General features: G+C 39.9%; 2 protein-coding genes across 2 annotated transcripts; both read right to left on the bottom strand.

Moving 5' to 3' along the window:
* Positions 1 to 1,203: 1,203 nt before the first annotated feature.
* On the bottom strand, positions 1,204 to 40,621 carry LOC121518403 (voltage-gated potassium channel subunit beta-2-like). The gene is made up of 14 exons (XM_041800691.1): positions 39,206 to 40,621; positions 14,702 to 14,745; positions 14,577 to 14,614; positions 14,205 to 14,284; positions 11,935 to 11,979; positions 11,373 to 11,417; positions 11,244 to 11,287; positions 7,359 to 7,445; positions 7,114 to 7,199; positions 6,887 to 7,007; positions 6,692 to 6,786; positions 6,429 to 6,549; positions 5,979 to 6,067; positions 1,204 to 3,408 (listed from the first exon to the last, which is right to left on the bottom strand). The coding sequence occupies exons 1-14, from the start codon at positions 39,541 to 39,543 to the stop codon at positions 3,319 to 3,321; spliced, it is 1,323 nt and encodes a 440-aa protein (XP_041656625.1). The 5' UTR covers positions 39,544 to 40,621; the 3' UTR covers positions 1,204 to 3,318.
* A 34,142-nt stretch (positions 40,622 to 74,763) lies between these two features.
* ephb4a (eph receptor B4a) lies at positions 74,764 to 143,339 on the bottom strand. The gene is made up of 17 exons (XM_041800849.1): positions 142,387 to 143,339; positions 103,595 to 103,665; positions 99,805 to 100,086; positions 95,080 to 95,470; positions 92,316 to 92,468; positions 87,691 to 88,026; positions 87,482 to 87,606; positions 84,984 to 85,149; positions 84,571 to 84,670; positions 82,064 to 82,128; positions 81,791 to 81,904; positions 81,160 to 81,407; positions 80,837 to 81,052; positions 78,087 to 78,236; positions 77,601 to 77,794; positions 77,000 to 77,158; positions 74,764 to 75,932 (listed from the first exon to the last, which is right to left on the bottom strand). The coding sequence occupies exons 1-17, from the start codon at positions 142,463 to 142,465 to the stop codon at positions 75,824 to 75,826; spliced, it is 2,958 nt and encodes a 985-aa protein (XP_041656783.1). The 5' UTR covers positions 142,466 to 143,339; the 3' UTR covers positions 74,764 to 75,823.
* Between the last annotated feature and the right edge of the window lie 840 nt (positions 143,340 to 144,179).

Genomic DNA, 144,179 nt, shown 5'->3' with positions numbered 1-144,179 from the left:
TTATAGTGGCTGACCTGATTCAACAGAGGTCCTGCATATTGGTGTTAGGCTCGCAGTTATTGAAATAGGGATCAACTGAGTGCAGTGAATGTGTCTCTAGTAATTGTAGTATAAAGACACCTGAGTCTGGAAGGTCCAGTTCCTGGCTGATCAGTACTCCTGGCTACCATTACACCACAAAGACAAAAGAACACTCCAAGCAACTCAGTGAAAAGATTATCAAAAAGTTAGTCAGGGGCTAGATACAAAAAAGGCACTGAACATCTCCCAGAGTTCAGTTAAATCCATCATCAAGAAATGGAAGGAATATAGCACCTGTGTAAATCTGCTTGGATCAGGCCATCCTCACAAACTGAGTGAGCATGCAAGAAGAAAACCACCAAGACATCCATGATTACTCTAAAGGAGTTACAAGCTTCAACAGCTGAGATGGGAGAGAGACTGCACACGACTGTTGCCTAGGTTCTTCACCAGCCAAAGCTTTATGGGAGAGTGGCAAAGAGAAAGCCACTGTTGAAGAAAACTCAGATTAAATCTGTGCTAGGGTTCACTAAAGGGGATGTGGGAGACTCCATGGTCAAGAGGAAGAAAGTTATTTAGTCTGATGAGACCAAAATGGTGCTTTTTGGCCATCAGACAAGATGCTGTGTTTGGCGGACACCAAATACTGTGAGGCACAGTGGTGGCAGCATCATTCTGTGGGGATGCTTCTCTGCCCTGAAAGGCTTGTAAAGGCAGAGGGTAAAATGAATGCAGCAAAATATAGAAAATCCAAGAGGACAATCTTATTCAATCTGCAATAAAACTACAGTTTGGGAGAAGATTTATTTTACAGTAGAACAATGACTCAAAGCATACAGCGGAAGCTACACAGAAATGGTCGAAGTCAAAGCCCAAACCTCGGTCCAATAGAAAAATTGTGGCTGGACTTGGCTTGGACTGACTTTGAGGAGGTGAATATTTCTGCACTAACTTATTTTACATTACATATTTTTATTTCATTGACATTTCTTGGTAGCAATCTGTTTTAACTTTGACAGTAAAGAGGGTTTTTATTTTTTTGTTAAAAAACAAATTATATTGACCATGACTGATATATAGAATCAATAAAAGGGTCAAACATCTAGGGGGTGAATACCTTTTATAGACACTGTATCTGTGGTCTTTGTGCTCTATCAAGCAAATATAGAGGGTTCAATATTTTTAAAATTCTTGCATTCTGTTCTATTTACATTTTACACAATGCATTTTATGCAGTTGTATGAAGAGTAAATACAGACTCTTATCTGACTCAGGCTGGCGTATGTATGCATGAAGTTCAATCAGAAAGTCTTTTTGTCTGAATTGGAATGTAAATATTAGTTCAACAGCATTTATGTACATTAAAGTATGTCATACACTTTGTCCCTTAAGGTTATAAATGTTTGAACTAAAGACATGATACATTCAGTGTGAGGAGTCTCTTCTCTCTTTTGGTTTCTCTTTGTTGCAAGACAGTAAAATATAAGTTATGCAGGCAAAGTTACATTGTCATGGTTTGATTGAAGTTTTCTATGTACACTTGAAGCTACACTCAGTCAAACTGTACATCATCACAGAGTCACACAGTGAAGCAGCTTCTCAGCTGCCCTCCAGAGATTCTTTCATAGTTCATATATTTCAACCCTCAGACAGATAGAAGCGTATTTACAGTACCATGTAACCTTGTACCAGCTAAAACGGCTCCATGTATCAAAATACACCCTCTCTGTAGTTAATGCTATTTTCATGGGTAATCACAAAAGGAACAAACTCCTCCTTTTAACATTACAAAGTATCCAAATCAATACAAAACTAAAGGGAAAAGACATGAAATGCACAGTATAAAATCAGTAGTGCATGTGTGCAAGAATAACAGGAACAAATGATACAGAGAGAGAGAAACTCCCAGAGAAATGAGCAGAGAAGCTATATTTTAGGCTTCCACAAAAAAAATCTTACATTTACTAAATCTTACCCCAAGTGACCTGTGGCAAGAGTAATATCACATTAGATAAACTCAGACAAAATAATTTATGCCCTATCATATGAAAACTACTAGTTCACCACAGTGTCCAAATCTTTGTGTCAGATGCTCAGTGACTTTTTCCACACAGACAGTCCGACTGCCTCAAGCCTCTGATTTAGGAACGAACGATGCTCTTCACAAGAACGACATGTTCATTCTACGAACATCTTTTGATACAGTTTAGTTAAGGACAATACAAAGATTATAAGTACGTCAGACGGACACACAGCCGTGTCTTCAGACTGCTGAGAGTCTTTAAAGCAAGAGTGCCCACCAGCACGAGTCCTGGATCAAACTGCCAGAGTAAAAAAAATGGCTTACAAGGGCACTGCAAATCTACATAAGCCATAAAAGCCATGCCACATTTACACCCTGTTAGGGCTATTCTCTCTTAAAGGGACATGCGCACAGTTTACAAACAGAGGAGGCGAAAAGACTGCTGAGAAAGCAGCAGGGTTGGGAAAGTTGCACTCAAAATCTGACCATTAAATGACTCTTATTGACAATTTTGACTGTTTCACTTATTTTTGCATTCTTTTCCAATGAAAATCATAGTATTAGTGCAGAAATTCATCATTATTTCAGCACTTCTACATAATGTGTGCGTGATTTTTTAAAAGCATGTGATTTGTTCCTTTTTCAAGTTTTAAAAGAACGGATTAAGTCAGATCATTTTAACAACTCCATAAGTAATCCATTGTTCCCAACCCTGTAAAGCAGTGAGCGTGGCAGACCAGTCACATGCACACTATGGGAAATGTTAGGCTAGACACATGAGTACTAACCTTTGGCTCTCTGGCTGCTGGGTACTAAACATCATACAGAATAACAGGCAGCTGCGAGGGGAGGGGACTCACATGTCCTATGAAAGCACCGTTCACACAGTAAAGTTGCATTTTGTAGTGGGTTTTCTTTTTCTTTCACTTGGTAATATTTGATTATTTAGAGTCAAATCTGCTTTGAAACAGTTGAATACCTTTCAGTCTCTCCTGGTCAAAGATCTCTCGCTCAGACCAAATCTGCAGGAATAATTAGTCTGTGAACAATCGGCAGTGAGCGATATATGACCTATTATTTTCACACATTTGAGAGATTTTCTTTTTTTTCATACATGATAAAATGTACCGCGCAAAATGGATTTGCGCACATACTGGAAGCATAATGTTGCTGACATGCAAGTTGTTGAGTATACAGCAGAGCAAAAAGCGATGTTTCCCAAAGTCTTTGTCTTCCTCGTCTTCTTGAAACATCTGTCACTCAGGTTTGCATCTTTAAGCGCGCAACTCTTTCTTGGAGTGTGGTTTATTTCCCAGCAGGGCATCGATCTCAGTGATGGTTTGAGGGGTCATTTGGGATAAAACCTGCAAGGATGAAGGAAAAAGGCAGTAAGTTTATGTCACCTATTGCATTAACCATAGGCTGTGTATTTAGATGGACAGAGAAACAGCCATCTGGGCGTGAAGCCAAAATACTTGGAGGAGCTGACTGGCCGCAGTATAAGTCATCAACCACACCTTCCTCAAACTAAAAAGTTTCAGCTAATTTTTCTTAAATTCAAATTCCTGAATGATGGTTAGCTAAGATCATAATGATTCATCTTTATTTACGATTCATAGTTTTTACATGATGTCTATGTAACTGCCCTGTGGCAGCCAAGAAAGGCTCAGAGTCTGTAGTTAAGTTGGCGATCTCAGTTGCTACCTACTGTATGTGTAACCTTTCTTTTCTAATCTAAAGGTCTCATATTTTACCCTTTAAAGACAAGCTTATATTGGTCTCAGAGGTCCCCAAAACATGCCTGTGAAGTTTGTTACTGAAAAAACTCCAGTATTTGATTTTTGCATGTCTAAAAACCCCTCAGACTGGGCTGTTTCTGTGTCTGTGGCTTTAACTGTTACTTTCTGACTCCACCCCTGACCATGCCCCTCTCCGGAAATGGGAGTGGCTTAATGGATGTGGTTCTCCTGATCCTCCTCTCAGCTGGCAGCTGAGAAAAGTACTGGGAGAGGAGGGCGGGACTTTCTTCCAAGCAGGGTGGGGCCAACCTATCCTGGAGGAGGTGCTAACTCCCCACATGACATCATGAGGGGAAATCTAAGAACAGCTTGTTTAAGCACACATTTTCCTGAAAGGTGGAGAAAGAGAGGGGGGAGGGAATGGATTTTTCTGGTACTTGAGGGGATTGTAGACAGGCCAGGGGCACATATTTTTGCTGAAATACAATTGGATTAGTTGAAAAGCCTAAAAAGTAGTTTAGTTGGGTAAAAAGGCGTGTTTTCATTCAACAGGAAAACATCTCAGAGAAAATGCAAAGAGGAGCTTTTAAACACTCCACTGTCATTATATGTTACAATAGTCAGAGGTGCCAAATTTCATCAACTGGTGTGTTAAAATGATCGCCATATGACCGGTGTTGGGCAAGTTACTGAAAAATAGTTACTTGTTACAGTTACTACTTTAAAAAGTAACGGAGTTAGTTACTGTTACACCACTAGTTACCATAAAAAGTAACAGAGTTACTGTAATGCATTACTTAGTAACGTGTTACTCCCAACATTGCATATGACTGACTAGCCTTCGGCTGACATTACTGTTCCTGAACGTTGAGTCAAAGAGACAGTTACAGTGATCCTGACACCATTGTTTCTAATGTTACCTAGCTAATGTCAGCTAATTATCACTCAACCACTTTTAGGATAAGGAATTTCCTACCCTTCCCTACCCAAACAGTAGCTTTATTGACCCAGCCACACTGAAGATACATAAAACTGTCCATACATTTTAAAACTTTTATCCTGGTGACAGTGAGGGGGAGAGATTCTCCACTAGATGTACTGGTAAGTCACCATCACAGAAGTAAAAATCTGGCAATTTTCTGATTTCAGAGATTGAAATAGTGTCCCTGTGCCGTATAAGGGTCCAAAGTGCTCAAAACTTACAGTTTAAATCACTAACTCCATTTTTTGTCATCAGATATAGACATGCTTGTTTTGAAGAGAGGGAAATAAAAAAGCCAGTGCTGTAGCTCCACATAGTGGTCAATGGTAGCTCCCCCTTTGCTAAAGTCTTTTTGCCCTCCAGGCCTCTGTGCCTGTTATGTGACTGAAAGCTGTGAACGCAGTTATTAAACTTTCCATAAATGTGAGACTGCTCTGCTGGAGATGGTACCATTCAAAGGAATGTTAGACATTTTATTGGAGAGGTAAATGTTTTAATTTGCATCAGCCTTCTACTGTGCATGTATTGATGCAAAATGTCACCAGCACAATAGGTCAGCACCCATCAGGGGTATTTGGCTTCACTTTTGTACAGTAGAAGGAGATGGATATATGTTGTCCATGTTATACAGTGCTTAACAAATTTATTAGACTACCTGTCATATCTGTCTCAAAGACCGTCCAGCATCACGAAGTGCTTTAATGTGGACTCTTTCATGTTCAGTGAGCTCTCCACGTTTTACCATTTTGAACAGGAATGAGGAATTTCAAACTGAATTCACCCAAATTTGAGTTGCCTTACTGGGCTTCTCTGAGAAGTCAGAAATGAATCAAGCATAATTTTTTCTGTTCAGGAATGCAAGTAAATAACTATAATTTGACATAGTAATCAAGAAATATTAATTTGCTTTACTATTTTTTCAGTTTTTTTGTAAATAAGTAAATTTGAAAATTCATGGATAAAAATAAACCTATATTTTAGCATTAAAAATATCATTTCAGTTAAAGAGCTTCTACATATTGGTGTGTTAACCATTGCAGAAACATAAAAAATGATTTGGGTAATTACCAGTGCTGTTAATTTAGGGCAGCTGTGGCATAAACCTTACTTTGGGTGGTGGTCTAATAAATTTGTTAAGCACTGTATATAGTCAATGCTTAAAACTAATATGTTTGGCAAAATGTATGATCTGGAAAAACAGGACATAACCTACCCGGAGTGCTCCCAGGTTCTCGAGTAGCTGGTCTGTATTTGAAACACCAAGAAGTACAGAGCTGACTCCCTCACTGCGCAGACACCAGGCTGCAACAAAAGAGAGATATTCAGTCATGCTCATGCTATTTGGTATCAATGCTTGCAAAAGAAAAACATTCAATTTATCTTTGTGGTATTTCCAGAAATCCTAGTCCATGCCAGAGTTTTAAAGCTCCCATGTGGAACTTTTGGTTTGTGAGGCTTTTAGATCTTAATTTAGCAATTTAATGAAATCTTTTTACTTTTTTCTTCTTTACAGAAAAATGGTTTTGCTTTCACCCTATTCAGAAGTTTTGTGACTCAGAAAATAAAGCATAAAAAACCTCAAACCCACACCTCCAGACACAAAGCCGTTTAACAGATAAAGGTCAACTGTGTTTATACAAAATGTCATGAGCCTGGTACATACCTATGGCTAACTGTGCAGCAGTGCAGCCCAGTCTGTCTGCCAGTAGATGGAGCTCCTTGATTTTAGCGAGCTGCCTGCGGCCCTCCTCGCTGTTCACCCTCTCCTTCAGCCACTGGTATCCCTTCATCAGGAAGAAAATGGAGAAAGCGTTGATACACGACTGATTTCACACTTAAATACCCCGCTGATCAGGAGGAGAATTACACAGAAGCTGATTTTCAGGAGCTGAAATCCCATAGGAAAGCTGCTAAAATCACACTGACCTTCATTGCTGCTCTGGAGCACTCTGGTACTCCATCGCTGTACTTCCCTGTGATTAATCCACAGGCAAGAGGAGACCAGGTCATCGCTCCAACACCTGGAGGAGTGTAATAAGAGCAGACATTTGAATAAAACTGAATGCAGCTTTAATTAGAGATACAACATTAATGAGAGCTGTGAGACTGAGGATGTCTGACCGATCTTGTGGTAGAGCTCAGGAAGCTGCACCTCTACTTTATCCCTCTGGAAATAATGATACTCTGCCTGTTCACACACAGGTGGGATCAGGTTAAACTGGCGAGCCACTGAGTACGCTTCCTGGAGACGGAGAGAAAGAAACAGAAAGCTATGGTTACAGAGCGGCTTATGATGCAGCATTTTGTTAATAATTGTGACATTTTATAAATGTGAGCTCAGTAATCACCATGATTTCCATGGCACTCCAGCGTGAGGTCCCCCAGTACATAGCCATCCCCTGGTTTATTACAAACGTCATGGCTCGAACAATTTCTGCAAATCACATCACATGACAACATGCTTCAATAATTTAAACTTAAAACACATTCGGCCAGTGAGTGTGTGTACAATGCTAAAAATAAATAACACAAAAAACATAATATTTGGAGGGATTTTACAAAAAGGAAATACTTATCAGAAATGTGAGCTGACCTTCCATGGGGCTGTTGACATCATTTCTGTTGGCAAAAACAATGTCCACATATTCTAGCTGCAGTCTCGATAAGGATCCCCTTAAACCTGTCATTGAAAGAGTTGAATCATTAATCATGATGATTTTTTTTGTTTTGATAACAAAGAGAAACAAGTATGTCTGTAGCTTTATGAGGCCTTTTTCATGGGACATACAAATTTCCACTTCAAGGCCGAATATTTACTCCCATTACACCTAGTCTGCGATGTAATCTGCATGAAGGCGTAATGGTGGGGGCCAACAGTGGAGATGTGTAGCGTCAGAGCTGAAAGGGCAGGGCAGTGTAATGTGTGTGTGCGGCAATGTGTACGTATCAAAGTGAGGAACAGAAGAACTTCATTTTGGCGTTGATAAAAAAAATCACAATCTGTAAAGGGCTTTCGACATATGTTCTTCGAGCTAAATTCTAACCCCAGCATGCAACATGAGAGTTGAAACATGCTGAGGTTAGCAGGTGCTAATATATGCTAATAAGCACATGACACAGGGAACAGCTGCTGAATGAAGAACATTATTGTAGCAATTCAGTCATAGGCTGTGTCCAAAACCTCATACTCAATCACTACACATACTACAAGTGCAATTTTACATTATGCAGTAATTTTCTGAATTGTTCCAGTTCTCAGGCACAGTTTTTGCAGATTAGTTAACCTTTGTCCATCTTTACTTCTGAGAAACTCTGCCTCTCTAAAATACTCCTATACCCAGTCATGTTACTGACTGGTTACCATATAGCTAATTTCAGTCAAGAACACTCTCACCATACATTTTACCATTCTATTGAAAAATGAATGTACCGTTTTATTTGGCAGAGAAGGCTCTGCTCAAATGAAACTCTTTGATTCTTTGACTTTCCAGGGAGCACACAGCTAAAAACTAACATCTGAAAGGATACATTTATGACAATGCTGCTGAATTCAATAAAATGAGTTCAAAAGAAATTAATAGCATGAATCTCAAAATGATGGTGCAAAAAGCTTTATGCTATAAAGGAGGAGGCTGGGGTGGAGGAGTTTAAGCTTTTCCAGGAGCAGCAGCGTGGTGCATCAGCATTAATGTAAGCAGGTATTAGAGAGATGTACGTCATATTTAAATACACCGTTGTGTTGGGAGAAAGAGCTGTGATTTGCTGGGGGGTGATAATTGGGATGAGCTAGCCCTCAGCTGGGTGAATGACTACCGTGTCCTGCATGAACTAACGCTGAGCTTCACTAGTTGCAAAATGCACCACCAGCTGTTTTTCATTTGTACCACTTAATTTTCCAGCCGTTTGTTGCCCAGCCCTGCTCATATTTTCATGAAATGGTAAAATGGTTCAGTTTAAATATCTGATATGTTGTTGATGTTCTACTGTTAATACAATATGGGTTTATGAGATTTGCAAATCATTGCATTCTGTTTTTGTTTACATTTTACACAGTACACAAACTTTTTTGGAAAGGGGTTGTAAATGTCAAATTGAGTATATAGTATGATCCAATTCATCATATGTAATTGTATGTGTTTGAGACATACCTGGATGCATACTTAATTGGCCAGGACTTTTAAATATGGAGTGAGAGCATACCAGTTGTACTAGACTGCTCTAGAAAGTATTGTTGCTGTGAGACTATCCAATAGACACGCTCACTGTAACACTGTAAAAATAAAGTAACAGTTGTTTCATATGATTTGAATTTTGTCATATAAGACTCAAATAATTATGCAGCTGCATTCATTTATAAAAATGTTATTGAATTTTATTTGCGAACTACTGATTATGCTAGCTTGTTGCTAGGTTAGCCAATGCAGCTTTGACCAGAAGATCATAAACAACAAAGTCATGTAATGTTGAAATAATGTGCTTTTAAGAACAGTGGGATGAGCATACTAACTGTCAGCTTAGTATGCAGTTTATTTAACTAAGATAAGATAAGATAAGATAAGAAAAGACTTTATTGATCCCCAGAGGGGAAATTCTGCAGCAACACAACCGAGGAAGTTAATGCTAATGCCACTACTTAAAAATTAGTAAATCTTCAGAGTTATTAACTAAATCACAGGCTGTGTGACATTTTCTATCTTCACATTAAAAAACATGGTAACATTTTAGCAAACTATTCAGTCAACAACAATCACAGCATTGGACTGAATTAGAGTTCCACATCAAAATCCACCATACCATACTGCTAGCATGGCTCATCACAGGAGGATAGCTATAATATGCTACTGTGGTAGTATTGTCCTCTTTTTTAAATAACCCATATGGGGGACCTCTGAAAAGGTATTTAATTCTCTGCACTATTTTATTCATTGTTTTTCATGAAAATGTGTTTAGGTGTTTGGGTTAAAAGGACCATTTTGCCACATCTTTTTGCCATTATCAAACTATTTTTTGCCACCTTTGCCCATTTTTGACACTTCTTTTGGCAGTTTTAAGCCATTTTTGCCCCTCTTGTTTTTGCCTCTTTCACTCATTTTTCAACTTCTTTTTGACACTCCCCCAATTTTGACATTTTTAGCCTTTATTTGCCACTTAGTTGCCACTTTTCGCTCATTTTTTGCTACTTTTTAGCCCCATTCTACCACTTTTCACCCATGTTGTTGCCACTTTTTCTAAACTAATTTTTTGTCTCTTTTCAGAATTATTCCTTTATTTTACATTTTAGCATGCATTCTGATATCTGTGCACATCATGTCTTAGCTATGAAGTCTGACATTACATTCCTATCATTTGCACATTTCTTTATTTAATATTGCAGTAATTAATATTGCAGAACACAAAAGTTAAGGTGCAAAGCCCTCTGTTAATGGTTTTGCAATTTAATACAGAGGTTAAAGTCATGCTGCACAATCAAAAAGCTGATTCAAAAACAAAGTCTGATCCAAATTTAAAAGCTTTATGACAGAGACAGTCCATCCATTTAAACTTTTTTGTGTCTATCCCAAGGCCATGCATCTCAGAATACAAACACAGAGGGTGAGTGTGTACAAGTCCAACAGGATTAGCTTGAAAAGTCGAGCTGATTACTGTAAGTGTCTGGAACACCAATCATCAGAAGATGTTGTTTGCACAGAAGCTTCACCTCTGCGTTCCCTCATCTGACCTCTTGTACTTTCGTCTTTGTCCCAGACTCCAGACAGACTTCTGTTAGATCAATATCCTCCCAAACATTTTACCTGACTCACTTCTAACTATATTTCTCCTTCCATTTTGATATAGCCATGTCCTTCACCTTTAAAGGATAATTTCAAACATTAACTTTATCAGAATTGTTTGATTTAAGGCATATTGATGGGGGCATATTGGCATATTGATACTGTGACATGTGACTTGAAGTGATTTAATGGTTGAGACTCAGTCAAAGCTGAAAGGGTCATTAAACGATTCATTATAGGTCAGCGTCTGTTTAAAGGCTGAACTGGTGCATCCCAGAAACACTGAAGGAAACAGATATTAACTTTAACCACATAAATGTTCAGAAAACAAACAAATGGAATCACAGTATAAATTATTATGAAGTAGTACATTTCAGCCTGATTTGCTGTGGAGATGCTGGTTTTAACCTTTAAGACCTGATGCAGTCAGCACATTTTAGGCAATATTACTTTTTTAAGACAATGCAATTTGCTAAAAAATACATGGTGAAAGGCAGGTGAGATAACTACAGCAGCAATCTCCTTTAATTTGTTGGTTTTGAACTGTGATGAGCCCTGCACATACTGTAGAATTACATGTGCTGCTTACTGTAGAGTGACATGTGCTGATCTGATAAACTCAAGTTTCATGGTCTGGACTGAAAGCTGAATCTTCCTCTCAAGTATGCTACTTTCCTGCTGAGTAAAAATAAATTATAATGAATTACCTTCAATGATGTGCTTTCTGGAGAGTCCTCTCTCCGTCTCTGCTCTGAGAAGAGATGATAATACACATTATTGATTTTCCATTGAAACAATAAATTTAAAAAGAAGTCGCCTGTCAGAGTTTTACTTACTGGCCTCCCCAATAGATCTTTGTTGTGATGACAAAACTTGAACGTCTAGCGAAGACACAAGAAGACAGTGCAGTTAATTTCTGGGAAATCTCACAATGATTTACAACTTATAATTCTTATAATAGCAAGCATTGCAGGAGTATTCTTCTTTTTATGTGTCCGCTATCTTAAGTGCATTAAAGATTAAATGTGGACAAGTGTGGGACTTATTTCTTATGAACTATAATATATGCCTTTATTGTCTTTAGATCCAAAATATCTCCATGATTTCCCAAATGTTTTTGATCTGGGACTCTATCTTCCAATTATATAATTTTTATCCTTTTATAGACCGTCTGAAACTAAAGCTCCTCACTTATCAAAAAAAAAAGATTTCCCATGAGATATTTAGTGCTGCTCCTGTTCCAACAGCAACAAAAACATGCAGAAATGCAGTGCATTTAAAAAAATGAAAGGAATTATAAAGGATTATTTTGAAATCACCAGACTGTTTTATGATGTAATAGATATAAAAGACTTTAAACATACAAAAGATTCAGTGTAAAGAAAAGAGTAATATTACCTCCATCCTTTCTTCTTAATAATGTTCCCTAGAGTGATTTCAGCTCTGTGAAGATGAACATTGTTTATTGTTACAAGTAGAGTCAACTCCAGATCACTGCGTAATAATATGAACTTAACACATAAGCTGCATTTCCAACAAGTGGTCCAGTTTAGTCCAGTATGCTATTAAAGTTTTGGAAAGTACCATAGTAAAAGATCTGTACCATCCTTTTTTTTGGCACCCTTCTGCTGCCGTACCAAGTACACCGACCTGAAACCGAAGGGTGGAATTACACACTCTAGTCTGTTTATTGGTTGAAAGAATCACCACTTCTGAAGTGACAGCTGTAATAATGGAAAAACCAAAAACTTGACATGTGTTGTACTACATGTCAAGTGCTAGGGGTGCCTCTTTAACAGCTTTTCTCCCTCATTTTGTCTTTAGTTTTCAAAGGATATGGTAATTCTATAGGATTCTAATGACAACTTGACTCAAGACAAGTGACGAGGAAGCAGTGATGTGTCACATGAGAATGAGCCGTTAATAAGAGCCAGCTCTTTAATATGCATGACGGGGGCTGGCTCCTGTTTGAGAGCTAGTTTCCCATTTTCAATTTTTGTTGTTTAGTTGACAGAAAAGCCAAAATGGTATCAAATAAAGAGCTGCTTTGGAGCCGAAAGATTGGCTCTTATTACTGAGCTGTGCAGAAATTATTCAAAACTCTATCCATCCATTTTCTTCTGCTTGGGCTGCATGGCGCTGGACTAAGGCCTGTTTTTTGCTTGGTGCATCAGTGGGTGTCCACACATCATACATGGCGTAAAACCTTCAGACACGGCCCTTTGCAGAGGGTCCTGTGCACAAATTCTTGCATTCCCAAAATTTTTACAGATGCGGACATGCCAGATGTCAAGACATGCTACTGACTGCTACAGGGATTTTTGAAGACACTGCCCCCTAGAAAACCTATTTTAGGGGAAGAGGAAGCTGGCACTAAGTATAAACATACCAGATGTTTCGGCGTCAAGATTCTGAATCAGTTTGTGTACATGGGACTGTCCCTTTCACCCCCCCCCCCCGAGCGGAAAGCATAACCGAGCCTCAAGCAAGTCAGCCCAGACATCCCTCTCCCCAGCAACATTTTCCAGCTCTTCCTGGGGGATTCTGAAGTGTTCATAGTCCACATGAGATATATAATCCCTCCAATGAGCTCTGGGTCTACCCTGGGATCTCCTCCAGCTGGATGCACCCAGAAGACCTCCACAGGGAGACAACCAGGAGGCATCATAATCAGATGTCTGAACCACCTCAACTGGCTCCTTTCAAGACGAAGGAGCAGCAGCTATACTTCAAACTCCCTCTGGTCTATTATGCTGGAGTGGATATTGAAAAACGAATCCACTAGAGATAGCTGTCTCTCACGGACCTACACAGCTACTTTTCTGCTGCTCTGTCCACCCATAGACTATAGAAAGAATGGTCCGTCCTCTGCCCAGGTATGCTCTTGTAGTTGTCTGTTTTTGTGCCCAGGTAAACTTACATAATTGGTATGTTTGTGCTTTCTAACAACTCACTTAGTATTCTGTGATATTTCCTTGGAAAACTTCACTAAGTTTCACCTGTTTTTTCAAAATCATTCTTCTTCCTTTGGTTTTGTTACTATGTGTTGAACTGTTGGCTACATTGCTCCACACTGCCCCCACAATTGGCAGCTGTACTACAGCACATGGTCCGTATCCATAGGCTTTGAGAGAATGGATAGAGTATGGAGAGAAAGGTCTGTCCATATACAGTACGTTTCAAACATTAGTGCATAAATGTGCATTATGGCTGAGCCCAGCCACCCTCCTGAGGAATCGACTTCTTGAACCCGCCATCTCATTCTTTTTGCCGTCACCCAAAGCTCATGACCATAGGTGAGGGTTGGAAAAGAGATCAACCGGCCTTCCAGTTCAGCTCTCTCTTCACCTCATCAGTCCGGTACAACGCTTGCAATACTGCTGATGCTGCACATCCGAATCTCTAAAAATGTTGGAAGTTCCCTTACTACAGGCAATGTTGGATAGACATTGGCTGCGGAAACACAAGCAAGCAAGAGCATGGTTTAATGTGCCAAAAAGTAACAAACTGTACTAAACCAAACCGGACCACTTGGTGGAAACGCACACATATATGATGTTAAAGACGCCTGCAAACTCTCTGAGATGTTTTGCAGTAGAAAAAAATGAAACACAATCAAAAGTCCCCAAAAAAGCATCAACAAACAAAAACAGAAGTTTGACTCTGACCTTCCAGAGGCGTACACCTCTGCCGTGTCAAACAGGTTCACTCCGTTTTCATATGCTATGGCCATCAAGTTCTCTGCCATCTGTGGGAAGAGAAAGATGAAGACTGAGAGAGGCAGCCGATGGATAAATTCCAATTACCTGGAGGTCGACCGTGAAGGGCACTATGCAGGGAGGATAATACAGCAGATATAATATCTCACACAGCTACTATAGTTTCCAGGTATAAGCTCTGTGGGATTTTGAAACATGTCTGTAATTGAAAGCAGAGAGATTTGCGCTCACAGAGTACCGTGTTTCAACAAAGGAAATATGAGTGAATGTGCTCAGGAATCGACTCCTCATTCAAACTGAGAGAAGAAACAGAATCCTTACCTCATCAGAGATCTGGGATCCAAATGTCACCCAGGTGCCTGAATAAGAGAAGAGACACAAGAGTTAGTTTTATTTTGAAAGGTTCATACAAAGATGAGTATTTTCCTGCCTTTAAACCAACTCACCTAACCCGAGGCAGGAGACACGGAGGCCTGACTTTCCCAGGTTCCTTTGAGAAATAAGAGAGAAGACAGAAGCTCAGAATAAACATCAGAAACAGACAGCATGAGGGGTGAGTATTTACAGTATATCTGCACCAATTCAGTGCATTCAAGTGTGAGGAAAGCACAAAATGATCCTGCATGTTCAGAAGACTCTTTCACCTGTTTTCGAGTCCTACTATCTTATTTTGCTGAAGAGGTGCATTGAGATACAGATCTTAAATTCTTTCATTCTTTTTATATGCAGTTTCATATTCTTGATCCCCTAATTAAAGATGCAATTATGTTTTCATCACAGTTTGGTTATCTAATACTTTGAGTAGTAGATGTATTATCATTGAACTATACCTCACAATGTCAAAAATCTGGTACTAATACAGAGTTTAGCACTTTAATTTTTGATAGGAGAAACTTTACTGAGATCACTTTGATACAGATGCATTTAAAGTATTTAAAGGTCGCAGTAGTGTTTCTTTGACCCATGTAGTGGATATTTTACGACTCATGTAGCACTTTTCGAGTTTTCTGACCACTCAAAGCACTTTTACACTCCATGTCACAGTCACCCATTCACACCACATTAACACACTGTCGGCTGAAGCTGCTACCTAAAGTGCTATCCATCAGAACTATTCCATTCACATGTCCCTGCCTGTGCAGTGGGAGCAATTTGGAGTTCTGTGTCTTGTCCAGAGGTTATTCAACATGTGACTGCAGGAGCTGGAGATCAAACCTCCGACCTTCAGTTTGACAGCTACCTAACTCTAACATCGAGTACAGTGTCTATAGTAACACCATGATAGGGAAGGATTATTGGTGCAAAACTGTTGGTGATAGATCTACAAACGTGTACACAGATTTGCAAATGTGTAGACAAATCTACAAATGTGTACAAACAATTGCAGTTATGCATAGATCTGCAAATATACCCTTTTGCAAATAAGTTTCATTGTTTTAAGTGGGAGAAAGTTGAAGTCATTTTTCTCTGAGAGCTGAGGTCCCAACTCATCAGCTAAAACTTTCTATTTGCTGTTTGTTTACCAAGTGCATTCAGAGAGTATTCAAACCCCCTTCACCTTTTCAGGTTTGTTATGCTGCGCGCTGATGCTACAGTAAAAAAAAGCCCACACATTTTATATTCATAAACGTGCACTCAGTACCCCATCATTTTTATTTTATTTTTATTTAACCTTTATTTAACCAGATAAAACCCATTAAGATCGAGATCTCTTTTACAAGGGTGACCTGACCAAGAGGTCAGCAGCACACGTCATAATAAAATTATGGCAAAGACATGATTATTCAGGCCCTTTGCAAAACTTGAAATTTAGCCCAGGTTCCCCCCATTTCTCTTGATCTTTGCTGGGATGTTTCTACACCTTGATTGGAGTCCAACTATGGTAAATTAAATTGATTTGAAATAACCTGGAAAAGCACACACCTCTTCATAGAAGGCTTCACAGTCGACTGCCATCAGAGCAAAAACCAAGCCATGCGATCAGAGGAACTGCATGCAGAGCTCAGAGACTGTTTGTTGCAAGGTACAGATCTGGGGAAGGTTGCACTGAGGGTTCTCGAAGGCACTGTGGCCTCCATAATTCTCAAATGGATGATGTTTGGCACAACCAGGGCTCTTCCAAGAGCTGGTCACCTGACCAAACTGAGCAATCAGGGAGAAGTGCCTTAGTAAGAAAACTGACCAAGGACCTGATGGTTACTCTGACTGAGCTCCAGAGATTCTGTGTGGAGTTCCAGAAGGACAGCCATCACTGCAGCCTTCCACTGATCTGGGCTTTATGGCAGAGTGACTTGATGAAATCCTCTTTTCAGTGCAAAACATAAGAAAGCCTTTGTATTCTGAGTTTGTTGCACACTTGAAGTGGGCCTGGGCGATGGCCATCAGGAGGCTGCAGCAGTACAGAGCCAAAGCTGGCATGGCAAAGTGCCAAACTGGCATATGTTCCCATACCTGACCTGACCTTTGTTGGTTAGGCTAGCAACAATGCATGACCATCGGTCCATAAATACAATTCAATAACTATAAACATATGTCAATCATTAATACAGCTATGCAGTTATTTTAAAACATATCAAACATATTACAGTACCATATGGTCACTTTTCTATTTATGCCACATGCTGGATGGGCAGCATATTCAAATGGCTTTTAAAGCTCAAATCCAGACTGTTTTCCTTCCATAGAATCAGCTCTGCCTTTAAATAGTCTGAGAGCAGCAAAGCATTTGAGGTTAGTTTAGAAAAAGTGGTATGCTCCTATTCCATACTTTAAAAGTCTGGCAAATCTAGTAAACATCAGTGGATTTCTCACAGATACAAAATTGCATGTCATGAATTTTGAACATACTAGATACTGGATATGGTGTCACGTTTGGTATGAATACTGTAAAAGCATGCTGCAGCTTCATTCTTCAGAAATTAAAACTACATTAATACAAATTGGTCCACATATTTGCAGATCTGTGTGTGCATTTTTGCATCTTATAAGTGGAATTATTTATGCATCTAAAATCAATTTTGCACCCATAATACCTCCATATTCTGCATCCAAGCAATACTAAACAAAACTGAGAACAGATTTAATCTATGGACCATGACTGTGGAAGACAAACTATGAAACCTCCAAAAATGTATGACACAAGATAAAAACTCTTAATGTAACTCTTTCCTGCCTTTTACCTTGACGTTAACCCCTCTATTTCAACTGCTGCTGCCTTTAACTCTTCCTTGCCTCTGGTGAAAGGAGCGCCTGCACTAATTACCACTGAATGATCAACCTTTTCTCCTTCCTATATGTTAACAGTTCAGTGTGTTTCAGTGGGTCAGTGAAACAGCTGGAGGAAATATGGCTCAGCTCAGATAAAGACTGGGTTGAAGCCTCTTTAGGTCTGTGTGGTAAACTGACCAAAATGCTCCATAAGCTAAAGAGAAGTCCATCACCCAACATGCCACATCTGATTATCCTCACAGCTGAATTTTTGACGGGTGAGCAGGGAGAGAGAGAAAGAGAGAGAGAGAGAGAGAGAGAGAGAGAGAGAGACAGAGAGACAGAGAGAGAGAGAGAGAGAGAGAGAGAGCTGTGTTTCTGACCATGGGAGCATGCACGGCTGAAAATGATGTGGGCTTCACGCTCTCCTCCTCCTCCTCCTCCTCAGTGTGTGCTCCCCCCCATTCTAATTAGCCAGGGAGCCAGCTGGAGAGGAGCAGAGGAGCTGCAGTGCAACTCACTGCTCGCCGTCTTTTCATCTCCTCGCCTCTCCCCTCTCTGCCTGTCTGCCTGCGTCCGCCACAAATAGCCAAATGCAGAAAGACAGACTGTCAGAGCATTTCGACTCAGTCCAACGAGTCCTGCTTTTATTTTCCCTGGTCTATTTTTAATGCTTGACCCGAGCTATTTTTAGATTCCTGCATATGTAAGCATTTGTGTCCCACTGTGTGAGCGTTTAATGTGTATATGTGCGTGTAATGGGGGCGGTAGTATTCATGTGTGCACGGCGTGTGGGTGTCAAACACATATTGTTTGTGTCATTTCTTTCAACTCTGTCAAAATAGCGCACAGGTGGAGGGTCAGGAATGCTACACACAGAGTGGAGGGTGGCGGAGTGGGGGGTTTGATGATGATTCCTTGTATGGTTATCTGGCTCACTCCCGTTCACTGTTTGTCGACCAATCACAGCTCTGCTTACTTGCACAATCTCTATGAACACTGGGAGTAAATAGAAATGAGCCACATGGGAGTAAAAATGCTTCAGAGACAGTTTTTGTTGTTTGTTTTCTCTTCTTTTCTGGCATCAAATTCAACCTTTTTTTGCCTCTTTTTCAGTCGGGGGGGTAAAGCTAAAAATGTTCCCTGGCAACAATTCATAAGGTTGGACCAATAGGAGCATCACTCGAAAATAATCCCTGCTAGTGAGATTTCCTCTTTTGAACAATGAAAAGAAAAGCTTTAAAGCAGTTCTTCCAAGAGCACAACTCTACACACATGCTGAGGAGAAATATTAAAGACATTTGCATCTTTGCATCTAAAATTCATCACTTACAGAAGCCCTAAGAGGACATTCATCACTATGTTTTATTTAAATCTGTTTTCCTGTGATTACATACAAATTTTAGTTGTTTTCTCTTGACTTATTTATCCTGTTCACTTGGGATAACAACACGTTTCAGTGTATTTTAAGTGTTTTCGATAGATTAATGTGTTAAAAGATATGATACATTTTACTGCCCCCTTAGGAAATCTATCTTGGACTGCATGTGCTGCACCCAATAAATTGCCAGATAAAAGATAAATAACATAAGATGTATAACATAAGAAACCAGAAAAGCACTTAGGGAGCGCAGACCACCGCCATTAGCCGTATCTCCCAATAGTGAAGAATCCTTTAAAAACATTCCTGGATCCAGACGGTGATCCGGATCACTCCTAAAATCTAATTCGCTGATAACTCCCTCCCCGGTGGGGGTGGAGACATGTTGAGGCAATGCATTGGTTCGTTATGTGTGGAAGTCATGGCAGAGGGTGAATATTCCTCTATTCCTCCCAGCATTGTGAGTATTCTCACTACAGTTCACTGTCTTTCTCTCTGTCTTTCACTCTTCTCCTCGACCGGGTGTGCATCTTTCAAACTCTATAAACTCCAAAACTTTGGATAAGTTACTCACGTCCGCCATCTCCTGGTGTAAAGTAGTAACAGTGCAGCCTTATCTCCCAATAGTACAGAATCCCTTAAAAAATTCCTGGATCCAGAGAGTGATCAGGATTAGTCCAAAAATCTAATCACTTCTTCCTTATGCCATTTCTGACATTTCCTGAAAATTTCCTGAAAATCCGTCCATGACTTTTTGAGTTATGATGCTAACGAACTAACAAATCAACCAAAGAACAAACAAACCCACCCAATTACATAACCTCCTTGGCGGAGGTAATAAATAGAACAATACAACAATTATCCAAATGTATACAGAGTTGCACATAAAAAAGACGCAACCCTATAACCTACATGTACAGTTTACTGCAAATTGAACAATCACCATGGAAAGCCAGTGATATTATTTTTTTAGATAAAGATGAAAGAAGTTTGAATTTTGCAGTGTTTATTTTGGCAGATATTTTAAATTTAATCTTAGTTTTAAGATTAAAACATTTATCAGTTTATGCCACTTTTTACTTACTTTCACTGTAAAATTTAAGATTTAGTAGACGGAAACTCAAAACAATTCAGTCCAGTTTTAGAAAATATAAAGTGCTCAGTTTTTAATTAATACTTACGAAAAACTTTTTCTCTATTAATAAACTTAATGATCTAAATTGTAAAATCAATATGACATAGCTTACGTAGCTAACATAGCTTTGTTAGCTTTAGATTTAGCTACGTTAGTTCTGTTTGCTATCTATGTAGCTAACATAGCTTTGCTAGCTTTAGATTTGGCTACCTTAGTTATGTAGCTATGTTATCAATGTAGCTAACATAGCTTTGTTAGCTTTAGATTTGGCTATGTCAGTTATTAGCAACTGATTGCTATCTATGTAGCTAACATAGCTTTGCTAGCTTTAGATTTGGCTACCTTAGTTATGTAGCTATGTTATCAATGCAGCTAACATAGCTTTGTTAGCTTTAGATTTGGCTATGTCAGTTATTGGCTACTGATTGCTATCTATGTAGCTAACATAGCTTTGCTAGCTTTAGATTTAGCTACATTAGTTATGTAGCTATGTTATCTATATAGCTAACATAGATTTGCTAGCATTAGCCTTAGCTATGTTATCTGTGTTACACCGTTTTCATAGAGGACACACTTTGATTTCCTGTAAGCACACTGTTTACTCAGGTTTATCGAACATTTTTTTTAATATAAATTATATAACCCTGGGTTTTGTGATCAGGTTTTTGATCTTTACCTTTTGGTATCCTAACCCTTATCTCAACCCTTACCCTAACCCTAAATGGATGTTTAATCCAATTTTATTTTGAAAGTTTTAGCATCTATTTCTGTTCTGACAGCTGCTGCCTCTCCTAGTGGTGGTCTCCAAGGGGGGCGTCTGAGATCTGCAGTCTGCAGCCAGACTGTCTTGATTTATACAGACTAGAAAAGTTAATAGACTGTGTTAAAAAAGTGCAATCTACATGTTTACATATCATATAAATCAGAAAGAATCATAAAAATACAAATCCTCAACTCAAATTGATGATGCATCATCTAATTTCAGCTTAACATACATGAATAAAACGTATGTGTAAGATCCTGTAATTTTCCAGAGCACTGGATGACAGAACTGATAGATCTAATAACAGGATGGATTGGCTATTTAATTTTTTTGTTTAATAATCATTCATTGTCAGCATTGTCAAGCATCTACTTTTGGTTTCTGGTCTCTTCTGATTAATGGTGGTGTCTTGTAAGCTTCTTTGGGCTGGGCATATTGTTTATGTATGACACCACAATAAAATCAATCATCATCCTGTTATTATGGTTGAAAAATGTACGCATGTGTGTTGACTCCCATACTTATGCACACTGAATTATCATGTAACAACCATTATTAATCTTAGCAGTCACTCAGCAGCTGTGTTGAATAAATTAATTTTATGTAGTCCATTTTACCTCTTTATCAGTCACTACCTAAGGCTTACTCTTTAGCCTAAGGTAAACCCACATTAAAATATATGAAGTGTGATTTAACGACATTCATAAATCTTCATTTCTGCTTTGTTTGCAGCTTTAGTCACACATGAGCACACCTTCTCTCCAACCTTTCCTTCAAACTCGCACCGTGAAGAAAAACAGAGAGGTAAAGCGTGACATCTAAACATGAGTCAGCACCAGGAGAATGTCAAGCATCCAGCAGAATCCACAACACCAATGCACAGTCTTTGTGCTTCACTCTGCTTATATACAAAATGCTTTTAAAGATGGGACATAAAAGCAGGAGGCTGACATGTTTGTATATCAGCACGTCATTACGGAGGCTAATGAGACCAGCGAGCATCAGTGGCTGAATTTATTGATTGATGTGCAACATGAAATACAATTTTCCTGTGAGTGTGTGTGTATCCAGGGAAAAGGAGGATTGTATTGTTTGTGTGTATGTGTGACAACTGGCCGCCCCCTCCCTGCTCTCAACTCCAGCGCTCTCTGCAGTGCTGCAGTCTGCTAAATTACTATCAGTGAGTCTGGAGAGACACATGCTCGCTCTGTTCCTCTCACTATTGCTTTCACGACAGCATCTCCCACATACTCTCACACATGCACATACGCAAACACTGAGCCTGCTTTTACTCCCATTTTTCAGATGATATAAGAAAGCCTCCAATCTATGCAGTGTGAGCGTCCTCGAGGCTGCTCAATGCTATCACGTGAATATTCACGCTTGATGTGAATTTCACTCCAACACAGGCACAGATCTGCATACGCTCATGCATGAATGCACTCATGAGCCGGGCACACAGAACCACACAGAAACACAGATGCTTCTCTCTCTGTAGCCTTCTCATAAGTAGGCCTCATTGTGTTTTCTCCTTTATTTTTCTCCCCACATAAGTCACAAACTACAAACAAGGTGATTACAGTAACCTGGCTGCTCCTCCTGAAAATAATGGAGGAGAGGGAGAGGGAGATGGGGGGGTAACGCAGATGCTCTGTCACAGTGTAGTCAGCATTTTAACCTGTGCTGACATTTACAGTTCGTTTTCACCTGAGACAGAAAGGGAGACACTCTGTGCAGATGGTTAGGTGCAAATGATGGAGTTTTTTTCTCCTGCAGTTGTCATAAAATGCCACACACATGCTGAGCAGGCTGTTCTCCAGAGGGAAGCACTGCTAGATATTAATAACGCTCGCGTCAGTGCATATGGGTGCATGTGTGTGTGCTTATGTGTGCACAAACTGTGGGAAGATGGTCGACTGTCTGTTTTTAATAATGCTGTATCCTCTGTTTTAGAGCTGTAAAGGGGTATTTCACTGAGTTTTCACCGGTGCATCCACCTCTAATAGATTTAGTTTGTATTCATTGGGAGTATATCTCCATAATAACATTCTTAATGCATCAACATGAACATCTGTAAGTGCCTCATTGTGTCTAAAGATCATTCAAAGCTATTTAAGTTTTAGGGGGACTATTGCTAACCTTGCAAACAGACAGACTGGCCAGATTCCATGTCTGCAATCTTGCAAAGCTCCAATCTAAAATGATTGTGCCAGGTCCGAAAAAAGGCCAATCAGTGTCATTTGAGGAGAATGAGGCGGCTACTGAAAGCCAATAGCAATGGCTGCTATTGGTTAAGCTCAGATGTAGCTATAGTAAAGAGGCAGTATTATCAGAAATGGGCCATATTTCTTTATTAAATAAAGAGTAAAGAAAACTTTTCATAACAGTAATATTTTTTCACTCTTCTCCCAAATGCTTCAGCATGAGTTTGAAATAGTTACAGCTGGAGTTTAGCCATACTTTAAGTCTATATATACACTGGTTGTTGCCGCTGTAGTGATCAGCTCAGGTGTGGACCTAGTTTTGTGGCAATTTCAGACGACATGGGCCACATTTCTTACTAAAACAAGAGCAGAGCCCATCTGGAAGCATCTCTTAGCGGAGGAGATGTTTTTGCACCTCTCCCAACTGGCCTCGCCATGAGTTTTATCCACCAACAAGATCCACTGTTTATAAACTACTGCAGCACCTGACTGTCAAGCTCAGGTTACTAATGCAGCTGCATATACCGGCTACCTTATTTTGTCTTGTTGCTCTGATTTGTCCAGAAGGAATATGACAGACAGAACATTAGTCCAATCACCTTCTGAGAATTTTTGAAAAGGAGGTTTTGGAGCCTCCTCAGATGAATGTGAATATCCTGTGTATATCCTCCGCAATGATACATATAACACAATCTGGTGTGTCAAGTTACCATTTTGCAGCAACCTCTGGTACTGAAAAGTAGAGGTTTGATATTTTTTCCAAGATTCCCACTGGTCATGGGCTGGGAGTCAATTCAATCACATGATTGGGATGGGACGGGGAAAAAAGTAAGCGGAAGTGGGCGACAGCAGGATATCCACTATAACAATAGCCAAATTTTATATATAAATATGCACAAGTGATTTTTATGTTCATATGATGAGATCATTTATAGTGGAAAATGGACAGAGGCACTGCATATTGACTACACTTGGCAGCCATTTTGCTTGTAGTTTTCTTTCAGTCAGCCAGTACTGCCATGCAAGTCAAACGAACTACACTTTCCACATCTAAAACAGCACCGCTGCAGCCGGTTATATATTACAGCTGTGTTACCCAGCAATGTTAAAATGGGGAGTGGGATGGGAGTGGGAGGGGATGGAATTTCTTTTTACACTGGTTTGGCATTGGGAAAGGATTATTTCTGTGGGAGTGGGATAAGAGGAATGCAAATCCTCTCCTGTGTCACCCTCTACTATAAAGGGAAATCAATGCAAAAGTCCCAAAAGCTGCAGCTCCTCAAGTGTTCACCTGAGGTGGGCTGCAAAAACCGAGGAATCCTTGATGTCTCTGTAGGTTCTCGTTTCTCCAGGTCCTGGTTATCCAAAGGAGCAACTGAACTTGATTGAGGATTTTGAAGACCTCAGTAAAGGCTTTTTTTCTTCGCCAGAACTGAGGAAGCCTTTTGAAGGAGGGACAAAACATCTTCAAAAACCTCAGTCAAGTCCAGTTGCCCCCTTGGATCTAGCTTTGGAGATCCAGCTAAGGAATCCCTGTATGATCCATCCATCTATTATCCATACTGCTTGTGCTGTTTGAAATCACAGAGGCTGGAGCCACTACCAGTAGGGGTACACCTTGGACTGGTCACTAGTCAATCACAACTATGCGTGCTTGTATTCACACTTATGGACAGTTTAGGTCCAAAATTAGCCAAATAAACTGTTTTTTGTACTGAAAGCAAGTGGAGTCAGATAGAACCCATGCAGGCACAAGGAGAACATGCAGAATCCAAAATCCAGGCCCTTTCAGACCAGGATTCAAACCTAGGACTGTCTTGCAGTGAGGCAGCAATGATAACCACATCATTGCAGGACTTACAGGACTTCCTGTAAGATCTGAAGTTTAAATGCTTATTTTAATAGCAGAAATAAACATGTTACAGCCTGATACAAAAAAGAATTTAGTCTCTTGCTCATTCTTATAAGGCATAAGTAAACTTGAGTAGGTGGACACTATTATTTGTGTATTAGGCTACAATGTTACAACTCCGTTAGCATTACTCAATTAATCATTAACCAGACTTTATGGGCTCATCTAACTAAATATTATTGGTAAGAAATAACATTGATTTAGAAAATAATAAAAGGCACACAGAGGCTCTTACTTTATCAGAACAGTGAGCTGGTTTACAACATCTGCTTTATGACAGCCATAATCTTAAAGGACACATTGCTTAAAAAAGTAAACAGTTAGCATTGTTAACACTATTTAGCACCCACCGTTGTCATTATACCAGAGTGGGGAAGATTAGCATGCTAACAATGAAACTGGTGTGTGAGGTTCTGCTCACATCAAGTTTATCTGTGTAATGAAGGTGTGGATATGTTGACTGAGAGGTTGGTGCGGCTTCATAGCATCTCTTCAAAAACAAGTGGGAAATCTAATGTGACTACATCTATGTTTTATAGTCTACTGACTATTTCTCTGACATTAAAGTAGTCCCACTGCAGTTGATCCAAGCATAGGTGTTGTTTTCTGCTGAAGAGAACAAGTATCACATTTCTTCTTTTCTGAGCACAGCACAAATTAATCCCCTTTCTGATTGCTTTCAAAGCAGAAAATTAATTTACTCAACATGAAAAGTAACTGCTGCTTGCCACCATAACTGATAAATGATACTATTCAACTCTGAACCCAGCGTAGATCTGACAGTACTCTAATTTTCCTTCTGTGGCTATTATTAATGAATTAGGCTGAACAACAGACTTTTCCTGTAATGTGATGTATTTTTTTAAATGGATAGCAAAGTAGGTCTGTTCTAATTATAACATACACACACTGAGAGTGGAGCAAATGGAAATAAAAAATCCAACAAAGACAGACTATCTCACTCACACAGGCACACAAACAGCCCTGCTCTGATCTAATGTTGCGTATCCACCGCTAACACTTTATTAGTGGTCGTGACTCTCCCATTAACTCAGAGTGTAGATGAGGAAGTGGCACAGCTCCGAGATTACAGAAGCTTATATCAAAACTGTGATCCTCCTCCACTTGCTGTGTTTTTAATTCAGTGATTGAGGCTGGACTTGAGGACATCTGTAGCACTTTTGAAGGGGAACAGAGTAAAATGTAAACCGAAGGTAAAGCTGTTATGAAAGTGTCTCTTCTCAATGTGTTTGAAAGGCCTTTATTAATGAAATACAATGTTTAAAAAGGTCACTGCACAGCGCTGCTACCTGCAGTGCTCGTTGTTATCTGTTAGGACAGGGACAGAGTTGAATAATGAAATGTCAGTGCCCTGGTCTGCTGCCTCATAAATAAAGACTGAAATGGCTCAATAGATTTTCAAACATTTAAAAGTGGTCACAAGGTTATTTGAAATATTGTTCAGGAAATTAAGCATCTCAGGTAGCATACTGTGTCCTGTCATACTGATAGTGAGCCACCGTAACACATTTAAGTGGCTGTTCTGCATGCATATGAATATAGTGAGCCTTGAGATTTTGGCTTAATCTCAGGTGTCTCTTGTGGCATTTGAAGCAAAATAAAGATATTTTGAAAAGATGAAGTTGAGGTTGAAGCTTTGCAAGGTGGATCCAACTGATGACAAAGTCCATCGGCTTCACAAGGTTAGATCTTAATAAAAATGGTATTAAAAGAAGATGCTTAGAGAGCTACACACAAGGCATTCTAGGATTGCTTTCAGCACAACCCAGGAATGCCACTTTGAACAGCTTTTCTCCCCCATTATGAGAAAATCATGGGGTGAAATTTTTTGTTTGAAAACAAGTAAACTGTGGAGGTGGGCGGGGCTGAGCAGTATGCCTCTATGCAACTGTCTAAGCTTTAAGGTTGGGAATGGAGTTGTGCATTATGGGGAGTGGGCTTGGGCAAAAGAGAATATAGCTTCTTGCATAGAATAATACATTACAAATAAGCATCACAAAACAGGAAATAGATACCGAATCAGAACAGCAGCTTCCTTTAGGAGTTCTTGCCTCCTTCTATAACAGTCCTTGACATAACATCCGGTGTTTCTATAGCAACATTAAACATGTCATGTGTTGTCATGGTGGCTCTGTTATGACATTTACCATGACAAGGCATTCTGTTTTAACGGCCATTTTTTTAGATATCTTTCTGGGCTTTTAAAGGCCTTCATTCATACAGGAGGGCAGTGGATAAATTAGGAAACTGGGATGAGAGAGAGGGGGAGAGACGTGTAGGAAAGGAGCCACAGGACGGACTTGAACCCGGATCTTGCATACCAGGGGGAGCCACCTGACCACTCAGCCATCTGAGCCCCCCTGGGATTGGTCATTCTTTAATTAATAAAATATATTTCAGTGCTAACATCTGCGTATTTTACCAAATTTGACCATTTTAATCTTTTACCTTTTTAACAACATAGTTCATTTTTGGTTCTATACTATTAACTGCACTTTATCCTACCTTAATAATTCAGTCATCTTGTTCTTGTTCGGTACATGTCTCCTGTAGGGGTCTAACGATTATCAACTAGACAGATTATTGAGGCCGATATTTGGCTTTTAGCCCATTATGGGAGTCAGTATTTTATTATACGGATAATTGATAAAGTTAATTAATAAAAAATTGAATTCTTTGGTTTAACTGCAAACTGTGTCTTCTCCTCTGGCTTTATTTTCACTCTCCACAGTCTCAACAAAAGACCTTTATACAACACAATCTAATTGGCTAGATGTCATGAGTACTTCCCAATCATCACTAACACCCGGTTGCCACTGACACAGTGAGCAGATGGTATCACTTCCTGTTTTCCTGTGTTGCTTTGTGCCTTTCTCATGCTGATTGTTAGTTATTTCCTTGATCATGCAATTTTACTTTTGCCATATGAAGAACATTTTGTACATCATTATAAATGCATATTGGTTCCAAATATTGGTTTTGGTCTAATGAACTACTACTAATCGATATTGATCCTGAAAAAACAATATCTGTCAACCCATAATCTCCAGTTTGATCATTCTAATGTCCTTTTACTAATCTCTCTAATTTTTAATGGCTTTTTATTGTCTCCTTGATTTCTTTTGTAATTGACTTGACATCACTGTAAAGGACGGTTGCCTCCACAATGATTTCTAATGGGTCTAATGGTTCTAAATAAAGTTTAATTGATTGATTATGGAAGACATTTTCAAAAATGTGTAAAGATTCTCAATAAGAATGTAATATTGATCATTTTTAGGACAATTTTAAAGACCACATTGTGCCTCTCTATCTCTCATTAGTCTGACTGCTCTTACATAAGGGCACGCAGTGATGACTTTGTTTCTGCCTGAAGAGAATATCAGACTTTGACTTTGACTCGGACCAGACGGTCCGTCCAGAGGACGTGACGTGGATCGTCTGGCCCTGATTAAACCTGCTGATTGCTCCGGCCACTGATTCTCCCCACAGACAATATTGACAAATGTAAGCCTGATTAAACAACACTGACCCAGCAGTCACTTCACATTTAGGAAAGATGAAGTTGCCTGGCTTAAAATCTCCTACATGCACTTGCATAAACAATGATTGTGATAATGTGCCGTTCAGTGATTCAGCTTTATTACAATCATTTGTCAGTAGGTGGAAAATGAAATAAGATGATAGTTATTTGTAGTTCAGATGAGAAAAACAGAGCATAGATTCAATACAGGGTTCCTGCGAGGCAGACTGAAATCAAGCAAGCTTAAATGCAGCGTGACTCTTCTTTTAACTTGTTGTAGTACCTCAGAGTGATGCCACTGATTCGTTCAGTCGACTGGAAACTTAAAAGCCCCAGTGACAGAAGGGCTGAAAGTCAAGGTTGTTTTCATCCTCCTCCTCCTCCCTGCTTCACGAATCACTTATTTCCAATTTGAAATCGTGATAACAATGAGTCCAAATTACCTAATTATCTCTAAATTATTATTCATGATGAGTCCACTCTGTGAAGTCCATATTTTATCACTGGAATTCATTACTAATTAAATACACATGGTGTCCATAGGGTTTTGTGAATGTGGGAATAGTCTGATTGCTAATTTCTCCACAGCTTTCTGCAGTTTTATGTATGAGGCAACTCTAAAAGAACATTACTCCAACTAAATGGGATCAAATTAAGAAACAGAGGGTGTAAAATTGTTTCATCAAAGTGTTACCGTAGTGATACTGGAGGAGCAAGACAAGTCCCCGATCATGGTCTCATAGCTATAAATGACTCCAATAAATCTATGCAACTTGACAGGGTTCATGGGTACAAACGACTCGATCATTACTGCGTCAGCTGCTAAGAGTTCAGACTTTGAAATCTCGCTGTTTTAAGTGTGCTCTGTTAGAGAAGAGCAGCTCTCTGCACCGCTGAATGTCAGGACACTTCACATCCTGATACAAATGCAAATTGGTCTCATGTTCCAGCTAAACATGAGTTCCCATATTAGCTTTAATACCGTGCTAAGTTTACTACCATCTCCTCTTTCAGTGGGCAGTTCTTATAGCTTTAATCTGCCGTTTGAAAGTGGAGTTTGATGTATTTGTGTCACGGCCTGAGAACAACATGAATCAGCAACTCAGGTTTGATTTGATTTGGCAGATGCCTCTGGTCCCCCTCCACTTCATACACATTTTTATCTGGACTGATGTGGGTCACGACAACAACAACTAACAGTAATATGGGGTGGATTTAGGTTTTAGTCTACTTTTAATAACAACAAAGATGGCTGCCACTAACAGAAAAAAACACACTAATTTCGCTGTATGTTCCCTTTTCAGTAAGTTCTCCATAGTAGATTAGATAGTGAACCCACAGGCACAATAAAAAAATATGGTTTCAGACATTATTTCAGTCACCAACAATGGCACGGTTGTTGTACGATTAAATCATGCAGCAACAACAAGAGATCAATGTTAAATAATGTTAGGATTTCACTGACAACACTATCCTGAACATACTTAAACAAAGGAGGCTGCTAAGAAATAATTTCCAAAATAAGAGTTGGTGAGTTACACATTTTTGTGCCACTTTTTATCTGTTTACACACAGATAATGGTCTGGTTTCTGTAATCATCATAAGGAGAAAAAAAGGAAAATCCTTTGTTTTCTTGAAACAGATAATAGATTTTGACAAAAAAAGCCTCCAAAAACAGCTCAGCAACATAACTCTGGAAGTAAAAACCATTTCATTTTCTTAATAGCAGATTTAATTATTAGTCATAATGGCAAAAATAACCAAGTTACCTGGGTGCAACAACAACAACAATCAATCAATCAATCAATCTTTGCTTATATAGCACCAGTTCATAACTGAAGTAATCTCAAGACACTTTGAAAAGAGTGCAGGTCTAGACTGTACTCTCTGATGTAACCTATAATATTATAAAGACTGGTGCTAATCACCAGCCAATCATGACTTAGCACTTGCAGTAGCAAGAAAAACCTTCCCTGTAATGGGCAGAAACCGCTTCATAAATGGAAAAGTTTGGCCCAACAAGAACTGGAGATGGGACAAAGTTAAGGAAGGACAACCATCACTTTGACTTCCACTGACCAGGGCTTTACGGAAGAGTGGATAGATGGAAGCCTCTCATCTGTGGGAATTTTTTGCAAACTGCAAATGGGATTTTAATAGAGGACCTAATGGGTATTCATTGGTGTTTGGAGCCAACCTGAAGTGGATACTCAAGGAACTACATCTTTTTGCATTTTCTAACTGGCTTCATTTTTCAACAATAGTTTTTCAGGTCAGTCTGGCTGCAGAATGCAGATCTCAGATGCCCCACCTTGCAGACCACTACAATGAGATGCCACCTCTTTAAGAACGAAAAATATATGCAAAAACTTTCAAAATAAAATTAAATCGGATATAACTTCCAGTTGGGTTAGGGTACAGGTAAAGGTAAGGGTTAGAATACCAAAAGTTAAAAGTCAAAAACCTGAATTGTAAAACCTAATTACAAAATGTTTGATAAAATCTTGCACAATCTGCTTACAGGACAAAAAGCATGTACTCTGTGAAAACACTCTAATCGATCTTGGGCTAAAGCTTAAAAAGCTAGGTTAGGTACATAAGCTTATACTACATTTGCTAAAGCTCACGTTGCTATAGCTTAACCAAATGTAGCTAAACTGGCTTATGTAGAAACATTCATTTCATAGCTAGTTTAACTATGTCAGCTAAGAGCCACAGTTTATACAACTACTTCTTAAATGGGTCTACACATAATTTAATCCCAGATTAGACCTTTTGTTTAATTTATGAAATGTTGCTGAGTCTGTAATGATTGGAATGTGGCTATTTCATGAATGTTACAGCTAGACTTTGTTTATGAATAAAGTTGAATGTTAGTAAGAATTCTCAAGTTTGCTGCTTGTAGCAGAGGTAATTTGTTTTCTTTTGAAGTTCAAATCTCACATGAAGGTAAAAGACTTACTTGATTTTTTGGAATAGGAATTGGTTAGTGAGAGGCTAGCTGTGTGAGCTTCATACAGGCAGTTATTAGATTATATTAGTATTAGAGTCCTAAAACTTAATCTTAAGAAACCACACGCTGTCTCAGAAATGGGGGTTTGGTTAAGGGATCTTAACTGAGCTCTTCCATATCTTTGTACCATATCACATTAAGTTGCACAGACTTCTTAAAAAGACCTCCATTCGTGGGACAAATAATTTGGAAAAGCTGCAAAATTCACAAAAAAGAATACAATTAGGAATATAGACATGCTGGGAAAAAGTAGATTCCAGACTCACAGGATCTTTTTTTAGCTTGTGTTTGTTAGTTTGCTCAGCTGCAGGAATATAGAGTTTGCTTATCCTCTGTGGTAAGAATAAAAGACACCTACAGTGCCCAAGGTTATAGATCTGTTACAGTATGTTCAACATCAGAGTTAACTCACAGGATCAATACCTCCCTCATGTCTGTCCATTAAATATTAAGAAACCAAGAGCAGCCAGTTAGCTTTAGGGAATAAGAGAGAGACAACAAGCCTGGCTCTGTCCAGCTGTATTAAAAACCCCGCGTCTCTACCTTGTTTTTTTTTTAATTCCTAATAGAAATTCAAGATTCAAATAAGCACATTGTGTTTTTAGGAGGTTCTGTGATTGACAATTTCTCACTATCTCACTACTGTCTGGAGTCTTCTTGTCTTTTGAAGTCCTGTGTGGTGTATTTCCAATTATGCCAAACCAAAACTTTCACTGATGTATGCAGATATAAAATAACTGGGCATTTGTGTTTCTATTCCTAAACCAACATATCACAGAATATGTTAAAACCTTTCAACTGACCCTCAACCCTTTTTGCCATTGACATAGACTGTAATAAAATATGGACAACTCTTCAGCTACAGAAAAGTGAAGCCAAAACATTTAGAGTGTACTGCATCAGCATAGGTCAGAAGCTCTGCCTCCACCATGTTAACAGATGGGACATGGGTCAAACTATAAAACTGAGATGTATGTTGAACAAATGTCTCTCTCTGTGTGTCTGTGTGCTCCATGTTCAGTGGCTATTGTCCACTTAGTGGGTGGCCTATGTTCAAATCTGGCTTTCATCTTAATTAGCTATTTAATGCTGTTAAAAGAGGTAAAGTGCCATGACTGGCAACTCTGTTGACAGAGTAGAGAAGGAGCGGTGAAAGAAAAAACTAACAAATGAGTCATTGAACTTCCAATAACCTTGAATTTCAGCTTTAAACCCATACCTAAGACTGTTCTGTTGGCTCCTATAACAACCTGAGGGATCCTAGCCATATGCTGGTAAGTCAAATATGTGTCTTATCGATGGAGGTGGGTTGCAAACACAATGCTAAAGTATGCTGAGCACTCTGACTCCTAAAGGTCACCACCAGTGCAAAATGTCAGCACTCAGTGCTTGGGATACCATATTTTGGCTTCACATCTGTACAACAGGAGGACTTGATTACACTGTCTATTTTTGTACAGTCAGGTTACTGCTGGCCAGTTGCTTCCCAACACCCTTAAACTGCATCTCACGTAGACACCTACAACTGAAAGACACGCATAGGGGAGTACTATCAAAGCCCTTTGGGACTCTCGATGCCGGACAAGGAGGAAATCCCTGCACAGCAAACATAGGCTGAATGTTTCTGGCGGTGCTGAGGTGTCAACACCCAGTTCTCAACTGTTTTGTTTCAACCTGAGGCAGTCATAACCTGACCTTCCAGATAGACTGTTTCATATATCCGTCGCATACGTCTAGGAAACCATCTGTACAAAGCATTTGGGAAGGGCAGGACTCTTCAAAAAAATTTCAGAAGGTGATTCGACGAATATTAAGTCTGTCACCTTCGTTAGGGGCTAATCAGAGCAACAAGACAAAAAGTGGTTGTAGGCATGGTAGTAACCTGAGCTCAACAGACAGGCACTGCTGTGGTTTATGTATGGTGGAGCTAGTTGGTGGATAAAACTAATGCCGAGGCTGATTGGGAGAAGTGCAAAAACATCCTCTCCATCAAGAGAATCTTTTGGTGTGGCTCTTTGTTCTTGTTTTAGTAAGGAGAGTGTGGTCCTGTTCTAACAAAACTGCCACTGTACTATATCTACATCCAAGCTAATAAATACAGCAGAGGCAATGTTTGCTATCTGCTTCCAGTACAACTTAACCCCACCTGTAGCTACTGCCTTGGTCTCCTCAAATGACACTGATTGGTCGGGTTTGTTTTCAGACTTTGCACAATTGTTTCAGTCTGGAGCTTTGCAAGATGGATTCGCCTGCTGAGAGACATGGAATCTGTCCAATTCATCTGCTTTACAAGGTTAAGGCTGTTCAAGTCAGCAGCTAGGATGTGACTTCTCATCAGAGGGGAATCTTGCATACCTGTGGTCAGCTGGGATGATACCTGGAGGGAAGGAGCACGGGTATGGCAGAGGCCAGAAGGATGACCTTCAGAAGGTCGGAGCAGCACAGGGCCAAGGTTGATGCAGCCAAGTGCCGATATGACGTATGCTCCCACACCTGACCTGGCCTGGCCTGACTGGTCTTTTAACGCATACTGCTTTATTGCTCTTTCTCTTTCTCTTGTTCATGCATGACTTATTTGCATCCAGCCTCCCATAGCTGATATCATGTGCCCTGTGGCCTTAAGATGATGTAGAAATCCAACAGTAACAGATCACTCTGCTAGAAATACACCTGACCTGCTTACCAGGTAACTTTCGGTGAGAAGAAAGGGCCTGGTTACCATGGGAACGGCCAATTTGCTGAGTTACAGACTTTGCTTGAGTGACTTCGAGACTCACCTCTCCACAGGTGAGCTAAAAAAAGACTTTCATCTCTGCTTTTACTGGATTTCCAACACGGTTATGTAATTGTAAATTTGGGTTTAACTGTCCTTATCCTGTTTTTTTTTTTGGGGGGGGGGTTGTATTATGAAAAAAAATGGAAGAATTTGATGTTGGCTCATATCAAGCACAAATATTTGAATCACTGAAATGTGATTTTCTGTGGAAACTGGTCCACAGTTGGTTTCACAGCTAAAGCAATCCCACAATTAGATGAAATCGATCCAAATCTTTAAAAATATAACTTCTCTAGATAAGCAGAGGAAAATGGATGGATGGATGGAAAAAAACTTTTAAAATGTTGATTTTATTCAAGTAAGGCTTAGACATAAATAGCTGTAAGTACAGTGCTGGGAAAAAGGTATGTCACTGTTGTTTACAAAGGTCAGAGTCTCATCACTGCTCTTTGCACTGAAAAGACCGCACACAAACACAGACATATCCATGCAGGTTTAAAGGTCGTAAACAGAGCATGCTTCAGTGCACTGCATCAGTGTTTGCTCTTTTTCTTTCAAAGAATTTCGCTAGAAGCTCTGAACAAAGACGAGAGAGAAAACGAGAAGCGTGTAACGTTGGGAGTTTGGGCAGAGGGGTGTCAGCAGGGGGCTCATGGGAGTGATAATTGCAGCAGGTGTATTCATCCGTGACCTGCTGGTAAATGATGAATCCTAAGGTTAATTAGATAGCAGGAGGAATTAGAAAACATGCAGTTATACAGGAAAAAGGAGGTGATGATAGTTGCCATCTGGATAATGAAATCCAGATTGGATCAAATCTTTCTGAACTTCTGCTCTACTGTGGTTTTTATTACGCTTCAATCAGTGTCATGTGAATAAATGTAACTCTCTGAAGGGATCCACAGCCTCATTCATTCAGCATGCGGACATGTTTTATGTCCTGTTTCTGTTTCTTGACAGGCTTAATGTGACAACAGTGTAAAATGGAGAATGTGCGACCACAGATCAGCCACCAGCAGGCTCTGTGGCCGGGTGGTGATGGTGATAATGTTGGTGGTGGTTTTGAGCAGACTCAGTTGCAGAGGGGACTGATAAGCGACAGCAGAGCTCGCTGATTAGGAAATAAGACTGACAAAAACTAAAGGCAATGCCTGGGGTGTTGCCCCTGGCAACTGGAGCTGGCCATATGCTGTATAGACTCATTGAGCCGCAGCAATCCCTATTAGTGACACTTTTCCAGAGACAGCAGTGCATCTTGAATAATTCCAGAAGTATGTGTGCAATTCTAAAGGAAGAAACATAAAGTAGCAGAGGGATTCATCACGTACCCTGCTCCCTTTTTAAACACTATAAATGAAATTGTCTGAGGAGAATGGCTGCAATTCAATCAACCTGATTAGCAGGAAAACAGGTCATTATAACTCTCCTCTTAGTTATTGAATTTTACAGTCCTAATGAAGGAAACAGGGGTATGTTATATCCCTATAGATTCTGCATGGTGTCATGTGCTTTTGCATGCACATTTATGTAACTGTGCATTATTTTCCACTGCTGCGAGCTACACTGGGTGAGTGGAGGCTGCATGAGCAACCGTCCTCTCCAGGCTGAAGCTCCAGTCCATCAAGGTGGACTGAAATCTTCACAATAAAACACAAATGACAGTCTTTGCTTGCTTTTTATCCCCTCTGTGATTTTATTCCCTACATTATGACTCAGGCTTGGTGTGCAACAGCAGCTTTTTGTGCATGAGACACTCTGCTGCAGCACTTTATTATGAACATTAAATGCTTTTAGAGCCTTGAAGAAAAGCCTGGTGTCCCGGGGTGATTCTAGGTAAGCTGTTATTGGAGGCAGGCTTTTTATTAATCTGTGCTCAAGTGCAAAAGGCCAAGGTGGAATCTGCATAAAACACATAAGCCTATGGCAATGCTCCTATATGCATACAGTCTGCTGTTCCGTGATAACATTAAGGCTGGTTGGTATGTATTATGTAAGCTTTTTCACATCAGCCAGGGTAAGCGTTTTTTAAGAGGGAATGTCATGGTTTTTATAATGTCAGTAAAATCACTGCTGTGTGTGCACTCACTGAGCTGCTTTACATCTATGCTAATGGATATGTAGGCAGTCTGCATGGTATGGGCGTGTCCAGACTGTTTCTAAGTGCAGGGGGTCATAATGGTGCTCTGACTGCTCTGACTTATATGTTTAGAGAGTGTGCACATTAACACACATTTGAACAGTATATGTTGCACTTAATTACCATGTATTTTTCCACTAACTACCTCTTTGTTAAGTTATCATACTACTGTTACATTCCTGTTTTTCTTCATTTAATAAATGACATTTGAAACATCACTGATCTTCCATGCTTGATTCATTAAGAACTCAAAAAGGGTGCTGCAGCTGTTTGAAGTGTTTAATTAACACGGGTACTACTGGCAGCCTGTCACAATCACAGCCTGCAGATTGCATGGACATAGTCTCAGTGATGTCACCCACTGGTTTCTTAAAAGGCGTTACAAAAGCCAACAGTGGCAGTCACCATAATGGAAATTGTGATCTCAACCAACTTTTGGTTAATCATGAAGCAAGAAAAGAGGTTGAGCTAAGGCAGGCTGAATTAATAGCTTAATTCCTGAAACGCGCCCATCTAGCTTGAAAGCATAACCCAACTTGAGAAGAGTAGACAGTTTAAGGTCAGTACAAGCATTTGCTGTGGGGAAAATGAAGCCTAGCCTTCTAACAAACAGCAACAATGCACCTGCATGTCTGTCAAATCAGACCAGGCTCATATTATACTTTAATTACTCATACCATCAATTAAATAAAAACCAAGTTATGAAAAAAGTTCCAAAACAACACAAGTTTTCATCAGAAATGGGTTACATGTTTTTTTTCCTGCAGTACAAAGGAGCATTTTAACATGACTGAGGATTTCATGTGTTTTGGACATAGACAGTAGAATAGACAGGGGGGGTGTTGAGAGTATTACAACCCCAGTTCCACAAAAGTTGGGACATTGTACAAAATGTAAATAAAACAGAATGAATGACTTGCATACCTCAAACCACCAAACACATCAGATGTTGAAGCTGAGACATTTTACAAATTAATTAAGAATATTAGCTCATTTTGAATTTGATGGCAGCAACACATCTCAAACAAGTGGGGACAGGGCCATGTTTAGCATGGTCTAGCATCTTCTCTTCTTTTAACAGTCTGCCAATTTCTGTGTAGTGAGGAGACCAGTTGATGGAGTTTGGGGTGAGAAATGCTGTCCCATTCTTGTCTGATGTAGGATTCTAGTGTTGGGTCTTCTTTGTTTGTGAGCATTGTTGCATTAGCCACCACCTCTTTTGGTTTCTTTGGCTTGTCCACAGAGATTTCTCCAGATTACTGTATGTACCGTAGATGGTGAAATATCAAAAGTCTTTGCAATTAACATTGAGGGAATGTTTTTTTCTTAAATTCTTCCATGATTGTTTGGACACAGTATTTCTCAGATTGGGGAACCTTTGCTCATCTTTACTTTTGAGAGACTCTTCCTCTCTAAAATACTCCTTTTATACCCAGTCATGATACTGCGTGTTGACATTTAACCAAATTAGTTGAAAAATGCTCCTCCAGTTTCATCTGTACCACTTACTTTTCCAGCCTTTCTTGCCCTGTCCCATCTTTTTTAGAGATGCACTGCTGCCATTCAATTCAAAATGTGCTTATATTTTTCGTGAAATGGTCAAATGTCTCACTTCTAGTGTCTTATATGTTCTATTGTGAATAAAATATGGATTCATGACATTTGACAATCACTGCATTCTGTTTTTATTTATATTTTATACAGCGCCCCAACATTAGAATTTGGATTGTAGATTGGTGCATGGACTGGCATACTTGCCATTAGTCAATATTACAGTTCAGTAAGAATTCTTAGTAGATAAAGGCACTCATAAGAGTATTAGTGCAAGCCTACCAGTCATAGTTTAGGATTGGGGATTGGTATTTGGGGTAGTCTAAAAGACCTGAAGGGGGCTCATGCCACCCATGCTTCCAGCTAACAAACCTGTTCTTTTTAATGCTGCAAAATGGGTGCAATTTAAATAGTAACTTTATCCCCCAGCCACTTTTGTAAGCTGGAAATCTATGCATTTGAGTATTTAGAACTGTTGTTGATCAATTCAGGTCCAAATCTTGACAAAGTACTCAAGACTTTATTTTCTTTTAGAAATATGCATAGCAGCCACACCCTACAGGTTGAAACCTGGCTGCTGTAGTGTAATTTTTCAATTGGCTGATCTGGAGGGATGTGTTGTGCCAGTTTTTATCTCACAAAGCTCAACAGTGATCGACCTTGTTTTTGGCGGCTGTGGCTTTGGAAGGGAATTTCCCTATTCAGATCCTTGGTAGTAAATAATGACAGTTTCAGTTTTATCAGCTGACAGCAAATGATTGAGGGATGATAAACATTTCCACAATAAAAAAGCAAGCTCCATCATTTAGAGATGAAGCTGTGACACTCTAGGGTTGTGGGTAATGTAGGCTTTTTTCCAACTATGTTTAACTCAAAATAAACTTGTGGTAAGTCTACCTTTAATGGTCATGACAAAACAGCCTAGACTGTATGTTGGTGCAGATGATTGTGGCAGCATGATTTGGCAAGTAGGCATGTCTTATCCACTCTCCCAGTCCTGTCCAGGTCAATACTGACCTTCTAAAAGCACTTTTTAAATTTCAGAATAGAATCAACTCAGCAAAAGTCTGAAGTTTGGTAAGTATGTAAGCTAACTTCACCTCAGAGATCAACACAAATTGAGGTAAACATAAATAAGCCTTCTTTATTGAACTTCCTGAGTGCCCCAGTACTTCACCTGTCTCAATAAAGGATTAAGACTGCGGCTTAGTGTGATAAGCTACAACCTCAGAGATAATCTGCAGGTCAGGAGGCCATAGTGATCAATGTGCTGTGAAACTAACCCCACCACCCCTTGATCCTCCACCTCCTGCTCTCCACCCTCACCTGTACTTCATGCTGGTGTGCCTCCCAATGGCCTCCTTCATGTGGGCATGACCCTGCGGGGCCTGCCGGGACCCGGACCCCTCCCTCGTCTTCACCGATCCTTGGGAGATGTAGTTGCCATTACTCCCTTGTCCACTTCCTCCTCCACCTCCGCCACCACCTCCTCCACCTCCGCTGCCTCCACCTCCTCCTCCACTACCACCACCTCCTCCTCCTCCACCTCCTCCCCCTACTCCTCCACTGCTCCCCCCAGGAGGTGGAGCGGTGCGAAGGCCACAAAGTCGGTCTTCACTGCGACTCTTGAGGTTGTGCTCAGTGCAGGCGAAGGACACCTGCATCCTGACCCTGGTTTCTGCTGTTCTGTTGGAGGGTGGGGGCTTCTTTTTAAGGGGTCACACGAGCAGTAATGTCTGTAAAGTGTTGTTGTGGCTGTGGTGAATCAATGCTCATACACAGGTTTCAGACAGGGCAGGTCAAAGATTTTTGGCTGATGGTTGGAGGGAGCAGGCAGGAGTCCAGCCTCTAACATGACACACACAGAGCTACCGTCTGCTCCAGCTCCTGTCTGGTGATGCAAACCTGGCAAAGGGCTCGTAGAGTTTTCACACTCACAAGATGCATCAGGGCTGCCCTCCAAAAACCATCAGGAAGCTTGTAATGCTCACAGCAGTCCTTCAGATGGGGGGATTTCGGGGATGTGGCACTTCTAGGGAAGCCCCAAACACCTCAAATGGTTCCTCCCTGGAGTCTTCTGGCCTTCTCCCACATACATGCACAGGCTCGTATTGCTTCTTCTGGCTGGTAAAGCACTTGATATCTCACTGTCTTCTCTTCAGCTGAGGAGGTTGGTGGTGTACGCCTGGAGCCGAGGAGCTCCGGAGTGTGCCGCAGCAATGACACAATCACAGCTACAGGCATCCTCGCACCTAACGTCGAAATAAGAAGGCATTTTCCCTTTTGAATCTCTTTGAAAACAGGCAAGAATTGCTCGATTTTACATCGCCTAGGCGTGGAGTAAACACACTTGAGATGATGCGAATTCACACAGTCAAACCCAACCGATGCATCGTCGCCCAGCAGCCTCACGCAGCATCAAATTGATGCAAGAGAAGAAGAAGAAGAGATGGAGAAAGCAAGGAATTTAAGAGCAGGGATTGCGCGCGTGAAGTGGCTCACACATACCGGCAGCAGCTGTGCAGCTCTCCCGTTATTCGAGCAAATCTCACGGTGCACCGCTGTGAAAAAAATGCCGGCATCCTGGCTCCAAAATCAGCTGCAGGGAGCGGACGATTCAAACCCTCGATACCGCCTCTCCTCTCTCCTTTAGCGGCATTTTATCTTTTTCTTCTTCTTCGCTTCTTTTTTTTTTCTCCACAGGCTCCAAAAATGTTCACGACACACAAGCAATGTGGGAGATTCAAGATGCTCCCTCTTTCTCTCTCCCTCTCTCTTCCTCCCTCTCTCTCTCGGGTGTGATCTCTACATTTTTCATCACACTGGTGTACACACATCTCATCACATCGTCGTATTATGTTATGGAGCTTGCACACAAACTGCTTAGATTGAATATTTCAAGATCAAGCACATTTCTGTGCACACAATTGTTCTGGTGTCACTTTCTGTTTCTCTTAATTTCACTCCACATTTCTCCTTTAACACTTGCAGGGATTTCTCATCTACCACACCCTGGCTTATGTCATTTTACAACACATTTCCCTTTGCATCCATAAATGTTTCATGACTAAATTTTTTACTGTAACCACAGTCATCATCAGCTCCCAACAAAGAGAAAATACTCCACTTGTAAGTCACATCACATCACATCCTGACATGGCAGCATAGCGTGGCATATCATATCACAATGCATCACATCACATCCTGTTCTAAGAGAGCTGATGTGTCATTTTAGTAGCCAATGATAATAGTTCCTGCGAGGCTGTGTTTACGGTATAAACTCTGCTGCCGCATCCTTGCAGGAGACTGTCAATCCAGAAAAGTTTCCCAACAGGAGGAGGCGCTGAAAACGCCTCACCAAGTAAGCAAGGGAAAGTGCACACCTCTGTTAATTTGTTCTCAGTGGAAAAGTCCAGGGAAATTTTGCTTTTGCAGCAATCTGTGAGCCCCAGAGTAGATTGCAAGGCAGAATTGGACCTAGCTCTTTCAGGGGTGCAAGTTTTGACCCCCACAAGACCACAGAACATTGATCTCTGACCACCAACGTCACAGACAGTCTCAGGTATCGTATATCTCAGAACAGAAATAATTCGTTTAGGGTTAAATATAAAAGTAAGGGTTAGGCTACCAGAAGTTAAAAGTCAGAAACCCAACCTGCAAAACCTATTTACAAAATGTAAAGTTCTTCCTCTATGTAAACTTTAACGCGGCCAGCGTAGTTCTGTTAGCTGTGTAAAATACATAGATAACATAGCTATGCAGCTAAAGTTAAGCTCATAAAGCAGATATATATTTATGTTATTGGCGCTAAAGCTCACATTGCTAAAGCTAACTTAGCTATAGATAACGTGGCTATGTTGCTAAAGCTAAACTCACACAGCAGCAATGTAAGCTATTTAGGTTTGTTATCTACATTGCAATGTTAGCTTTAGCTTTGTTCACTAAATCTCACATTGCTAATGCTAACTTAGCTACATTGACTTAATTAGTAATGCCAATAATGTTCGTAGCTAGAATAGAGTTGTTAGTTTAAGTTAAAGCTTAAGAATCTAAATTGACCCACAGTTCATGTAACTACTTCTAAAAGCCATCTAAGCAGGATTTAATCCTTGATTAAGCTGCGTTCGATTGTACTCGGAACTTGGAAAGATCCGGGTCTGAAATTCCGACTTCCGAGGTAAATGCGTTTCACTGCATAAGCTCGGAAAACATGGCGGGCCGCAGTAAGCTGATGTTTGTTTTGATGCTTTTCGAGGATCAAATATTACTGTTGGGGAAATATATTAGCTACTTGAGGGACAGAGAGAAAGAGAAACGTACGTGTGCCTTGAATGCACCAGCGAGGGGAATCCTGCCTGCATCATTGAACTTACACGGGCATAAAAGCGAGCTGTGCAGAGGCCTGTACTGTAGTTACACAAACGCTAAATTAGACGACACATAGAAGTAAAAGTTGAGGAGAAAATGGCTCTCACGGTGTGCGACTCCATGTTGCTACATCATTCCAACCAACTCGGGCTGCTTGGATCCTACCCGAATTTCCGAGTCAGAGTCCCGAGCTCAAGGGCCATTCTATTGCACCTTTCCGATTCGGAGATCAGATTTATCCGAGTTCCGAGTACAATCGAACGCAGCATTAGACCTCGGATCTTCGGTTTTACTGATGTTATTTCATAAATGTAAATGCCAAACTTTGTTTATGAATAAAGTTTTTTTTTTTTTTTTAATCTAAAACTGAAGATACGTTGTACTGGCAAAATACAGCATTTTCCTTTCTGTCAATGTACGGTCAGAAATGTAGGCTCTGCAGCCAGACCCCTTTCTATTTTGCTAGAACAAGATATTTGACATTTTATATTTTTTTTAAATTAAACTTTACACTTAAATCTGGCAGTTAAATTCATGAAATAACCACATTGCTAGCACTACAAACTAAGCAACATTTCATAAATAAAACTGAGAAAAAAGTATTAGGTCTCACCCAGGGTTAAATTATGTATAAACCGGTTTTAGAGGTAGTTACATGAACGGTGGCTTGCTTTAGATTTGTTAGCTTTAGCTAAGGCTAATGTAGCTACGTTGGCTACATTCTAAACATTAATACATAAGCCAATGTAGCTACGTTAGTTTCAGCAGTGTAAGCTTTAGCAAATGTAGCCAAAGCTAACATAGCTATGTAGCTTATGTAGCTGCTTTGTAAGCTTAGCTTTAGCTATGATAGCTTGTTAGCTATGTTGTCTACATAATTTGTGCAGTTAATGGAGCTAAGCATGTTACACTGGCTGCGTTAGAAAGTTTTCATGGAGTGTTCTGAAAAAGATGAGGTCTGAGTTGAACGGTCTGTGAGAGCGTCCTTGAGATGAACCGTTTGCAGCCAGACCCCTCTTGTTTTGACAGGGAAGTGTCCAGATGTACCTGTAGTGACATAAAAAGGAAGCAGCTATGATGATCTCCTGTCCCGTTATAGCACTGTGAGTACCCAAACAGCCACAACATTTCAAAGAATCACTTTAATCTGTTTTCTAATTCCCAGATTAAGTGGAAACAGACAAATCAACATAATGACTCAATCTTCATCCCCCACACACAGGCTTAACCTTCACCTTCACTCCAAACCATCATTACTGTAGAGAACTTTTAACACTTTAAGCAGGTTATATTACACTGAGATTGATGGCTCCACTCCTCTCACACAGAGCAACGGCTGTTCCAACGGGAAGAATTAAAAGAGATGCTGTGGTGGACTCTGGTTGTTTGAGGGGCAGGGGCAGAAAGGATTTTTAAAAAAGGCACGTCCTGTATGCAGTGGGCTACCATCGTTCAAAAATTTTTCAAACATTTATAGTGAAATCATTAGAAATCCTGGTTAATATTTAACATTTTATAATTATGTTTATACCTACGACACCTGTGTAAAAAACAGATGAGGAAATACAAACCATTTGACCACTGATTCAACAAAGATATACGAGGGAAGATGCCGGTGAAAATTAACTCTACACCTGCTGCGCCCCACTTGGAATCACTGTACTAGCAATTCAAGGAAAAGTAAACTCCCCCTTCCCACAAAGGTCACGCCTTTGCCATCCTAGGAGAAAAATTTGCAACACTTCTGAATGATTTGCATCAGAGGGGGTTTAGAAGTGAGTATACTCCATGGAGATTAAAAATAATACAGACAAATACCCTGCACCACACCACAGGACACAGGCAAATTTACATACACCTTATCACTTTTATGCAAAATAACAACAAGGCTGTAAAACGTTGTGTGATGTGCATGAGAGGACATACACCCTCTCGTTTAATTTTACACTGTTTTAACACACATTTTAGTTGTTGTCTCCAGATCTTGTCTCATTTATGACATAATCTTGGAATAACAGCAAAAATTTTCCCACACAAATTAAGTTCAAGATTTCAAGAAAAACTGAACTTAACTAAAAAAAATTAAATGTTTGGATGCTTATCCTCTGAGGGGTACTATTGAAAAAGAAGCTAAAGTAAAGGCTCTCTTTCTCCTGGAGAAGTATTATACAACAGGTTGTATAATGGGTATGTCCTTGAATGCAACGCTACCTTCAGACTCTGAAACAGAGCTGGGATTATAGCGTGTCTTTTCTTAGTCAGATTTTTCACTCAGAAGGATTGTAAATTACAGATTATTTTGATGTTTGACAAAAACTCATCTTGCTCAGCCTGAATCTTCAAATTTCACAGAGAATATTAAATATCTATTGGAAGAGTGGGAATATCTTTCACAAAAAGATAAAAATGGTTGTCTGATAGGCTGTCTTCCATTGATGTTGCAGACTGATGTCATATTATAGGGAATTAAGTTTAAAGCTCCTGTGTGGATGGAGAGAAATTTATATGTTTAGCTCTTTATGACTTACAAAAAGGAAAACAAATCAATTATGGATGGCATGAATAGTTTCTGCAAAATAAGTTTTGATACTTCAATCTCTGCTGCGGGGTAGGTGTCAAGGTAGTAAGTCAATCATTTTTGTGGATATTTTTCAGAGATGAGATTCACATTGAGGGAAACGTTCAACTGTTAAGGAACAGTACGATGAGATATCCACAAGGCAAGATCTGGAGAGATCTTTGTCCATGGGGGCGACAAAATCAAAGTAAAACTAACATTTCTCACAGGGGAGCTTTAAGGCTCATCCATTCTCCCTTTTTGTGAAAAAATAGATCCATGCGTCTCAAAAACACAACTCTCTTTGCCCATGTACTCACCCATGTAGGTTACCTTATGGTAATGTTAAGAAAAATGTATCTATGAGACCAAAACACCTTCCAGCTGCTCCATCTGTCTTCCTCACTTTGCAAAGCAGACTCTGTGTCTGTCATCAAGCAAATCCATCTTGCAAAGCAAGCTGATAGCAATGGCGGCCACCGGTGTAGCATTTAGCTTATATTTAGCTCAAGTATAGCAGCAGTTTTATCACAACTGCATCGCAATATTTAATGAAATGAAGAGCAAAGAACATTTAGCTGTGTCATGACAGAAAAGGTGTTTTCTCTCTTGGATGGATAAATGAAACAGTCTATCTGACGTGTCAGGTTACCTTTCTGCCCAACTGTTTGCTGTAATCATCTGTCTCTGTGCCCAGTTCAGTCAGCTTCATTTATGTGGTTTTAGTTTCTAACAGATCAGGAAATATTTTGTAATCTTTGGTAGTATTTGGTGATATTTCATTAGAAAGTTAAGTTATGCTACTTTTCAAATTATTCTTCTTTGTTGTGTTTTGCTGTTCTTGCTTGAACTTTTGGTTTCATTGCTCAACACCGCCCCCATGATTATCTGTGGTATTGCAACATTTGGTCTATAAGCTTTAGAAGAATGTGCAGAAAAATGCAAGACTGAGTGTAGACTCTGGATCTGACATGCCCCCTTTCACAGGCTGAGACTGTGAGACAGTTTCAGTCAGAATGAAGGTACTGTCATTTGCTAGTACAATGTATTTTTAGTTTTAGATGTTCAAAAATGTATTCATAAAGAAAGTTTAGAAGTTACATTTATGAAAACACATCTTTGCAAAGATTACAAACTAAGCAACATTTCATAAATAAAACAGAGATAAAGGTCAGAGGTCAAACCTGGGGGTATATTATGTATAAACTCATAGAAGTAGATACGTAAATAGAGGATTGCTTTAGCTCTGTTAGCTTTAGCTAAAGCCACACTAGCAGCCAGCTCTAGCTAGGAAAGCCAGAGTAGCTAAGTCAGCTTTAGCAACATGAGCTTTAACGAACACAGCTAAAGCTAATGTAGCTACGTAGCTTATGTAGTTGCTTTGTGAGCTTATCTTTAGCCAAGTTAGCTCTGTCATCTGTGTAGCTATGCTATCTACGTAAAAACGAGCTTAAGCAGCTATGTAGATAACGAGCATTAGCATTGTGGCTTCATTAGTGTGGATATCGTAAGCTTTAGCTGTAGCTACGTCAGTTACATAGCTCCTTTATCTACGAAGTTTACACAACTTACAGAGCTACGTAAGCTAGGATTATTTTTTTTAAACTTTTGAACCCTTTCTCTAATCAAATTGAAAGTTTAATCTGATTTTATTTTGAAAGTCTTGGCATGTATTTCCGTTCTACAGATAGGGCGTCTCTGTAGACCGATGGTCTGCGAGATGGGGCGCCTGAGAACTACGGTCTGCTTTTTAATATATGGATAAAATGAACCCAGAGTACAGACAGAAGGCTATGTTTTTATACATATGTGTTTCAAATATAGAGCATAAATGAGCCTATAAGGGGATTAATGAAGTGTTTTACTGATCAGAAATGCATTGTATTGATTTGTAGGTTTGTTACTGTAGCACCATCTCACATTCATTCAAAAATGTATAAAATAACACAAACAGCTTGGAATGTAACACATGTAAAAATGTCAAATAGAGTTACTGAAGAAAATAAAACATCTCCCCTAGAAAGACATGATCATTTTTCAGATTCTGCATGGACACTAACAGCTGTTTTTACTTCACTGCTCTGACGCAGATGTAGAGTTTGTGGTATTCCTTAGTATAAATTTTGCATGTTTAGCTGAAGCTGAGGGATTTTATCCTCACTGAAACTGTAAGTTTGTTTTTCTTGTGGTTTTGGTGCATCTTGAAGTGAAACCATTAAGCATTAAGTTAACCACAAAAAGGATGGGCAAAGGACAGACAGTAATTTAATGCTTTCAGTGGAATTGTTTTTGCCTTAAAAAGAAAGGACAACAATTTTTGGACACTTTTCACCTTTATACTTTGAGCTTTATTTTATTCAGTAATAAGATTACGAGCTTAGACTTTATAAGCTTGTTTTCTTACTTTAATCTGCATGTAGGAGGTGGACTGTTGTTAATTAAGTTATAAGATTAAGCCATAAGCGCTCACATTTGCTCTATCATTACTAGTATTGCCATTATAAACATGAATTATAGGGAGAAATTAAAAATAGCAAGAGATAGAGGCAGCTCAGTCAGAGTGTGTAGCCTCTTTATCCTTTACTTTATCACTCATTTACATATGTTTACAAGGGCTTTTAAAAGATGGATTTCAGAGTAAGAGAGGCTTAATCTCTGAAGTTTCTAAAGTGTCTCTTGGTCAAATGATAATGTTTAAACTGCAGAGTTTCTGGTTTGATTCCTGCCTTCATTTCAGGGTGACACTGCCACCTAGAGGCAACACTTTGGACTCTTTACAGCTGTTTGACTCTGCTTGGGATGAGCTGTATTAGATAAAACACCACATTATGTCATGACATGCTGTTTACTGAGAAATAAGCTGAGACATTAAACCCAGTTTGACATTTGCAAATCGTCCACTGATGCTCTTAAATGCACACAAATCTACAATCTATAAAATGCTGAACATCCTCTGTTTGTGCTGTTTTGTATAATCTTTGTAGTCTCAGTCTGACATTTTCCAGTGAAAATAGATTCCTTGCAGCCTTTCATCCCAAAAATAGCCAAAGTGAGCACTTAAAAGTGAGAGATTCGAGCACAGACACAACCAACCTCCGGTCCCCTGCTGTCAATTCACACATCATTAACCCTAAACTGATGCTGACCTTGTCAGACTGCCTTTGGAGAAGAATCACACAGGATTTGATGCACGAGCCCCGTTGAAGTCACTGTGACTGACATTAACATGAGTGATAGTGAATAAAGCAGATGTTTCTGCAGTCCACGCACATTTATTCAGAGCGCATGCTGCTCGGCTTTGAAATCTCATCAAACAACTGATTGCTTTTTTCTGGGTCACTGATAGAATAAAGGAAAAAAATCTGCAAATCTGAATTATTAGTTTTATGTCTGTTCGAAACACTGCAAATATAAATGTCCTTTTTCTGCCCATGAGTTGTGTCATTCTGTCAAACACATCAATTACGCTTCTTTCAATGTTTTTCTCTTCAAATACTCAACATTTAAATATTAGGAATATGCTAGAAAATTATTCAAAGTCCAAGAAGGCTTAGTGAGATGCACTGATTTTCTCTTTATCCTTCAGACTCTCTAATCTAATCAGTAAGCACATATTTAAACATGCTCATATAATTAAAGTATTTTATTTTCTTTACAGTGATGTACTTTTTGTACAGATTATGAGACAAAATGCTAAGAATAAATGCATCAGTCAATTGCTCTGAGCTGTTTTTAATGCATCTGTTCTGTTGCTTGCAAAAGAGCTGACTTGTCATTTTCATGTAAAAATTTCGTCCCAATATTCTCGTCTTTCGTCCCCCTGTCCGTCAATCCCTTTCCCACTTACTTGTAAGTCATTGCAGAGCGCTCAGCCTCACACTCAGCCAGTGAGAGGCCACACTCTCTCAGGTAGAGCTCCAGCCGGCGTCTCTCCACCAGCCTGTGCGCCGCCTCCAGTATCTGGGAAGCCAGGGCCTCGGACTCGCTCCTCTCGTCCGGGCTTTTGCTGCTCCTAGAGGCCCCAGCTTTGGCCACGATGCTCCCAGAGGAGGATGACGCCTTGGGCTTCTTAGTGATGCCATATAGGTCTTCCACTGAATATTTCCCCCCTTTGCCTCCTCCGGTACCACCTCGGCTGGCAAACATTGTTGTCTGGAATCAGGTGCTGGAATCAGGTGCTGCAGACTGATGAAACGTGAAATCGTCCTCCTCTTTTTGCTCACTTTTTGCCTGCTGGATCTACTTTGGGCAAATAAGCTGCTCCTGAGTTAAAAAGCAAACAACAAGGCTGAGCTATTTTGATACAGATTTGCAGATTCGAAACATCCAGCTCGGAAGACGTCAGACTTCAAACTGCTGGATACAAGAACTTAACGCTGCTGTAAAATATCAAAAAGTCTTGATTGCTCCTTTGTGGCGCTGAAATCCAAAATAATACAAAGGCAGTCCTAACATGTGAGCAGCAGCACCCAGTCACAAACAATGTCTCCTGCTGATGTGAGGTGCTTCTTTGAGTAAAAATGGATGGGAAAAGCAATCAGCATCTTTCTCTCTTTATCTCTCAAAGGAGGGATTTGTGTTGAAGCCCCACCAGCTGACATTAGTTCAGATTAAGAGAGCGCCTGCACTTCTGCGTCCGCTGTATAATCTGAACCCGCTAGAGTTCAGCTCTCTGACCTTTGCTTCAAATACTGAGTTGCAATGAATTTTTTCCACCTACATGGATAATTATCAGTTAATCTGCAAGGGCAGAGACTTTTTTTATGACACTCTTGCTGCCTTTGGCTCACAATAAGAGAGAGCATGGCGACCAACCAAAGCCTGGCACCACCTTCTGGCCCTGTGCTTTAGTAATTGTCGAGGTCTGAGTTAATATGCGAGCCAAACCCCTTGTGCCTTATTTTGACACAAGCAATAAAGGATCACAAAACGTGTGAAGTGCTTCCCACTGGAAGGGGAAAGTCAAATCTCTTGGCCCTGATGTCCAGCTGATCATAACAGAAGAAGAAAACATCATCTGCGTAGAAGAATTAAAGGCAAATTAAACAGAGAGAATTGGTATGGAAACACAGGAAGTTGCAGTTTATGAAATCATGTCCCTGCTGCAGGGGATTACTTATCTTCTCAACCATACATGCAAAGAAATCCAGCTTCTAATCTCCCATATGTATGATCGCTAAATCCCAGTTTAAAGTCCAGTACTGGGAGCAAAAATTAATTTGTATCTGCCTCCTAACAAGCAGCATCGGAAATGTTCTATCTTTATTCCTATTGGCTCTTTAATTTAAATACAAAACAATATGATGGGTCAGAATTGTAAACCTAGAACAAAAACCAAGGAAATATTTGTTTTGTCTTATACTGCTGTAAAGTCTGTTTATTTCCCTTTTAAATGATGCTACATTTTTAAGGAACATGCATTTGTAGGATGAGCAGCAGAGTTGAGTATTTGAGTTGTGCCCATGAAAATTTCCCAAATCTTCTCTGCCAATGCCAAATGGCTTATTTTGCCATTAGCTCTTGTTTGGTTTTTTTTTTTTTTTTTTTTTTTTTTTTTTTTTTTTTGGTGGATTGTATGATTGAAGTCTGAAGAAACCAGGCATATTGGCAATTAACAATTCATTCATTTGACAATCAGGAGTCTCATTAGCGTGTGGAAGAACCATACACAGCCACAACAGCCTGGCACCTCATCCTCATGCTGGTCACCAGTCTGGTCACACACTGCTGTGGGATGGCATCCCATTCTTTAACCGGCATATGTTGCAAGTCAGCCAATGTTGTTTTAGCCACTCTGGCACAAACATCACGCCCAAGCTGATTCCATGAGTGTTCAGTGGGGTTGAGGTCAGGACTGCTGGCAGGCCATTCCATCCTCTACACTCCCAAATTCTGGAGATAGTCTTTGATAAAACCCACTCTGTTGAAGATGGTTGTAGACTTTAGGAAGGATGCTGCCGCCTATACCCATGCCCTAATAACCTTCTATGACTCCCCAGTTTCCACTGTGGACTTTTCCGCTTTCCCTTATCTTCCGGGACCTCAAGTGGAAGCTTAACATCAGCTCCCACATCAAAAAAGCCCAACAGAGGATGTACTTCCTGAGGCAGCTGAAGAATCCAACCCACCAAGATGATGATGGTGCAGTTCTACACTGCCAACATTGACTCCATCCTCACTTCATCGATAACAGTCCAATATGCTGCAGCCACGACTAAGGACAGGAACAGGCTGTTGCGCATCACCCACTCTTCAGAGAGGGCGACTGACTGCAATCTACCATCTCTCCATGACCTGTATGCCTCTGAAATGTGCAGGTAAAATTAGGACGACCTCTCGCCAAAGAACAGTTTCCTCCCCTCTGCTGTCAGCCTTACGGACAGTACTCAGGCCCTCTCCACTCCCCCCTGCTGACTCTCACTCTCTTACATCTTTATTTTATTTTGAAATGTCTTTTTTCTTCCTCTGTGTTACTTGACTTGCACCAAACAAATTCCTTATTTGTGAAAATGTACTTGGCAATAAAACCCTGCGACTCTGATTCTCTGCAGGGGTGAGTGTTGTCTTCTTAGAGGATAGTTCAGTCCCAGACCATGGAGATATAGGATTACCACTGGTTGCAGAATCTAATCTTGATGTCTCTCTGCATTGTCTGCACCAGAAGCCCAAAACAAGTCAATGGCAACAGCAAATGAGCTGTTTAGCACTGGAGGAGAAGAATTAGGAAATTTTTCACAGGTGCAACCCACATACTCAGCTCTGCTGCTCATCCGGCAAATATATATTCCTTCCAACTGTGGCATCATTTAAAAAGGGAATAAACAGGCTTTCCAGTAGTATAAGATTTATTGTCAAACATTGTTACAACAAAGAAATATTCTACCAAACACACATGTCCTTACTTTTTGTGCTAAGTTTGTTTTAAAGATTTAAGTGTCTGCATAGAGGTCAATCTAATGGATTAGACGGTCAATGACTTAATGGATGAATGGAGGTGCATCAGTAAACAAAAGTCCAGCCCATTGACTGCCTGAGAATCCATCCATTCACTCCTCACCCATCCACTCCTTCATCTTCTTCCAGCTGTCGTGGTGACCACACAGGCATCCGCCCTAACTTGGCTGCAGCAGCTCTCAGAGGCAGAGATCATCTGGGATTAAGCTTCCATAATCTCTCTTTAGATTGACCACAGTCACACAGACATCTGGTGGAGGTCAGGCTTGATCTTCAGTGTACATTACAGCCCCGAGTATTTCCAGGACACAGAGAGTGTATGATGGCCTGCTCCAGGGCTAAGTGGTGGGATTATTGTGATGTTTGGTAGGTGGAAAAGTATATGTTTGTGAGGAGATCTTGTATAACTGTCAGATATCTGGGCTGGAGCAGCGGAGTTTGTTTTTAGTCAAGTGTTGCATAACTGTGCAAAGATAGATTTAGCCAGGCTGACAGTATAGTAACTCAGAAGTATGGAGCGCAAAAACATGATGGAGTCAGGCTATTTTTTGCCACCTTGTACATACTGTACAGTGGTGTGAGGGTGGCAAGCTCAGAAAGGTGAATTTGTTGCAGATACTGGCATCTTTTTACCACATATGTCAGGAAAACTGTTTCTCTTTAAGATTATTTTGGAGGGGCTCTTGCCTTTGTTTGGATCGGAGAGCCATGGAGTGGCAAGATATGTAGAGAGAGGGGGGTGGTGGTTGAGATGCACCAAACAGCGTCAGGATTTGGAGTCAAACTAACAAGATAGTAGCTGCTGCACATGGGGAGGCTGAGCTAAGCTGAACTAGCAGCCTTCAAAAGACAAAAAACAGACTCTTCTATTTCAGTTTTACCCACACACAACCTTCATGAAGTGTTGTATCCAATGTATGCAATTCTTAAATAGCTAACAGAGGCTCAAACTTGCAACAAGCCATATGATTTACATGCAAAATCAGAAAGGATGCAAATTTTGGGACATGCAAAACTTCAACAGAAATGAGCTGTATATGAAGAAGCTATCGTTTGAAGCAACTGCATTAACAGAAAGCAGGCTGCACATATAAATTAAAAACAAGCAGTACCAGAAAGCAGTAACAAGGCTACAGAAAAGTGTCACGGCTGTAAGGTGTGTTTTCTGAGCTTGAATCTCTGTATTTGCTGCACATTTGATGTTAATGAAGTTTTTATGTCTTTTGTTAATCACCTCTTTCACTGAGCACTTGTCATTGCCTTTATTTAGCACTTTTGTATGTGTTCTTTAATTTTTCATCATTACTGAATTTGCAGCATGTTTTCTCTTGATCTAAGTCCTTTGGGCCATTGCAGGTCGATTGCCCTTGTCAGCTACCGTACGATTCCTCACTATCAGGCTGCTCTAATCAGTCTTCAGGGACTCCTCAGCAGGTCCAGACTGCTGCAGCACACAGAACTATAAAGACTCATCCTAGGATAAGAAATCACATCTCTCCTATATTAGCATCTCTGCAATGGGTCCCTATAAAAGTAAGAGTATAATTAAATGTCATTCTTCTCACCTACAAAGCTCTGCTTTTGCTACTTAAAGTCCTGAAACTGAGGCGCTCAGATGGCCTATGGTTAGGACACACCCCACTCGGGCAGCCTGGGTTTAAGCCTGTGGCTCCTTACCTGTATGTCTCTCCCCCATTCTCTCATCTCTGTTTCTGTCTCCATGCACTGTCCTCCTTGTTAATAAAGGAATTAAAAAAACATAATATATCTCTTAAGAAAAAGGAGAAGTCCTAAAATTACTATTGGATGCAGAGGTGTTCAACTATCAGTCCACAGTCTACAAGCTATGGTGACATCCTGTCTAAATTTAACCTCCTGAGACCAGCGGTTTTATTTTCAATGCATTTTTGATTTCTCCGACTTAAATGGGATTTATAGGACCTGTTAAGTATAATAACTAAGCATTGTATTTCAACAAGTAGTTTTAAAAAAGATGTCCTCATATGAGGATAGTGGGTCTGTTTGACTGTAAAATGCCATTATGTGACACAATATAGGCAGTTGTACAATTCTCTTTTTAGTGCTATCAGAATTGTCAATTAATTTTGATTCATTAATCACAGGGGTGAAAAATGAGATCAAAGAATGTATGCTGATTAATCAAAATCTTACGCCATCACACAACTGGCTAAAGCAGCTTTGTAACTTGGATTTTAGAATTATAAAAACTCTCTGTGCTCTTAATTTTTGTAATTTTATGGATAACATCAATAATTTATGGATTAACACCATCCTAGATTGACTAGTAAGTAGACAATCTGTCCTTGGTCTCAATGTCTCCCTTTTTTAAAGCTAGTACATTTTGTAGCATGTCCTTTCTGATTGTTTTGTTACTATTTTTATAAAGTTTACCAGTAATGCAGTCTTCCTCAAGTTATCACCATAAGTGATTAATTGCGATTAATTACCATGTCTATTTGACTGGCAGGTCTACTTATTTTCACACCAGTAAAACTTCCCAATCTCGTAATAAAACTGTTAGCTGTTTAGTGGTGTTGAAGCTTGTTACTGTTGATAAAGTTTGTCAAATCTGAATGCCACTCAAAACTACAAACCTGACCAAGCCAAAAAAAAAAGTTTCAATTATGGAAAGCAAAGTTTTTTCATACCTTGATAAGTTTTGTGTCAAGCCTGGCTGTAGAGCATTTTGTCCAGAATGGCGGCCATCTTGAATGGACGCTTATAACTGTAATGTGCTTTTGTGACCACAGGATGGCAGACCAAATGTGAGCTTGTATTTTCGAGTCCGATAACTCAACGGCACTTTTAGCACCGCTGGTCACACTCACTCATTCACACACTTATGAAGGCTGCTAATGTCCCTTATGTGAGCCAAACAAGCACCAGGGGGAGAGTTTCATGTTTTTAAACTATGCTAGCTGATTTTAATTACTGAGTTGTTTCATTTGTATTATTGTCCTTACATTCATTTTATTTTTTGAATAGTTTATCACTATCATTTATTTATACTAGGGTTTTATCTGTTGTTACCTGCTTCATCAATGCTGATCACACCATACTACTGCTGGCAAAGTGTCACTTCCTCCACCCCAGCCTCCTCCTTTATAGCTTTGGTGTACCCTCAGATCCACTCCCATGCTATATGGAGTAGACAGCTGCTGCACCAAATTTCATTGTATTTGACATGCATTGTCATAAATGTATTTATCCATTAGGGGGTTTCTACCAACGTGCTCCTGGAAAGTCAAAGCATGCTGCTTGATTAACCCAGAGAGCATCTTTTGAGCAGAGCCTTTACAGCCAAGTAAAACAATCCTCTTCTGTTAACCTGTCACATCAGATATATTTCACATTCATTAGTTAAAAAATCTTCCCTGACAAGAATAGCTCTCAGTGTGCTTCTTTGCTCTTTTTTCAATGACGAAATGCTGTCCAGATCTGATAAAGGCTGCTGCTAAAGCTACACCTGAGCAAACAGCTTCACCAGCAGCAGTCATTACTGCTGGCTTTCAATATAACTAAACCCTGCCTGCTGACTATCGCAAACTCATGCCAAAGCAGGTCAGGAAGAGAGTGGAAACTTCTTTTCCACCATGAAAGGCTTTCTGTACGATTCTTGGGACCTTTTTGCTCTAACTTTAATAAATAAAAGTGTCACAGTTTGGATGAATTAAAACTGCTGCTGTGGCTACATCAGAGCTAATCACTCCGCCAGCAGCCATTGCATACTGGCTCATAGTTCAACTAAACCCTGCCTGTAACCATCGCAAACTGGTCCTGAAGCAGGTTGGGAAGAGAGGGAAAATGTCTTTTCATCATGAAGAGCTCTCAGTATGTATATGCTCTTCTTTTTATTAAGAAATGTGGTCCGGTTCTGATAAAAATATCGCTATACTAAAACTACATCCGAGCTAATTGCCACACTAGTGTCAGCCATAGCTACCGCCTTGTTTCCTCAAATGACTCTGATTGGTCAGATCTGTTCTTATGCTGATCACAGATGTTTCAGATTGGGCCTTTGCAAAATGACAGACATGGAATCAGGCCACTTGATCCACGCCTCTGTCGTCTCACTCCTCCTGCCCATCCAGACAAAGCAGACAGCTATAAACCAATGAGTCCAGTTCAGCTCAATATTTCTGCCCTTCAATTTTTTTTCGCTCAAGGCTGCCAAGCATTTAATAAAGTTCACTCCAGATCTGCACTGCATGCAAAGCATCATCAGATGATTTTGTGTTGATTTGGAGCTATATGGAATTTTAACGGAGTAATGTATCCATTTTTTTTTACTATAATCAAGCAGACTTTTCATTTTTTAATGCATTCAGAATTTATTTAACCAACCTCAACAACCTCAGTGAGATTAAGAATCTCATTTACAATGATGTTCTGGCCAAGACAGCACATTTAACATACTTAGAGACATGAAATTAAGAAGTCAGATAAACCAGATCCTGAGTCACAGAGCAGAAAGTCATTAGTTCAAGCCTCTACCACCTGAAGCACCTTCCTCCAACACCTTCAGTCTGCTTTTAAAAAGATTTACAGAGACCCAAATCCCCCTGCAGCAGATTCCAAGCCACAGGAGCAGCCCACCTGAAACGCCTCATCCTCATTTCACATGCACCTTGGGAACAGATAGCAAAAGTAAATCTTGTGACTGGGTCATAGAGCAGAGTCGCTCCCAGCACTTTTCACATGAGTAAAACTGCACATGCATGAGGGAAGAAGGCTTATGAGCTGATTTTGTTTATGATTGGTCAGTAAATCATACAGAACACAAATATGAGCTGGCTTTAGGATTATAGTAAACCATGATATATATTCTCCAAAGATTATCTGACTGTCCAAGTCAACTCAGTAAGAGTCCAAATAAAACTACAAAAAATCTCTGTCCATTCCTTTTTAGGATTATTTCTTGGTCTTTCATCTCTATTAGAAAAACATAACTTTGTCTGTATCTCCATCTCTGGTTTTGAGGTGCTTGCTTGAATGATTCATGCTGTTGTTCTTTCTGGATGAACAGTTCCAGATTATTAAGGTTTGGAGAGGTGCTGAACATTTTTTTTTCTCCATAAGAGAAGCACAGTGTTCTCTCGAGTGTTATTAATATTTTATTTTAACCTTCCCCTTGACTGCAGTGCCCTCCAGACAGTGTCTTAAAATAATTCAACACTTTGGTTTAGGTGCAGTTCATTTTAGAATTAATGACCAAATGTGCACCAAGAATTTAAAACATAGTATTTAAATTAAAGCCTTAATACTTCTAAGGACATTAAAAGAGCACTGTTTCACAACACAGCCAACAAATTAAGTTATTTTCCTCTCTGTTTCAAAATTATGAACCAAGTAAAGGTTATAGATGCTGAAAGATGAAGTACTCTTAGTGAAAGAGAGAGAGAGACAACAAAGGTCCTCCTTACAGTTCAAACTAAATTTGACACTAATGCTGCAACAATCCTGCCTTTAGTAATCCCAGTTCTAGAATTAATTCTTAACCATAAATGCCAATCACTCACATATAGTCTGGCTATGTGTAAAACTACAATCATGCCCAGATTAAGTTATTCAGTTGTTTAAGAGATTTTACTTTATAAGATTCCCAAAGACCCCAGGACAATGCCTCAAGCATTAACAGGGATATCTACTTTTTCCTGATAAATCCTGATGCAGCCTGATAGTTGTTTGTTAAAAGGCCATCGTGAGGTTGAAAAGTGTCCTTTTAAATCCAGCAAAATTGTAGGACATAGTAGAGGATATGTTGTACATTCAATAGAAAAATGGACTTATTGCTAGCACTGATTTATTAAACAAAAACAATGCATAATGGAGATATGATGTTTTGGCTTTATTCCCTCAAACTGTGGCAACATCAGGTGTCTCCTAGCATGGAACAAAAAAAATCCAATGCAAGGCTAGGAACCATCCTTTGATTAAAATCAGCATCCCATCCTTGACTGAAAGCATACCAGTGGAAAATGACTAACTCAGTGGATATCTTTATTCATGGTGCAGAAATGTCTCAAAAACAACAATAATACAGCAGAAACATGAGCAAAGGAATCCAAACAGTGATCACTGTACAAAAGGACTTCTTAATACAACTAAATGAACATAAACCCATAAAAATATGTCTAAACACATCAAAACACTGTTTAAGGTCAAGATTTCAACACTGCAGTTTTTGCTGTGTGGGGTTAAGGTAAGGCAAGGCTAATAAAACATCACGTACAACATTTTTCAGGATAACTTTCGTGTAAATGTAACAGCGAATCTACACCAGTGGTCACAAATACTAAACCAAGACAAGAAAATGATGAGTCATACCTCACCCTCAGCTTCACCTGCACAACAGTGGGTAATGAGGAGAGTCACATTTCTTCTTTTTGCCCCCTCCTAACAATTAGAGAAAGGTTTTTCTGCAATACAGATCAAAGCTGGACGCTGAAAATGAACAGAGGGGGTCAGTCTCACAGCTGCAACACAGACTTGAGAAGATCTATAACAACCCTATAGCCAGTGAAATAATTGCAGGAGGTGAAATTTTTAATCTCTACTTTTATTTTTAAGGGAGCTCATCTTGAGGCAGTCAGGTTAGAAAATAAAGTAACATCTGTTCAAGCAATGAGTCTTGCCATGTCTTACAAGTGGTTTTTTTTTTTAAGTTTTGTGTTGCACACCCTCTTTCCTTGCCTCCTCTTTAAAAGATGCTTGTTACGATTAGTTGTCACACTTAAAATGCTTTTTTGTACCACTGTCTTAACTCAGTACTGGTGAGTAAATGAAGAATTCATATAAGGATAAATGCACATCTTTCTCCAGTTCTTATTAAACATATACTGAATGTATCACCCCTAATCATTAATTCAACATTTATCAAATCTTATGATAGTAAAAATCCCAATTCCTCAAAAATGAGACACTTTGTAAAATGTGAATCAGAATCCAGGGCAAATCCTTTTCAACCTATATTCAATTTAGTAAAGTACGAAACAAAATGATTAATGTTCAAACTGACAAACTTCATTGTTTCTCTGCAAATATACACAAATTCTTAATTTGATCCCTGCAGTGTGTTCCAAAAAACTGGGACAGGAGCAGGAAAAGGCTAAACATTTCTGCATGCTCAAAAACACCATGAACACTCCACAGGTTGGACGGTTAACTGGTAAAAAGTGACAGTATGACACCAGAGTGTGTATCAAAAGAGCAATCCTTAAAGACTCAGTCCTTCCCATTGAATGATGGTGCAAGTTCTCATTTTTGCAAAAGACACAGTCACCACATCTATAGATGTAAGCTGAGACCCTAACCATGCAAAGTCAAAGCCATTTATCAACAATATCCAGAAGCACTGTCAGCTTTATCTGAGCTCCTCTTTGATGAACTGACCTAAAATGGGAAAGCGTGCTGAGGTCTGATGTGCCCAAATTTTCAAATTGCTTTTGGAAATAGTGGTCGTCAAGCCCTCCATGCTAAAGAGGAACAGGACCATCCGGATTGTTAAATGGATTGCTTTTTAGGCCAGTAATTGTGATGGTGTAGGGGTGTATTTGTGCCTATGGCATGGGTAACTTGCACATCTGTAAAGGCACCATTAACATTGAGAGGTACATACATGTGGTGGTGCAACATAAGCTTCTATCCATACAAAATCTCTGCGTATTTCAACTGCCAAGCCACAGGCTACAACAGCATGGCTTCACAGTCAAAACCTTTTTGGAACATTTTGCAGGTATCATATTTAGAATGTGTGTGTATTTCTTGAAATACAATTAAGTTTCTCTGTTTGCACAAAAAATGTCTTGTCTTTTAATTGTGTAATTGAAATGGATTTGCAAAACACTTTACTGTTTTTTGATCACATTTTACTCGGTGTCCCAACTTTTTTTGGAATTTAGGGTCAGTATGCTGACTTTCCCCACTTTAATCATATTCTAATGTTATTCCATAATTTCCCAGTAACAGTTATCTTTATTTGTGTTGCACTGGGTCAGCATTTTTGCCCTGTGATGTATTCATGCGGAGTGTTTTGAATTTCACACCCCCTATCTGTAGTGGAAAAGGGAGGACTGTTGTCTGCAGTATTATTTTGTGTTGTGTGTTTATGATCTCTATAATTCAGGGAATCATAAAAATTTTAAACGCCTCCTCTGACTCATCTCTAACCTCCACCTGTGCTTGTCCAAGTGAAACATGACTCTGCTTTTCCTCTTGGGTGCTACTCCTCTCATCACCACCAGAGGGCGGCAGAGCAGCGCCGCTCACCGACGCTGCCATTGATGTCAGGTAGAGCAATCAAAGTTGCCGCGAGGGAGTAATAAAAGCAATATTTTCAGCAAGTTTAATGTGTTAAGTGACACCTTCCTGTGATGTATGAATAGAAAACGGTTTGGTAAGTCATTAAAATGCTGTGTAACATCTTCCCTGCTGAAATAAAGTAGGTCTGTGATTGAAACGCATTTACATACTTGAGATTTATGCAGAGCGAATATTTATCAGTATTTTACATAAGAGCAATGCTCTGTCTGCTCTGTTTGTCCTCGTCTGATTCTTTAACCGTACCTATGTGTGGCTGCGACGGCTCAGACAGGCTTCATATTCTGCAGTTTTTAAGGAGCACATAGCAGAAAACAATCTGGCAATAAAATGCTCAGCTGTATGCGTGACATGAGCTTATCGATCCAGACAGCAGGCTCTCTGATTGTGAAGTTGTTCCGCTGCTGTCGCGTCTATAAAATATGCTGAGACATGCACGCAATGCAAACACGCACAGCCCCTTTTCCTCTCTGCAGACTGCAGCCTGCTTCCATGTCTGACCTGCAGGAGATGCATTTCATTTTCCAGGAAACATGCATCAAGATAAACGTGAAAAATAATGTTCTGCCAGTTTAAAAAACACCTGGCACTTAACTTTGTGAACACAAGAGGGCGCCCGTGACACAGTTAATAAAGTCAGTGCCCCCTTTTTTAGGTTAAAATCTTTGACTGTGAGTATGTTATGTATTTAAGGAGGAGTGGGTGGTGGGTGCTGCTGTTGCATAAGCACTAGTATGCCCAAGATAAATTAGAGTTACTTTAATTCTGTAATCTGATTACATTCAATACTGAACACACATATACAGTTTGTAAGCTGGATGTATTGCATCCAGATGCTGCTGAAATCATAACCACATGCTCCCTCCTCACATTTCTATGTGCTCATGGTGGACAAAGGTGCAGCGACTCAGAGGGAAACCCTCAGACTCTCTGAGAGACTCATGATCCTGTGATCCGGCCCGCCCTGTGGATTGTCACATGTTAACCCAGAGAGACTTGTTCACGGGGTCAGAAATGAACGTGAGCGGTCATGTTTTTATAGTGAATTCAGAAAACTTGATAGATGTCATTTATTCAAACCGGGCTGGAACAAAGGGTGTAGTTATGAGTGTAGGGGGAGAGGGTTCATGTGTGGGCCTGTTGTTTATACAAGCCAGAAAAGTGACTGAGCAGAGTTCAACCCTTACATTCACCACTCTTTTTAGGAACTCTCTGTGTCGTTTGCATTCTTACAGAGATGTTGTCTCACTTTCATGTAAAGGTTGCATACAGTGGTGGACTCTGGCTGTCTGAGGGGCAGGGGTATGATAATATAAAGGGCCCCTGCTGTATGCTGTGGAGCACCAGCACACAAATGTTGTCATACACTGACCGTAAAATAGTTAGATACCCCGATCAAATTCATTTTTTTACGATTATACCAACTCCAACTCTGTAGTAAAAAAGATGAGTAATTCTAAACTTTTATTTCAAAAACCTTAAACTGTGAGAATGTCAGTGAAACTGAACTTCATGTCACTTGATTGCATTTTCACCACTATTAGCCCTTTATAGGGCGCTTCATAAGATTTTGTGCACTGAAAGAGTACTTTATCATATCTTGGCCCTTAGCTGGCAGCAAAGAGGGCACTTTGTCCATTTTTCCCACTTACAGGGCACCCTATAGGGCACTGTGTTGGAAATTGTCCAGTTAAAGGGCACCAAAGAGACATTTTGTCAAATTTTGCCCACTTAAAGGGGCACTTCAAAAAAGTTTGCCCACTTGGAGAGCACCTCGAAAGATCTGTCAGCTTTTGCCCACTTACAATGCCCTTTAGAGGGCACTTGTCAGGTTTTGCCCACCTGAAAGCTGAGCCCCCCCAGACCCACATGGATGATAAAGTGATAGATTGCTGTCAAAAATCACCATCATTTTTTTTTATTGTTCCATGGACAAAACCCAAAGAAAATAGACCTATACATGTTTATTCCAACAGAAGACATCTGTATAAACTATCTAAGTAAAGTTTTGCCATGATCTTAGTTAATACATGCCAGGTTAATTCTGACTACCTCAGAGCAGACAAGGCCTCTGAGATTTTTGCAGCCCCAGGGTCTCCACCCCAAGTTGGGAGCCAGTGCCCCAGAGGGCATTACTGAGCACACTAGTGTACCCTTTATCATTTTTTGCCCACTTTAAGGGCACGTAATAAACAACTTGGAGGGGATCCTAGAGGGCGCTGTTATGTTTATATATCATAGGAGCATCTTTCTGGGAACGTTTGCAGCATTTTCTCTCACATTAGGGCACCAGGAGGGGCGATTGCCCCCCTCTGAGTCCACAAGTGGTTCAATATTTAGAATTTTCACTGTCTACTCCCAAAAGTTTTCAAAAAGAGAAATTCTTCATTTTTATATTTGTTAACGGGATGCTTCTTGTCCAGGTGGCTGTCATGGCAGGGCTGCCGTCACAGACACAACATGTTTATCACTGTCATGGAAACTCTGGATGCTACATCAAAGACTACATAAGAAGCATGAACAGCTACTGCTGCTCTGATCTCTGATAATGTATCTCATTCATGCTGCGCTGCTTACTTGTGATGGCCCATGATTATTCTGTGATTGTTTGTTCTATTGAACATGTGCCTCCTATCTATCATCCATTCATCCATCCATCCACCCATGCATCCATCCATGCATCCATCCATCCACCCATGCATCCATCCATCCATCCATCCATCCATCCATCCATCCATCCAGTGGCAGCAGGGTAAACAAGCCAACCAAGACATCCTTCAATCTCGCTCTTACTGGTGAATACCTAAGTTTTCCATGCCAGATTTGATACATATCCCTCCAGTGAGTTCTGGGTGTGCCCCCCAAGTTGTTCTACTAGTTGGATGTGCCCAGAAGACCTCCACAGGGAGGTAGCCTAAAGGCATCCTGTTCAGATGCCTGAAACATCTTAAATTGCCCCCTTTGATGCAAGGGAGGGTCCTGCCAGGTGTCCAGTTTTAGCCATTTCCTCCATAGAAATCTAATTTTGACTGCTTTTATCCATGATCTCATACTTTCCGTCACTACCCAGAGCTCATGACCAATGGCGAGGGTTGGAATGAAGACTGACTAATAAATTGAAAGCTCTGCCTTCAAAGTCAACTCTGTCTTCACCACAACAGCCCGGTAGAACACCTGCAATACTGCTGAGCTGATGCTGCACCAATTCATCAATCTTACAGCCACCTCACTCCTGAACAAGACCCCAAGATACCCGCCCCCCCAATAGGAAGAGACCAAATGGCTTGCTCAGCTCACCTCCATTGCTTATAATTGCACCCTTTAACAGTATGTCCTAACCATGCCTGTGAGTGTCAACAGTCTGATTACATCACATTGATACCTGTTTTAGTATCCTGGTTGATGCAAACAATGCAGCTGTGCAACGTCGTCCTGCTCCTATTTTCCTTTCTGTTGCTCGTGTTGAGATGGACCAGGAACAAGGAAAGAGGAAGATGACATAGCATCAGGAGTGTCGGACAGGACAATTTCTTTGAGCTTCTTTCACTTCCCTTACTCAACAGAGCTTTTTGGCTTGGCTATAGAGTGGAGATAGTGGTGCATTGATAATATTTATATCCCTGTTTGATACAACAGCAAGCATGGGATGCCATGCAATATGATGCAATAACTGATGATAATGAGAGAGAAAAGCTGTTCAAAATGGCCTTCCTGGTTAACACTTTGAGCTACTTGCAAAGCTGTCTGGGACAGCTTGCAGCATTACAAATACTGCCACTTTTTAACAGCTTTTCCTTCCCATTATGTGGAATTCATTCATGAAATCAAAGCAGCTTTTTACTGTTTAGTTTCTACTCTGTATGGAGAGCTTTTTACTGAACAGTCCTGATTTAAAAAAAAAAAGTTTGCAGCAGAAGTGGATGGAGCTGAGGAGCACGTCTCTACTTGCCATCTGCTGTTGTTGTTTTGACTGAGAGCCCTCTGATAGTAAAATTATCATACTCTATGATTAACAATGAAATGTTTCTGTGAATGTTTGCAGTGGAAAAAATAAAAAAGGCTATAAATCACCTCATCTGACATGGAGGGCCATTAAAAGATATTTCTACTGTATTTGTTTCAGTCCAGTTCAAAACTCCTCACTGGGCCTTTAAGAGCAGAATCATTTCTCTGTGTAATCACTCATGTTTCAACATTTGTTTATTGGAATATTCCGTGTTTACTGCTTATTTACTTGGTAAGCATCAATGGAAATTGCTAATTTGGATTATCGGTCCCTGATCTATAATTTAAATGTAGAAAAAAGAAGGGGAAATCCAGTGAAGGTAAACAGCTTTAACCACAATACAAATAAAAAGACCAGACTCCACTGTAATCGCGACAAACAGAACAAACAGACAAAGCCGGGGGATTTACTGCAGCACAAAAGAAACCCTTAGATGTTATTTTGAAAGTTCTCCAAATCCAGAAAGTTCTGTCTGGAAGAAAGAAAAGCCTGCGCTCCTTTTTAATGTTTGTGAAGAGCTGACTTGTGCTAGAAACGCATTTTTCAGCTGATGGTACAGATTTATGCGTGTGGGGTTCAGAGGTGTGCAGGAGTCAGGTTGAGTTAGCACTCAGAGGTGAGGCCTTAGTGAGAGGTTAAGCACCGCTCCAGAGAGTAAACTCATCAATCTGAGTTCAATAAGGCGAGTTCAAACAGAGGATCAATCATGCTGATCAGAAACATCTTTGGGAGGAGATGTTTTCCATCTCTGATCTTTTATCTACTCACAATTAGGGGTGTCACAACTCTGGAGTTTCATACTACAATGTGATATGAGTAAAAATCAACATTGATACCTATTTCACAATAAAGAAGGAAAAGAGGAGTAATAGGCATTCAATAATGTCTGAAATTTCTAATTTGTAATGATCAGAATGCAAGCAAACTCCTACACACATTATAAACAGCAGTATGCAAACAAATTTGTGGAATTTGAGCAGTATGTCAGAGTTTGCCTTCAGTTTTTAATGGACTCAATCCGCTCCTAAGTACCTTTCTCATTCAACAGCTGACCTTTAATGGCTTTAGCACTGTTTAATGCTATCATTCATAAAATAAGGGAGAATATATCATTTAAAACCACACACTATAGCAGTACTTCCCAAATTGTGGGTCAACCCTCTGGTTGGTCCCAGGAATACAATAGGTGGGCCACCAGAGATCATTTACAACAGCCTAACTAAAAATCATAGAACAAAAAAAAACACGTTTTAAATTATAGTAAAAGATTTGTTTATATGCTATATTTTTTTAAACTCATAGGTAAAAAAAAAAAGAAAAAACAGCCAGAAGTGTTAACTCATGTCACCTTTCTATCTAGTCTATACAACTGGTGTTGGATTAAGTGGTAACACTCTGAAATGTTAAACATACTGTGCTGCTGGTTTCCTGATTTAAAAATAAATCAGTGCCTTTGGAGACATTAATGTTAAATGGAAAGATTTTGCTGGGCCATAAAGTCAGTTTGCATGTAATATTAGAAAAGAAAATTTACGTGACTTTGCAGATCAATGGCAGTGGTTCCTTAATTGGGTATTGTGACCTCTCAAATGTTACTGCACCTGAAAGCAAAGCATTTCCATTAAATTCTCTGTTTATAAAATGAAAACATGATAAATGAAAGGTCATTATTTGAGTCTCATGTTATGGTTTTTTGTTGGGCCTCAGGAGATTTTCAGGTCTCAAATTGAACAACTGAACATCACCTTGTAGCACACTTGCTCTGTAATGTTACCATAAGTTAGCTAGTTGTCGCTAATGCCATGTCTAGTCCAGCTTCGTAATGTCACCTCAATTTTTGTTCTTGACAACTGGACAAGGCGCAAGGCTTTGTCTGCTCTGAGGCTGCCAACATTAGATTTGCAAATATTGACTAAAACCATGATAAAGCAGTTATTAAGTAGTTTATACAAAGGTCTTTAGATAAGAGAAGCATGCATAGGCCTTTTTTAGGGTTTTATCAATGAAAGAATTTAAATCTACGTTGATTTTTGGTGGCAGTGTGTCACTTTTTCTTCTCTCTTGGGTCCTGGGGGAGCTCCGCTTTTCTTAAGTACATGTTCCAAGGAGCTCCAAGGAAAAATGGTTGGGAAACTCTGACGTATACTGTTCTAGTGTGCTACTAATTGGGGGGGGGGGGGGGGGTCTTTACAGGTTAAATGTTGTAAATTTACATTGTAGTTTGCATATTTATCGCTGTCATAGTTTCTAACTTGGATACTTATGATAATAGTAATCAAATCTGCTATGGAGAAAATTAATGGGGTTTTTACTTCCAGAACCACACTATTGAACCAAATGGTGAAAGCTAAGGAACAACAGTTGACTGGCGTGGTCACCGCCACCAGGTTCTTACTGTATCTGTAAAAGATTTTCTTAGTTTGACTGACAAATTTCCAACTTTTGAGTAATTTTAGTGCAAGGCACACATCAAGATAAAGGCAGACTAGGATTGCCTGTGGTGTGATTTTCCTGGAGCACTCTACAGTCCTAGTTAGCCACCTGTAGCAACCACTTTCTGGTAGACATTGGGGGAGTTTTAATGTTAGAGGCCTGAGGCAAAGAGCAACATGAAAATCTCAATTTTTCATAAATCAATCATAGCTAGTGAAGAAAAACATCTGAAGCTTTTTCAATAAACAGAATCACAGAAACACAGAAAACACCCAGATGTTGGGAAGCAGAGTTTTCTCATCATCTATTATAAATACTTTTAGCTCTCAATAAAACTCAGAGACACCATATTTTTGTCAGATTAATTTTGGGGCTTATTGCCTTTGTTGGAGAGAGGATGGAGCTGGAAACATGGATGAGAGCGTGGGAATGACATGCAGTGAAAGAGCCACAGGCTGGAAGTGAACCTTATAGAAATGAAAAATAAATGCCCATTAAGTATTAAATAGCACTTCCTCTGCCACAAATGGTGACTTTCTGATTTATTGTATGCCCTTTTACTACTTTTTAATTGATCTGCCTTGCTATAATTTGCTTGGTATGAAGACGTAGCGAGGTTTTATGAGGGGCTTGAACTCAGCAGGGGTCCTCTCCAGGGACTTTTTAACTATCAAACTCTCTTTTGATGCTATTTGATGCACTCTTGGCCCCTTTTTTAAAATTCAAAATAATTTTCTAATCATTGAGAGTAGCTATACCTCATGATTTGATGCATACCTGTAATGACTGCATCTTGAGGCCCCCTTGGAGTCAAGGCCCCAGGCAATTGCCTCCCTCTGCCTATGGTAAGACATGAAAAAGCTTAAATATTCACAAATGAGGCTCTTGCAGATGTATGCAGTAGAATTAAACATTAAAATCTCTGGAGCGTGAGTCTCCCTCAGACCTTTTTACAAGTATCTAATCAAAAAGTCATTCAGACATCCCATAGAGTTTGAGACGATGGAACTGGAAGTGCTAAAATGCCACTGCGTTCAGGTTCTAGGACACATTACTGCTGCACTCTACTGAAAAACATCAGGAATATCGACAATCTTAATCCCAATCTTGCCTGTGGTGGTTCTTCTTTTCACTTTGTGAGCAATTTGATAGCTTTCCCACTCTTTTAACCCACATGTAACATTCTCGTCTGTGGATTAAGTTGCAGAATATGGTCTGATTCACACAGAGAGGATAAGAAGCAGGGCAGGTCACACTTCTTTCATTTCCTCACAGGAGGCGACAAGCACATCTTAGCAGGGTGGAAAACAAAAGGGCGCTGCGGGGAAGATGGACGGCTGCTGTGTCTGTGCTGAAAGCTGAGACAGAGCAGAGACCTACTAACACCTATGGAGGGGCCGTTCACTCGTCACCAAGGTGTTCATATCCACATTCCTGGTCCCTCTAACACCTCCGCCCAACACTTGATCTGATCTTTGAAGTCCGCCTGAGGAGAGGTGAATACCAGCTGTGAAAAATGGAGCCATAATATATATTGGAAAGCTATTCAGCTTTATGAAAAATCAATTTTTACAAGCAAACCGATACATGGAACAGGCTGCACACAGATCTACAAATATAGCTGGAGGGGAAGATATTCCTTGTGCAGGAAATACACATAGATTGAAGTATTCCTGGAGGTGACAGCCTGGATGCAGATGATTTGAATACTGCTATGACAAATAATAACAGTGAGGGGACAGCAGGGGGCTGTAATCTAAAGGTTTATACAAGATTACAGGATTAAGCACATGATGAAAAGAGCAACACTAAATCCATGTCAAACTGCACTGCAGAATGAAAGTATAATTAAATCCTTGCTACTTTATTTGACCAGGTGTGTCAGCTAAGAACAGACTCTTTACAGCGATGGTGTGAGATACAGAAAAGTCAACAGATCTGCTGTAGAACAGTGGGGAGCGACAACTTTTCCACTGATCACTTTAATACGAAACAGAGTGGAGCCTCTCTGATGAGCGGCGGGCCTCCCGCCTCTCCACGATCACGCTGCGTACACAGGTGAGGAATAATCTGAGCTGGCTGCCGGGTGGATTTGCTCAGAAATATTGGGCTATTTCGATCAAATGGTCTGCAAGTCATCTCAGGAAGGAAATCAGGCTGCTGAAAGTGGAGGGAGGAATGACAATCTCAAATCTGACTCTCCATCTTCAGACTGCGGTCAAGAAAATCAAAGTTATTCTGCAGATCTAAAAGGAAAGTATATAAGTTGGAGGTTTTCCAGTAAGAATCTAATTTTACATCAAAGGGTAATCCCACCACATGTCACTGGAAGTTCAGTTGACTTCTCACAGCTTATACTATTAAAGGAATATTGACTAAATCAAACACTAATCTATTTCAACTTCAAACCAAGAGCAGTCTTCATGTCTTTTACTGAAATTTGATTAAAACTCATGAGAGAGCTGCACATGCAGCTGCATTGCAATTTTGTATATTACTGTCAGAAATGCAGGTCTGAACCATAGAGCAGGGGAGAAAAAAACAAGGTTTGAATTACTTTGACTCAGGCATGAAAGGGGAGCCTGGGAGAGAAGTTCCAAACTTGGCACACCTGGCCGACTGCTGAAACTTCAGATGTAGCCCCCAAAAGTTCAACCTAGAAGCATGAGAGAGAAGGGACTTTTAGGTCATCTGACTGCTGAAGTATGAATCAAGAGAAGCAAGGTAAGTTGTAGTCAACCTTTTTAAAGGTAAACTTGATGAAGGGACTGTAATGACAATACACAAACACATGCACTTTAACATGGAGCCATCTCCCCTTTTGCAGCAATAGCAGCCTCCACTCTTCTTGGAAGGCTACCCACAAGATTTTCTCCGTGGGAATTTGTGCCCATTCATTCAGCAGGCACTGACATTGGACGAGATTGGCCTTCACTGGAGATGTCCCTGATCCTGTCAGGAGACACTGCAGAAATGTCAGATGACTCTGTGAGGTTTGACCTGTCCCTATTTGATGCCTCATGCTTTATTTTATTTTACCGAGAGGCAGCATGTTGATTACTTTGGTTTCATAAGGCTGGGGTTCTCAAACTTTTCAGCCCGTCACCCCCAAAATAAAGTTGTCACAGACCAGGCAATCCCAGTGTACCTGAGGGTGGATGAAGCATAGTCAAATACAGTCGTGCACATTCAAGAACAGTCATGTGCAGTCTTACATTCTAAGGATTTTTTAGATATTACCTTGATTTAAGCATAAATCTCACCAAATGACCACGATAATCTAAAAATAACATGTTTATTGAGAGCTAAAAGAAAGCATGCAATTTAAAAAAGTAGTGCACTAATAGTGGAAGGAAAAAAAAAGCGACAAAGGATATTCTGGGGCTTACATTTTGAATTTCCAAGTATTTTAATGAGTGCCTATAAAGGGTTAAATTGTATGTTTTTAAGCCTTTGAATCCTTAAAGACCCCATCTTTCCCATTTACTGTCATTCGTTTTGATGAAATGTTTTCACTCAGAAAAGAGCAGGGCTGGTATTATTTGGGAATAAATACCTGGATTGATTGCTCTTTAGGGGTTTGGAGCTTGACCCCATATAGAAGCTGAAATTCAGGGTCTTTTTGTTTAAAATTTGGCCTTTCTTTCTCACAAATCCAGCCTTCTTTACTTTAGAGAAGCACGGTGGGAAATTGCTGAGGCACACCTTTAACTCTGGACATTTGATGCAGGGTCACACTCTGATTTTCTGTGCTGTTTACTGTCTCAGATAGAGTGAAACTATTTCTATTTTTCTCTTATCCCAGCTCTCTCGCTCTCCCTGCTGCCCCCCCCTTTTGCTTGCAAACACACATGTACCTGTCCCACTGGTTAACCCCCACCCACCACTGCCATCCATCTAACCACCCACACACACATGCACAGACTCCACACTTGAATGCACACAGGAATGTGAAGGGAATGACACAATCCACCAAATGCTAAAACCTGGTCGGCCTGGTCTAATGAATGGCCATTCAGTCGCATGGACAAAGCTGGGGCTGGATTTGTACTATACATCGGGGTCAACGGTCACGCAAAGCACTGACAGAAGTAGAAACCAGAGATGAATGCCCTACTCTCTCTTTCAAACACTGAATCACTGCTACAGAGATTCATCCACCACAAAACTCTGCAGGAATTAAAATAAAACCCTTAGATAGCACAGTTACTCACTGTTATTTATCTTCACAACATTAAGGCAACATTAGCACAGGTCTGTGCTTTGTGGGCCACATGAGAGCAGCAGAAAAAGAATGATTCACTAACACAAAGATAATCAAAGCACATTAATCAATGAACTTAAACACTTCTCGAAGCCCTCGCAGCCTCGCCTGGTTATGGTACCTTTTGGCGATGGCAGGAGAGAAAGAAAAAGTATTAGAGTTTAAGCTTATACTGCACTATAAGCTGCTCTCAGCCCGAGGCGCAGGAGAAGAAAAGAACATCTCTTCATGATTAAAAGGGCTGAGGACCAGGAGGGGAAACATAGGAGAGGACAAGCTTCAAGCCCTTGGGGGTAAAGGCTCTCTGGAGAAACACAAGGCAAGGGGAAAAGGCTTCAAGAAAGCAAAGCTTGGAAATGTAGAACGGGGCAGGACTCATTTCTCACCCTTACATTCTCCTGTTTCTCTCTTATTATTAAAAAAAGAGTCGACCGGGTAGATGAGAGGCATGTTTGCAACAAGAGCCACAAAGAAATGGGAAAAACATACCCCATTAGACTCCGTGCTTGCACATTTCTGCTATGATCACAGACAGCTCTGGCGGGGTATTATCTAACCAAAGATAAAAACAAGAGATCAGAGTACAATTTATTTACCTCACATCCTTGAGCACTGAAATAAAACCCAACTGAGGATAGAATAAAAATTCATGCTAATCCAGAAACAACAGTGGGTTTTTGCAGAAGTAGAGGTGCTTTAGAGAGCTGGTTTGCTGTGAATTTGGGACAAAAGTCACCATGGGTCATGGGAAAGTACAGCATGTCATTAGATTATCTGAAATCTCACTTTCATACGGACCTACATGAACTCATATGACGCCTACATTTATATGAACTAACTTTACTGTTCAAGAGAGGGTGAAACTTTGTTGAGACTGAATTTTAAGATAGGCATCAGACATATAAATAAGCTGAAGAAAGAGTCCTTGATGGTAAACACTGGTGTGCATCTTTATTATGAATACTGAATACAGATTAGCCTACACACAGGACAGTAATCAAAACATATTTTATCTATTTATTATTTCAAACTTGTTTAACTCAGATCTTCAATATGAAGACCACATTTCCCATAATCCTTAAAGGAATGTCTCAGACTCTTGCAGGACAAAACAAGCAGTTTTAATTATGGCGCAACATATATTTAGATTTTAAAAGATAGATGATTTTCTGCTATCACAGATGCCTCAATCACTTGGCCTTTTTAATTTTCATATTTGGTGTGCATAAAGTAGACTTGAATGTGTTAATCACATCATGTTTGAAGTGTGTGAATTTGCACTTCAAGCCTCTTAAAACCTTAGAAAACAGCAGAAATATTTTTCCACATCTAGTGCACTGTGGAATGGTGGAAAACATTTAGGAAAAAAAAACATATTTTGTATTCAACATGGTAGATTAAAGATGTTTTCAATGTTTTGGATTTATTTTCTTGATTCACTGCAGGTCTGTGAGCTACCACGGGGAACATTATACATGACCCAAATGTCAAAAACGCTGGTATTATCCGTGAAGAGATGCAGATCTTTGAGATATACTTTGACATTTTGAACTCCAGTCTGCTACTCGTCTTCAACAAGCACTTGAAAATGTCGTGGGTGATGGGAAGTCTGCTAATCACACATCATCTCAGTGCTAATATTAGCATTCCACCCTGAAACCTATGGATACTGCCAACTGAAGGCTAGCTAGAGAGTAGATAGATGTGTTTTGTTACCCAAGAAAAAAATGCATGGCTTTGGCACAAAAGCAGAAATACTAAGCTCAACTCACCAGTTTACTTAATTAAACTGAAGGGAGGCTAGTCAAACAGCATAATTAGCATTCCACTCTGAAACCAGTGGATACAAGCTACTGGTTTCATGCCAGCCTGTTAGCAAGTACATTTTAACTTTTTTTCCAAACCAAATGTCAAAATGCTGGAGAAAAATAGGACTGAGCTTAAAAAGGGAAGGTGCATGGCTTTGCTAGCTTTGCTAATTTGCAAGCAAGGGTTCATAGCTTCTCAAACAGAATCATTTAGCCATAACCAATGAATCTACTAGCTGTGAACTCACCTTAAGCTTGTAGCTTTATGTTGTTTATCATCAATAAACGTTTTTTTGTAGCTTCAGCACACTTAGCTTACTTCACCATTGATGGAGAAAAATGATTCACCAAATAGTAAAGGGGAGTGTGCTATGTTTACAGGAAATGAAGATATTAGCATCCACTGGATTAACCAATTACTACAAGCTAGGCTGTTGGCAAGTAGAGGCAACCTTTAGCTTGCAGCTTTGCGTTGTCTACCATTAATACACATTTTAGGTAGCTCCAGCCCAAACACTTTAGTTAGGCTACTTCCCCACTGATAAAGAAGAATTTCATTATAATGAATGTTATCAGCAGATAAAACCAATGGATAAGCAAGTATTTTGGGGTAGCTTTAGCACAATTATTTACTTACTACACCATTGACTAAAAACATGTTTCCACCTATCTATAGTGGAGGGAAGGCTGCGATGCTAATAGCAGCTAGATAGTATCATTAACATTACAGTCACTGGATTAGTCACTACAAGCTAGGCTATTAGCGAGTAGATGTAACATTTAGCTTGTAGCTTTAAGTTGTTTACCTTTACAGAACTTTTTGTAGCTTCAACATAAATACTTTGCTTACTTCACCATTGATGAAGAAAAATGATTCACGTTTATAGTGAAGGGGAGGTTGCTATGCTAATAGCTGAAAAACTATTATAAACAATACACCCTGAACCAAAGGAGTAGCTACTTACTACAAGGTATGCTGTTAGCGAGCAGATGTCACCTTTAACCTGTTGTTTACCATTAATAAACGTTTTAGGTAGCTTCAGTGCAAATACTTTGCTTACGTTACCATTGACTGAGAAATCTTTCATCAATTTATAGTGAAGGGGAGGTTGCTATGCTAACAGCAGCTAAATTGTATTATTAACCTTATACCCTGGAAATAAGCTAGGCTATTAGCGAGTAAATATATCCATTAGCTTGTGACTTTTTTGTTGTTCGTTATCAGTGAACTTTTTTAGTAGCTTCAGCATAAATAATTTTCTTACTTTACAATTTGCTATGCTGACAGCAGCTGAATTAAGCAGATTAGAAAATGGATTAGGTTCTCACTACAAGCTAGGCTGTTAACAAGTAGATGCAACCTTTAGCTCTGCTTTATGTTTACATTTTTTATAGCTTTAGTAAAAAATACTTTGTTTACATCACCAGTGATAAAGAAAATAGATAAACCAATTTATAACAAAGGGGAGCTTGCTATGCTAACAACAGCTGAAATCAATGGATTAGCGTTTTACTACAAGCTAGGCTGTTAGGGAGTAGAAATCATTTTCCTTTCTTAATATTAAATAAATGTTCAGTGTGTACTGATTTCCATGCTTTGTATCAGGAAATAATGAACAATGAATTCTGGGCAAAACATGTAAAAACTTTAAATTTAATAAAAGCCCCAAATTAAAAGCTAGCAGGGGCTAATAGATAACCCAAAAAAAAGCATTAAGTGATAAAAAATCCCTTCTACAAGCTGTTGACTCACCTTTAGCTAGTAGCTTTCTGTTTTTTTCCATGTTGTATAATTTGTGTAGCTTTAAGGGAAAAGCAAAATCTATTTTGGAGACTTAAAAGCAGAGAATATTTTCCTTCTAAAATGTGTGGGGTGGTATGCTTATCAAACAGCAACTCACACTATTGTTCTTAGCATTTCTCCAGAAAACAATGGATACTACTGGCTGCAAAGAAGGATGTTAGCTAAGCTGATAGCTGTGCTTTGTTTTTGGTAAAGAATGTAAAGAACTTTTTTGTATAGCTTTGGGCCAAATTCAGAATAAAAACTTGCCAACTTTGAAGAAGAAGGCCTTTCTGTTAAAGAGAAATAACAAACTCAACTTCAAAATGTCAAAGTAAGCCTTTAAGATTAATTAAATCATCAGACAAACGTCACTCATAAAAGATTTCTGCTTTATAAAAATGGCATTAAAGTACACAAAGATCTGAATGGCACTGGAAGATGGAGAATACAGCATAAGAATTAAAAATGTATCCGTTATATCAAGACAAACAAGTCTGAGGCCAGATTGCTTCCTTAGGAAATATGAAGGAAGAAAACCAATTCTACAGTGTTCTCTGGTCTCTGAGTCCACTTGGTCCTTGTTCAGTCTGACTTTGATGAAAGTGAGCTGCCAGCAGAAACACAGGCAGCAGAAATACCCAACCACACTCCACAAGGAACACATGGAGTTACCGAAGATTACAAATCACTTTGAAATGATAAAAGTGCTGATATGTTTTTGTGTCTTTCTTCGCTTCACATGTGGAGCTGGAAATGGAGAGCCAAACAATGGAAGATAAATCCGTTGATGCCAAGAAACAACACTCTCCAAAGTCTCTGTTACACATCACACCTGAGTTAAGAGGAGGTAATGTTGAATCCAAATGATAAGGAAGCAAAATCCAACGGTTAAAATGTTCACTCTTGATGTGGAAGTGTATGTAATCCAGATGGAATTTAATGTGAGACACCCAGGATGAAAGCATTCATAATTAGACAACAATATGAACACTGAAATCCTTGGACTGGCACTGGCATTTCTTCTCTCCTTTGGCTGAGTAATTTTTTTAATAGGTACAACAATCCAGTCAACTGCCAGTTTTTAAATTGACATGATAATACACAAATGTTGTAAACTCTGTCCTCTTTGTTTAGCACAATTGGGTCATAACTTCGAGGAAGATATAAAAACACTGACCACAAACTGTAAAAATTGGTCTGTTTTCTTTACGTCACTTCAGCCTCATGGTCACTGTTGGAAGAGACTCGCTCATCCTGATCCAAAGGTCCTCTTTGTTCTTTTTTTTTTATATTTTTTTTTCCTCGTGATTAAGAAATTCGGCCAATCTCTCTCAGAGTCCATGGGTCACAAGAGATGACCCAGAGTGCTCTCGGTATACAGCTGCTCCTGTGCGCTGGTGGTCACGTCCAGGTCAGGAGACGGGCGAGCTAGAAGGTCACAGTTGTAGTGCTCTTGTTCCGAAAGGTCATTGTCTGGATGCTGGTGAGAATTTTCCTCTGATGCCCAGCCAAAGTTACTCCCATGTGAAGCAAATCCCTGAACACAAATAAAAAAACAATTAGAAAGGAGGAACCAAAATATGAAATGAAAACATAAAAGATTAAGATTAGATATATACTGTAGATGAGAATAAATATATGGCAGTAATAATAATTCATTAGTGTTGAAAAAATTCTGTTGGCAGGTTGATCCCAGTGATGGGGGTCTGAGTACTTTCTGAATGCACTGTACTTGTGATTTTTTTCCAACTTTTTAGATGCAACACACCCACTCTGCCCACATTTTCACAATAAAAAATCTCTTCTTTACTGGTAGTTAAGAAAACCAGATGCCAGCATTAAACCACTTGGACACAACAGAAAAACAATGGCTACTGATAGCAGCTCATTTCCTATTATTTGTCCACGGCTGATGTCTGGAAACAGAGCTCATATCAACAAATACTGACACTAATAGATTCATTAATTTATCTTTAAATAGTACAACATAAAAGTAAAGAGCTGATGAAAAGCAGCACTTTTATTATGAGCATTTTAATTAAATAAAATGGTTAAAACAATAATACAAAAGATAAGCAGAGGTGGGAACATATCACATTAATGCTTAATTATCGATATTTAGTTTTTAATTAAATTTTCACATGGTTGTTAATTTGAAAAATGATTATTGTGATTTCTAAATAGATTGCCTAGATTGTGGCTTCTGCTGGTTGGATTTTGAAATGTGGAATCACAAAAATCATAACTTTTTAGTAATGTATTGCACAATACTTAACAGCAGTTTTGTAAACAATCATTATAATGAGGATAATGATGGCCCAGGGGCAGAGTGCTGGACTTTCAAAAGGTTTTGGCGTTAATGCCGATATTAATGGATTAACTGTAATTAATATTAATTCCTGTGTTAACGGATTAATGTTTAACAGAGTTAAAATTTTGATTAACTGTGCCCAACTCTGAGGATATGTGTAATATGAGTAATCTTAAGACTTTTCCAATTGTTCAGGAAGGGTGATGGATAGTGCAATTATCTACCTTGCTGTATAGAATAACAGACAGAGATAAGATGAGATGGATAGGAATCAAGATAAGATAGGGACTGACTGTGTGGTGATCTGGGACAGCTGGTCCACTGAGTTGAAGCCGGCCTGCAGGAAGCTGTCTTCGTAGCGCTCCATCTTGATGGCCCTGAGCCATTCCCCCACTGATGCACATGACGAGAGGGCTAAAGGTGCGCGCTGGTCCAGCAGGGGGTAGGACGGCCTGGGGTACAGAAGAGGGGAAACAAAGGGGACGACTTTACTCACACAGCCACCTAAATGACAGTGAAGAGCTTATACACGTCCTGCAGCAACATTCCAGTCGACAGGCAGAGGTATAATCTGAAGCTGAGTGACGGACAGCGACAAACAATGGGATTTGTCAGGGGTGGAGTGTCCTCTGCTACATGCATCCAGCTGACAGGCAGAAGGTGGAGGAAGGGAAATGGGCACAGCAAGTGTCTGACAGTTCACAGCAGGACATTAAGGTGGTACTAAGACTGGGCAGCAGGAGGGTAATGCCTGTTTTGGGATTATCAGAATTCCACACAGACACCAAGAGGGAAATGTCATGAAAGGAGAAACATTCCTCCTCTTTTCTGTACTCTCTCAACCTGCATATTTACTGTCACTTTGATTGACAGGTATTTTATCTGTATACTCACCCTCCTGCTTCTTGGGCCACTATTTTCAGGGATGCAGGGTTACGGATCAGCTTATCCAGAGCACTGACCAGGTCAGCGAAGCGAGGGCGGGAAGAGCGGTCCTTCTGCCAGCAATCCAGCATCAACTGGTGCAGGTGGGTGGGACAGTCAGGGGGTGGGGGCAGCCTGTAGTCCTGCTCTATGGCATTGATTACCTGATAATCATAGTAATAAGAAACATTCCCTTAATGATAGTGAATCCATCTGTTGTAGCCTGAAACAAACAAGCAGTAAGGAATTTAACAAGATCTGGAGAAAATAGGAAAGCCTGGACTTAGACTTGCATGGTATCTTATCAATAAGCCACAATTAAAACAATTTTCCCTGTTTTACAGAATGCATACCTCATATCTGGCTTTAAAAAACTTGCCTCAATGCTGTGACTGACTAAACTGTCGTGATCATTTTGAACAATGGCCCAACATTGTTGTTTTCCCTCAGACTTACATCCTGGTTGCTCATGTCCCAGTACGGCCTCTCTCCAAAAGACATGACCTCCCACATGACGATGCCGTAGCTCCACACATCTGAGGCTGAGGTAAACTTTCTGAAGGCGATTGCTTCTGGTGCTGTCCAGCGGATTGGGATCTTACCTCCCTGCACAGAAAAAAAAGTCAGCTCTGCAAAACTTAACATAAAATGGTTCAGACAGATCTTTGACAGGAAGGTAAGGGTGTAAAATAACTTTTTTTAAAAAGATATACAGACATAAATTCTATGCAATATGATCCCCTTCTGTTCCTACGTGAAGGGACTGCATTTCCCAGCTGTACTTTAGTGATGTATGGTTGCAAATATGTATATGAATTTGAGTGTATGTGCATATGTTCCTAATCAGGCTGAAACATGACCGTTTCACCCTGCGCATGCATGAGGCCTGGTGTTTTACTTTTCCATACAGGATTTCAAGGACTTCATAAACCGATGAAGCTCTGTGAACAACTGCATCAAAATATTTGATCCTTGTTATCTTTTCTCTCCGTTTCTTGTTGCTTTGTCTTTTATGCTCTAATTCCAATTCCGTTATGCTGCACTAGATACAACGTTCTGTTTATCAGTGTAGCAACTTGGAACTGAAATCATTGTGAATCAGCATTGCCCAACTACCTTAATTTTAATTAAAAAACATAACATGGCACTCTTGACAGATTTCTCTGCCAGTTTGACTCACAATGTCACCACCTCATGACTCCTCACAGTGACTTAATGACACGAATGAGGGAAACAAGAACAGAAGTTAATTGGCCAAATAAGAGACTGACAGCGGGATAAAAGAAGAAGAAGACAGGCAGGATGGTGTTGACTGATTTGGAGAGAAGTCGAAGATAAGAAGCAACATAAGGGGAAAATGACTCCAAGTGCACTGAATAATACATTACTCCTGCACTATACCTTCTCAGAACATTTTGTATTTTTTAATGCATCTTTATATGGTTATCTTGCAAGACATCCGGATATCAGTTATTGCAGAAAATTCCTCCAGGGGTAGTGATATTGTTAAAATTTGAATTGTCATCAAAACCCTTTGTGGTTAGCACGCTTTGAGAAATAAGTCTGCATAGGATGTAAAGAAAACAGAAAACAACGAAACGGAGATCCAAAATAAAATCTGAGTTAAATTTAGAGTTTTCAAGTTTCTAAGTTTTGTAAAACAACCACAAAGAAACAATCTATATCTATATCTATAGGGCTGCACAGTACTGCTGGTATCTAATATGCCCATATTTACAAATTAATTTTAGCTGATTCTAATACCGATATTTAAATGTAGTTCAGACCCAAAAACTTCAGTCCTTAAAACATACAATTTGAAGTTTGAGGACAAGAAAATGAACAAGTTTTAGTTCTAAAAAAGTAAGGAATGATAATGAATAAAGTTAATTTAGTAGTTGTAGTAGTTGATGTAGGCGCTATATAAATTCAAGATATTATTATTATTATTATTATTATTATTATTATTATTAGGTCTGTTGGTTCAGCCCAAAACTCCATAGGGCCAGTATTTACAGATGATGTAGGCAGATGTTTAGAGCCAAAATACTGGTTGTAAATATGAATTAATACCAATAATTCACTTATTAAGCTAATATCTGCTGATGCCTATATAATGGCAATAACATCATACACCATTAATTTCTATGCATCAGCACATGTCAAACCTGTTTCTCTTTCTCTCTACATCATCTCAGCTCCAACAGCATTTTCATCCCATCGCTTTGCACTGATTCCCTTCCACTCTCTGCAGCTTCGGTTGAAAAATGTGACTGAATTTCTGTTTTTACTGCTTGATTTATACTTTTAGGTAATAAACAACAAACAAATAAACAACATTGGAAAATTTTGTCTACCTTATAAACAAAGTATTTTTGATAATGCACATTTCATCAAGCTTCTCCCACATCTAGCTCTAATGCAAAATTAAGATTTAAAATTTCAATCACAACTAATCTCAGATTTTCTGTAGTTAATCCTCATTAATCTCCCCTATTTGTCGCATTTTGAATTTCCATTATTTTACATTTAAAGCTCTTTAGTTTCACCTTGGATTTTGTACTGTCTCAAATTAAGGGTAAATGACTTCTTGTCTGGATACAGATCTGCTTTTATTTTGATAGAAAATAGGGAACTATGGGTAGATCAGAGTTTACAGCATGAATTTAACCACAGAAACAGAACTTGTTATGGATTGAAAAGGACATATTGGAACAGTTCAATCTGAAATATTGCATATGACTGTTGACTTGTTGACTGAGCTGTTTGTAAGTTTATCAAAGTAAAATGAGACATTTTACATCACATCACACAAAAGTGAGTTTTAAATGGAGTAGGAAAGTAACTAATTGCATTTACTCAAATGACTGCAATTAAGTAGTTTTTTGGGTGGCTGTACTTCTTTAAGTACATTTTGAAATCAGTACTTTTACGTCCACTTCAGCTTTAACCAGAGTAACCGTCCTTTTACTTGAGTATTATAATTTTTCCACTATTACTGAAATACTGAAAACCTAGATAATTTAAGTCACTTTAATCTTGATCAGAAATTTTATCATCCTTACGTCTTTAATCATAATATCTTCACTGTTGGCCAGATATTTCCAGTCATATTGTAAGCTTCCCTTGGCTTTCACCCTAATAATATACTGTAAATGATATACTGGAGACATTTCCTAAGGAATAATTTTCAGAGATGTTCATACCAGAGAGCTGGTGTACGTCGGGTCAGAAGAATTCTCCTGCAGGAAGCGAGACAAGCCAAAGTCAGACACCTTGCACACCAGGTTGCTGTTGATAAGGATGTTGCGGGCAGCCAGGTCGCGGTGCACGTAGCTCATCTCTGCCAGGTACTTCATGCCCGAGGCGATGCCGCGCAGCATTCCCACCAGCTGGATGGGCGTGAACTGGCTGTCGTTCAGCTGTGGAGGAGAAAGAGAGAGAGAGAGGTTGATGGCTCAGCTGGAGAAAAAATGAAGTGGCAGGCTGTTTAAATGTGTGAGTGTGTGATCTTTTGTGTCAAAATTACCCGTAGAAAAGAGTCCAGAGCTCCGTTCTCCATAAATTCTGTGAGGATCATGACTGGACAGCTGGCTGTGATGATGCCCTCCAGGTGGATGATGTTTGGGTGCTGGAACTGGCCCATGATGGAGGCTTCTGACAGAAAATCGCGTCTTTGTTTATCAGTGTAGCCTCCTTTTAGTGTCTTAATTGCTACGTAGTTTTCTTTTTTCCCTGGGACCCTTAGCCGTCCCCGACACACCTCCCCGAACTCTCCTAAAGCACACAGACACAAAAATGCATTAAACCAGTTTTCTTTGACTGCTGTTTATCACATTAGGAGGACCAGAGTTGTTTTTTAAAAGCTAAATCTTGCTTCCAGCTAGTTCTGCCCTTTGGACGCCAATAAAGGCTGGCAATATTTATCAGTTAATGGTTTTATTTTCCCTCCATTATTGATTTTCCTTATTAAGAGGGAAACAGAAAATGGTTTTAAATGTCACAAAATCAATTTATCTTAAATTAAATCCACTTTTAATAACATTCAGTGGAAAGCAAATCTGTCAGACTGCAAAAACATTCAATCTGTGACTTCAGAAAAGGATTAATTAGTACAAAGTTTGAACATTAATGAATTATGGGAACAGAATGGGACTTACCAGCACCGATAACCTCTTCAATCTTGACAAAAGAAACATCAATCTCCTTGGCGAACTCTCGTACTGCCTCATTAGGGTCCTCATAGGTGAAGGGGTCAATATAAACCTTGACCCCTGCCAGAGAAATACAAAAAGAGTCATGGGAGAGGAAAAGACGAAAATGTTGAGCTCTGCAAGCATGAATAAACTTGTTTGCATTAAAAAAATAACAGTTCTGATGTTATTAAGTAGTAAATCACAGCAGATGTTCAGTGTGTGTCTCTAATGTGTTACCTTGGCCGATGAGGTATTGGTTGTTTTTGTCGCCCAGCTCTGGATCCTTCAGTCGGCTGTGTCTGCTGCAGGTGGAGAGATGGCGACAAAGAAAGTAAGATAAGGATGGCAGCACGTTTATCTGAAGAAAGGATGCTTATCGGCTGAATGTGATGCAAATCAGCAGTGTTACAATATGACTGTTAAGATGCAATAACAGCACAATAACAAAGATTCCTCTCTGGCTCGTTAATATTGATTTTATCTGCAGAGCTCTCTGAGGGGAGTGTGAACTGGGCGAGATAAGTTATGCTTAAGCATATGTTGGCAAAGCTCTATGCTACTAGATCTATGATATGGTTTTTATGTATTTTCTTCTGTTTCTGGTGAACTTTGGAAAGCAGAGTGGGAAAACATCTTGTTTGTTTAAAAGAATGTCAAAGAAGTCTCATGGGGAAGGGGTAAGACAGAGGTTAAAAAGGGTATATTTTTACTTTGCAAACACTCATATCTTTACAAGTGTATTTGTCTAATGCTTAGTCAAAAAAGTTTCACTGTAGTCATTATAAGCCACATTCACAAGTTCAGATAGATATTTCAAGATATAAAGGGCAAAAAAGGCATCAATTGCTTGTAAGAAGTACAAAACAATCTGCAGATCTCCTGATGTGTTTAGCTAATTTGGCATGTTAACAGGATCTAACTAATTTAGGTAGTACTTCTTATTTCAATGCAGTGACATGAAACAAAACAGACATTTTTTAACTAAAAGTTGGACAACTAATTTTTGCAAAGATTTGAGGTTTTTACAGTTCAAGTCAATATTTTGTCAGAATTTTGCATAATTCATGTTTTTGTTTTCTTAATGACAGGGGCTGATGATGTGCACCTCCAAATATATTGTAAATGGATTGGATTGATTTTTTTCAGCTTTTGACGGGCTAACAAATACTTTTTCAAGCATGCACTCCTTAAAATTTCAAGAAAATTTCAAAAAAATGTAAATACAGTCCACCCTTAAAGTTGACCTTTCACACATACCCCTTATAAGAGGATATTTCCTATTAGACAGGAGAGATAGGGACTTTGAAAGCAGGACATGACATAAAAAAGATGCTTCAGGGGTGCACATGGCCTGGTGCCGTGACTCTGTTGGGTCAGGACTCAATGTGGAGCTGTTTTAAGAAGGTCACAAAGACTTAATTTCATTGACTGAGACAATAACTAAATATGTTTGTTGACCTATAGTAATCATCATAATATCAAAAATAATAAAAACACAAAGTGTTAATCAGTGTAATGTTTCTATCATGTCCAACCTGGCTGGGGAAGCAATAGAGCTAGACTCCAGGATGACAGTTTTTGTCTTTCTAATAACCTGATGTATGCACATTATCAAAGATTGAGTGGAGAAGACAGTATCAGTGATATAAACCCGCTTTTACATCCCACCTCCACTCACTTGCTCACTGAATTATCTAAATTCTACTGGGCCACTGGCAGGAAATGTACAGAGAAAGTCTGGGTGAAAAATCCAGTAATTTACATTCATGTATGCAGCTAACAGAAAATTCCAGGTAATTTTCAGGGGTGAAGTGCGTGTGAAAGGTGCTTTAAAGCTCTAAGTGCTGTGTCATTTCCTCTTCATTTTTCAAGGATTTAAAAAAATCCTTCTTGTTGAAGAACTGTCTTTTGTCTGTTCTAACCGATCCCCAGTGATCTCAAACACACAATCATGCATGGTGGCTTGTGGTAACGTTGAAATCAAGCCGACCTCAGCTCTTCTGCTCTTGACACGCTACAAGCCACTCTGTTATAATTCCACCGTTGTAAACTCATCCCTACAGGACTGTAACAAACCCTGTAGCTACTGGATCCCTGCCTTCCTCCATTTCTCTCCCTCTCCCACCTCATAAGCCTAAAATAGCAATAATGCACCACCCTCAGTTAGTGGCAGATCTGGGCCTTGGCCGCTGGTTTGTGTGTGCGTGTGTAAGTCGGTGAGTGCGTGTGTCACAAGGTCACAGCTATTGTTCTCCTGTCCTGTGGAAACAGGGTTGGGACGCCTGCATCCTGTCTCTCCCTGCCCTCTACCTCTACCACCATTTTTCTCAACCTGTCTCTCTCTTCTGCTAACACACACACAAAAACACACACTTTCTAAGTCTACCTCTGATGGCATCCAGCACTATTTACTCAAACAATGAAGCCTAAGGAAAGCGTTCTAATGAGCAGGATAACTTTTAGCTGTGTAAGCAGAAGACATCATGAGCACTGCTTTGTGTCTAAACTGCCTCACACAGAAAAAAGAAAAGAGGTGTGGATAACAGAGTGCAAATCCACACTTGATAAGATATGATTGTATAAACAAAAGAACAAAGCGGTGCAAAGCTGTAAAATTGGGGTCACGGTTGTTATTGGTTTTCAGATTTCCCCCTTTTTGCCTTTTCCTGTTATTCTGTCAGCTTCTTTCCCTTCCAAATCTATCTTTTATCTCTGCCTCTCTCTCCCTCTCCCCCGGTTCTCACCGTATGCAGTAGGCGGCCACAAAGACGAAAGTGACAAGCAGCAGCATCCCGACAGCGATAAGGATGCCGGGAACCAAGAACTGGGAGGCGGCGTCTTGTCCTAAGAGAGGAGATGGAGAACAAAAGACAGGAGAGAAAAAGAGACAGACAAACAAAGAGTTAGTAACATAATGGCAGAAATCATGACACTAGTAGCACAAAAAAGCATGGAGGGAGAAAGAAAGAGCATGATAGGAATTTATAATATGAAAGAGGCTCAACACAAGGACACTAACTCAGCACAAGGACACAGGCAATAAATTCATAACAAGAAAGGAATTTGAAAACCTCCCAAATGGAGATGAATAAATCTGTTGAAGGAGAAAAAAAGGATTAATTTGTGTGGAAAACAAACAAATATGGCTCTTTCCTACCATCAGGGAGTGTGCGGAAGACAGCTGTAGGGCTGAAGCTGCCATATCCAGCCATTGTGCGCACCCGAACCTGCACCTCATACTGGGTGGCCCTGCGGAGGTCGGTCAGCACTGCCTGGTTCCTGTTACTCTCTGTGTAGTGGCACTGATCTTCAATTCGGCGATCCTGCAGGATAAAAAAACCACAGACTGTAAACATGGACGTCACCTATTGGTTTCCTAAGGGATGTCATGAAGACCAATGACAAACTAGCAAAGTCACCTCTTGAGATCAACCTAGAAATGGATAAATTAATGTAATAAAGGGGCCAAGAGTGTTTATCTAACCATGCTGCAAACATGTTTACTTCTACTGCAAAAATGCACCAGAGAATAATGAGGAAAATTCAAACCTAAAAGAAACTTACAGGATGATCTACATAATTAAAGGACCATATACCTATAATTGCATATGAAATTAGAGTACATTAAAACATAATTACCCAGTCATATTTTTAAATTATTTAACCTTAAATTAGATGCCTAATCTTACTGAGACATGGTCTCTCATTCTCATCAATGACCTGGTCAGGTTGTCTTGAGTCTGAGTTGTCCTACAAACCAAAACAATAACTTTGAAATGTCAAACATACTCTCATAAGAGTTGTTGCACGCAACACTGATGGAGGTCAAACTCAACAGACAAATAGCAGATGATGGTTAATTTTAGGGGTGGGATTTGCAGTGCAAACCCCCTAAATGAAGTTACAAAAGATGATAATGTCACTGAGCTATAAACTGTATCAAAAAAAGAAAACAGTGACATGGAGCTCTGCAGTACGAAGGAGACATTCTACACGTTATTCAGCCGTCTGCGTCAACTACTTCACAGACAAAAACACGCTAGAGAGAAAGCAGCAAACAGTGACACATGACTCCATGAAGAGATCTTTCTATGAGTCTGTTGTGTCACTTTATTGACATGCAGCTCTTTCATACATTTGTTCCACCCTCGTAGCTGCTGATAACCTTGATAGCGGCTATTTCTCCGGCTCAACAAATGCCAATAGCTTACCGAAATCTTCTACCACAGAACTTCATAAGAGCATAACTCCAGTCATTGATTTTGATATTAGCTGGCCAATCTTTTATACTCTAGTGTTATTACAGATGGCATGAGCTTAAATACTTAAGTAATGTTGGCCATTGCGTTACACGTACCAGTCACTTATTTATTTTTCATAGAACCTGAGAGGGTGGTCTCTTATGAATAACTTTTCTATAGACAGCCCAACGGGTGGATGGGTTTTAAAAATGGGTGAAAGGAAAAGGCTCATTAAAGATGGATAGCACCGTCTAATTAACAGTAATTCACAGTTGTCGTTGATAAATATTTCATAAAACCCAGGTATCGTTGCGAGATGGGTTTTTTGTTTGTTTTTGGGGCGTTATTTTTCATTACAAAAGTATTTTTTCAACTTAAATGTGATCTGGATTGTGATGCCAATGTTGACAATAAACTGTAAAATCCAGATTATTAGTGACACTGCGTATAAACTGCAGTCTGTTTTTGGGCCTCTCACATTGAGAAAAAAGGTCCAAAATGTGCAGTTTCTGGGCAGCTGTGCAGCCTTTTTAGCACCATTGGTTTCTACCATTTAGAGTTTGCATGTCTGCTAACTATAATAGATGAGCTCTTAGTCTGCAATGACTGTTGTGAAGCTGACAGACACACAGTCAATCCGACCATCTCAGCTGGACACTCGTCTTTAATTGAGAGTCCTTTAAATCAAATCAGGGCTTCACAAACTTCACTTATACTAATCAGTACAGCTCTGTTTTCTTTCAATGCATGAGTATGACCTGATGAAGGAGAGGAGATGGTAAAAAGTGGCATCAGGCGCCACCAGTGTCATCAGCATTGCTTTGGATTATAGTAGTCTTGAGCTATGAAGCAGCTACTTTAAATATGCAATTAACATTTCAACGGCATCAGGTACAGTGTGATCTTTAAATGTTTTCCTATGATGATTACAGAAAAGACATTCAAGATGATTAAAACAACATAGTGCTCTTTTACTATGTAAACCTCCTATAAATAGGAGTTATACTGCACATCAGAGGGGATAAAAAATAACTTAATGTGGCAAAATATTGTGCTTTTATTATGTTAATGTCAGGGAAAAAATCCTAACCATGAAAATTGTATAGCATCTATTACAAGGTGCTACTCAGTAACACTTATGCATTGTCAAATCTCTGAAGTGAATGTCTTGTCTAGATAACCCTGAAGCTACAGACTATTTGGGTTTTACTTCACTTCCAGGCTATCGTGCAAGTTTTTGGGCTTTGTGGAATAAATAAGCTGCTTATTCACTTTGCTGTTTTCTATCCTGAATATAAAATTCGAAGGCACAGTGCACCTTAACTACATCCAGCAAATGTGAATAAAATGTGACCTTTAAGCCAGCTGACAGCAGAGAGAGAGAGAGCGAGAGAGAGAGTCAGGTAGCGCTCACCTTCTCACAGTAGCGGATCTGGTACTGCAGGATGGTGTAGTGAGGCTCAGCTGGGACCGACCAGTGCAGAGTCAGACTGCTCTCTGTGGAGTCACTCTTCCGAATCACAGACACCAGTGACGGCACTGCACAGATGGCAGAAGAATTATAAATACCACAGCAACTCTCCACTATTTATACCTTTCTACCTCTCTGCCTCCACCTCTCACCGTCATGGCTTGTAGTAATGTTGACACTTTCGCTGGCAGGGTCCTTGCCGCTGAGCTGAGAGACCCCGTTGAGCGCCTGGATTGTGAAGGCGTACGTAGTGTGAGGCAGCAGGCCCCACACTTCCAGCCTGCGACCCAAAAGGCCATGCTGCGCGGGTCGGTAGCTGACGCTGTCTCCACATGGGAGGCACGGCCCCTTCGGTGAGCGGCACACGGAGCATCTGACGGCGTAGGTCAGGTCTGTTCTGCCGCCGTTATCCAGAGGCCTGTTCCACTCCAGACTGAGCGTTGTGTCGTTGATCTGGGTGACGATGCTTCGTGGCGCCGATGGAGGTCCTACAACGACAAAAAGATGTTTTCAACTTTGCACTGACAAATCAACCCACCTCGTGTGAGAGGTTTTTAGCTCGTTTTGAGACAGAATTAAATCAGTATCACTCCCTTTATGTGACCTAAAAAAGAAAAACAGACCTTCAGCAAGAAGAAATATTTTCCCATATTTTGAATAAATGCTTGTCATTGCTGCCACTGGGTCGCTAATAGAGGGCGATTAGCAGCCCACTGACATAAACAGCCTTTGTTTATATTTTCCAAGGCAAAGATTCACAGTGAGTGTTGTTTGACTGATAAGAGGAAGAAAGATGAGATTTCTTATCAGAAGACCCGACATGCAATACAAGATTGATCATTATCGGTCAAATTTTTATCATTTTTATTAGTGTCTTACCCTTAAGTCTGTGTATTTGTTGCTTCTTTGTCCCATCTGTCTCTCTTTCCATCCCTCTATCTCACTTTCTTGGCCCACGCAGATGTGTTAGACAGCTGCTCACCATGAGCCTGGATCTACTTCAGGTTTCTGCCTGTTAAAAGGAGGCTTAACTTTTCCACTATCGCCAAAAGCTGCTCCCTCTAGTTTTTAGTCTTGGTTACAACAGCTAACTGTCAAGCTGTTGCTTTATATTTACCTTACAGACTAGATTCTACATTTATGCCCCCAAATTGGAAACTATTCCTTTAAATGTCTATTTTCCTGGTCTGAACAGCAGCATTACTGTCAGGCCCAGGTGTTGTAATTTTCTCAACTGATTCCACTGACTCAGCACAGTCATTAAAGCAGCATTACATATGATAAAGTTTTCATTTTTTTCTTTTGACTGAATACCTGTAAGAGGCACTAGTAGTCATCACCCAAACACTGTCTCATTATTTGGTCAAAACTGTCGTCAGATTTTAATATGTGGGTTTCTCTTAGCCCGGCTGTAATCAGAGAGAGTTAAACTTCTCTATTAAATCAAATTATAATCCCTGCTGTGTCACTTTGCTGCAGCTTTACCTTTCCATGACCCACACAGACCATTTGTTTGTGTTAAATGTACACTCTGAAGATGTTTTATTCAGTCTGGGCATGCAGTCACGAAGCAGAACAATGATCCTGCAGCGTCTCTGCATCCCAGCAGGAGCATATGTGTCGCAGAGTCTAACTGGTGCAATTACATTTGTCTAAAACTGGATGATAATGATCACCGTCTGAAGGAGATAGCTATCGCCTCAAGCCAAGCATAACTAAACAGCAATAGCACTCAGCCAGTGTGAATGAGTTTCTGTTCCTGCCAAGGAGACAGAGTTTTGTCGCGGAGCCTGCAGCTAACTTAAGTGCTAATAGTGTTCTCATTGGAAACACAAGTGGGGCAACATCAGAGACAATCTGGGTGCCAGTGAATTCTTATTCAACATGTGAGAAAGAGGGTGCATTTTACGACTTTACAATCAGAAAGCACTTTATTAAAATAAGTAAGGCTGTCACAGTAATGTGAAGCACTTATTTCCAGGGGAGAGGTCTGCATGATTTACCGATGGCATGGCAAGTTTGTAATTTTGCAGACAAATTGAAAACATAAGTGAATTTCACTGGCAATCCAGGACAATAACAGAATATTTAATAGGAAGTGCCCAATTATGAGATAAATAATTAAGATAAAGCTGCTGCAATTAAAGTTATCAGCAATAATAAAAGTGAATGGAAATTCTAGTCGGCTCTGATATCACACCTGCGCAGAACAGGAAGTCTCTGCAGTAAAACGCTGTTTCACATTGTTTCCCATCCTCTTTATGGCTATCCCAAAAGAGTGCACCTAATTAAAAAGTCCCTCTTATTCACAACAGCAACATGTGGCTCAATTCAAATTCCTAAATCTGCATAGAGGTGTCACTTGAGACCATCAATGCCTACTCCACTTTACAACGAAAGCCCTGCCCCTCCTCCCCCCAAACAATCTGTCACAAAGGACACGCATCTGAATGCCCAGCAGCAGGACAAAGGACACAAAGCAGATGAGAGAAGTTTAGCTAAATGACCCCAGAGAGGAAAGAGAAACAGCACCAGAGTCATGAAAAAACAAAGTGAAGAGTCGTTTTCACACATGCAGTCCTGAGAATCAGTAGAAAATTTCAGCACAGCCTTTGCCTAAAGTCTTCCTGAGCTGCTTGTTCACACGTCTCTCAGTGTGAAGATTTTCACTGTCAGACAGAGAGGCAAGCCATGATGTAAAAAGGACAACGTAAGATGGCAGAGGAGCAACATAGCCTGATGCTACCACAGATTTTGCCTTTATATCCGTGTTCTGTAAATTGGACCAAGTCACAGTACAAACATTACAGCAGATGAGAACACACTGGCGAATAGAAAACATAACAAAGCATCTGTGTTGAATGCATGAAGATCAAAACAGTCACAGGATGTAAATGTCATCACCCTTCCCCACTCAGTAATGGGCCTTTTTCCTACATATTACCTGCTGTGTTCATGTATAAGCTCCCCCAAACTTCTTGTAAAAACGTTAATAGAGTTGTTTTCACACAAACTCTTTGGAAAATTTCAAGAAAATGTAGTCAGGAAGAGCTCCCTCAACTCTTCCTGACTAAAGCCTAGTTTAGTCTTCTGTCTAAATCAACACCATGCCATAGATATGCTGTCATGGCTGAAACCATTGTGAGCGCTACATATCTATGCCCAAACCTCTCATTCTTGCCATCACATTTCCATGCTTGTTTGTGGAAAACTACTGAATCTGAGCATATGCTAAAGCTGAAGTCAATAAATACTGAGTAGCAGGTGATTTATTGTAAAGAAGGGAAAAGAGGAGACATCAGAGGGAGGACCTTAGCAACTTATTTTACGTCCGGTTACTCAAACAGTGCAAAGTTGGTCTACAGCAGTGGTTCCCAAACTCCCCCCCCCCCCAAACGTATGTATCCACATGTAAATACATGTAAATGTACCACAAACACACCATTACTCTCAATTTTTGCAAACAAATTCCTTTTCTATTTTAGAATTTACCACCAACATAAAACATAAAAGTGTTGAGTGTTAAATGTCAGACTCTCTGAAGATGAACAAGTCCCTGAGAATAAAAACTCAATGAACTTCTTTAAGATTTATATACCCAGTCCTGCAATAATTTCAGCAACTAATGTAGGCTTATTTGGTGCTACAGACATTTCTGTGTCTTCGGTGCAGCTGTGAGACTGCCCCCAGTTCACTTTCAATGTCCAGCTATGATTTGATTTTGTATTGTAGAGGTATCAGCCATTGCAACATCCTCACACAGGTTGCAAAAGGAAAAGGTGTGGCAAAGGCTCATGCTTAGCTCTTAGCCTACTACTCCCTTTTCACTTCAATCCAAAGTGCTCACGATGTCTTGGACTTGGACTGTATTAATATTGATGAATCTGAGGTGACTACAAATAACTTCTCTTCTATAGTGCTGAAGTCACCAGCTGGTGATGCTTTGCCTGGCTTAGCCGCAACCCCCTGTGTAGACCCCGCACCCCCCCAGGGGGACCCACAGCCCACTTTGGGAACCACTGGTCTACAGTATGTGGCTAATATGGCCAATGTTAGCAGTGGTAGCACCATCCACATTTGATCCTCAATGCGGTTTAACGTTCACATTCCTGTGCTGAATATCCTCAGTCAGTAAATCAATGCTATCACCTATGTTTACATCGGATCAAAATCCGTTGTGACAGCAAGGCAGTACTCATTAAGAACAGCTACAGGGGCTATTTGTGGCAGGCAGCTGTGTTATAGCTAAGCCAGAGTGTTTGATTGAGATTGCGGACCTTAACTGACAAGAAATATTAAGAATAAGTTTAATCAACTTGTAATTTTGGTGCTGACTACCATGGAATTTGAGTTGCATTGAGCCAGTTAATTGCATGAATCCCTTCATCGGAGTATACACAATGTGTCTGCAAACATCAGAGTCTACTAGTCACCCAATGCTATTCAGTGGACCAGTCAAAAGGCTTGCAGTCTGCTTTGTTTCAACATGCAGTTACATAGTTATATTTTTGAGGAGGTGCATGTTGGCTACACGTGTAGGCCTCTGCATAGGATTCAAGCAATAACAGCATAACAAATGGCTTAAAAAGTGGCTGTGAAGAAGAGTCTGGGTGAAAAGTTTTGGGGAAACTTTCAGCCCCTCTGTAAGTGTGTAAGTGAAAGTGCTTAAAAGTGTACCGGATAGAGAAGTGAAAACAGCGCAGTGGATGCTTATGTAAGTACCACATCCATACCTACATATTTATTTGTGCATCAAAACCGGTTTTCACATACTTACTAGTGCATGGTGTATCAGGAGCATCTGTTTCTGCACGCAAGTATCCAGGCCGACATGCACACACGGATGAACCCCTGGTGGTGGCGTGGCTGAAACCTGGACAGCCGGTGCACTGTTCCTCTGTGCCGGACCTGAACTGACCCACAGGACAGGCTGAGGAGGACAGGAGGGGAAACCAAATCAAGGAAAACGATTATGATTCAGAACGGTCCACACCATCTTTTACACCCACAGTGTCCCAGACAGGCCGAGGTCAAAAATTCAAATACAGGTCTGTTTTATTTTCAGGGTAATTAGGTGGCAGATGGTTGCAGATTGACAGGCAGAACTATATAATGAGGGCTATAAACGGGACACAATCACAGTAATGAATGAGAACGTAACAGTCAATTTAGTGAATAAGCCAAGCTGTCATTGACATGCTGCTTATCAGTGAATTTGCCTCACCATATGTAAATGTTGAGACCAATCTGACGATTTACAAGCTACAAAAATGTATGAAAACACATTAAATCTCTATCATTTTAGCTATAAAAACAGTCATTAGTTATATCCTTCGTTTGAACCCATTCTCCTCTTATTCTACACTCCAGCCTGTCCTCCATGTGAATGTGTAATGAGCCGTCACTTCATGACGCCTCATACAGTCACTGAATCCTGCAGTGTTTACAGTCTGTGTTCAGCGTGTTGAAATGCAGCTCCAGCTGCTGAGTGAGAGGAATCAAACAATAAACTTTCACACCGAGCGCTGCATTGTTTGAGTCAAAACTGACTTGTTTTGCAGGGTCGACACACTCGGGCCTTTCTGACTGGCGTTTTGCCTGCGGGACTTTCCCACCTGTGAAATATTTATTGGTGTGTGCTGAGTGCTGCCGCATATCATCACCTGTTCAAGGTTGTAAAGTGTAAACTATAAAAGTCCAAATAAAAGATGATTACTGAACTAACTTTAGTGCTTTTAGGGTTTATTTTACATAAATGACACCTGCTGTTTTTAACTGCTTTCAGGTATGGCTGGTATAAATGGACTAGCAGGTCAAAGGCCCTCCAAAACAGAATACTTTACTTTACATTTAGGCTGAACCAAAAGTAGCAATTTAACCTCACATTTACAATATATATATGCCAAACAATTACTTATATATCTATATATATCTATATATATATATTTAAATATATATATATATATATATTGTTTTTTAAGATTTATTTTGGGGCTTTTCGTGCCTTTATTCCATATAGGAGGACAGTGGATAGAGTCGGAAACGTAGAGAACCTGCTCTACTCGGTTTGTAGAGCAGGTGCCCATATATGGAGGATACAGTCCCGGACACACTCGATTGCTGATCACTGCCCTGTTTAGTGCATGTATTCCCCCTCACACTCCCTTCCCACGGTTCTTGTATCTCTTCAGCTGTCCTATCCTAATAAAGCCAAAAAGCCCATAAAATAATCATAGAGGAATATTAAGCACTTGCGGCAACAATGCTAATTTGAACAACTACATTTTTAAAATCCTTTTCTGACTAATAACACTACCCACTGAGAATCTGGAATAAACACAGATGTAGAGATAGATTAAAATTTTAATTCAGGCTGATGTAAATATTTTAGCTTGTGTATAGAGGTTTATATTCATGTATTTGTCTTGTTCATTTTTGTCTTATGCAGATTTGGTCAAGCTCATGGCACACAGGAAACTATAGGCTTTCTGTGTAGCAGGATTTTCAGTCTGCTAGAGCTTTACTTCAAAGAGTGTGTTTAAATGTTGTAATCAAGCTCATCTGTGACAATAAATCATCCTGACAATGTTCATAAGTTTTACATTAAAGGCTTGTGTCTGACCCATAAAATGTGTGTTTTGTCTATAGGAGATAAAGGCATTACAGCAGTATTAATCTCGTAGTAAACCTCGACGACAATTTCATTTTCTGCAATGACCGGCCTTCGAAAAGAAAATTAACTGTTCAATCTTTCTATAAAAGGCAATTTCCCTTTATGGTCTGGGGAGTTTTTCTTCCTCACAGCTCTGCTCAGCAGCGACAGAACGCTGGAAATGCCAACCTCACTTCACCAGAAGCAAAATGTCGGAAATGAAATTTTTGTTATGAAAAATCATTATACCTCCCACGGAGATCAAACTGAATCCTACCTTTAAACCGAGACAGATGCAAGAATGCACACATTTTCGAGAGAAAACATTTCCCCTTTATGTGGCTTTGTTTTTAGAGCTCGACATTTGTCGGTGTTGCTGTGATGCAGTGAGTTTGCTTGTGTGTGTGCATAGGGAGTGTTCATGCACGAGGCTTGTTAATTGGACTCATTAGACGGAGCTGCTGCACGGCTCCTGAGAGAATCCTCCTTCGTCTTCTTTCTTTTTTTGTCTGCTCGGCTTTGATGTTCTTAAAATGATATGATCTTTACCTCCAGCGCTCCCCTCCGCTCGCTCTCTTCACCTCCGTGGCCCTCCTGTGCTCCCTCTATCTCAGCTGAGGCAGAAGTTGTCGCAGCGGCAAGCCTTTGACCCTGCTCTTCCTCTCTGAGATAAGTGCTGCTCCACCTGACCTCTCTCTCTTTTCTCCCCCTGCGTGTCAGAGCCTGTTCCCCTGCCTCATTAACTTCCTCTGCCTCTTGCTTCCTCTCTTCAACCCTCGGCGTACCCCACCCTCATCTCACCATTGTTTTCTTGTTTAGTCTGCCTGCTCTGCTGCCTCTGTGGGTGTAGTGTAAATACATATTTGCTCAAGTGTCCTCATTTTCTTACCTGTGCATCTTGTGTTGCCTTCAGCTGGCTCAAACCCTGCTTTGCAGGCACAGGAGGTCGTCGGCTGGCCCACCCACTGGCCGTCCTCCCCGCAGAAGAGCTTAGGCGGCCGGGGTCTGGGCCCCTGCTGCTCAGCGTTCTCCACGCACACACCCTGCGCCTCCTGCACTAGAGTGCGTGGGACTGTCTCAGAGAAAGACGACAGGGCGCTGACCAGAGGAGGACACTTCTTAAAAAACACCCTAACAGACAGTAGGGCCATGGAGGCGCCCTGAGCCTGGAAAGCCAAGTAGAAGCCTCTCTTAGTAAGAGGGCCTAGCCTTAAGGTCTTCACATTGAATTTCTTCTCCCCGTCCTTCCTCAGGAGAAAGTCGGCAGCCACCGTGTCCACCTAAGACAGGAAGAAAAGGCCTTATATAAGCTTCAGATTCCAGCACACAGGATGCACTCTTACAAAGGAGCAGCCGGGGTTGTTTAAAACCATTAGATACACATCACATATGCTTTATATTACTAAACTTTTTCCAAAGCATACCACTGCAACTGCAGATTGATTTACTACCTTAACCAGCAGCCATTGTTTCCCATTTATTACAGTATGCCTTGAACTTCAACTTGCAAGGATTTGAAATGTGCTTGGGAGCAAAATAATTCATCACAGCGAGCATTTCATCACTTTTATTTTTCTGTCAAAGTTATATTATTAAGTGGTAATGAAGCTGTGGAGCAGGCACTGTTTTGAAACCTCTATTCAGCAGTCTGTTCAAGGACGCTGCAATATCTGAGCTTTGACAATCAGATACCCGAAGTGCTGCGCTCATAAGCTGTGTGGAAAATGAAACCTAAAAGATGTACAGAAAGTTAACACTAAAGTCGTAACAACAGATTGGATGTACAGATAAGGAGGGTCTGGGTAACAGTCGATGTTCCCAAGAGGCAAAAACATAACTCAGACATAAACTTTATATTATCAGATACCGTTATACATACATAAAACTTGAGCTACATTTTGGTGTGAGCTGAGTTTATATATGTAAGAGTTATTTGAAGCTATCACTGCATCAGAAATTATTCTGAAAACTCTAGTGTGCTTTGGGGAAAACATACACTGACTTAAAATGCCATATCTCTGAGAAATAAGAAATTAGGCTAAGGCCTTGATCAGTGAAAGACAAAGGTCAAGTCATGTCTTTGTCAAGCTTGTAAAGAATCTTTGCAATGTCAGACTTTTGCACTGTTTGTTTGTCAGTGAATATGTTTTCCTTCTTCATTTTTGCAGTGTTGTATATGGCAGCAGCATTCTATCCTTTCTGGGAGACAGGGTTGGAAAGTAACATTACATTTACTCAAATTACTTAGTTGAGGAGCTCTTAGGGTTTTTGTACTTTTTTGAGTACATTTTGAAATCAGTACTTTTACTTCTACTTAAGCATGTTTTAACCAGATGTTAACTGTGTACTTTTAATTAAGAACAATGCTCAATGAATGATTTAACATCACATCCCAAAACAGCTGTTGGACACAGCAAAGACTGGAGTGTTGATATTTCAGCATTAAACATTTCAGAGTTGATTTTGAGGGTGTAATTTTAATTCCATTCTGACTGACAGTGTTGGAGTTATTAAACAGTGTTGTTCTGTCAGTATTAGATACAGTAAACTCTCAGTTGATCTAAAGTTTAAGTTTAATCAGATCTGAGGGGATGAGCGTGGCTACTTTCCCATCATGCCCTTAGGATAAGTGTTGAGTTGTTTCTGAATGTTGCCTGTTAGTGCTGGTCTTCATTTGGAAATGTGTATGGAGGATTGTTGTTGTTTTTTATATGAAACCAATTTGTACCATGAGTGAAGTTATCCACTGAGTAAGAGTTCCCACCTCTGACTTTTGGTGTTCCTTGAGGATGCATAGTGCAAATTCCTTATCAGTATGAATGGCCTTGATATGAGGTTGACTCTGCTTTGTTCTTTCCATTGGAGACCAACCTTTCCACATATTTCCAAGAGTTACTGCAACTCTGTCATACTTTAAAATATTTAACTCTTTCAAAAGTGTAATTTAACTATGTAGTGTGGCTCCATAAATACACTAATGAAGTGTTGGATTTAACTTTATCAAGGTTTAACTAATATGAACTTTACTGTGTATGTGACTTTATTATTGAGAGGTGACCTGAACGATCTACACTCTTGTTCTTACCAGTACGAAAAGATTATATTTTACGGTACAACTCCTCAGTAGCTTCTCAGTATTTAAAGTAAACTTTAAATGAAATACTTTTTGCTTTTACTTTAGAACATTTATAAAGCTGTACTTTTACTTTTATTTAAGTCAACTTTAACCAGAGTAAATGCACTTTTATTGGAGTACAACAATTGTCAACTTTTTCCAGCTCTGCTGGTGGATCAGTCGGTGCTGATTTGTTTTTACACTACCTCTGCCACTTTTATGCCACTTTTTCTATCGTCAAAGTTTTCTGGCAAGTTTTCTTACTTTCACGGTTCATGGAGAATGGAACAGTCTTCAAGAAAACAAAACGCTCCAGCAACACTTGTAGTTTAGAGACCAACTCTACTAGATCAGCAGCATCCAGGCCTGTACAGCCTAGCGGAGAGGGTTATTTTTCCTCCAAAAAGTGGACCTTAATTTTCTGGACTTTAATTTTAGCTTCAAATAGCATTGAGTTGCATGGAATAGTTTAAAATTCTGGGTGATTTTCACTTTAAACAGGGACACATTCATTAACTAACTTAAAAAGGACTTTAATTCCAGACCTTTGGCCATGGGATAAGGGGGATGGGGTGTCTTTCAAACCTTCCAAGCCCTCCCCCCACCAGCTACAGGCTAATGAAGGCCCCAAGCTGAAAAGCATTGCTCCAGTGCAACTGTTCTTTAAACTGAGAGCGTTGCTGGAGCTTTCTGTTCTTTTTAAACTGTTTCTCTTTTCACAAAATTTCCCTTAACATGATAACACTTCATTCTTAAAATGTTTTATGGGAGATCAGGTTCCTTGGAGAACAAAACTAAAATGATGAAAATAAAAATGCCACTTGATCTGGACTTAGACATTTTTATTTAAGAAGGCTATTAATGGGTGTGTAGTTGGTCTTTTAAAGGTTTGGAAGTATATAATACACTGTGCCTCATATAATAATACACCATACTTTTAAGTCACAGTCTGGCTGAAAACAGACAATATTATTAATTTTACACAGTACATTATGCAGTTTAGATACCTCTTATCACTAGGTCTATTTAAGAGATAAACTCCCAAATATAATATAAAAGAACATAAAATAATAATACAATGTATGTATTTGCTGTTTCATATAGCAGGTATTCTCAAACTCTTCAGCCTGAGACTCCCAAAACGACCCAGGACTCTCACTGTACCTGAAGGCAGTTGAAGCATAATGAACACAGCCATGCAAAGTCAAGAATAGTCCTGTGCAGACTTACAGTTCAAGGATTTTTTAAATGTTACTTTGATTTCAGCAGTAATCTCACCAAAAGGCCATGTTTTATTTTAACACTTAACTCATTTCATGCATATAAGTTTATAGAAATCAGAAAAATGTATAATTTTATATCATTTTAAAATATTTGTTGGGTTTGTTTTGGAAGGCATCTGGCGACATCCTCTCAGTGCTCTGCTACTCCCAAGGAGGTCCAAAAACCCATTGAGAACCTCTGTAATATAGGATCTACTTGTTTTTGTGTGTTGTAAAATAATCAGTGCAATCAATCAATCTTCTCTGCTGTTGATGCACATTTCAGAAATCAAGCCTTTTTTCAGTCATTTTAGGAAATACTGAGCAGAATGGTTTGTAAATAAATAAATTATAAACTATACATTGCATTCCTTTGATTCAATCCTGGACAGAAAAAAGGGACAAACAGAAATTCAACAGTTATTCATCCAAGCTGAGCATTACAAATTACATCAGGTGGAGAGATATTCATGGGTCTAATATCCTTTTTAAATTAGTACTGTTGGTCTAGAAAGCACTGAATATTTTAGGCCTTAAATACATTAGTGACCTTCTGTTACAGTACACAACCACTCAGACCACTCAGGTCATCTAATGCAGGTCTGCTCTCTGTGCCCAAAGCCAGAGCCACACATGGAAGAGCAGCATTTAGTTTTATGCTCTTTATGAAGTAATTATTCATTTAAATCAAGGTTGAAGACTTGCCAGTTTACGGCTGCCTGTTATTAAAGCTTTTAAATAAATCATATTAATATCATTTTAACTAGATGAGGCTGCCCCGTAATTTCACACCTGCACTTTAAAACAGTCTTTTATTGCATACTCTAGCTCATGTTGTTGCTGATCTTGTCTTTGGCTTTTAATGGTTTGTTTGAGTTACTTTTTAATGCCCTTTGCCCTTTTTCGTAATGCTTTGGAGGTCTTAAGAGAAGCACTTAGAGTCCCTGTAAAGTGATAAAAAAAAAATCTTTATTTTAAGGTTTGCTGTAGGACAGCGCAATGTGTTTTGAACCACAAGGCCAAATTTCAGTCATGAAAAAAATCTAAGTCTATAAAATTAAGCTTAAAAATAATGAAAAATTTGGCAGTTCTAAAATATAATTTAATGAAATTCATATCTGGATAGATCCCTTAACCAGAGCAACAAGGACCAAAATGTTAAAAATAATAAAAAATATATCTAAAGTAAACTTTTAGGACTGTTTTAAATTTAGCATGAAAGTGGGCGTGTCCATACCTTGATGTAGGGGTTCTCCATCCAGGGTGGGTAGGTATATGTGGCCTCGTCTGAGTCGGCCTGGTAGTAGTACAGGTTAAACGTCTCCTTACAGCTGCGGTGGTGGGTGCTCCTGGAAGAACACTCCATCATGGTGAAGCGCAGCTCCACGTAAACCTGAGACGCTCCCCGTCGCTGGATGAAGCCGCTGCGCAGCCAGTGGCTGGACGAGCTGTTCGTCTGCAGGATCTGATAAATCCTCACGCTGTTGTTCTCCTCGTCTAAACCGCTCACCTCCTCCCACTGAGAGAAAGAGAGGAACAAAGAAGACAGGTTTAAATAACATCTGACCCAGAAAACGTACACATATTTTTGTCAGACTGTTTGATTCTTCTGCTGGAGCCTTTAGATGATTTTTCACATAAAAGTCCTATTTGTTAAAACAGTGCTTCAGCTTTTGTTGGCTCTGTGCTGCTCTGCACCTGTCAGAGACCCGGGGGACAGATGTGGCCTGCAGTGGGTTGTGATCCAGTCCAAGTTTAAATCTGGGTTGTTAAATCACTCCTCCTGCTGAGTCGCTGCCAAGCTAGAGCAACTACAAGTCTCTCTTGTCAAACAGAGCACACGGTAACCCAGACAGACACAGCTCTCATCCTTCAACACACTTTCAGAGCGAAATACAAGAATACAGAGGGGATATCACAAATATGTATGAAGTGAAAACCTCTACAAAGAAATCTACATTTGTTGGGGAGCCAAAAGCAACAGAAAAAATCACTTTAATGTTTGACTTCTGAGTCAACAGCAAACATGTTCACCAACACCATGTTCCCAAGAGCGGGAAACAAGCCGCACATTTACATACCCAGGGCAGAATTTAGCAGATTTGCTGAACTTGAGGCTCAGAAATTCAGTTATGTAAATATGTAAATCTTTAAAAATCCATTTGCAGATGATGTGTTGAGTGAGGCAGAATACTGGTCTGAATGAATTACAGTGCAGCCGAGCACTGAGAGCCAGGTTTGAAGCTCTTCAGGGGAGAATTTCCCATTTTAATCCTTCAAAAATAAATACTATAGTATAGTGTTTGGCAGCACATACTTCTGCAAACAAAATGTTTTCTGCACAAAACATCCCGCAGGGCTCATCTAGATTTGACAAACCATGTTTAAGAAAATGTTTCAAATGTGTTAAGAATGCAGAGAGATTAATGTACATCAAGATGTGTGTTTACACATCATATAGGAGACATATACAGTCGTAGGTGTTTAAACTCAAGATACACTGAAAACATGTAGGATTGATTGTTTGATATGATTTATTGAGTATGTTGCTTCATTATTAATGTTGTTGTAGGATTTATGTGAGGCCAATCACAGTTTAAGAGGCTGCATGATTCATTTAGCATTCACATCAAAGACGGAATATTGGCAGCCTTATTTGGCAAATTAAAATGTGTAGTAAATGACTCTAATTTCACTCATGCTCTCTCTTTGATACAGACATATGTATTAGAGTTGTGTTAAAACATAAAAACACTGAGTTTTCATGTGGACATGAGGTTTTTTTAAAGTATCCTGTTTGTATTTATGCGTGCTTCATATTCCACTTTTATAAACTGACCTTATTGATTTACACTTATCCTACTCTAGCTACATTAAGAATCCAGATAAAACAGGGTCCTGTGACACATGTGAGCAAAAGTGTTTGGCCAAAACTGTTTATTCTGAAGTTCAGGTGTTTCAGTCAATGTGTATAAAACCAAGCACCAATGGCGTCTCCATTTACAAACATTTGCGATCCTAAATGTGCCGTTCTAAGAGCTCAGTGACTTAAAGCGTGGTCCTGTGATGGATGCCACCTTTGCAATAGGACAAAGCTTTGTCAAATTTCAGCCCAGCTGGATATTGATATTATTAGAAAGTGTAAGCGTTTAGGAACAACAGCAGCCTGGCTAAGAAGTGAAAGACCATGCAAAATCACCCAGGAGGGTCGACAACTGCGAAGGCGCATGGTGGGTAAAATTTGCCAACGCTCTGCTGAAGAGTTTTAGGTACAGGGATGGATTTCCATAGCCAAGCAGCTGCATGCATGCCTCATTGCGCCAAGTCCAATGCCAAGCGTTGGAGTGTTTGGAACAGGATGGGTACATGTAAATGCCACACCCTGAGTGTGATCAAACCCTGACTAGGACTCATAACTGGGGTATTTAAGTTCCTGTAAATGCATAAAAGATTGTGAGATGTAACATACCTTATGATACGACTAATCTGACACAAATAAGGGAAATTCAAATTGAGAAGACAAAACATATATTGTGATATTTAATTTTAACCAATATTACCAGTTATTCAATCTCAACATTTAAAAAAGATTACTGAAATCTACTGAAATCTAGAGAAACGTATAAAGAAATTTGATTCTTCTACACCTTAGCAGGAATGATGAGCATTAAAAATGCCTACTTAGAAATAACCATCTTCTTTCTGATTGCCTGGTTTGCTTTTGTAGGTCATAAAGAAAAATTATCATTTGATTTCATAATCAGGTAAAATCTCCCTGTAATTTCCACAGAGTTTGTGTCCACAGCATTCTGTCTGCAACATGGTTTTGCTCCAAATGATAGCGCCCACCCTCGCCCACTGTGTTCATTTCTGAAGCGGAGTACAGCTCAGCTGGATCATGAGATCACAAGTTCATGCAGTCAAGAAGAAACAACATACAAACAGCATGTTTCTTTACCTGCACTAGCCCAGCCCTACTTGAATGGGAGCAATCTGCTCCAGAAAACATGACGCTGCCAGAAGGCTTTGCTGACGGGCTTTGTGGAAATTGGGAGTTAGAAGACATTTTATTTGCCTTCAATTTTTTTTCCTGATAGCGAGTACATTTTAGTCATTTTCTTGAGATGTGGGGGAATTATCTGGTTGTCATGGATGTATAACAACATTATCCTTTGATAAACAAGTCCAGTTATTGAAAATAAAATGAAAGAACTTGTCTAAATATTGGCAATAAAATAATTTCAACAGAGGTTTATTATCAATGTTATAGCCTTATGTGGCTTCTGTTTTAAAACTGAACAAACAGAATTAATATCTGACTGTGTAAAGTTGCAGTGAGTGTCTGCAGTATGTCTATCAAACCTCTTCAGAGCTAAAAATAAAAAACATACATGAACCTTTTAAGTCTGTACGTTTTGAAGCAGACAGCTCACAGCGTCTCCCCACTGCTGCCTGTCACTGCCAACTAAAGTCACTGTTTAATACCCTTTAATGCTACCTTATAAAACACAATCCAACCTTATTTTTGACATGTGAAGCTTTTGATAAACAGATTCAGCTGATAAAAGCATTTGCAAACTATATAAAGCCTGTTGGCCTGCTTTCCTTTGCGTACTAATCAAAAGCACAGACATGCTTGTCGAGTATTTATGTCTGAATTTCTTCCAACGTTACTGTAACTGTTTCTTTTCAGCAAGTCGAGCAGTTTTGGTCACTGATTCCGCTGGCAGGAATACCAAAGCAACCAGCTGATCAAATTACAAATATGTCTTTTTCTGGCAGCCAGTGCTCAAATTGTGGGCAGCCTGTGACTTCAGCTCCAAGGTTGGTGGGATAAGTCAAAGCATCTGCTTTCAGTACACTTTGAATTCCACATTGACTCTGGCGTTTCCTTTAATCTGTCAGTTACCTGCCTTATAAGGACTTCTCTTAGAGCTAAAGTAACAGCTGGAAGCCAAGAAACCCCCTGGTGAGTGCACTTGTGTTTGTAATACAGATAACACAGAGGAGCAGACGGGGTCATGTACCTCAGGTTTGGTGTTTGAGTAGATGGTCCATCTGAGATCAGAAGTCTCGGTCTTTGTGTTCATCAGGACCTCTGTGAAAGAGATATAAAGTTACTCACAGCTGGAAACACAAGATACAACTATATGAGGCACATTTAGATTCAGAGACACATAAATGAGTTTAAAATAACAGAGAACATAATTCAACTCCCAAGCGGCTTGCCAAGTATCAGCTGTGGCTTACACTGGGATTAGGGTGGAAGATGGAGTTTCACCAGTCAATTACATCCACAGAAACATTCCCACTACCCCTAAAATTGTCTCTCCTCTCATGTTTGTTTTTACTCCCTTCTGTGGCGCTGACGTTTGCAGTGACACTGTGCCCGTGGCCACACTAAACCTGGTTAAACGCCTCTACAGGGACAAATAGTGAAACAAAAAGAATCGACCAGACCAACAAACACCAAGACATGCATGTGAACATTTAAGCCTTCCCAGTCACGATCTGTGATTATGATAGAATTGATTTTTTTGTAATCTTTCGAAGTCCAGGCTGCCAGCTCACAAACAATCTCAAGTGTTTTGCTGTGATTCAGTATCCTAATAAAATCTGGGTGACTTGGAGCGCGCCAGAACTTGACGCAGAGTTAGGCGAGGGCAAAGGGACTACTTTATTCCTCCAAGCTGTCTGAGCAGATCGTCTCAGCTGAATTGTGATGACTGTTTGTGCTGCCGGGATGAGGTTTTGTGTCACAGTCTGGCTTTAAGAGCCCAGCATGTTCTCCGCAGACACTCATCTCAAGGGTGAGACGGTTTGGTTTACACAATAAACTGGATTTAATGCGTCTCTGATCAAGGAGAGCACCTGCGCGGAGACGGATGCTGGAGGAAATGGGACTTTCAGAGTGAGTTTATCATTGGGGTTATTAAGATGTTTTGTTGAATTAGGATCCCAATATAAGGGTCAGCAGTAAACTTTGTCATCCCAATAATCCCACTAAAACACACTTTACACACACAAATACACTACTACATCTTCCACAAGCTTAACAATCAGGCATTTCCTGTTTTCTTTCTTACTTGAATTCTTCCCCCTTATACTTTTCATCAATCCAGTGTTTTCTTAATGTAAGTAAAAACTACTTTATAATTAATAAAATGTTGTCTAAGATGCATTTCAATGAGACTTTAGGATTATTCTTGTTTTATTATGACTCACAAGAACGCTGATATAAAAAATCTCATCTCTACATCGCAGATGAGACCAAAGCCTTTTTTCTCAGCTGTTACACATGTGCTGTTTCCACCTCCTACTAGCTTCAACATGTTTGATTATTGTCCAAAACATCTGCTCTGACTATATATCTGTCAAAATGAAGTCTAATTTTATGCACCGATAAAGTGATTCCATCTGTATTTATTCATCTGAAAGGATCAAATAGCCTTTTAAAGTGCTTTGTATAATGGCTTTTCCCATTCATCATGTCCTAACATTTTCAGACTGAACTGTCAACCTTTCTCTCCTGTAATGTCCAAAACACCTCAGATAGAAATAATTTCTCATTATCTTTTGAAGCATTTATTTATTGGACTCTAAATTTTAAAATGTTATTAGATTTTCCTCCATATAACATCAATCCCTTCGATCATTTCTTCTTATCAAACACGTTTACCTGTATAAGCCCACTGACATTGTTTATTGTCTTGTTTTTCTGTGCTGAAGCTGATTGTCAGTGTCACACTTTGAGTAGCGAGATGTGTAGCCCCCGGCAAATAACAGCACACAGGGTGTGAGGACACACTTAGCGACCAGGTGTGAGATTGTAAACATGAACCCTTCAGGAAGTGTGAGGAGGGTTCAGTGTTAATGTTGTGCTAACAGCCACTCACACATTAACACTTCATGGTGGGATATTTAAAACCCTGTTAGGCCTCATCCTCAATGTAAAACACACAGAGGTGTGATAGTGGAACAGTGTTATTCTGCACTTAATCCAGCTTTAGAGGTGGTAGCATACAATATATGGACAAAAGTATTCAGACGCCTAACCGTTACACCAATATCAGCAAGTATGACTAAACCCCACCCATAGCTAACGCCTCATTCTCTAAATTATGCTGACTGGTCCAAACAGCATGCTTTCCAGCAGTGTTAACTAATTCCATGGTCATCAACACGATGAGCACCATGCACACGCATTCACACACTGATGGCGGAGATCGCTGTGTTAAGTGGCTCCAAACCCATTCATGCATTGGATTGGCATTCACACATCACTGATGCAGCAGTCCTAAATTGCATATATTATAAGTAATAAGCCAACCTTGCAACAACCATCTCTACTGCTGAGCCACTGCCACATGCACCCTTACACAAAGCTATTATCCCCAAATTGGGCCTAAAATCATCTGGGGTGTATCTTGTCTAAACATGATTAAACTAAATTCTTAACAGCAATGTAGGCCTTATTTTTGTGTATCTTGAAATATCTTGAAATAAGACGTTTATCAGGATGTTTTGTGAAGGTAGTTCATAGTAAGAGATAGATTTTCCCCCCTAGAAATACGATACAAACTCTTGCTTAGACTTGAGTTTTTTTTAGTGTTTTATGGGAATTTATGTAGAAATAGAGCTATGTTGAATACTTGATTCAATCATTATCATTATCCACTGTAAGTTGGCTGACAATCAGCAGTATTGTTTCTGAAAAAAAAGTAAATTTACCACAAAATTATGAAAAAAGTTCAGCTCTTAAACATGAAACAACCAGTTTTCTCTAGGTTCAAATGTTATTCAGTTACTTATTTAGTCCATAAGCTTCTGATAGTATCATTATTACTCCTGTTAGGCTGATAAGTCTTGCTGCAGATATCATGAAAGTACATCCTTGCAATATAATCCTGTAATTGGTTATATAGAACCTGAAGAGACTGTAGAGTTTCCTATCCAGCACAGTAAAAAAGCAACATAACAAAGACATAAAGGCTGCAGAGTCTCCTCGTGCTCCATGAATAAATCTTACACAACACTGTTCCTCACAAACACTTGTAGTATTTGACAAAAATAACCAAAACGCCCACAGTTACTAATCTCTGTGATCCTGTGTAAAGAGAGAGGCAATCACATCCACCACTTACATACCAGCCCACATCCCAATAAAATACACATGAAGGCTCAAAGAACCTCTCATCTGACTCGCGCTTCCTACTGAGATGAAATGTTAGTTGAAGCCGTCCAGAGACAGACACCAACGTTCGACACTAATGAACGTTAAAACGCTGCTTTAAGATCCTGCAGACAAATGTGGTCTCTTCAGGATAGACTTTGTTTTTGTTCCTTCTGAAGCTGTATTCCCTCAGTAAAATAAAAAAAAGAAAACATGTATCATTGCAACACAGAAACACATGAATCCAATATAATTAACAGTGAGAGAACAAGTGTTTCGAGTGCAAGACATCTGGTGTCATCTACAAATATCTGAGTCTTTATATCCTCGTTTTCTGTAATGAATTTCAGTGATGTCTCTATCAGGCTTGTGCTAATTTAATGCATCTCCTCATTGAACAACCCCCACACACAAACACACGACAGCACACGTTAACACACAAAATACATCCTTCTCTCAAACCCACTCTCACTGCAGTACCGCCAAAATGACTTTAATCCATCCCCTCGCAGTGTCATTTTGTGGTCCCCACCGTCTGTGTGACCTGTCTCCTGCTCAGCATATGAAATTGGCGACCTGACATGGGTAATTCTCAGGGATGCATATGCAGCAGCTCCGTCCTTGTATCACACTGAGAGGTAAATGTGACTTCAAATCAGCCTCTTCTTTCCCTCAATTTACCTGAACCTCTCCTTTACAATCATCCTCTCCACATTTTTAACTGTTAGGCAACTTACTTGGCACGACACTTCTCTCAGTTTGGAAATATTACTTTTTTTCTGTCTGCTTGTTTCCATGTTTGAAATCATATCGAAGTAAATGCAACCATTACAGGGCAATGTGTCAAGAAACATAATTAGAGAAACCGTATCTGTATTAAGTGATATCAGTAGCTGACCTGTCGAATTGTGCACACACAAAAAATATCAAGCAGATATTCTTATGTATAAAATTGTTTCTATTAACTATTTGTCAGCTGCCTACCAGTTACAAACAAAACAGAATGTCCCAAAACATCAACCTTTTTAACTGACTGAACAAAAATACATATATGCCTAAATATTCACCCCCTTTAAAGTGAAAGACCTTATTCAACAGAGGTCCAGTCAATTGGTGGTAGTAGTCTCACAATTAGTGAAATGGGGATCACCTCAGTTGATTGGAGTATAAAGACACCTGTGACTGGAAGGTCCAGTCACTGGTTAACCAGCATTCCTGGCTACCATTAAACCATTAAAACAAAAGAACAATCCAAGCAACTCAGAGAAAAGGTGAAGGAAAAGTATTCCTGGCTACTATTGCTCCATGAAGACAATAAGAACACTCCAGCTAATCAGAGAAAAGGTGAAGGAAAAGTATTCATGGCCACCATTACACCATGAAAACAAACAGAACACACCAACCAACTCAGTGTAAAGGTGAAGGGAAAGTACTCCTAGCTACCATTACACCATGAAGACAATGGAACACTCAAAACAATTCAGAGAAAAAAGGAAGGAAAAGTAAACCCGGCTACCGTTACATCATGAAGACAAAAACAACACTCCAACCAACTCAGCAAAAAGGTGAAGGGAAATTACTCCTTGCTACCATTACTCCATGAAGACAAAAACAACACTCCAACCAACTCAGCAAAAAGGTGAAGGGAAATTACTCCTTGCTACCATTACTCCATGAAAACAAAAACAACACTCCAAGTAACTCAGATAAAAGGTGAAGAAAATGTATTCCTGGCTGCCGTTATACCATGAAGACAAAAGAACACTCCAAGTAACTCAGAAAAAAGATGAAGGAAAAGTATTCCTGGCTGCCATTATGCCATGAAGACAAAAGAACACTCCAAGTAATTCAGAGAAAAGACGAAGGTAAAGTAGAAACCAGGGGATGGATAAGCTTCAGCAGCTGAGATGGGAGAGACTCTGCACACAACAACTGTTGCCCGGGTTCTTCACTATTCAAAGCTTTATTGGAGAATGACAAAGAGAAGGCCGCTGTTGAAGAAAACTCAGATTAAACATCAAGTAGAGTTTGCCAAAAAGCATGTCGTAAAGACTCCATAGTCAAGTGGAAGAAAGTACTTTTGACTGATGAGACCAAATTGGTGCTTTTTGGCCATTAAAATGCACCATCCCCACTGTAAAGCACGGTGGTGGCAGCATCACACTGTGGGGGAGCTTCTTGGTGGCCCTGGAAGGCTTGTGAAGGCAGAGGGTAAAATGAATGCCGCAAAATATAAGAAAAGGGCAATCTCAAAGGAGGAACTATGGCTTGGAAGAAGATCTAATTTCCAGGTGGTCCAATGGTTTAAAGACAACAAGATTAATGTTCTGAAGCAGTCAAGTCAAAGCCCAGACCTTTATTACATATTTCTATTTAAATGAAATTACTTTGTAGAAATCAGTTCAGTTCAAGGCACTGTACATTTATGTATGTTATATGAACAACATGTTGACAACTACGTTAGTAAGCTAACATACTTTTAAGCAATTTAACACAGATTTTTCAAGTGGATAACTGAGCAGTTGCAGTTTAACTGATCAGATTGGTGACTAGAAGCATTTTCTGATATTTTGATTACACATTTTTTTTAATAAAATTGTCTGATAATGACAATTTGCTGATCATTTGGAGTATTCCTAGTGGTTAATGCTTCTGAGAGGCAGCTACAATATAAAATAATATTTTCTAATCTTTGGAAGACTAAATCAATGCAGTTTCATGGTTGTTTCCTTGCTCCTCATCTTCCCTCATATTTTATCTCTTCTTTCAGGACACATCCACTCTCCCACCTCAACAATGCTCTGAAAGCTGAAAGTTGGTTCATTCTGCTGTGTTTACTTCAAAAAGCTGCAGACTAACTAGTCATGATGTCTTCTGTACAATAGGTTGTTTGATTTATCCAAATACCATAAAAATGTCAATTTTTAAAATCATTTAGAACTTGAATTTCAGCTGGATTCTCTATCCTGATTATTCTATTGCCAAGCCACACACACATCTCATGCTGTTCCAGTGTAAAACCACAGAAGCGCAGCAGCATTATGACAACAATCTGAGGCCATAAAAAGGAAAGAAAGACGAGAAGAGGAAAAGAGGAGAGAGGTGGAGGAGCTGGAGGATAATTGGGTGACAAAGTGCAGGTCGGTGCTTTCCCCGCTTTCAGTCTACCACGAGTTGACTCCAACGTAATTTTAAAAATCACCTTTATAACACTAAGGCTGCAGTTAAGAGGCCGGCCCATCTCCACCTCTCATCTGCACACCTGCCTCAGCTTCACATGGAGAAACGCACACACAGCGCTCATACACACACAGCCGGCGGCATGGTAATCACTGTTTATCTCTGCTCTATCATTAAGCTTTATGAGACAGGATGCATGAGCAGGAGTGTTTCAATGAGATGGTGAGTGTTTGCTATTATGTGCTTGCACAGCCTTGCCTTTCACTGAGGTATATTCAGACTTAAGCTCTGAGAGGAAGCTGCAGTTTCCCCTTCACTCTTACAAAAGCGGCGGTGGCGGCCACCCACAGCCGGAAAATTGCCCCCAGTGCAAGAAAAATGTAGAAACAATGAACAGTCGTCATCTGCCCCCATATAACACCCAAAACAAACAATTGTACAGTAATTACAGTACAATCAGCAACTTTGGGAGAAACTGGAGAAGTCTAAACTGATACTGAGGCTGCAGAAAAGACAACAGTCAGCGCTGGAAAAATAATTTTGGAGAAAAGGATTAAAAATGTTGACATGCAGAAGTTGATGACTAACTTTTCTATTGACAGACTAAGAGGCAGCAGCGATATATATTCAGAAGGGGGAAACAAATCTTCATTTTTAAGGACAAACAATGCTGTTCTTAATATCACTGTGTAATCTGTTTCATATCTGCAGCACCAAGTGTGTGTAGAGTTTCATTTTGTCTTTATCATGCCGGCGATAGCTGAGGCCAGTGGTATTATGTCTTCGGTTGCCCGTTCGTCCTCTGTCCCAGCTATTCTTGTGAATGCGTTATCTCAAGAACGCTTGGAGGGATTTTCCTCTAACTTTGCACAAATGTCCACTATGGCTCAAGGATTTACTCATCAGACTCCCGGGACCTCATGTTTATCCCTGCTTATGAATGAGATAGCTCAAGGATGCTCTAAGGGATTTTCTTTAAAATTTGCACAAATGTCAACTATCTCAGCCACGAACTGATGAGATGTTGGAGGTCCAAGGTTGAGGTTATTGGTCCTCTAACAAATCCTGTACTTTTTCTACAAACCACACTCCCACAGAAACCAGACCTTCCTCTTCATACATTGTTATTTCACTGGCTGCTAATAGCATACCTCACAGAGGTTCATAAGCACAGGACTATAGCTCTACTTACAGCTCTCTTTTTCCTTCTGTTAGCTATAATTGGTTTATTCTTATTATGTCTTTGTTGTTATTGATTTATAATATGCAAGTTTAGTTTCAGAGTTGTGCAATCAGTGTTTTTGAGTGTTCAGTTTCTATTAAAATGCAAACACTGTAATCAACCATACAAACACGTTAGACTCCCAATCGTGACACAATTTGGTAAAGGTCACCCCCCCATTGTCTCTCTGTATTTCCTGTCTCTTTTCAGATTTCTTACGACAAAAATCTCCCTAAACATAACAACAAATAAATTCCCTGAGAATGTAAGGATGAGCTGCATGTGTAAGGGCATTTTTTTAATCCTGACTTAACCTGGACTTTTTCAAGTAGCCTCTCTAGTAAACTTTGAAGTCAGGGTGGGATGATGTGTGAGCACAGTAGGTAAAAGTGGGGATGCAAAATACTGGACTTTTGCCGTTATCTAATACAGATCTATATTCATAAATTAATTTTAGCCGATAGCGATATTGATACAAATATAAAGCTGTAGTTCAGACCTAAAACTTTGGTCTTTAAAAACACAATTTAGAGTTTAAAGATGACCAAAGAAACAAACTTCAGTCCTTAAAATAAACTTTAAAATTTAAGAAGTGGAGCACCAAGCAGGTGGCCCAGGTTTTAAGTCTGACTTGGGGTGCTTTTCCTGCACGTCACCCCCCACTCTCTGTCCCCGATTTCCACTGCCCAATCCTCTTCAAATAGAAGCAAATAAAAAAAGAAGTCCAAAAATAAACTAGAAAATTTAATTATTGGGCAAAAACAATACAACTCTGTCATCATTGCCTCAGACTCTGCTTCGTCTAACACCTTGGATATCCTGTGTATGCTTTTATTTTGATAGGATACTGTAAAGAGTTGCAAACTACGAGGAGAGAGTCAGGAATGACATGCAGGAAAGGAGCCACAGGCTGGATTTGAAAGTGGGTCTGCTGCTTCAAGTGCATCAGTCTCTGAACATCGGAGGGCATTATGAAGAGACTGCCAGCAAGCCCGCAATGTCATTTTTGCACCACACCCTGTCTACTTAAATCTGCCTCCCTCCTGTACAACAGAGAAAACTTCACAGCTTAAGGGACATAAAACAACTTCCACCCAATGCACTAAAATACAGTTGTATTTGAAAGATGTCTATTTCAGATATTTTGGAGTATCCCTCATGCCATCACAGACCTATTCGGCCGATTGGTGCACATATCGATACGGCTATGGCTCCAAATCTTTAAAAGTTATCACCCAAGCCTCTCATCAAAACATCTGATTCTTCTATTTTGGAGGGCTTTGAGTGTGTTGAACATGCATCTCTCTTTTCTAGCATGGTTTAACCTATAATCATTAAATCCTGATGGAAAAGCTTTAAAGGAGAAGGTAAGAGTTTGCTGAATTAAAAGCAGACAACAATAGCTGGTGTTGTTTGCAGTTTTCTTTGAAATGTAAAACTTGACCCTGTATTTTTCACTTTAAGTGTGTGTGTGTGTGTGTGTGTGTGTGTTTGGGAGGGGGGGGCTTAACAGCAAACACGACACCCTCATTTTCTATACAGCCGTCTGCAGGCTTTCACCACTGACCACAAACCTGAGAGCAGGAACCACGTTTCACCGTTCTCCAATTTTGTGGTCATCTCTTGCCGCATGCCCTTTCTCATCCTATTTTCCACTCTTGCGCTGTGGCTCTGGAGTTTGATAGGGAAATTACAGGCCTGCGAACATTTGCCCTGCTTTGGCTACAATTAGAGCTCATTTTAATTAAAGAAACAGAGTACCAATTACCCTTGCACACCTAGAGACATGGAGACAGAGGGGAAGATCAGGGAGGATGGAAAAATGTAGGGGAGAGGACTAATGTTTAAAAACTAGATCAGTGATGACATTTTATATGGTGTTTCTTTTCCATGAAGATATTTAATCAATAAAAGGCACAAACACGTAATAAATCATTGACTTCTGCACACAGGAATCACATCTGCTTTTATAATATTTGTTCAGTGGTTTGGGACTCAAAATCGCCACAGTTCAGGCTCCATATGAATGTTCGTCCTTTGTTTGGAGTAGAAAAATAATTTGTTGATAACGGAGTTATTATCCTCCAGGTAGAACTCAAGACCTCGCTCATGGTTCAGGGGATCCAGCTAGCATGTGGTTTGAATTTAGCTAAGCCAGGATCCTGAAAACAGGCGACTTGTGGGAAGTTCTGAGCCTCGGGAAATGTGATACCTTCATGTTTCACATTCAGGTCAAAGAAAGAGAAGAGAAGATTTGGATGAAAGTGTTGATAACAGTGTTACATCTGTGCATAGTTAGCCTAGCTTAGCATTAAGACTGGGAACAGAGAGAAACAGCATCAGAGTCGTTCGAAAGATAGAAAATAAAAATCAAACCCCACTGGCAGACAATTAGACATGTTAAAGCTTGTTAAAGTTCAAACATTTCCTGATGTTATTAATGAACAAGCCATTAAAATAATTTCTTTCTAATTTGCCCTCAGTTGCCCCTTTCACACATGCACCACCTTCCTGACATTTCCTGCTTGGATGAGTTGCATGTGCAAACACAAACAGCTGAATTTTTCACCGGTTTTGTCCTCTTGCAAATTCCCACTGAAAGTCCAGGAGAGCCAGGGTGTGAATACATCAAATTATGCAGCAAAATGTTGTTTTAAAATAATTTTCAAAACACCAGCAACATCCTTAATTGTATTTACATTTATGTGTGGCTCAGAGGATGAAATTGGCTCACACTGCACAAATATAACTTTTGTTCTTTGAAAGAAAGCTCTACTCATTAACTTCAACTTGTGGTAATTCATAAGATGAGTCATGACATACTGTTCGTGGGGAGCAGATGGCCTAGTGGTTTAAAGCCCACTAGGCCACCATCCCCATATACGTGAGTGGCCCGCGTTCGAATTCAGCCTGTGACCCTCTCCCGTACATCTCTCCCCACTCTATCTGCCCACAACTGTCCTCCTCCATCAAATAAAAGCACAAAAGCCCAATATAAATCTTTCAAAAAAATCTAATGAAAGAAAAAATAAACAGACTGTTCATTGACTTGATTCTAATGACCTAGTGGTTTAAGGTGGGCCCCATTTACAGGGTGGCCCGGGTTCAAATCCAGCCTATGGCCCTTTCCCGCATGTCTCTCCCCACTGTCCTCCTTTATCAAATATTCCATCCATCCATCCATCCATCAATTTTCTATACTGCTTATCCTGTTGGGGGTTGTGGGGGGGCTGGAGCCTATCCCAGCTCCTTTATCAAACTAATAAAAGGCACATAAAGCCCAAAATAAATCTTTAAAAAAATGAAAGAGAAAAAAACAGACAGTCAGTTGACTTAATTTTTTTTTCCTTTTGTTTTTTAGATTTATTTTTGGGCCTTTTGGACCTTTGTTCGAACCCAGGCCGCCCGCGTACATGGGGCGTGCTTTAAACCACTCAACCATCTGCACGCCCCTGTTGACTTGATTCTGATGAATTCCAACAGTTATATCAAAGTGTGGTTGTATTCCCATCTCATTCAAAACCATGCCAGAGTGAGACCACCTCCCAAAGCGCAGTTTGTTTACATTCACACTGCCCAAAACAAACAGGAATTTGGGATGAAGTGTACTCGGATCCCAATGTGAAAGCACCCTTAAACAAATGCATCGGTGCATTACAACCATGGATGTTAATGCAAAGTATAATCCAGGCCTCTGCTGCTTTGTGCACCATCTTGATTTGGAGATAACACTGGGATTCTGCATCAGAGCTCTAACAACACTCTGTTCTCATTAGTCCTTACGCATTGCACCCACAACAGCATAACACTGGGGTCCCAAATGTGTGGGATCACATTGCATTACGGCATAGCATTAGTGCACCAGACACTGCTCGTAAACCCACAGCTTGATCTACACAGACACTCAGACAGGCACAGGGCTGTTCCACCCTGCTGGCTCTGACGTTACACATTGACAGCTCGCCCCCCTATAACTCCTCTGTTTCTACCTCTAATGGCAGATCATCAGCGTCGCCTCTCTATTCCTCCTCTGTGTGTTACACATTGCAGACAAGCTTAACAGGAGTGTAAATATCCTGGTTTAAACTGGTAATATGTTAGTGCCAATAAACATTACACAGTGACTTCCCTGGCATCCTTTTTACGTCATGCACGGCCTCCTCAAGATACGCCCACCTTTCAAAGTTATGAGGGAAATGAGCTAAAGGAGAGGACAAGGGGTGGACTACACTGGAATTTTGCAAGAAAATGCTAGGATTTCAAAAGTGGAAGGGGGTTAAACAACCATGAGTGTATTTTAAAGTATTGTCAGGAATGTTAAACAGCTTTCCATTATAAATTTACATTAAATCAGTGTGACTATCATTTATAGATGGCTAACCACTGCTATAATGAATGCACATTTACCTTATTTTGATGGATTTAACCTGCTTGAAGAGTGTATTCAGCTCAATAAATTCCTTCTGAAATTATTCAAAAGTTCATTAAAGCTAGAAGTTTTTTTTCTCAGGTATAACTGAGCAAAAATATTGCAAAGAAGAGCTGATTAATCTTCAAATGCTTATCATCATTGGCCTTGGCACTTAGGTTTTCTAACATATAGCACATAAAAACTTGAAATGAAAAGAAACGGTGATTTTCCTTCACGTGTCTGGCCTTGTTTTTCACAGTGTAGGTTATTGTGTGCACGTGAACGTGGAAACTTATGCCCTCAGTTTGTGTGTGCGTAAAAAGTGTTTGTGTGTCTTTGACAGAGTTGTGTCTAGGGAGATTAGGCCTCGGCTTCCAGTAGTTCTTGTTCCCTTCCTGTCTCCTGGTTTTGGTGGTGGGGGCCGGGCCGCTGACACACACACATCACTCACAGGCACGTCGCCGACTCAGCTCCACACTGTTTAACTGCTGTATAACAAAAGGAGGCACATGTGGCTCAGCTCGAAGACTTTAGGGAGGTGCATGAAAGGAGCAGAGAGAAGGTGTTAATGTTTGACACTTTTTTACTTCTCCACCGTCTCTTTTGTGTCAGTGAAGATGCATATCAATACGCGGCCTGTGTTTGGTTTCAGTCCCAGGACAGGACGTGACCCAGTTAGAGAGGAAGCTTCAAACTGGACAGAAACCAGAGATGCTTCCAGAGAGGATCGACACTGCAGAGAGGGAGCCAGGATTTAGTGCAGGTTTAAGATGTGTGACCTCTGAATGGTTTGGCTTAAGTTTACCTGGTCGTCAGAGGTTCACCAGACGCAATCATAACATCAATCACTCGCCGTGTTTTCACCGATCACACCCAGGGTTCACACGCCGGTCACAGGACTTTTCTGCTTAAGCTGGGAACAGATTTACAACAACACTGACTACTTCATTGATTTCTTGCTGTTTTTTTAACTGAACATATGTTCCCTTTTCTTGGGCAAAACGCCTTTATAATCTTTTCTATCTTTGGAGCAGAGTTTAATATGAATGCGCACCATTTTCACATTTTGTTTCTATGTCTTATCTTTAATGGCTTGAGTTCCTTGACGAAAAGAGTTCTCCTGTCTAATATCCTTTCACTTATTAATTCGACCTCTATGCTCATTATTTTGCACTGAAAACACCACCGTCTATTCCTTTGAAAGCAAAAAACTAAAGGCGAGGGTTTATTTTTTAACGCCTCTTAGTTAGACATTTGCTAATTCTTGAATTCAGTTGTGACAATTTGGGGGCCCACTTTTCAACACCATAATTAAGAATGTTTTGATTTTGTTTTGAGATGGAGCCTTGTGAAAAAATGCCCATAGGGCACTGGTAGCTTAGTGGTTATGTCCACATTAATTGTAAAAAAGCTGTCATTCTCGAAGTGGGCCACGTGAGTTTTAATCCGGGCTGTGGCTCCATTCCTGCATATCATTCCACACTAATTTACAAATTTGGTCCATTTTGGTAAATTTTCTCCTTATATTGGTTATCTTGTGCCTGCTGATACATCTAGACTACATATCTTGTATCATTCTTGCTGTGTACAAATGCTCAGTGTTTGTCTGATACTGTTTACTGCTGCTGTCTTGGCCAGGACACTCTTAAACAAAGAGATATTGAATCCCAATGAGGTTTTCCTGGTTAAATAAAGATTAAATAAATTCCTAACTCCCTCTCCACACTTTCCGACTCTATTCACTGTCTGATATAAAGGCTTAAATGGCAGTGGCATAAATGCATAAATGCCAAAAAATCAGAACTAAAGGAGTGAAAAGTGCACACACTACTCGATACCTAACGGTTCACAGAGGTCACAGTTCGATTCGTACCTAGGTTTTAGGGCATGGAGTTAGTTTATCAATAAAAAAGAAAAAGAAAGTCACAGATTTATACGTCTAGATTTCTCTTATTTCTTATTGTCGACTAATAATAGTGCACATTACAATTTGTTCCATCTGGTGTCATTTAGAATTACCTGTGATGGTTGGTACAACTTGTGGTGTATTTATAAACATGACACAAAAAAGAGGAAGAAAAAAAATATCTGAAAGATAAAATGCCAAACAGAAATGAAGATTTGAATAAATTATTCACAATGTAAAATATGCAAATCAAATATGTGTGTTTTAAGACAATAGGACAAAAAGCTAGTGTCAACACAGGGCAGGGCATTGTAATGGATCCAGGGCAGGGCATTGTAATGGAGCCTGAGCAGTGCACTCTCATTGCTCTTACTGAAGCTCTTAGTGTGAATTTTTTTGTACCCAGTGTTAATTTTGGAAGCATTTTTAAATCTAGTCTTACTCTTGGTCTTCAGATTAAAACGGCTTTTAGTTTTAGTTCATTTTAGCAATTTTAAATCTTTATTTTTTTTAACCTTTACAGTTTTAGTGTAGTTTAAGCTGACAGAAACTCAAAAACATTTCAGTCCAGTTTTAGACCATAAAAGTATTTACATTTTAGTCATTACTTTTAGTCGGGGTATTTATTTTCTTTGAACTAATACAGTCATCGAAATTATCAAAATAATGTAAATACAAAACACCCATGTTACTGTACTATCAATACTTAGTTTGATTTGAAATATACTGATGAAAATACTGACATACCTTATATGCACAATAGAGAAATACTATGGATTGGGAAAGTCTAACACTCCAGCACTAACAGATTAGTCTCCTTGACAAAACTAAACTTACTTTTCATCAGTTTAAAACACCAAAGATGTATTTTTAGCTATTCTTAGTTAAGTCTTCCTCATGGAAAACAGTAGAGGACAAACATTTTTAGTCATAGTTTAAGTTGACAAAATTAACACTAGTTATACCTGCTTCTTCCTCTTCCTGGTTAGTTGTTCAATAGTGGTTAGCAAACAGTTACAAGCATTACTGCCATCCAGATTAGTGTGTAAATACTTCCATGTGTGATTACCTTTTATCGTTATTCAGACATACGCTGCACATATCTGCATGAGTCAAACCAGGACCACTTGAGACAAATACAGGTACTGTAAACACTTTTATAAACTGTAAGTTGCCCTTTGAAAGGGGCACAAGATACTTCAAAGTTAAATTATTTGTATGCTAATTTATTTTTTGTTTTTTTTTCATTGTAAAATCTAACATTCATGGTAACTTGCCAATAAAGTTAAGTAAACTAAAGGAAAACAGGTTAATTTCACTGGAACAGTGTTAATTTAGTCAACTAAAACTACGACTCAAAATGTTCGTCGACAGCCTTTTTTCCCATGGCTAAAACTAGACCAAGACTAACAAAAATGATGATGACTAAAACTGACAAAAACTAAGTTTAGTTTTCAACAAGATGACTAAAACGAGACTAAAATGTAAAGTAGTTTTCGTCAGACATTCAAAATCTGTGATATTTCTCTACTGTGGGTAAATCTGTCAAAAAAACAATGCAGCTGTTGCTATTCTACATCTGTACTGTAGATAGCAGGGACCCCAGGTTTGGCAGAGTGCAGAGAACACACAAACATGATTTGGTACCAGATTTAGGCAAGAAAATAAATGCTTGGACCAAAGTAAAGACTAAAATGTGAGGACTTTTTATGGACTAAACTAGACTAAAATGTTTTGAGTTTTCGTCAACTAAAACTAGACTAAAACTAAAAAGGATAGAAATGACTAAAATATGACTATAACTACAATGCATTATATTTAAAGACCAAACCTAAGACTAAAATTAAAAATAGCTGCCAAAATTAACACAGCACTGGAAAAGGTTTATTTATTCTACTCATCTTTTAGAGCAGAGATTCTAAACTGGAGGGTGAGGACCCTAGCCCTAAGAAGACACAGGTCCCAGGTGGTCAGTGCTTTTCAAACTTTTTCTCAAGATTTCATCTCATTTTTTCCTTTTACCTAAATGTCAAAGCTAGGTTTGCCAAAATAATAAGGAAATTCCTCAAGAAATTACTAAATTGGCACACTGTCTGGAGGGCAGGGAGTAAAATAAACTATATGCATGCATGTCCGCCTGTAATGATCTGCTTCCTGTCTCTTTCTTTCCAGTTAAACTATGTTCTCTTTATGGATCCAACAGCATTTTTACAGATTTGGGTCATGATTTTTCGCAAAGAGGAGACAGTGGGTCCCTTTGCCTTTCCAGCTCAGAACCATTGTTTTAAAGTGAATGACAATATTCCACTTAAGGCCAAATCACAGTTTCAAAGCCGTAGGTAGGACAAGGTGAACCCACCCCCGGCAGAATTTAGAGGTGTGAACAGAGGCGAAACAGAGTCTAAAACAGGATCAGCAGAACCAGCAGGGGAGTGGATGCGTGCTGTCTGACTGTGGGTATGTGGAGCTTCCACTGTGCCGTGCTCTCTCTCCATCCCACGATGGCGAAACACACTGAACCAACACACAGACACTTGATATCATGCTATTGTGGTAGCAGTAAGAATGTCTTAAGGTGTAATGATGGCAGAGCTTCGTTATGGCGCTGTTGCAGAAATGCACTGTGAAAACACTTTGCATTATGCATCTTTTAGAGAAATGCTTTAAGTGTTTGCTGTAGAACAGCCAGTGCATTTCATTACCAATCTTTATGAGACACTATAAATATAATAATGAATTTTTAATCCTGTGGAGTCTAATTTTGGACCATCTTTCAGAGAGAAAATGCAATCCCAAGGACTCACTTTAGGCCTCAGGAAACTAGAGACCATTTGTGTTTAATTTGATCATATTTAGACATTTTAAAGACAAAAGGATGAGTCAGAATTGTCGAGTGGATCAATTCGACTGAGAAATAATCAACGGCAGCAGTCATTAACATAACAGAAGTAAGGATTTAACAAAAAGCTTTTCTGTGGTGTTAGAGCATAAAACAAATGTTTACTTAAACAGGTTGAAGCGCCCAAAGGTGCATCTATGATTCATCGGCAATCCCTTTTAATTTAATTGCAGTAAAGAGGAAGCAAACACTGCTGCATTATTCAAGTCACATAAGTTCAAAGGGAATATTTACTTAATGGCAGTGCTAAAAAGAGAAGTCTGGAGCTTCGTATAAAATGAGAGGTTAAGGTTAAGAGGGAGTGAGACATTGGCTCGGTTCTGTGGCGTCTTCTATCACCGCCTACGAGTAATGAGATTTGACCTGCGGAGTTAACGGCTCAACAGCTCTTGTGCATCTTGGACTCAAACTGCATTTTCCCTCGGACAAAAAATATCACACAGCTGCCAAAGGCCAAAGATAGTCCCAAAGAGACTATGAAAAACGCACATTATCTGCAGAGCGGCGACATCTATCATTCTTTTGTGGCGTTATTACAGGACGTCTGCTGCTGGACTTTAGTCTTTTAAGAGGAATCGACTCATATTGGCAAGAAGAACTGAAAGCAATAGAGTCTGCTTCATCCTCCTTTTAAATTGTTAATCACTCAGAATTCAATTCCATGCATGCACGTTAAAGTCGTGCAAGCTTTAAACACATCATGCCCTGCATTATCTCTCATATAGTGTGATTGATTAAATTGCCCTTCTGTACAGCATATTTCAGCTCCTTTGGAGTATCGATCTGCCGCTGAGTGAATTCACCTCCTGCTACGTCCAATTATGGGCACCACTTTGTGGAGTCCTCCTTCAAAAATAACCCACCACAGTTAAAAAAAGACAGCTACAGAATAGTGTTCAGGCTACACCGGCTCCCTGGTGGCTTCCTGATACAGAAGAGAAATGAATTAAAAAGAAGAAGTTGATCAGATTATATGTTGGGAGGTTTTACTGTATTGTTGTAAACTTCTGCATCAGCACAAGCTCTCTAATAAGGAACACTGGAAGTAAAAGACACAATACTCAGACACACGATGTCCAGATTACAAGACACACAATCCAATTCATCACTGGCGCTGAATATCAGTACGCAACTCCACAACTCAAGACAGAAATAGCAATTACTCCTGCAAGAAAGTCGAGTACAGATTGGTTTATCAAAAAGCAGGGATGCAAAAGGGTCGGGAGAAGCGCAAAAACGTCTTCTCTTTCAAGAAGAGCTTTTAGTGTGGCTCTTTCCCTTGTTTAAAAAACATAAGTATGGCCCAGTTCAGATAAAATCACTGCTGTACTTTAGATGCATCCAAGCTAATCGCTACACTGGCAGTAGCCATCATGTTTACCAGTAAGCTGTATGACAGACATGGAATCTGAAGAGAATAATGATAGTTCAGTAATAGTTCACTACTTTAAGAAACATTTTTCTATTTTTAGTGTCAATTAATGAGCTCTTATTGCTGTTATTTATATTTGGTGGTGTGGCTGTTCTGGACCCCCCGCCCTTTCACAAGTGTGGAAAGCATCAAGCAGGGACATCACATGTTCCTAGTCTTCCTGTGCTTACAAGGAAAGCCTAAAACAGGAAGAGTAGCAGCAATGAACCCAGAGCAGGCATCAGTGACAACAGAATGACACTGATAAAGCACAATAAAGCATAGAGGAGGAGCTGGGGTGGAGGAGGGCTGCTTGCTGAGGAAGCAGCAAAGCATAGCCAGGCTAGAGTTGTTTAAATATGGCAGCATGAGTGCAATAAGCTAATAGCGTGCTTAGAGCAAATAAGCTGGCAGTCAGCTGATGAGGGCATACTAAGATCAGCTGATCTTAAATATATGCTTGACTCCATGGCCTGCCTGAACAAATGCGATACCCTCGGTTTTTTGAAGTGTGTACAACTATTAACTAGCAATAAAAAACACAAAACCAGAAGTTTTTATAATACCTCTTTCAAAATAACTTATTATTTTCAGAAAAAAAATAAGTTTTTCCCTTTTAGAAAAAAATGTTATTGTACCAAGTGCAATAGTGGCACTATAATTAACTTACAGGCCTCTCTGTGTACATTTTTGTCAACATTTCAAGTGCTACTTAATACAAAATAATTACAGCCTTTTATGCACTTATGTATTTACACTGCCTGACATCATGATTCTGATTAGAATAATTGTGCAGCACTGATATTAAGGGGAGTGGCTAATTTAGCCCACAGGCATGAATGTTATAGCTCTTTGGCAGGAGGTTAATTTTCCAAAGCCATACATGTCATTACTGACTTATAACTGTCAGATCTGTTACTGCTGTTTTCATCACATTTCTGGGTCTTGGGACTCGTTCTTGCACCGCTCTATAATGGCTCTACTAAAACGAAAGGGGGGGACCACATCCATGTATTCCAGTCTGTGTAGCATGCAAAGAACTGTTGTTTAATGAAGATCTGCTGTCTTTCAGCCATCTAATATATCACTCACTACATCATTTTTGTATGAAATGTTATGTTTGGACAGCGAGCTGTTCAGCACTTCTTCCTTGGACGGGGACCTGGTAGCAGATGTGACGACAGGCATTAAAAACGTCGACATAAAAAATACAGCTTATTCTTCATGGTCTTGTTTGCTTTTGCAGGCCATAAAAAGGCATCAGAATTGATATTCTGTTTCATAACCAGCAAGACACTTCCACAGTTGCTTTAATTAAAATGTATTATTAAAATGTATTAAAATATGAGCAGATGAAGAAAAACTTGTTTTTGTGAGCAAGTCTCATCATTCATCTCTGAAACTGCTGTGACTTCTTTTGAGCCTTGAAAATATCTTTGTAATTTTTATTTTGGGAGACCTTGATTCTTCAAAATTGAAAGGCAGATGCCTTGCGTGCTTCACAGAACATTTTAAACACTTGAGTCTTTTAAAAGATGCTTTCTGTGGCAAGCCTGCATTGGGTGAAAAAGCTCTTTTTCCCTTTTTTTAGATGCTGAAAAAACTTGTTACGAGCAGAGTAGAGAAGAAAATGAAATATAAAACCCAAAGCCCCACTCAACTACCTAGAAGCGATGTTTGCATTATTATAAGACGATCCTGCTCATTGATTTATCATCGGGGTGTTGGTGTAGTTAACATCAGAGCCAGCTGTCCTGATCCTGTGATTCAGAGCTGGCAAAGCACGTTTCATCACTTGACTGCAAGCAGACAAATGTCAAACACTGTCAGTCTAAGAGAAATCTTAAAGATCATGCATACAGGGAAAAGGACACGGAACTAGCTGTCAATAAATCTGTGATTTCAACCTCATGAGTCAAATTCAGGGCTGAAAACTTCTTAGATGCACTTCCCTGCTGTGTACCTGGGAGCGCTCACACATCCTCCTCCATTTGCAGTCAGAGGCGCCCTCCACAAACCAACGAGCCCTCGAGTTGTTATCTCCTTTATAGGAGGCTCGGAGGCAGCTGATCATCTGTGAGAGCCGTGCTCGGCTATGTGTCATCAAAAGCAGGAAAAAAAAAAGCACCATGGGAAAGTGCAGCTATGGGCTTGTTTTCAAACACTTTCTCAATCCTTTAAGAAGGTCTTTATTCCTCTTGTCTTGCGGCACGAGGTGAGGGTCAGTCACACACACTGGACCACCTGCTGGGAGGACACTTTGGAGAAAATCTGGGATGATCTTCCTTAGCTGCAGGAGGCTGAGCCACCCCCGTGTTAGCTGTCTTTTCAAATAATTAGAGCAGATACCTCGCCAGTTTAGGACAGATTTATTAGCAGCATGTTTGTGCCTTTTTGTCGGGGATTGAAAAGACTTGGATCGACTCCAGTGTGTGCTTTCCCTTCAGGCTTGGAATGATGTATTAATCTGTGGAGATGCAGCAGCAAATATAACTCCAGTAGTCAGAGTGGAAAAAGCATATAAATGTGAACTTTCATAAAGTAATATATGACAGGTGACCTATCTTATTTCAAATCAGGCTCCATTAAAAACCCACAAAGCTCCGTTTGCTGCAGCAAAGCATCTAACGAACTCTCCATGAGCCCCAAAAATGTCTACGGCTGCACTTAAAACAGAGTTTTTATCAAAGCCTTTACTGAAGCAGAATCTACAATTCATTTTTAGGGGGGTTGAAAAAAACTAGCAGAGGAGAACTCACACACAGAAAGAGAGAGCTTTCAGTGACTAATCTGCTGTGGGAGGTGGACAGCTTGAAGCTAACAGTGCAGGCTCCAGCTAAATAAACCATCTAAGGACTGACACATCTAAGTAGAGATACAAGGAAACAGACTCAGTGCGAGAAGTTCTTTTATTCTGACACGTTGCGCTTTTTTCATAGTCAAACAACAACAGACATGCTGAGAGCTAATTCTATTCATCAGTCTGCGTTTTTCGCTCCTACCAGCCTGCAGACTGGGGTGTTTGTGCAGCAGTGACCGACATATTAAGAATAAAGATAGTCTCATCTTTCATTGTGAGGCTATTTGTTTCATTAGAGCATCCTTTTCCCTCCACAATCATTCAGAAAGAGGGGGACTCACTTTTGTTTCAGACAGATCATGTTCAGTAAAACTCTTTCATATTGGACAGGGTTGAGTGCAGACAGCAGGCAGTAATCATAGGAGAAATGGTGATATAAGAGAGTGTGAGGGGAAGGACATTTTGTGTGCAGCATGCTGCAAAAATAAGACTCCAAGCTGCTAGAAAAAGGTGTTCAATGCTTCTTTAACTGAACTGACCCGCTCCCTTTTGGAGCATGACTCCCTCTTAAAGCTCTTAGCTGCGTGCAAGCAGTAGGAGGGCAGCTAGCGCACAGGAATGTCTCTGTTATTCCTTACATAGCAGAGCCCACATGGTTCATGCGGTGTATGAAAGCAAGGCCCTGGGAGACGTGCTGAAGCAGTGTGCGAGGCGAGCAACGAAGGTGGAGAAGAAAATGTGCACGACTTCTTCTGGTTGTCATCGAAAAAGAGGAAAAAAAAAAAAAAGCCAAGTGAATTGCATTTTAACTAAAAACTCGCATATCAAGCACAAGATGTAGGTCAACCAAGCCGTGACGCAGGGAGGAATATATCCCAGACTCAAATCGAATCAAGTCTTCTGATGGTGCATGCTTCAAGCAGAGACATTTTTTCATCAAGGTTGCTTTTTTTAATCAATTCTTGCTCATCCAGCCTCAGACGCCTCGGCAGCCTCATGTTGCCTGCTCCTCCTTCAGGATGTTGCTCCATATTTTAGTGAAACGACAAAAGCTGCGCAAGGCGTGAGATGACAATTGCCTCACGAAGGCTTCTTTTTTTAATTCCAAAAACAGTGATTAGAGAGCAGGATAAGATGGACCTGAGATAAGCAGCTCCTTCCCTGTTGTTGTCTCCTAATTGAAGGCCTTTTAATCCCCTTGTTATAATCACATATTCAGCCCAGCACATATCTGGCCTCAGGTGTGTATGATTACAGAATGCAAATAGGCAATACACCTACTTTTGCTCATTATGCAGTGTGCAGACGTGCACATGCTTGCACCTTCCCTGCCCTCCCTGCACCCGCTCTTTTTCTATTTCGTCGACTCACGCCGGTCTCCCCGTCTCTCCTTGACTCACTTCAAAGAGAACCCCCCCCCCTCCACCCCCCACCCACCCCTCTAAAAGTGCCATTCTCCTTGGTGCTTATGGCTGATAGGCTGTGGCCTCATTCCCTCTCTGCTGCAGCCTGTCCCCATTGTGTCCCACTCTCAGAGAGAGAGGAGCGTGTGGGTGGAGGACAGACCGGCTCTCCAAAGTGAATGCCTGACATGGATGTATGGGCTGGTGCTGTATCCTCTCACCGAGCTAAACTATCATCCACCTGCAATTCCTCTGCTGCCATATGCATCCTCCTCTGAGAGAGAGACACGGCCTGAGAGTACTTGTGGCACTCGGATGCCTGTTTAACTCTTGAGGAAGCTAATCATCGGATTGAGGTGCTGAGGATGATGGGCTACAGGCTTTCAGTGAGAGGGGGGAGGTTGCTTTAAATGCAAATCCCTTTCTTATAGAAATCGGTTCCGTTTAAAAGGATTTCTGGGAAACGATCCACATTTCCACGGCAGGGGAGACAGTCAGCAAGAGAAAAACAGCAGAGCAGCAGTCAAACATCAAGGAGACAGAGGACGTGGAAAGAGTAGCAAAAGAAAAGGCTACATGTCTGTGAAAGGAAGGATTGTGGCTCAAGGAAGGCCTCGCAGATAAAAACATCCTCTCAAAGGCACGTTATGAGTCTCAGTTTAGAGTCTGAAGAATTACGCTCTACATCATGCTGGAGGAGTCAGAGGGTGAGAGAATAAACAGATGACAGACTGTATAGAAAAGAGAGGACCCCCCCCTCCTCTTTAGAAGGTTCATATCAATCTTATCATCCACCTGTAAGCAGTCTTTCATCACATTACATAAACATGAGCCCAGAATGAGTTAGTTAAACCTAAATAACCATGCCTGTTACATTCTTATCCGGCAGACTGGATGTGAACAGCTGGTGAGTGCCGCCATAATTGTTTATGCAAGATAGAGATGTGCATTGGCTTCAAAGCAGCAGGAGTTTACAGCCAACTTTCACATTCATCTATAATGGTTTTGATAATCTTCAATCTTTGAGAATTCTTTACAGAAAGTCAGCAGTCAACCTTTATTCACGCTCATCTTACATTTAACCATTTAACTGCAAAATGGATGTACTGTTTATCTTGGAGAAGGCACTGCTCAAAAGATGCTCCAAGCAGTTTTGACTTTCCAGGGAATGCATGGTTAGAAACCCCCATATGGATGGATACACTTGTGTACTGAATACAATAAAATGAGTTCAAAAGCAATTAATCCCCAGTAGCACAAATCTGAATATGAAGGTGCAACAGCTTTATGCTATAAAGGAGGAGGCTGGGGTGGAGGAGGTTAAGCTTTACCAGTAGCAGCAGTGTGGTTCATCAGTATTAATGCAAGCAGGGATTAGCGAGAAGTACGTCATATTAAAATACACCACTGTGTTGAGAGAAAGAGCTGTGATTGGTTGTGGGAGCTGGTAATTAGGATCAGCTGGTCAACAGCTAGGAGCATGACTACCATGTCCTGCATGACCTAACGCTAGGCTTCATTAGATGTGATTTTTCTCAGATTTCTATGTCCATTTAAAGCAATTAAAGCTCCTGTAAGAACTTGCCGAACCCCCTGTGGACACTATGGTACTTTGATGTCTTTAATGATCCCGTCCTTCACATGTTTGCCAAAATATTTGAGACTGGAAAAAAAGGGCATTAAGAGAATGATGCACAAGTGGCAGACGGAGCCACAGAGTCTGCTGTACGACGCTTCAATGAGAATAAATGCACAGAGATCACACAGGTAGTTCAGTTTACAGCCATGTCCCAGTAGCACAATATAAGCACCAGCACCTCCTCCTTCCTGGTTGAAGGGAATTTTGCTGAATGTGATGTGTGACGCGTTCACACATCAGCTCACCCCAACTTCACAGTGAAAATGTACTTGGAGCTGGCATGAAATGTGAAAATCTGGCTGTTTGTGGTCACACCTGAAGAAAACCAGGAGGAAGTTTTTGTGCATATGTGAATAGGCCTCTGCAGGAAGAGATATCCAAAATAATGACATGGAAATATTACATTTGTCTCCAGATTTCTCTAACTTTGTAGGTTCTGCAGAGACATTGAGTCACTTTGTTTTATAACCACCTACAGAGCTTTAACTGAATATATTTGAACCATGCATTAAACCATATTTGAGGACGCTACCCTGATTTAACACTGATGATCATTTTTGCAACATTTTCTACTATTTACTGACATTTTAGAGGGAAAAAACTCTGCAAGCAATAGAGAAAATAATCCGCAGATTAATCTGCCAATAAAATAATTGTTATTTGCAGCTGTAATTGGCTTCGCACGCTGCTCCCATCTTACCAAAACCAATCAACAGCATCACACACCTTTTCAGCCAGAATGTGCTTCAAGGAAAATTCTAACATGTTTTTCAACCCACTCATGTTAGACTGAGATAATAAATCAACATTTGGAATGTTTTTTCAAATGAAAAATGCAATAAGGTATACTGTTTTTAATTGACTATGCATTAATGATCATGTAGCTGTGATGGAGACGTGGATTTTTTTACCCTCTCGTCTCATTATTTCCACTCAGCCCCTGGCACATCTCCTCTCATAGTGTGAGCTTATTGTTTAGAATTGAGGCTGCGCGTCGTTTTAAACAAAACACATTAATGTCACCTCTTCTGTTCTCCATGCTTCGGATCTGGTGAGTGAAATGCAGAATGAATCCCTGTGTGTAAAGTCTGCAGGAGACAGGATGACACTTCAACCCTCTCTCCATCAGCTGAAGATAAAAAAAAAAAAATGCTGCCGATGTGTTTTACCCCAAACAGCATGATGGGCTTCTGCTACACAAATCACTCATGCAGTTGCACTCTATGTAAAAAGGGAGGAGGTAACAGCTGCAGTAACATACCTTATTAGAGAATATATATACTCCCCATTGTGAATGAGAATAACAGAGGATTTATACGCCTGTAAAAACTATAAACATAAGAACAAGCCTTAAGGCAAACATAAACCATTTCACTAAAGAGACACCGCCTCTACCTGATGGCAACGTTCAGGTTTAGAAGCACAGCTGTTTTATTTCCACAAGCTGATTAAATTCATGAAGAAAGTAGAAATGGGGCATGCTTTTAAAATATCTGAAGAGTCTTTAATTCATTCAACAACACATCTTGAAAATATTTTTCCATTCCCTGCAACTGATTAGTGGTACTGTCAGAGAGCGGCTGTGAAGCATCTAAATCAGAGATGGGCAAATTCATTCTAACTTTATTCTCACAGCCATAGGGCCACATTGTAAAACTCTTATAATTTAATCAAAGATATAACACACTAGTTTCACGATCATTCATCATACCAAATCTCAGATTTAAAAAGCAGTTATTTCAATGAGCCAAACACAATGGAAAATAGTCAAAGCTACTTTTCATGGAGTGAATATAGTAGGTCCTGATTATTTTAGCATTTTAACTATATAAACCTAGCACAAAAAGTAAGAAAATCGGTGCTTGGTACGTTCTTTCTTTGTTGTTGTAATTCTTCTTGGCAGTAAATCTAACACAGTTAAAAAGCCTGTTTATTACCTCCGCCAAGGAGGTTATCTGATCAGCAGGGTTTGTTAGTTAGTTTGTTTGTTAGCAACATAACTCAAAAAGTTGTGGACGGATTTTGATAAAATTTTCAGGAAATGTCAGAAATGGCATAAGGAAGAACTGATTCGATTTTGGGAGTGATCCCAATCACCGTCTGGATCCAGGAATTTTTTGAAGGATTCTGTACTATTGGGAAATAGGGCTAATCGTGGAGGTCTGCGCTCTCCGCGTGCTTTTCTAGTTTCCCTTTAAAATGGTGCCACAGCAGTAAGGAACATAGGGTCAAAGTGTGGAGAAGACGTGGAGAACGCTATGCACTGAAGCAGTGTAATGGCAGGAGGGGGCATCTGGAGAAACAAGGCTTGTCATCATTGAAGGCAATCTCAATGCAGAGAGATATGGAGATGAGATTTTGCAACTAGTGACAATCTCTTATTTCCACAGCCTGTGACCGAACTCTCTCCTTCAAGATGACAACGCTCACCTCCTCAGAGACTACCTCCAGAATTTGGGAGTGAAGAGGATGGAAAGGCCTGCCAGCAGTCTTGACCTCAACCCCACTGAACACTTGTGGGAACAGCTTGGGCGTGCTGTTCGTGCCAGAGTGACCAATGCAACCACATTAGCTGGCTTGTGACAAATGCTGGTTGAAGAATGGGATGCCATCCCACAGCAGTGTGTGACCAGGCTGGTGAGGAGGAGGTGCCAGGTTATTGTGGTTGTTTGGTTCTACCACACGCTACTGAGGCTCCTGTTTGTCAAAATATGACAATTTGTAAAACTGTCAATATGTCTTTTTTCTTCAGACTTCAATTATCTAATCCACCAAACAAAAGTCAGAATAAGCTTTTAGGCATTGGCAGAGAAGATCTGGCTAAGCTTTCATAGGCCCAACCCACATCCTCAGCTCTGCTGCTCATCCTACAAATTCATGTTCCTTACAAATGTATCACCATTTAAAACAGACTTTTCAACTGTACAAGATTCACTGCCAAGAAACACTGTTACAGCAAAGAAATAATGCACTAAACACAAATTTCATTCATTTTTATGCTAAGTTAATTTTTCTCAGGAATACATTCAGTGAAGAACAAAGAAGATTTCTAAAGGGAAAATATGTACTAATTCCTTGAAGGGAGCTTAAACTATGCCAGAAATCCAAAATTATTAGGGAAATATTTCTATATTTCATGTTTTCATGAGAGATGTCCTTATGTTTTCTGATTGTAAAAATGTGTTGTAATTCTAAATTTACTGAGTGATAAGTAGGGCCCCATATGGCCCCTAGGCTGCCACTTGCACACCCCTGATCTAAATGTCATTCATTAGCTGCCATTATATAACATGAGAAGAAGGATGACATGAACCTAATTCCACTTCTCATAGTTTCAGAAATCATCAATTATGTCTCACATTGTTGACTAAATGATCCATTCAGTGGTCTATATTACAAGCAAAATAAAACATTCCCAGGTTAAAATTTGCACGATCCAAAGCTAAATCTGCTAGCCTGTTTGAGGAAATTTCCATCATGTGTTAGCAACAAGCTAAGAAGTAAAGAAGTACATCCAGGTCCATCTGTGGTTCCTATGAATACAGCACGGCTAGGATTTAAATTTCATAACGTGGATCTGTCTTAATCACACATCACTTAGTCTATTTTTCCCCATCACTTTATTCTATTGTCATAACGACTCTGTAAAATGTGCACATTAAAGCATTTCTTCCTGTCTTTGCTGCATCATGGCTTGTCATCCTCATTCCCTTATTTTAAAGGATGTTGAAGGTGGAGGTACGGTTCTAACGCTTTCAAAGATTGGCAATGACCTTTCCTAATAGAAAGTGCATTACTGTCCATTTCAGTAAATGCAATCTTTCCCATGGAGCAAAGTACAATGAAAATAGACTCTGATTAATAAAAGAGTTTAAAGCTTTATATGAGACATCTACCTTCACTTTAGCTTTCACTTTATAAATGAAAACAACCGGGGAGCAGGTGGCCTAGTGGTTAAAGGTGCTCCCCATGTACGCGGGCGGCCCGAGTTCGAATCCGGCCTGTGGCCCTTTACCGCATGTCTCACCCCCCACTCTTGACCCTGTATCTGACTCTATCCACTGTCCTCCTCTATCTAATAAAGGCACAAAAAAGCCCAAAAATAAATCTTAAAGAAAAAGAAATGAAAACAACTTTCATAATCCTCCATGATTCGAATATATGCATCATAAATTGCAACCATATACTATCTGGCTTCAGTCTGCCTTCCTGAACACTTTCAACAAGGTGAAGAGCTGTTTAGATTTTCAGAGTAGAAACCTCTGAATGTTAATATCACACCAGAGGACTGAGACATACATTAACTACTCTTTCTTGCCAATTATCCCTAAATTTTGTTGAATTTATAGCTTGGGGAGAAGATTATCTCAATGCAAGATTATCATTTATTCTGCATTATTAACAATAAAAACTAATAGAAATTCATCCTGCACATGTATTGACACAAATATTTGTGTTAAAGTTAGGATAAAGCAGATAAAGGGTAAGAACAAACAAGCATTAACTTCATCCCTCTCCTTTTCAAGCATGCACTTGTAAATTACTGTTGACTAAAGTTGTCAATATTATACTTCATACTCATGAATCATCTTGTTACTATGCAGTCTATTTCCCGGTCTGACAGAGCGCACTAGAAGTCTCGCCCACATTTCACACAAACTATCATGGTGGTTTGAAATAAAATGAGGAAAAAAAGGTATGCTATTTTTTTAATTACCACCATGAATTTGAAATAAAAGAAAAAGCTTAAGAACTTTTTTTTTAAAACAAGGCTGTAAACATGCTTATTTCTGCTGTAAATATGTGTATAATATGGACTCAAGTAGGGATTCCTTGGCTTTTGGAGTCAGCCTCAAGTGAACACTCAACGAACCGCAGTTTTCTTAACTATGGTATTGATGTCATTTAGGACTGAAATAGCACTGTGCAGAACGTCTAGGCATGTTTGGGCTGAAAACTGAGGCTGAATTAAGGTGTGGATGTAGCGAGTCAGCTGCCTAAGGGCACCATCACGTGGGAAGGCCTGACACAACCCCAGCAGTGCTCTAGATGTCCTTGCATAGTACAAAGGGCATGGTAAGATTATCTGTTGAAAATATAAAGTCAACACCTTTAGGGTGGGGTACGGGATGAATATGGTGAGTAAGCATGGTCTATAGGGCATTGTTATTATCCCCCCCCCACACACACACACACACACACACACCCACCCACACTTGTATCTAAGATAATTTGAGTCTGCCCTGAATAGACGCGCAAATGTGTCATACCGTGAGGTAAATAATTGATAGCAATTTTTATTTGTATTGTTTAAATCTAAGCAGATTAGCTATAAACACAAAATCTGTTACCCAAAGACCTAGCATGAACTATTATCAGTGTTCTATCATGATTTTACTTTGAAATCTTATTTTAACAGCCTCAGAGCAGACAGAGACTCACACCCCCTGAGCTCTCTGGTGTCCTCCTGGACCTGAGGTTGGGGCCCAAAGGCCTTGGGTACCAACATGGGTAGTAAGGTTGCCATGAGCCCCTGGTCACACTGTGAGCTTGACCTTGGTCATGTGTTGACATGCAACGAGTTTGACTCTGCCTCCAACCCTACCCCGCTCCAGCTCCGGGCTGTGACACACACCCATGATGAATCCTTGTCACCCTAAATGCCTGAAATGTATGCACATGATTGTATAGATTTTTTACCCTAGACATTCTTGTAATCTGCATTTTTTTTTTAAATTTTATTAACAAAGTCTGACTGTTTAAGAGAAAAGACTAGCAAGAGCAGAATCCAGACCTAAAAATAATAGCACAGCTTGCAGCCCCTCTTGACCCCTTGCATTATTTAACCAGTGAGAAAACCAAATGAACATGAAATACTGTATTATTAGATTTATCATTTTGCACATACTGTTAAAATTGACAGTATACCCAAACTGTTCAAAAGAGAGGAAACATTGTGACAATAGCTTTTGTCATTGTTGAAGTCTGTGCTTCATTTGTATGGAAACTTGATCTACAAACCTGTTACACCTCTGATGCTCACACCAGTGATTCAGCAGCACTCGCTCTCACAAATGCCTTCGAGCCATGGAAATTAGATGGAACAGAGTAGAATATGTCATCCAGCTGGGTGGAAAATGGTCCTATGAGTCGAGATGAGTGCCGACAAGTCTGAATCACTACAACTGTGGAGCTGAACACGCGTATATATAAGACTGCTGCGCCTTTGTCACCGGCTGCATCTTCCCATTGGGGAGTGAGAGAAACTATATGTGTGAAGAATAACGAAGGGCAGAAAGAGAAACTAGATGATTCATTCATCGGTTAAGCCTATTTGTGGGAGGATAAGGAGCATTTATTAAATCAAATATGTTCTAAAATCATAGCAAGGCTGCATTAGTGAGAATTAGCAAGGTTGAATCTCAGTGTGAGTGGACAGAGAACATTTCTGAGGACAAATATATTTCAGATTCATACATGGCCACATTGTTGGGCCCACATTATTAATGCTGCATATAAATCTTGTGCCTTTTTTTAGTTTAAGGCCTTGGTTATACCAGCGTGTGCTTTACATATTTAAGCAGGGCAAGCTAGAGAAAGAGCGTTCTATTTTTCTGTGACCACGTGAGTGCATCCTCGATACTAATTTCCACCAAAGCCTGCTATTAATTTCCAGCCAAAGTAATTATCTGATCAAAAGCTCAGTGTTTTAATCTTCTTGGAGACAGAAGGAAGAGCGATCCATGCGCTGAAACGAGCGAGTGGAGAGCGTAAGTGAGTCGTTTATCCTTTAGTTGGAAAAGGAGGAGAGATTTGGCAGCCATGAGCTTCATCTACCCTCCCATCGGTTCATTACAGAACTCCCTGCTAGGTGGAGAACAAGGGGGAGGATGATCCGGAGTGTGCTGGCAGACGAGCGGGCCATTACCCAAGACACGGAAACCAGACATCTTGTTCACACTTGGCAAGACACAAATGTTCTGGAGTCAGTCAACAAGGCGCCACGACCCCTCAGCTTCTGTCTGCGTGTCTGTCCTCCACCCAGCCAGTGCTGCACCTGTTTGGATCCAGCATCTTGTAAACATCAGCAGGGCGGAAACAGAGCCAAATTGTCTCTCATCAGTCATGTGCTTTCTATAAATGGAACAGGTTTGATGAGTCTGACTCCAAAAAACAGCTGGGCATCGCTTCCAACGCATACATCAGAGGTTAAACATCTGTTATGCCTTTCACAAGCTGCATCTTCCAGTGTTCGAAAATGAGGTCAATGTAAAAGTGAAAGAAGAGCAGTTCCCTGAGTGTCCACTTGAGGCTGGCTCCAAAAACTAAGGAAGCTCCATTAGAGCCCGTATCAAAATGACCAACAAAAATCAAATTTGGCTCTCTGTAGCTCATCTTTACTGGTGAAAATACAAAATTCCTCCTGCATGAGGGGGAACTATTTTGGGTTTTAAACCCAACTGTTTTGATAATTAAAAGGCTAAAGCCTGATTTATTCTTCTGCAATGCGTTGACAATGTAGGTACACGTAAGCTGTAGCCTGATGCGCACCTCCCAAAATTCGTAACTACGCGTTGCGGCGATGCGGACCGCAAGGGCTGTGATTGGTTTGCTCAAAATGTAATTTCCGGCAGTTCTCAGCCTTGACTCATTTAGTGGTCGTACAGACCACCTCCGCAAACGTCTTCCCTATCGCCTGCGCTTCAACATTTGCAACTAAAGAATTTGTTCCTCGATATCGATGAGCTCCAACTCCAAACACTCCCGCTCCACCTCGGTCGCCATTGTTTACTGTGACTGGAAGATAAACAAGGATTCGGATGAGACCCCTCTGAAACCACACACACACAGCCACACCCCCCTAGCAGCATGGCGGTGAATTGCAGAGTGACGCGTTCCCTCGACGCAGAACTTCAAATGGTCAGATTTTACTGAAAGGTTAGTTGTATCTGTTTTCCAGAGGATAAAGGCCTACCCAAGAGCCACCTCTTTTTCTAGTTCTGGATCGATTGAAAAACAGGTGGCATCATTCCAAGCATGATCACTTCTGTAGTTACACTTCATGCTGCCCCTTCAGAAACAAACAGAAGGTATCACTGAGACTAAAGCTCTATTCCCACAGTATTACTATTAACTGGTGACCTGTAGAAATTTGTAATAATCACAGAGGATGTCTGTGTTTTCAATCCCAAGCCAATCAACTATGGCTGTAATTTTTAAAGTGAAACTTCCAGGTTAAATTATCTTTTATATTATAGCACATGCAGGCATAACTAATCCCAAGTTAATTGGCATCTTTAATATTTGGGGTGTTAATTTAGTTTTTTGACAGTTTTTCAGATCAAGATAAACAATTGAGGCTGTGCTGAACACTGAAAACAAAGGTAATGACATACATAAGCTATTAACAGAGCTGTTCCTCCACTTTATTTCAGTCGATGTTTACAAATGACTTTAATTTTCTTAATTTACTTCCTCTAAGGTCCACGCATGTAAGCTCCTCTCCTCTCTTAAATCGAACTCATCTCTCTGTCAGAGCTGATTTTAACTTCATTCTGAGTGAAATGTTCAGTGTTTAAGCTATTTGACAGTGTTGATCCACCAGTAGAGAGTAGACTGATCTAAGCTCTGCCCACTGCAATTTAAATCAGGGGTGTGTGTGGAGGTAGTTCCCCAATAGGGATAGGGTGTCACTGTTAACCACGGTTTAAAACGCCACAGTTACTAATCCTGAAGACTCCTAAACACCTTGTTTTCTGTTGTCATATGCAAATGCAAAGGCGGAACACTACTTTTGGTGAAACCTTGGCAGAACCAAAACAATAGCTGCATTTCCATAACCTTTAGAAATGCGCAAAATCTAAATAGCGCAATAAAAAACTGGTAACGGAAACACCTGAAGTTTGAAAAACCTCTCAAATATTTCTAAAAAGTTTTTACAGTTTTTCAGACGTTTTGATATAGAAATATATATAGCAAAAGTGCAATGGAAACACTTTTACTGCATTTACAGGTCTCACTGCATGACGTACGATGTCACATGACCAGTTCACTCTGAGACAACATGGCCCGGTGTACCTCTGTGGACTTACCATCATACTTATAGCCTTATCCGTGGCTTTTGCCTCAGAACTGTCATGTGTTGTGTTTCATTTTATTTATGTTTTTTTAATTTGTTTTTAACAGAAGCAGTTGTGCATCTTGATATATAAGTGACATTGCATGAATTCATAATGACAATTAACAATGATAGACAAAAAAAATTACAAACCTGCGACTAGCTATTCTTCTTAGTTTCAAAACCAAAACCCTCCCCTTCCCCATGGGTCTTTCTCTGCAGTGTCTAACTCAAAAGAGATCTTTACAGAGTGCAGATGGTCGAGTGGTTTAAGGCGCTACCCATGTACGTGGATGGCCCGGGTTCGAATCTGGCCTGTAACCCTTTGCCCCATGTCTGTCCCTGCTCTCTTCCCTGTTTCCAAGTCTACCCACTGTCCTTCCTCTATCAAATAAAGGCATGAAAAGGCCCAAAAATAAATCTAAAAAAAAAAGAGAGATCTTTACAATACATATAAAATAAATCAATAACTCTTTAGAGCACAACCAAAAAATGTGAGCCTTTTTATGGAGCTTCTACTTAAAAATTAAAATCAATATTTATAATTTAAAAAGTGGTGAACAGCAAGGTGAGACAATCCTGACAAACTGCTGAAAAAGTAAATAAACTCTACTCTGATCAAGTGTCTAAACTATCTGGAGTTCAGACCTAAAATTAAGTCCCGAGAACACTTATGAGTTAAGAATGAGGATGAAAAAAACACAAAACTTGGGCAGACTTATGGCTGCTCGTCCTGCTTAAAACGCCACATATTTATTCATACATTCTGCCAACATGAGAAGAAATGGAAATTTCTGCCAAAACTGATAATTCACTTTTTGCTAGCTAATATCTGCCAGTGCTATCATGCAGATGACATCATGCATCCCTACTTTTATGGCATTTTTTATAGTGCTTCACTGCTGAGCAGACGGTAATCCATGCTGGATTTGACTGAAAATGAAAACAGGGATAAATCATCTTCTGACACTCATATCTGGGAACAATCCAGGTGTGTTTTCTTTCAAGTTATAAAGAAACAGTGGCAGCCATCTCAGTACCCTTGAGTTATTATTCATTTAAAACTGGTCTCTCAAACACTGCTCCCTACCAGGTTTGAGCACATTGAGACATGTTCATTCCTGGAATACAGCTTTTAAAAACACAGAAGCTCTCAGTTTTAGTGTTTGAGATGGTGGATTAGTGGCATTTTGAATTAAATATGGAATTATCAGTGATCTGTAAATCATATTTTGTTACTATACATTTAACATAGAGCCATTTTCACAACATTGACCCATAACCCAACATTCATACTGTGGCAAAAAAATAACCAAAGCAACATACAACACACCACAGACTCAATCTCAGTGATTCATATCACCTCTGCTTGAATAAAACTTTAATTATAGAGTCAAATACCCTAGACCACTCAAATACTGCTCTCTACCACTGGATATGCCCAGATTTCCTCTTTCCTTTAGTTTAAACCAGTCAATTTTCATTTCTTTGAGACATCACTTTCCATCTCTACTCCAGAACAAAATATGGTTTCCAAACTTCCTATATAGGTTGAAGCCTTAAAGAGTCTACAGAAGAAAAACTCAGAGTTGAGGAAGAAGCTGCATTTCTCTAATGGTCAGATCCCGGGCTGCAAGAAAGCTCTCTGTCTGCGTGTGTGGGAAAATCCCAAACTTCTCTCTTGAAATACAAAGTCAACAATGTTCTCCCCGCAAGAATTCAGGCTCTTAGTAGTGGCAGTAATTTGACATCTTCTTTTTTGAAGGTTCTGTATGCACAAGCGGTAAATCCGAGCTTCAAAAAGCACCCTACAGAAAGCCCATGGGTTATATCACATACTGTGCGCTCCATCCATACTGTGTTTGTGCAGCCTATAGTAGAAGCCATACTGTGTGTGCCAAGAAAGGGCATTGATACCAGCGGATATGGCATCCAGCCTGAAACCAGAAAGGGTTGACAGATTCATGTTCCTGCCTCAGAATATGTGAAGTCATGCATGTTCGTGGTGTTCCTGTTTACAGCAACTATTGATGAAAATGAACAGACGTGTGGAAAAGTTTCATTGTTGGAGTGGTCTTTGTTTTCATGGCAAATTTGTTTTCTAAGTCATTTCTCGGTGAATTAGCCAGAAAAATGTCTTATGTTAATGTATGCATATAGAATGACCATTGTTCTTATTTTTTGATGCTACAATCAAAAGGAAATTTACATCAGTTCACAATTCTATCAGAAGAAGCAGCTGTGAATCAGTACACCAAGCAGCAAAGGCAGGATGGAGGATAAAGAGGACTCTTCAGAGGAACAAACCAGCGTGAAGCCAACACAGCAGTAATGTACTTTTAAAAACCCTGTGGTTCAACAGCTCTTAGTGGAGATTTTAGCCGGTTATGAAACAGACTGACATTAATACTGATGCTGCTATATGACTTTAAAAAATCAAACAAAACCATGAGTATATAAATGAATGGTTTCTATATTTGTTTCACATGCAGCCATCCCTGCTGAGGGGCAGATGTCAAACAAGCACGCTAAAGAAAAAGACACTTTAAAGATGGAGTCATTGAGCCTTATAGATTTTTGGGGCTTTCTGCCTTCACAGGACAGCTGAAGAGGTAAAGAGAGGAGAAAATGATCACAAAACAGTCAGTTTCATTCCAGGGTTATTGTTTCTGTTGTGTATAATGTGAGGCTAGAGTATGGCTAAAGTTAGCAGCTAGCTCCACCAGCTTTTGTTCCTCTTTGTGCTTTAATATTATGCTTAATGTGTTTAATCATCACTTCTGCCTATAACCTTGTCCCTGTTTAGCAAAGAGCCTAGGAAAGCACTTGCAGGAAGGCAGCAGCTGTTAATTTAAGCTACAGTGGCTACTAGTGTTGGGAGGCTTTGTTACAGTTTTAAAAGGGAATTTGACCTGGTATAAAAATTAATTAACTGTTCAACCAACTCAAAAATCTTGCGCTTGCTAATTTGATACCCTAATTTAACCATCAAGTTGGCTAACCATGCACATCTCTTGCCTGGATTGCTCTTTTTTAAAGTTTTCTTACAGCTCAAAATGCATGGCACACTTGCCCATTCACTCCATATTCACTGTTAACTAATAGGATTAGCAAACACTGGTGGTAAAGGCTGATATCTAGAGTGGCCATCAGAATTGCCTTTTCCCAATATCATATACATTCACCCTAGGGATACACAGATGGACTGGTTGAACATTATATCGACTGATATCAGCCCCGTTGACAAACAGTGACCACTGGTAAATAACGTGGCATGAACAGATATCAGGAGCCAGTGTTTATCTGTTCAGTCAAATCCTTTAAAATCAGATATCTAGAGTGCCCAACTTCTCCTTATTCAAAGAGGCTGTTTTTATCAGACAGAAGTCATCACCTGTTGGACAAACTCTGATCTGTCTTCATGTTCAAACTCAAGAGAAACTGTTGGTGTAGGAGGAGGGTTACACCAAAACAAGTAATGAAAAAACACTGGTATCAATCTGCATTGACTACACTGTTATTTGAACATTGCATCAGCATCAGTCCTAATTTTCATAATCGGTGCATCCTTAATTCACAAGCTACTGACTCAGCATGGGGGCAATTTGGGGTTAAGTATTTAACCCAAGGACACACACTGGCTGCAGGAGCACAACCGATTCTATTTGCAGATCCCCAGTCGCCCCATAACCCCCCTCTCCCCAGACGAGACTGATTGTCTCCAGGGAATTTCCAAAATCAGCCACTAGATCCCAACAGCACAGCCTTATTATTCCCAGAAACACTCTAATAAGGTTTTCACAATTTTCCTTATATACTTTTCAGTACTCTTGTTTCTTCATGGTAGAATCTAGGGGTGCACACTATTGGTTTTTTATCCTATTTGCCAATATTTACAAATTCATTTTAGCCAGTACTGTAGCCTTAGGATGAACAAATTGAACCATTTCAGTCTTTAAAATTGACTTTACAGCATAACAGAGGGTGATGAATAAAAACAAGACTTCAGCTGATGTAGATCTGTTGGTCCAGCCTAAATCAGACAATATTAACAGCTGATACATGCAGATTTTTTATAGCCAAAATACTGGTTGCAAATCTTTATGACTGCAGATGCTGATGGTTCACTTTATACGCTAACGTCTACCAATACTGATATCACACCATTAATATTACGCATGCTAGTACAAAGACTTTCAGAAAATAAATCTATTTCATAAGAAATGTGTATGGGAGAGGATTTAACACATCAAAAACTGCTAGAAAACTCCTACACATGGCCCAAATTGCAAAACTATCAATCCAACATTTTAGTACCAATGCAATTTAAGTCCCCATAATGGGTGTTTGGGATTTCAGCTTTTCAAACAGGTATCAGTACTGTTTGATTTTTATGGGCATCACACAAAAGTTTAGCATTCTGGTATTTTAACAATCTTATTTTCTCATAAAGATAAGATAAGATATTCCTTTATTAGTTCCACAAGGGGAAATTCCAATTTACAGCAGCAAAAAAGTGTCTTATACAACGGAGGCTATTGGCAACAGAAACACAATGGAAATAGAAGAAAAATAAAAGTAGTTTTCAAGAGCACTAATAAATACAAAAATACAAAATATGGAATATAAACATGTCAGCTTACAAAATATGAATAAAGTCTGAAACCAGATGCCAAAGTTGCCCCATCACTACTTTTTACCAACTCAAAAATCAGTTTGAAGTCAACTCAGCGGCGCTGAAACTTTCCCATTAATGTCACAAAAAGACAGAGACAGTGGCAGCAGAAGAGAAATAAATAAACACCCTGCATTCTCTGATTCTGATCTGTCAGTGTGGCTCTGCCTTCCACCCCTGCATTAAGCAAATTACCCAGACACTGGCCCTGTTGTTATGCTGATGATGCCGAGCTGTACTCGCATGTGAAACCAGACAATTTGAAACATCATCTTCTTAAACGTTTTGACAGCTAATTTCAAGGCTCTCTTAATTTGTCCCTCCAGGGTTCACAAAGCTGATGCAGGACAAAATGCCCATTAATGTCAAGTCTGCTGTCAGGGACTGATATAAATTACAGTGATCAGGAAAACATGCTGGATGCAATGAGTTGTTTCATAAAAGCTAAAATGATTCATGCAGATCTCTGGATCGAACCATAGAAAACAGAGCAGCTTGTGTTAGCCTTAAAGCCTCTTTTGTTTTATTGATTTTAAGGTGAGCTGGTTAAGGTCCCTGGGGTGCAGCCTGAGATCCTTTTTAATGGTTTGATGGTGGAAACTAACAAGGACTCTGCCTTCAAAACGGTCTTTATTAAGATGTCAGGGGAGTAAAGCCAAGATTGTTATTTCTCTCCACAAAAATGTGGATGCAAGTGCTAAAGGCAGAAGGAAAAATTATTCTATAAACATTTTAAATTGCTGTTTTGGTTTAAATATGACTACATCTTTGAGTTCACAAATCTAGTGATATTTTTCACCGATTGTTCCCTTAGATAAAGCAACATTTAGTTCCATTCTTTCCCATTTTACAGCTTCCACATCAAAAGTATCCTGTGGTTTTATTGTGCTTCCTTTGCAAGGAGAAAGGATGTAATACTAATTAGACATGTAACCACACAAAACAAGTCCAGACAGCATTTTGAAGATAAACTCAGACTCACCTTCCTCTGCAGAAGCCATGAAAAGCCACTCCAGGAGGATGCACCCCAGCAGGAGAATGCTCCAGTATGTCAGCTCCATAATGTTTGAGTTAAAAATGAGGAAAAAGTAAACAGTCTTCTGTGTTGCCTTGAATTAAAAATCAATTGGCACTGGCAGCTCTGCTGTGCACTCCCTGACCGCAAACCAGTCCGCATTTAAAGTGGACTTCAGTTCAGAGAGCCTCGCACTGTGGTCAAATCACTGCAGTAGAAAAATACACTTTAGCTAAGTGCGGTTATCAGTCGATTTTGACTGTAAAAGCGCGTCCACAGGGCGGAAACTGCGGAAATAGTTTTATTACCACAGACTGGAAAGTTCTCCTAATTGTCCAACTTTGTTTGTGGTGTACGCCTGATCGTAAAAACAGGAGTCAAAAGCAAACCTCGGTGCTGTATTTTCTCTCCAACACCAGTCCTCTGTCAGCACGGGAGCTGCATGCTTCAAACTTGTTGTATCCTCGGCGTTAATAAGCTCTTTGTGCTTCACACGACTTCTCCCAAATTATCCCCTTCAGCGCGATGACCGAGCAGGCTGAATCCACGACCACAGCACCTCACAGCGTGTCTGATAGAGGCACAGATAAACCTCATTATCAGTCAGCTCATACCTCCTTCCACATCTTGTCCTAATATTCAGCAGACAGACCACCAAAGAGAGTTGTTTTTCCCGTTAAAGATCCAGACTGTTTGATTGCCGGAGGGGGAGAAACACGAAAGGTGGTGGGGATGTTGCGCGACACGTCTAGTCTGGCCTGAAAGAATAGATCAAATGTGTCTCAAACTGAGATAAAATGTCTACTTTTTCCTCTTTTTAAAGCGGCAGACACTGAGCGCGGAGGATGTGAAAAAGTTGTGGGCTAAAGTGTCTCTGAGAGCTCACTACAGTGAGCTGCTGGTCACCGAGGACTTCAACACCGCATCAAACCCGGAATCGACTGGCAACAGCAGGCTCCGCCCACTACCGTTTCCACAACAGCAGAGCCAAGAGCGCGCGAGAACTAGCAGGGAATTCCGCTGGGCGCCTTCAAAATAAGAACCACTTTATTAAACTATGAATTTGAGCAGGCTAAACCAATTGAGTGAACTTTCACTGCTCAGTAAGACCAATTTGATTCAGAACAACCGTTTTTATTTTGTAGGCCTGAACGGCAAGAACAAACAACAGTTTCAAAGATAAGGTAGATTATCTATTATTTGCTGGGTAGATTAGTTATTGTTTTGGTTAATAATCCAAGCTATGCAGTACAGTAACCTTTAACTACAAGAATTGATTATACAGTATTATTAAGGGATGCATGATATTGAATTTTTGCCAATATGTTATGGCCTATATTAAAAATTAAATAGAGTAAATCTGATATTTATATTAAGTTCTGATCCAAAACTTCAGTCCTAAAAACTCACTGTCTAAAGTTTGAGGATAAACAAAATCACAAGGGTGATTAAAAACACATTTAAGTGTTAAATATGATGATCAATGAAGAAAAAGACTTACACTGATGTAGGTCTGTTTGTCCAGCCTGAACCTTTTTAACTTATTTGGTCATTTGGCTAATATTTACAGCTAGTATAGTCAGATTCTAATAGCAAAAATATCAATTGCAGATATCAGCAGAAATATTGGACATTATAGATAATTAGCATTTTGAGCTAATATCTGCAGATACTGATGTCATGCTGATAATATCATGAATCCCTAGCATGCATATGTATATATATTTTTGAAAAAAAAAAAAAAAACACACACACACACA

The sequence above is a fragment of the Cheilinus undulatus genome, linkage group 12 (genome assembly GCF_018320785.1).
Source record: "Cheilinus undulatus linkage group 12, ASM1832078v1, whole genome shotgun sequence".
Lineage (NCBI taxonomy): Eukaryota > Metazoa > Chordata > Actinopteri > Labriformes > Labridae > Cheilinus > Cheilinus undulatus.
The sequence above is the reverse complement of the archived record's forward strand: the minus strand, read 5'-3'. Positions and strand labels throughout refer to the sequence as shown.

What these genes read in the sequence shown, in the direction of transcription:
- ephb4a (XM_041800849.1), bottom strand. Translation starts at nt 142,465, where the DNA reads ATGGAGCTGACATACTGGAGCATTCTCCTGCTGGGGTGCATCCTCCTG. An exon ending in GGGACATGAGCAACCAGGAT is followed by an intron (nt 77,795 to 78,086) that starts GTAAGTCTGAGG and finishes TATGATTATCAG; the next exon opens with GTAATCAATGCCATAGAGCA. An exon ending in CTGTCCCAGATCACCACACA is followed by an intron (nt 75,933 to 76,999) that starts GTCAGTCCCTAT and finishes ATTTGTGTTCAG; the next exon opens with GGATTTGCTTCACATGGGAG.
- LOC121518403 (XM_041800691.1), bottom strand. Translation starts at nt 39,543, where the DNA reads ATGCAGGTGTCCTTCGCCTGCACTGAGCACAACCTCAAGAGTCGCAGT. An exon ending in TGTCAACAGCCCCATGGAAG is followed by an intron (nt 7,200 to 7,358) that starts GTCAGCTCACAT and finishes TGTGATTTGCAG; the next exon opens with AAATTGTTCGAGCCATGACG. An exon ending in GGAGTGCCATGGAAATCATG is followed by an intron (nt 7,008 to 7,113) that starts GTGATTACTGAG and finishes CTCCGTCTCCAG; the next exon opens with GAAGCGTACTCAGTGGCTCG.